At 51.6% G+C, this 134,475-nt stretch overlaps 14 protein-coding genes across 33 annotated transcripts in view; 3 read left to right on the top strand and 11 right to left on the bottom strand.

Annotated features, from left to right (window-relative positions):
* The window catches only part of Gcgr (glucagon receptor), a 4,036-nt gene extending 125 nt beyond the window's left edge, over positions 1-3,911 (top strand). The window contains exons 2-13 of the mRNA XM_052758619.1: positions 41-143; positions 1,010-1,117; positions 1,196-1,317; positions 1,413-1,519; positions 1,608-1,764; positions 1,846-2,005; positions 2,080-2,140; positions 2,395-2,464; positions 2,793-2,881; positions 2,995-3,133; positions 3,200-3,241; positions 3,538-3,911. Coding sequence (XP_052614579.1) covers positions 41-143; positions 1,010-1,117; positions 1,196-1,317; positions 1,413-1,519; positions 1,608-1,764; positions 1,846-2,005; positions 2,080-2,140; positions 2,395-2,464; positions 2,793-2,881; positions 2,995-3,133; positions 3,200-3,241; positions 3,538-3,774 — 1,395 coding nt within the window. The 3' untranslated portion in view covers positions 3,775-3,911. The remainder of the gene's footprint in view (positions 1-40; positions 144-1,009; positions 1,118-1,195; positions 1,318-1,412; positions 1,520-1,607; positions 1,765-1,845; positions 2,006-2,079; positions 2,141-2,394; positions 2,465-2,792; positions 2,882-2,994; positions 3,134-3,199; positions 3,242-3,537) is intronic.
* A 5,189-nt stretch (positions 3,912-9,100) lies between these two features.
* Positions 9,101-15,417, bottom strand: Mcrip1 (MAPK regulated corepressor interacting protein 1). Its single transcript, XM_052757977.1, has 5 exons — positions 15,322-15,417; positions 10,785-10,837; positions 10,588-10,706; positions 10,111-10,212; positions 9,101-9,959 (listed from the first exon to the last, which is right to left on the bottom strand). Exons 2-5 carry the CDS (start codon positions 10,790-10,792, stop codon positions 9,895-9,897), a joined length of 294 nt encoding a protein of 97 aa, XP_052613937.1. The 5' UTR covers positions 10,793-10,837; positions 15,322-15,417; the 3' UTR covers positions 9,101-9,894.
* A 437-nt stretch (positions 15,418-15,854) lies between these two features.
* Ppp1r27 (protein phosphatase 1 regulatory subunit 27) lies at positions 15,855-16,724 on the bottom strand. Its single transcript, XM_052755753.1, has 3 exons — positions 16,535-16,724; positions 16,280-16,430; positions 15,855-15,978 (listed from the first exon to the last, which is right to left on the bottom strand). The coding sequence occupies exons 1-3, from the start codon at positions 16,722-16,724 to the stop codon at positions 15,855-15,857; spliced, it is 465 nt and encodes a 154-aa protein (XP_052611713.1).
* A 6,879-nt stretch (positions 16,725-23,603) lies between these two features.
* P4hb (prolyl 4-hydroxylase subunit beta) lies at positions 23,604-36,566 on the bottom strand. The gene is made up of 11 exons (XM_052756864.1): positions 36,296-36,566; positions 35,165-35,371; positions 32,534-32,667; positions 32,275-32,412; positions 26,719-26,823; positions 26,488-26,613; positions 26,076-26,276; positions 25,607-25,727; positions 25,303-25,484; positions 25,115-25,201; positions 23,604-24,577 (listed from the first exon to the last, which is right to left on the bottom strand). Exons 1-11 carry the CDS (start codon positions 36,444-36,446, stop codon positions 24,500-24,502), a joined length of 1,530 nt encoding a protein of 509 aa, XP_052612824.1. The 5' UTR covers positions 36,447-36,566; the 3' UTR covers positions 23,604-24,499.
* Positions 36,567-41,350: 4,784 nt separating this feature from the next.
* Positions 41,351-45,107, bottom strand: Arhgdia (Rho GDP dissociation inhibitor alpha). Of its 3 annotated transcripts, none has more exons than XM_052756866.1 (6): positions 44,979-45,107; positions 43,603-43,814; positions 43,222-43,305; positions 42,926-43,002; positions 42,774-42,837; positions 41,351-42,689 (listed from the first exon to the last, which is right to left on the bottom strand). In XM_052756866.1, the coding sequence occupies exons 2-6, from the start codon at positions 43,790-43,792 to the stop codon at positions 42,490-42,492; spliced, it is 615 nt and encodes a 204-aa protein (XP_052612826.1). In that variant the 5' UTR covers positions 43,793-43,814; positions 44,979-45,107; the 3' UTR covers positions 41,351-42,489. The 3 variants fall into 3 exon arrangements, with proteins under 3 accessions (XP_052612826.1, XP_052612825.1, XP_052612827.1); XM_052756865.1 differs by lacking the exon at positions 44,979-45,107 and adding an exon at positions 44,490-44,753; XM_052756867.1 differs by lacking the exon at positions 44,979-45,107 and adding an exon at positions 44,425-44,537.
* A 9,199-nt stretch (positions 45,108-54,306) lies between these two features.
* Alyref (Aly/REF export factor) lies at positions 54,307-64,851 on the bottom strand. The gene is made up of 6 exons (XM_052755910.1): positions 64,578-64,851; positions 64,129-64,260; positions 62,671-62,818; positions 62,042-62,105; positions 61,766-61,940; positions 54,307-61,653 (listed from the first exon to the last, which is right to left on the bottom strand). The coding sequence occupies exons 1-6, from the start codon at positions 64,812-64,814 to the stop codon at positions 61,639-61,641; spliced, it is 771 nt and encodes a 256-aa protein (XP_052611870.1). The 5' UTR covers positions 64,815-64,851; the 3' UTR covers positions 54,307-61,638.
* A 106-nt stretch (positions 64,852-64,957) lies between these two features.
* Anapc11 (anaphase promoting complex subunit 11) lies at positions 64,958-70,930 on the top strand. Of its 2 annotated transcripts, none has more exons than XM_052755913.1 (3): positions 64,958-65,080; positions 65,639-65,765; positions 70,550-70,930. In XM_052755913.1, the coding sequence occupies exons 2-3, from the start codon at positions 65,657-65,659 to the stop codon at positions 70,693-70,695; spliced, it is 255 nt and encodes an 84-aa protein (XP_052611873.1). In that variant the 5' UTR covers positions 64,958-65,080; positions 65,639-65,656; the 3' UTR covers positions 70,696-70,930. The 2 variants fall into 2 exon arrangements, with proteins under 2 accessions (XP_052611873.1, XP_052611874.1); XM_052755914.1 differs by having other exon boundaries at positions 65,074-65,185.
* Positions 70,931-71,049: 119 nt separating this feature from the next.
* Positions 71,050-74,553, top strand: Npb (neuropeptide B). Its single transcript, XM_052755911.1, has 2 exons — positions 71,050-74,179; positions 74,255-74,553. Exons 1-2 carry the CDS (start codon positions 73,943-73,945, stop codon positions 74,387-74,389), a joined length of 372 nt encoding a protein of 123 aa, XP_052611871.1. The 5' UTR covers positions 71,050-73,942; the 3' UTR covers positions 74,390-74,553.
* Positions 74,554-76,089: 1,536 nt separating this feature from the next.
* Pcyt2 (phosphate cytidylyltransferase 2, ethanolamine) lies at positions 76,090-83,863 on the bottom strand. 6 transcript variants are annotated; one of them, XM_052755904.1, is made up of 14 exons: positions 83,706-83,860; positions 81,622-81,710; positions 80,986-81,147; positions 80,415-80,481; positions 79,713-79,797; positions 79,464-79,508; positions 79,088-79,141; positions 78,506-78,644; positions 78,002-78,084; positions 77,643-77,720; positions 77,320-77,385; positions 77,133-77,198; positions 76,895-76,983; positions 76,090-76,810 (listed from the first exon to the last, which is right to left on the bottom strand). In XM_052755904.1, the coding sequence occupies exons 1-14, from the start codon at positions 83,792-83,794 to the stop codon at positions 76,708-76,710; spliced, it is 1,215 nt and encodes a 404-aa protein (XP_052611864.1). In that variant the 5' UTR covers positions 83,795-83,860; the 3' UTR covers positions 76,090-76,707. The 6 variants fall into 6 exon arrangements, with proteins under 6 accessions (XP_052611864.1, XP_052611866.1, XP_052611867.1 ...); XM_052755906.1 differs by having other exon boundaries at positions 81,015-81,147; positions 83,706-83,822; XM_052755907.1 differs by lacking the exon at positions 80,986-81,147 and having other exon boundaries at positions 83,706-83,861.
* Positions 83,864-84,353: 490 nt separating this feature from the next.
* Positions 84,354-89,719, bottom strand: Sirt7 (sirtuin 7). Of its 3 annotated transcripts, XR_008222197.1 has the most exons (11): positions 89,587-89,719; positions 89,383-89,520; positions 89,196-89,300; positions 87,958-88,028; positions 87,793-87,865; positions 86,918-87,016; positions 86,609-86,845; positions 86,408-86,488; positions 86,129-86,235; positions 85,673-85,758; positions 84,916-85,030 (listed from the first exon to the last, which is right to left on the bottom strand). XR_008222197.1 is itself a non-coding variant. In XM_052756139.1 (10 exons), the coding sequence occupies exons 1-10, from the start codon at positions 89,680-89,682 to the stop codon at positions 84,829-84,831; spliced, it is 1,209 nt and encodes a 402-aa protein (XP_052612099.1). In that variant the 5' UTR covers positions 89,683-89,719; the 3' UTR covers positions 84,354-84,828. The 3 variants fall into 3 exon arrangements, 2 of the variants coding, with proteins under 2 accessions (XP_052612099.1, XP_052612100.1); XM_052756139.1 differs by lacking the exon at positions 85,673-85,758 and having other exon boundaries at positions 84,354-85,030; XM_052756140.1 differs by lacking the exons at positions 85,673-85,758; positions 89,196-89,300 and having other exon boundaries at positions 84,354-85,030; positions 87,958-88,024; positions 89,379-89,520.
* A 115-nt stretch (positions 89,720-89,834) lies between these two features.
* On the bottom strand, positions 89,835-99,754 carry Mafg (MAF bZIP transcription factor G). Of its 7 annotated transcripts, none has more exons than XM_052757079.1 (3): positions 98,168-99,754; positions 94,563-94,625; positions 89,835-94,449 (listed from the first exon to the last, which is right to left on the bottom strand). In XM_052757079.1, exons 2-3 carry the CDS (start codon positions 94,596-94,598, stop codon positions 93,997-93,999), a joined length of 489 nt encoding a protein of 162 aa, XP_052613039.1. In that variant the 5' UTR covers positions 94,599-94,625; positions 98,168-99,754; the 3' UTR covers positions 89,835-93,996. The 7 variants fall into 7 exon arrangements, with proteins under 7 accessions (XP_052613039.1, XP_052613043.1, XP_052613040.1 ...); XM_052757083.1 differs by lacking the exon at positions 98,168-99,754 and adding an exon at positions 97,899-98,136; XM_052757080.1 differs by lacking the exon at positions 98,168-99,754 and adding an exon at positions 94,732-97,881.
* Positions 99,755-104,022: 4,268 nt separating this feature from the next.
* On the bottom strand, positions 104,023-111,042 carry Pycr1 (pyrroline-5-carboxylate reductase 1). 4 transcript variants are annotated; one of them, XM_052757501.1, is made up of 8 exons: positions 110,928-111,042; positions 108,165-108,293; positions 107,892-107,962; positions 107,082-107,261; positions 106,636-106,857; positions 106,406-106,498; positions 106,079-106,242; positions 104,023-105,015 (listed from the first exon to the last, which is right to left on the bottom strand). In XM_052757501.1, the coding sequence occupies exons 2-8, from the start codon at positions 108,229-108,231 to the stop codon at positions 104,856-104,858; spliced, it is 957 nt and encodes a 318-aa protein (XP_052613461.1). In that variant the 5' UTR covers positions 108,232-108,293; positions 110,928-111,042; the 3' UTR covers positions 104,023-104,855. The 4 variants fall into 4 exon arrangements, with proteins under 4 accessions (XP_052613461.1, XP_052613459.1, XP_052613460.1 ...); XM_052757499.1 differs by lacking the exon at positions 110,928-111,042 and adding an exon at positions 108,667-108,740; XM_052757500.1 differs by lacking the exon at positions 110,928-111,042 and adding an exon at positions 108,549-108,663.
* Positions 111,043-111,961: 919 nt separating this feature from the next.
* On the bottom strand, positions 111,962-113,254 carry Myadml2 (myeloid associated differentiation marker like 2). Its single transcript, XM_052757503.1, has one exon. It carries the CDS (start codon positions 112,891-112,893, stop codon positions 111,970-111,972), a length of 924 nt encoding a protein of 307 aa, XP_052613463.1. The 5' UTR covers positions 112,894-113,254; the 3' UTR covers positions 111,962-111,969.
* Positions 113,255-117,862: 4,608 nt separating this feature from the next.
* On the bottom strand, positions 117,863-128,692 carry Notum (notum, palmitoleoyl-protein carboxylesterase). Its single transcript, XM_052757498.1, has 12 exons — positions 125,283-128,692; positions 124,156-124,526; positions 122,996-123,048; positions 122,823-122,918; positions 122,488-122,548; positions 121,994-122,052; positions 121,610-121,712; positions 120,685-120,876; positions 120,471-120,571; positions 119,709-119,856; positions 118,850-118,897; positions 117,863-118,615 (listed from the first exon to the last, which is right to left on the bottom strand). The coding sequence occupies exons 2-12, from the start codon at positions 124,497-124,499 to the stop codon at positions 118,309-118,311; spliced, it is 1,512 nt and encodes a 503-aa protein (XP_052613458.1). The 5' UTR covers positions 124,500-124,526; positions 125,283-128,692; the 3' UTR covers positions 117,863-118,308.
* Positions 128,693-134,475: the final 5,783 nt, after the last annotated feature.

The raw sequence follows: 134,475 nt of genomic DNA, 5'->3' as shown, positions 1-134,475 counted from the left end.
TCCTGTCTGTCCTTCTGGTGGCTTGCCACCTGTCTCCCAGCCAAGGGCATCCTCTGCCCAGGTAATGGACTTCTTGTTTGAGAAATGGAAGCTGTATGGTGACCAGTGCCACCACAACTTGAGTCTGCTGCCTCCACCTACCGGTGAGTCCCACCGACAGACTCCTGCATCCGTCACCCTGCCTGAGTGTGCAGTGCAGAGACCTTCTTATGGGAATGTGACAGGGACACTCAATGCAGGCCAGGTGACTGACCTCCAGAGGCCAGTGGCTTCCCCAAGGCAGCATGGTCAGGAAACAATAGAAATGCAGAACTGCCTTATAGCTGGCGTGCTCTGCTGTCCTCCCTGCTGCAGGGTGCGGCTCACAGTGGGCAGACAGTGGATAAGGTCAGTGTGGGTGCCAAGAGAGATTGGGGCCATGTCATTGTTCAGCTGAGGGAGATGACCAGTGCCTAGAATGAGGGAGAAGGATGTAGGAACTGTGGTTGGGACTGGGCCTGGAAAGGATGCCAACCAAACTGGGATCAACACCCGGGAAGGAATGTATTACAAGGAGGGAGGGGCCGGTGGGATGGCTCAGCAGATAAAGGCTCTGGGACCCACAGAGTGAAAACAGATAAATGATCCTTCCAAGTTGTCGTATGACCCTATATGCTATGTCCACACGTGTGCTTCTGTGTGCTTATACATGTGCATGTACACAACACACACACACTAAAATAAATGTGAAAAATTTAAAAACTAATTTTTTAAAAAGGCAGTTTGGGGCACATTTGAATGGGAGATCTTGAAGGAAAGGTACCTTGGGAAAACTCAAGTGTTGGCTGAGCTGGAGGGGGAGGTGGGCATGGAGTCCAGGAGGCAAGATAACTGGCCCCAGGGGCTGTGCCTTGTGCCCCACATCAGGGAGGCAGCCCCTTTGGATGCAGGCTCAATGAAGTGATGGTGATGCTCAGGGGGCTTCTGGTCCTGATTTGGAACCTCTGTCCCACGCCCTTCATCTTCACAGAGCTAGTCTGTAATAGAACCTTTGACAAGTACTCCTGCTGGCCTGACACCCCACTCAATACCACAGCTAACATCTCCTGCCCCTGGTACCTGCCTTGGTACCACAAAGGTAACGATGGAGGGCCTGGGAAGCTGAGGGGGTGGAGCTTAAGGGTGGGCTGATCAGAGCCTTGCACCCATGTCCCAGTGCAGCACCGCCTGGTGTTCAAGAGGTGTGGGCCTGATGGGCAGTGGGTGAGAGGGCCTCGGGGGCAGCCCTGGCGCAACGCCTCCCAGTGCCAGATGGATGATGAAGAGATCAAGGTCCAGGTCAGCTCTGGAGGGCTTGGGGTGGAATCACAGTGGGGCTGGGTGGGGCCCGGGGATGAGGCACTGCCCAGGCCCGCTCAGTCTCTGGTTTGCAGAAGGAGGTGGCCAAGATGTATAGCAGCTACCAGGTGATGTACACTGTGGGCTACAGTCTGTCCCTGGGGGCCCTGCTCCTTGCCCTGGTCATCCTGCTGGGCCTCAGGTATACAGCTGTCACTCACAGCTCATACTCAGTGTGGTAAGGTGGGAGAGGGACAGGGCAGGGGTGGTGCTGACTTGCTGTCGTATAGGAAGCTGCACTGCACCCGAAACTATATCCACGGGAACCTGTTTGCATCCTTTGTGCTCAAAGCTGGCTCTGTGCTGGTCATTGATTGGCTGCTCAAGACACGCTACAGCCAGAAGATTGGGGATGACCTAAGCGTGAGCGTCTGGCTCAGCAATGGGGTGAGCCCAGATCTGAAGGCTCGCCAGCCTGTGTAGGGTGGCAGGGTGTCGTGGACCCCATTCATTCCTCACCTTGCTCAGGCGCTGGCTGGTTGTCGAGCGGCCACAGTGATCATGCAGTACGGCGTCATAGCCAACTATTGCTGGTTGCTGGTAGAGGGTGTGTACCTGTACAGCCTGCTGAGCCTTGCTACCTTCCCAGAGAAGAGCTTCTTTTCCCTCTACCTGGGCATTGGCTGGGGTGAGTAGGCTTGTGGGGAGAATGGGGAAGCAAGCTAACCAGGGCCATGGAACCACAGCTGCTGCTTCCCACAGGGGCGCCCCTGCTGTTTGTCATCCCCTGGGTGGTGGTCAAGTGTCTGTTTGAGAATGTCCAGTGAGTATGAGTTAATAGGCTGGGCTGGAGCAGCTGAGGCTGATGCTGCTGGGCTTTGTAAAGAGACCCTAGGGTGGGGGGAGGCGGGTGAGGGTCACACTTTGACAAGAGATGTAAATCCAGGGTTCTGGAGCTGGGGTTCATTAAAGGCTCTCACTTTTCCTTTCTGGGGGTGTTCAGTAAATCCCAGCAGATAGGGATAGGGGCTGGGGAGCTGCATGCATCCCCAGGATGTGAGCGACCGCCCCCTGCAGGTGCTGGACCAGCAATGATAACATGGGCTTCTGGTGGATCTTGCGCATCCCTGTCTTCCTGGCCATACTGGTGAGGAAACAAGATGCATGTTGCCCTCAACAGGGAAAGGGCCACTGGCTTGGCTTTCCCAGGTCCTTGCTTCCTCAGCCTTCTAGAGGCTTAGCAGAACACATTCTGCCCAGAGGATGGAGGGTGGGTAATCCCAGCACTTATCCAAGGGCTGTACACCCTGGGCTGTGGGTCAGGCTGCCCATCCTTGGCTAGATGCCTGCCAGCCCTAGAACCATGTGTCCAGGGCTCACTTGGCAACAACCTCACCTGCAGGGGGGACACATGAGCACCATGCAAGACACAGGAAGTTCTCAGGCTGCCTCTGACCTTTGTCTTCCTCACACAGATCAATTTTTTCATCTTTGTCCACATTATTCACCTTCTTGTGGCCAAGCTGCGTGCCCATCAAATGCACTATGCTGACTACAAGTTCCGGTGGGCAAGGGCCAGGGCCCAGGCCAGAGAGGGTTGGGGTTGGGGGCCAATGCCTTTGTGGGGAGAGCCCAGAAGCCCCGGCAGGTAAGGGTGCTCAAGTTCTGCCTCTGCAGGCTAGCCAGGTCCACGCTGACGCTCATCCCTCTGCTGGGGGTCCATGAGGTGGTCTTTGCTTTTGTGACTGATGAGCACGCCCAGGGCACCCTGCGTTCCACCAAGCTCTTTTTCGACCTCTTCCTCAGTTCCTTCCAGGTGAGTCCCCACCAGACCCCACCCCTAGGGCCCAGAGTGCTGCCCCTGACCACCCTCTTTTTCCAGGGTCTGCTGGTGGCTGTTCTCTACTGTTTCCTTAACAAGGAGGTAGGTGAGGCTGGGACCAGGATCAGAGCATGGCACAGGGGCCAGCCCTGCCCTGGTATGACCATACCTTCCTCCCCATTATTATGGCTGCATGTGTTGGATGTCAGGCCCCCTCGGTCCTCAGGGAGTTCAGTATGTGAGGTGATCCCCACCTTCCCTGGTGACAAATGGCCCTAATGTACCCAATATGGGAACATATTTAGGTCTGCTTAGACTAAAGCTGGGCATCTCAGAGTGGCCCGGCAGGATCCTAGCGAGGTAGGGTGACAGAGCGGCCCTACCTGTGTGTCCGCTAGGTGCAGGCAGAGCTGCTGCAGCGTTGGAGGCGATGGCGAGAGGGCAAAGCCCTGAAGGATGAACAGACCGCTGTCAGCCATGGCAGCCACATGGCCCCTGCAGGGTCTAGTCGTGGTGATCCCGGGGAGAAACTTCAGCTTGTGAGTGCAGGCAGCAGCAACGGGACCGGCCATCATGAACCCTCTGTGGAGACCTTTGTCAGTAGTCTCTCAGGGTTGGCTGACAGCCACACCTGAATCTCCACTGGAGCCCAGCCAGGCTGGATTCAGATTACAGGACAACTCAGGACCAGATGCCTGGCCAAGGCTGGGGAGACAATGCAGCTGGACAGCAGCTTGTCCACACTCCCCAGACCTGTCCTGACCCTGGTACAGGCCACGCTGATGGAGTGAGGGTTGAATATGATGGAGAAGCTGTGCTATAGACTCTGGGTGTCCCCATGTGTATTGACATGTCCCATGTGCACAGATATATGTCCTTCAATAAAGAGCTCAAGTAGTAGCTGCTGTGCATATCCTCGACAGCAGGGCTTGAAGCACCGGGAGAGCTGGGCCAGCTCAAGGAGTAGGAGCAGATGTGGATGGGTACTCACCGGGCAGAGAGGGCTAATGCGATCCAGGAAATAGCTGTCCCTAATGTGGTGCTTTGGGGTAGGGGCTGCTTTCTCCAGGATCACCCTGAGCCTAAGTTGCCCCTTGAGGAAGTGTTTTTGATAAAGTCTCCTGACTCAGCCATGCAAACCAGGACCTTGTTGGGCAGAATAGGACATACAAAGGACTGTGGTCAACCTCTAGGGTTGTCTCTTTGGCCTGTGCTGTGAAGATAGGGTGGGGAGGGAGTCAGCCAGGTACCTCTGTTAAAGTAGAAAATGGTGCAGGACCCTGGGGGAGGGGTGCACACAGCCAGCATCAGGCCACGTGGGCTGTAGCTGCTGCTCAGGCAGAGCAGGCTAATTGAAGCAAATGAAGGGACAGGAGGCCTCTCAGGAAAGGTAAATAGAATGACTCACCTGCCAGGCCAGGCACTGGGGCCTGAAGGGGGCCTTACCCTGCCACCCTCCAAATGCCTGGGAGCATCAGGGAGGGAAGTGAGGAGGAGACATGCAGGAGGCTGGGTTCGGAGGACTGGTGCACCTCTGGCCCAGGTGGGTATTTGAATTACTACGACTGGTAGGAGACAAAGGGCTGGAAGCCAGTGAAGCTGGCTGCATCTGCTTGAGACCCGGGGCTTCTGACCTTGCAATCTTGGGCAGCTCATCCCAGACCTCCAGACTCCAAGCCCCAGATCCAGAGCTCTGGGTGCTGGGGTGCCTGCTGTGGGCACAAAGCCACTCCAGGCCAGCACATGAGTATGTACATTCTCCTTCACGCCAGCTGAGCTCAGGGTTGGTGACTGCCTTGGGGGATGTAGCTCACTTGGGGCCTCCTGACAGCCCTCCCCATCCTGAGTCCTTCTGCCCTTGTCCTCCTTCACCCCGTCCCCATCTCTGTCCCCAAGGGAACTGGAGCAGACTGGTGCAGGCAAGGGAAGAGGGGGGAGCCAGGCAGGTTCACTTAGCCAATGAACATGAACCATGACCTGGCAGCTCCACAGTGGTGGAGGAACTCTTTCCAGCACAATCCAGGGTCCATGCAGCATCACTTTCATTTCAGGGGACCCTATCCCTTCTCCAGGGTTCTCTCTCCTCCCTTAGTCCTGCATGTCAGTCTCCTCCCCACAGGAATGTTGGGTGCTGTTCAGCAAAGTGTGTGAGTGTGCACAGGTACCCCAGAGGGACACAGGCATGTGAATACGAAGGAAAGGAAATGTAATCCTGTGGCAGGTACATAAATGCTCAGTGTTCCAGAGGAATGTGTATTGTTAGAAGGAAGATGACTTGCATGTGGTCCCCTAGAATCTGGTGTGTGGACATTCGTATCACAAAAATAAAGATGAAAACTAAGAAGAAAAAAAGACATTGATCATCAAGGATCAAACTTAGGAGAGTTGAGCTGTGGATGACTGCTTAGAGGAGGGACCTCAAGCCAGACAAAGGGCTCCAGAGAGTCCCCTAAAGGGAGTGGAAATGAACAGATTGTAGACTCAGATGACTGGGTAGAGTTCAGGCTTTAGGATTAATATACAGGAAACTAAGCAAACACAACCAGATGTGGTCATTCCAGTACTTGGGAGGATGATAAAGACTTGAAGGCCTAGAGCTACATAGCAAGTTCAAAATCAGCCTGGGCTCCATGAGACTTCCAAAAAAACAAAACAAAAACCTGAAGGTGCCAGCTGTGGGTCACAGTACACACCTTTATTCCCAGCATTTATGAGGCAGTAGCAGGCAGGGCTCTGATTTTGAGGCCAGCCTGGTCCACATGGTGAGTTCTAGGACAGCCAGGGCTATATAGAGACCCTGTCTCAAACAAACAACAACAACAAAACCCTAAAGGGAAGAGGCTGCAGAGCAATGGTGGAGTGCTTGCCTACAACGTATGAAGTTGTTGGGTCCCACAAATAAGGCAGAACGAAAGGGCAAGGTGGTATGCAAGTGGAATCTCAGTTCTGGGAAAACAGGAGGGCCCAGGGCTTGCCAGCCAGCCAGTCCAGCCTGAGTGACAAGTGCTTCAGGCCAATCTCAAAGGAGGCAGACAGGCTTCCTGGAGATAGCATTCAAGGTGTTTCCCGTTTCCACTCGTGCATATACATATTTACACATACAGACACACAAAAAAGTAAGGAAAAGAAACAAAGCAGATGGTGAAAGAAGGCAATTAGTAATTCCACGAGGAAAAAATAGAAAAAACAACTCACCATATGGTTTGCCTTTGAATACAAACACAAACGTCATAATGTGATCATTCAATCTTGATGCGACCAAAATTGAGGGAAAACAAAACTATCCAAGGGTTGGCGATGTAGCTCCGTTGTAGAGTCCCTTCCTAGCACGATCCTCAGCATGTCAGATATGGTGGCACATGCCTACAACCCCTACGTTTATGAAGCTGGAGGGAAGAAGGGTCAGAAATCCAAGGCCACCCTCAGCTACATAGTAAGGGTGAGGCCACCTTGAGATCCCGTCTAAAGAAGACAAAGGCAAAACCACTGTAGGGACTGGAGAGGTGGCTTTGTGTTAGAGCACTGGATACTCTTGCAGAGGACTGAATTCTGACTCCAGCACTCATATCAAGCAGCTCACAATTGACTGTAACTACAGTTCTTGGGGATGCAACTTCTTCTGGCCTCTATGGACACTCTCACACATACATATTAAGAAAAAAAAATTAGCTGGATATAGTGGCATATACCTTTAACCTCAGCATCAGGAGCACAGGTGGACCTCTGTGACTCTGAGATCCTGTTTAAAAAAAAAAAAAAAACTTAAAATAAATAGAACTAAAAAAGAAAAATCTAGAGAAGACACTGGACAGGAACAGCCTGGTGCAGCGGGAAGTGGGAAAATCAATAAATGAAAAACTCAGGATAGCTGGTTGTGGTGGTGCATGCCTTTAATTCCTAGAACATAGGAGGCAGAAGCAGGTTGATCTTTGTGAGTTCCAGACCAGCCAGGCCCAACTAAAACAAAACAACAACAACAAACAAACAAACAAAAAAAACCCAAAAACCAAACAAACAAACAAATCCAGGCTTGCTCTATTTGTACTTTTATTGTCACCATTGATTGAAAGCTGTGATGTGTGGGTTTGCCTCTGAACAGCACAGGAGGCGGCTCACACTGATCCACAAAGGTGCTTGCATCCTCTTGCTCAGCTCATTTTACTAACCACTAGGCCTGGTAGCCCTCTGGATGGCTAAGAGTTACAAGTATCACTTAAGTACTGTGGTGACAGAGTAGCTTCAGGATGGGCCTGCAGCCAGGGTGGATGGGAGACCTGTTGCAGGTTTCCAAACCCTGATCCTGACCCCTTTCTCCACAGGTGGATAGGTGCAAGTATCTCATCGAAGTTCTCACCCTGTAAGGTGAACTCTATGTAGGAGGTAGTGACCCATGGCACTGACTCCAAGTGGTAGCCCTTGGCAGGGAGGGAAGATGGGTGTGTTGTGTGGGGGGGGGGGCACATAACAAGGGCATATCTCCCTGAGTCCTTGAAGCAGGTCAGCCCCACCTACCAAATCCTATTTTCCTCTGCCCTGCTCACCTTTTGACCTGGGATCATCCAGTACAAGGCTCCATGCAGAGGGCATGGGTACTGGGATGTCCCCTAGGGACTCCAGCTAGCACTGAGTACAAGGCAAGGACTCCTGGTGAACTGAGAGGCAAAGCACAGAGGCCTAGGTGGCTGGGGTTAGGGGGAAGAAGGCAGAACCCACAGCCCAAAACAGGACTGATCCAGTTGTTAGAACCCAAATTACATGTCCCCGCCCCACAGACAGGGTTTCTCTGTGTTAACAGTTCTGTCTGTCCTGGAACTCACTCTGTAGACCAGGCCAGCCTCGAACTCACAAGAGATCTGCCTGCCTTTGCTCCCCAAGTGCTGGGATTAAAGTCATGCGCCACCACCGCCCAGCAATTATATGGCTTTGATACATCTCAGGGACATTTAGTATGTCCAAGTGCTATGTGTCACTGAGCTCACTATATTGAGCTAACTTTGTCAAGTGAATCCATGATCGATTAATAGTGGCAGTGGGTACTTAACCTGGGAACCACAGAGGAACCAAGTACTGATCACTTGAAGAGGTTGGGATATGACAACTTCGCTGAAGGTCATGTGTGTGGTACCAGCCCAGCCAGAGTCCAAGCCCACTACCCCTCCAGGAAAGGCTGGGAAGCCCCTGGAAGTGCTCTAGTAGAGCTGGTATGAATCAACCCACTAGGAGGCAGAATGTTCTCGGGTTAGGACTTTGCTTGATCCCTCAGCGGACATACTGGATCCCAGGTTGTGTGCCCACCCACCTTGTCCTGATGTCCCCTTCCAGTCCTGACAATGGGAGGCAGATTAGGTAACAACAGCCTAGGACACTGAGCCTCTTCAAAGAGCCCAACAGGCTCCAGGGAACTAACAATGCCAACTCATGGGGGATGGCTTGGCACCTAGAACACCTATTTCTCACTGTCCTGTATTGCCTGCACCTCCCTGAGGAGACTTGTCTTGCCCAGCCCACACCCAGGAGATGCCTCTGGGGGCCACTTGAGCCCCGGAATACTCTTCTGGGAAAGCATGTTCCTGAAATAAATTCCGCTTTGGCATCTTCTCAGGAGCAGGAGCATTCCAGGGCTGTTTCCATGATTGAAGGTCAAATGCAGCCAGGTCTCTCATGGGCCTAGCAGCTGCCCCAGACAGCCAAGGAGCCAATGCTCCTCAGAGTCCATAGACCAGGCCAGCAAGGAGTTTAAGGTGATTTAAAAAAAAAAAAAAAAAAAGAGTGTGAACTACTTTCAGAGCTCCATATGAGGAACGGCAGCTTGGATACCATGAGGATCTGGTTTTATCACTCCCCAGACTGCTCTGGGGGGCCAGGGGTCACAGATCTGCAGGGCTCACAAGGCCTGAGTCTCCAGTCCTGTGCAGCTGTGTGGGCTTCAGAGCAGGGCCTAACAGACCACTCAGACACCACTTCCAGTGCCACCCACCTTTATTCACAGACCCTCGGTCTCCAACACAGACACTTGGATTCAAGAGGGTACAAGAAAAGGGGGCCTTGGTAATCCTCCCAGCACACCCGAGAAAGCCAGGACAGGCCTGGCAGCACCACTCCTTCAAGGCCAGCCTTAGTGCCCCTGCTCAAGGGCACTGCTGTGGCCACAGGGCTACAGGTCCCAGGAGACCAGGCCTGGTGGCCAGAGGCCCCTCCAGAGAGCCAGCACTGTCCTCGGCTCAGAGCTGACTCCACTCTGAAACTGAGGCAAGAAAGGGGCAAGATGGACAGTGGGGATAGGGGAGCTCCCCAAGGTCCAGGCCAAAAGTCTCCATGGAGAGACCCACACTAGATGCAGGTGGGACTGCACATGTCCTAATTTCTGGTCATTCAAGGTTCCAACAGCCAAAGAAACAGAGGTCCCTTTATCCTTTCCGACCTTGAGTGGCCAGGAAGGAGAGGGGCCAGGCATGGCAGGTAACAGCAGAGAGGGCTGGGTAGGCAGGGCCAGGTGCTACCCAAGATGCGGCTGGCCAGGGGAAAAGGACAGGGGATGACATGGCCAGACCCCTGTTCCCCCAGTGACAGGGGCACCTTGATACCCTGGAGAGGAAAGGAAGGGCCTTGACCATCAATCCTGCTGGCTCTGGGGATTACGGCCCGATAGAGCACACTCTCCTCCCCCCTCCCAGGAGCAGAGCCACTGGAACAGAGGGAACCAACATCAAGTGCACCCTGATCTTGTGGAGGCCAGGGGAGGGGCGCCAGGCACTCTAGGACTTCTTGGCATCCTGCGTGTTCCGGCGCTTCAGGTCACTCAGATCGATGGGCTTGAAGGCTGTCGGGGGACAGTCTGGTTGGTGCTGGGAACAGAGCCCCACCCAGTCCCCACTGCTAGAGGCTCCCAAACCCAGGTGTCTTGGAAAGGACAACAGTGCAAGCAGGAAGCAGGGCCTTCCCTCCAGCTCCCTTAGGTCTGCCCTACTCACTCTTCAGGCTGGGGTTGGGAACCTTCTCCACATATTCCTCCACTAGGCCCCGCTCACCGCCAGAGAGCTGGCTGCGCAGGTCTCGCTCAACACCCTGCCAGGCTGCAACAAGAGGACAGTGGGTTCAGTGCTCTGCAGTATTCAAGTCAACAGAGCATCTGCCCCTGATGCTGGGCCAAGCAGACCTTCCTTCCCTTCAGCAGCGTCCATCCCTGCTTCGACCAGTCTCCCTCTGTCACAGAGCTGAGGGTGTCCTGCAGAATCCCAAACTGTCCTCCCTCTGCATCAGCTCCTCCCGCCCCTGCTCCTCCCGAAGGCCAGTCCCTTCTGTGCAATGGCCTCCCCAAGTTAGAAGGCTTAGAGGGTCCCACCCATCCGGTCTGTTGTCTGGGACCCAGACAGAGTGGGAAGAGTGGAGGGCGGGGTGTTCACCCACGGCAGGCGGTAGAGCAGAGCACAGGCACCAAGGGCACCAACCTTCATAAATGAAGCGCACATTCTCTTCGTGTGCTGGCGTGAAGATCTCACTGCTGTTGGTGGGAGAGCGGGGACTGCTGTTCCTCTTGCCGTTGTAGACGACTCTGGAGACAGGAGAGCTGGGGAAACGCTCTATGTGTGAGAAGGGATTAGTAGGATAGATGGGGTCCCAACTCCCACACAAACCTAAGACCCACCTGGTCATTGCTGGGATGTCTGGTCCTGGCACCTGGCTGCTGGATCCTGCGGCCTATAAAACAGAAACCCCAAGGCACTGCAGATGTCGCCTTTCCAGCAGAAAAAGGAACAAACTATGTGCCCCTGAGTCCACTGGGGACCCTTAGGCTAGGCCCAAGACTTGAGTGGCTAGTGGGCTCCAAGCAATCCTGAACTGCTATGGAGGTGTCGGTGTCAGAGACACAAAGGACACACGCAGGTAAACACTGCTTAACGTAGCCACTGGGACCATGTGTTCAGCCTCATCTCCCAACCCATTCCTGTCTTCAGTCTGCAGATCCTGCACAGTAGAGCACAACAGACCCTAGCTCCACCCCAGAGGGCTACTAGGACTCATTCATGCTTCTGCAAAGCCTAAACTCAACCTCCTAACTGTCCATGGGAACTGCATGTTGAGAAAACTAGCTATCCTGAAGCTCAGTGACATTTGACAAAGGATCCCAGGAACACTAGAGCATCAAAAATAAAGTAGACCAGGAGGAAGACATCTCTGGTGGGAGCAGCCAGACCTGACCCAACCTAGTGACCAGAACCCTGGGGTGCAACCTGTTTATAGGCCAGAGGATCTTTGCTGACAAGTGGGCGGGGTATCTATGTTTAGGGTCAGAATCTCATAATTAACCAGCTGAGGACACACAACCCAAGACAAGGAAACCAGTCACACAGGGTTAGTTCTAAGTCTGGCCTTGGTCCAGATGGGACAACCCCAGATGCTGAAGACAAATGAGATCCAGACAGTCCCAAGCTTGTCACACCAGGCTCTTCTATGGTTAGTGATCATTAACTATTCAGACGCCTCAATGGTATCAATTCCATAAGAGCTCTAGAACCCTGTGCCTCTCCTCAAACCTGGCTCCCAGCCCCCACTCTCTGTCTTTCCCAAAGCTGCCAGTAAAGGACATCAAAGCACAGACAAGCCTCTGAGGTGTGATGATGGCAGTGAGACGAGATGGGGAAGCTCCAGTTACAGGCCAGGAAGGAGAAAGGCAGGGCTCAGGGGCCAATCCCTACCTTAGCTTCCAGGGTCCACGCTGCTTTTGCCCTTGACACCCTTTTCTGTCCAGGATTCACTGCTACTTGTCAGTACCTGTCCCCTAGGCCACTATTTTCTGCCGCCTCTACCCATGCAGCCTCAGGCTCTGGTGGTCACATTCTCCAATGCCCTCTGCCTGGGTGCCCCTGCTGGCACCAGCCTAGCTGGCAGCAGGCTTTATGTTTGTTGAAGCAGAGAAACTGGAGCATGTTTACTGGCAAGGAATAAAGTACTATGATACCAAATAAGCAGGGTCTCTAAAAGGTTTAACGTGTTGGGGTCCAGGACCAAAGCGGTACAATGGGCTAAGAAGAATGGTAGTCTGCAAAAGTGCCAAGGATGTCTGAAAACCTCTGAGATCACAGACTATTGCTCAGCAGCCCAGGTAAAGGGGGTGGTGGTCTAACAAAGGCCATCCACAGAAGGGGGTACCATTTCGAGTGAGCAGCCAGGGAAAGAGCCCTACTTCAAAAGAATTCTTGAAGTACCCAGGGCTCTATCCCCTGGGGCTCCCACCAGGATGATAGCAGGGGCAGAGGTCAGGCAAGGCCACCTCAAGCTCCAAACCCAGCACTTCCTTGCCCTGTTTTTCTTCTCTCTCTGTGTTACAAGTGTTTTCTCAATACTCGAGCCACAGGTAAATCATTCCATCAATTCCACAATACTTTTTGGGGTCTTTCTGCTGTTTGTGTTTAAAGATAGGAAGCCCAAGCTGGCCTCAAAATCACTGTGTAGTCAGGGCTAGCCATGAACTCCTGGCTCTCTGTCTTCACCCCCAAGTGCTGGGATTACAGGCATGAACTACTACTATGCCTGGCACTACTCCACCATGCTTTTTCTCTGTATCTTTGAAAGTTGTTGTCCCAGTAATCCCACACACCCAAGCCGAGCAGCACTTCCCCGTAAATCTAGGCAAACTGCTATCTTACGTGTAACCGCTTCCTTCTTTACTTCTGATACAGTCTAAGTCACCAGGCTGTCTCTGAACTTACTGCTGACTGAGCAGGCCTTAGACTTGCAATCCTCCTGCATCGGCCTCCTGAGTAGCTAGGTTATGAGCCTGTGCTACCAGGCTCCACAATTGTGTATACATGCTGTTTTTAGTGAACTCATAAAATAAGGCACAACTAATAATGATTGTATCTCAGATCTGATGACCTTCTGATACATCCCTGGGCCAAGGACTCCCTCTATCAACATACTTCTACCTGTGGCCCTGCCCTCCTGACTTACACACCCATCCCTGCTGCCCCAGCTCCCCCTAGCTCCACTGTAGACACAAACAGCTGGCAGTACAGCCTCCTGACACTTTTCACCACTCCCCAGTGGGAACCACTTGAGCTATACACTGTCATCGAGTTCTTGGTCCACAATTTCTCGTGTCACCAGCTACTACACCGCAGCCCCCTTTAGCAGTCAGTTGTAAACTTGTTTCCTGCTGAAAGACTACACATCCCATCTTCCTCTGTAGGTATTTTGGCCATCTGCACACCTGGGTGACAAAGTCCTCTCCGTGAATAAACATGGCCCCCCTAAGGTCAGACCAAGTCTTTCTTTCTTCCTTTAGTTTCTCTCCAGCTGGCTTTTAAAAATCTAACAGAACTAGAACCATTTTCTATTCCCTGATCTTCTGTTCAGAAGTACCCTGGACAGAGGTCTTCCAAATCCTGTGGCTTCCTCACTGAAAGTGAACTGGTCACCAGGAGCAGTTAACAGGTCCTCCTGCTCCAAAGACTGACACATAGCCACATGAAGCCTGTACCTCAAACGAAGGACCTGCAGCTCTTCAGCCAACATAATGGACATGACAGAGCCATACTACATTATCCCAGTGAAAACTAATAAAGAAAGGGATGCTACAGACCACTGAGTGTGAGACAGAAAATGTGGAGTCAGCTCATACTTAAACAAGGTGGAGATCCAGAGACTGAGAACCACACAGGCCACAGCAGACCCTTGCCAAGGGAGGACCACAGGGCAGCCCCTGGGCTGGGAACGTTACACACTGTTCATGCTCCTACCATGCTGGCCAGGAAGAAGACATCTGACAATCCTACCTCAGAGGATGAAGCAGCTGTCACCTAACAGAGGCGATCTGAATGACTCCCAGCCCCCATCCAACCCAGGGCCTCACAGCTGCATTAACTAGCAGGGTGCTAGATGCTAATTATCCCTACGTTTGCCTCCATCCCTGCCTGCATCCTACATCAGGTTCCTCTCCTCTCTGAAATGCCCACTTCCCAGTGACACCCATGTAGGTGTGCTCACAGTCCTCTATTCCATGGAGAATTCTTATTGAATGGGTTTATTCTATGTAGAACCATCAGTTTCTACGGACCCAAGGCCTTCAGAGACTTCCTGGAAGGCAAGGTGGGGACATGACGCTAGGTGGTGGTCATAACTTTGCTGCCCAACAAAGTGACAACAAGGGTGGTCCCCCACCAGAACCAAAGGTGTAAAGGCTGGTCACTCTTGATCTTTTGGAGTTTCTGCTATCCAAATTTCCTTTCCTTCCTTCCTTCTCTCCACACCCCTTTTAGAAAAAGAGGTCTCGTGTAGCCCTGGCTGGTCTTAAATTTCTGATACTCCTGACTCCAACTCACAAAGTGCTGGGATTACAGATACCTGCCACCACTCCCTGCTTCAAATTTTCTGGTTCCTCCTTCCATGCCTTGTATCCTTTGCAAATTGTTAGGCTTTTACTTAATAACTAACCAGCCAAGCAGCAGACTCTCCTGTGACAGGTTGGGCCTGCTTCCGGGTGGTGACGGCAAGTCATCAGACCTCGAATGTAATGTGTATCCTCTTCTTTCCCTGGACTAGCAAACCACAATATTCCGTAACTGGACCCCAGGCCCCTCATTCTGGAGGACCTGGCTCCTGCTGTCCTCCTGTCCTGTGTGTGTGTGTCTCTCTCTGCCCTGGACACTCCCCACCCAGAAGTCCACGAGCTCATCCCAACTCACTGGGGACCCTTGCTTGAGCTTGTCCCCTGCCTGAAACGTGGCGTTCAGAGGGAAGATCACCTTATCTAAGACGGCCACCCTAGGTCCAGGACTGCTTTTGTCAACAGGGGCATGGCACTTCCGGCCACCATCCCGTCCACCTTGCGGACTAACAGCGGACAGGCCCTGGAGCCGCTGCACCGGAACAAAAGGGATGTGGGCAGGGCACCGGCAAAGACACGGGCGCGGGTTAGGGGGCAGGCCTGCGCCGCCCAGAAGCGGGAAGAGCTCGGAGGCTGCGCCGGGACTGCGGGCGTCGTTTCCCCGCGGGCGGCCGGGCAGGAAAGGCTCCTCCAGGCGGCCGCCACGTCCGCACCCCGCGGCGACACCGGCCTCGTCTCTCCCCGCGCCGGCCAGGAGACCCAGCGACACCAGGGCGGGGCGGGGCGGAGCGGCCAAGGTCCCGCGGAGCCCGCGGCGCCCCGCCCCGCCGCGCCGCCCGCGCCGCGCCTTCCTCACCTCGCCCTCCTCGCCGCCGCCGCCGCCGCCGCCGCTTCCAGTGGGCCGGCCGGAAGTGACGGCACCGCGCAGGCGCAAACGCAGCCGGCCACGTGATCGCGGGCGCACGGGGTACGGCGAGGTCGGAGGCGCGCGAGGTCGTCCCGGAAACGCGGGCTTGGGGAGGGGTTCCCGCATCTCTGGTCCCCGAGGCTCTAACCCCAGGCCTTGCGCTGCCACCAAGCCCCAGCTCAGCGTGCATGGCGATGGTTTTGCAGTGGACCGCGCTAATTAGTCTCCATCACAGCTTGGGAATCATGTTTATTGAAAAAGTAAAAAGTATCATCATAAAAAAACCAACCAAACAAAATAACAAAACCTGGAGAAAAAGCCAGGCCAGAGAAATGGGTATAGGGCAGAGGAGTCATGCCCCACGACAAGTCCTAACAGCCTGGCTGCGTCACCGGCATGTTCATTGGGCACACCCTGGCCCCTGGGGCAAGGTGCTTGCCTCTTCTCCAGGGAGGCACAAACCCCCAAAGGTCAGGGGTGGCTCAGTCCATGCTGGTTCCTTTGAAGAGTTCCACCAAGTCCTTGAAGTCTGGATCAATAAGGTCGGAGGGCAGATCGCCATCATCATTGGCTGCATCTCTGTCTGCTCCCAAAGAGATGAGATACCTGGGGTGTGAAGGACTGTTGGTTAAAGCTTACTCAGCCCACCCAGGAACAGAGGGTTAGAATTCTGGGGTCACCTGTTTGTTTTTTCCAGGCAGAGTAAGGAGGAAGAAACCTGACCCCTTGGAACCTGTGGCCAGATTTTCCAGCCTGCTCTAATGTTGCAATCGAGTAGAAACTGCCAGAATCCCTCAGAGTTGCTGCCTACACCATCGGAGCTATATTTGGGGGTTCATATGCTGGAGACCAATTGAAGCTTGGAGGGATTGGGATGAAACCTCTGAACCGTATTCCATAGTCTTACTTGGCTATGTCAGGGTACCCATCACTGCAAGCAATATGCAGAGGTGTCCAGCCAGTCTCATCCCGCTGATGAATGTCAGCACCATATTTGACCAGCAACTTCACACAGTCCAGGTTTCCAGAGAGCACAGCTTCATGCAGGGCAGCCAGGCCTGGGCAGGGTGGGAATGCAGGGTCAAGGCTGTAGCCCTCTGCACAGGATTTCCCCTACCTCCTTAAAGACAGAAGACCAGTCAGTCCATCAGTGCTTACTCACCTGAGGGGTGGATAGTGTCCAGGGAGACTTTCCGAGCCCGGATAAAGCGCCCCACCTGCTCCAGGTCGCCTTGGCGGATATGGTCCAAGAAGAGAACATCATTAGGGAAACGCACACTGCGATCAGCCAACAGCCGCCGCCGCCGTTGTCTGGGGCTGTAGCGGGCATAGCGGGCAGTTCTGCTGGGCATCCTGGGGCTTGGGGTGGGCTATCTCTGTGAGGACCCTACTTCAGTAGGTAAGAGTGGGAAGTATGCCAGCCAGATCAGATCAGTGTGATGGCTCTCTGGCTTGACAGAACCACAATTCCAGCTTATATAGGGCTTGCGGGGCTATATAAAGCCGCACAGTCATGCTCGGAGACGCGAGGGGCTGAAACCGAGCTGCTCCCCCCTCCCGGAGCACAGGATCATGTTTAGTGGCTCATCTTTCAGCACACCTGTCGCTATGTCTGGCCAAAGGGGTCAGATCCTTCCTGGCTACTACTCTGTGTCCGCAGCTGGACCTAGAAGGTGCCTTATAGAGGACAGGAGAAGGACTAGGAGAGTGCCCATGAGCAAAGCTGTGGATGTGGGCTTAAGAGCATCACGAGGGTCTGAGCTTGAAGGATGGCTTACCTGTCTACCTGCTGGAAACTGAGTCTCCTCCCCATCTGAAGAGCACTGATCCATTGTCATTTAGAAGGCCTCAGCACTGTCCATTTCCCAACATGTTGCTCTTACCTTCCCTTGTAGCTTCTAGAGAAGATTCCCAGAACTGCCTTCAGAGTATATCATACTGTTAGGAACTGCTGCTGCCCAGGCTAGGATCTCAGTCCTTCAGGCCAGCACAACCAGTCCTAAGGCACCCACCCTGCGCACACAAACACCCTGCCTCTGGGTTCTGGACCGTTTCTTAGAGACTCATGAAGGTGGCATCCAGTCTGTTCCTAAGGGTCAGGGAGTGGTACAGGTGGAGAAAGGGAAGGACCCCATATGTTAGCTTCCTGCAGACTCTGCCAGCTGTCTTGCTTTTGCAACAGCTTCAGCCAAGGTCTCAGGTGGTGCTTGGCTTGGGGGTGTGAGACTACCTGGTAGATGGAATGCAGGTACAGCTGGGCCATAGGAGCCCAGAAACTTGGTTATGGAGGTGTGGATAGCCCGACTCTACAGCTTCCCTGAATTCCTGAAAGCTAATGGTTGAGTCTGCTAGGGTTGTTATGACCAAGTAACTCAGACCCGGATCTCAACTCTCAAACAAGAATTTGCCCTCATGGTTCCAGAGGTTAGCAGCCTGATGCCAGGGTGGACTCCTGGGGTTCTGAGAGAGCTCCTGTTCCAGACTTCCCAGGCTCTGGAAGTCAGTCCAGTCCTTGCTGTTCTTTGGCTTCTAAAAACATTTGCCCAATCTCTACATTCATCTCTAATGGCTTCTGTCTCTTCCTGTGTCAAGTCCTACCCCCTCCACCTTTTTTCTATTCTTTCTTTTTTTAGATAGAGTCACTGGCATTGAACTTCCTTTTAAACTGCAAATCAGGGAAACTCCTGAGCATCCTGCCATCAGTTCCCAAGTGCTGGGTTTACAGGTGTTCACCACCACACTGAGCTACCCCTTTAATTTTTTATTTCTATTTTTCCTCAGGAAAGGTGGTTGTTTTCCAGGGTGGCCAGCCTTAAACTCTCAGCCTCCTCAAAAAAGTACTGGAATTACAGGCATGTTTTATTACTCTGGCTCAGATTTTTCCTTATAAAGACACCATCCATAGATGTTCTTACAAAGACTTAGGGTACACCCTTCTCCAGTGTGACCTTACTTTATCCATTTATACTAACAATGACCCTATTTCCAAAAAAGTCACACTCAAAAGTATTTGGAGCTAGGACATGAATTTGGGAAACACAACCTACTATACTGATGAGATTCCTAGGTGGTCATGGGAGGCCTGAGACTGGGCAGCTCCTTGGCAAGCTGGGGAGCTGAGAAGGCAATGTGGTCAGCAGCAGGCCTTACATCACCTGGCTGCTTTCTAGCCTTCGTCAAGCCAACATGTTACACACCCTGCAGGTGTAAAGCTGAGGTCATTGGCTACAAGACACACTGAACAAGGACTCCCTGCCTGGCAGGGTGCTTCCATATCCCTCAGTGCTCAGGGGCTGTTCCCTGAGTTTGAGTATCCCAGAAACTTGGACGGGCCCTGGGAGAATCTGCTGTGGATGGTTCTGTGACTGCATCTCCAAGGCTCAGTTCTAACTCCTGGTCACTTGAGAGGAGTCAGGTACCACGACTTCTAACTTGTTTACCTAAAGTGGGGAAACTGAACGTTCCGAGCTGTAGCTGGGTGACAGAACCCCTCCTTGATTAGATGTGATGATTGTCTTTTTTTGTGTTGTGGAAAGGTTCGGTCTGCACTCCCAGCTCAGAGGATCATATGAAAGCATGTGAAAGAAGGTGCTACCATCAGAGCAGCAGGGAGGACTGGCAGAACCATCCCTTCCTTCCCTCAGTGAATGGCCTCTAATAAGACCAGGTCTGGGCATATTTAGCACATGAGGCCTCTGGTCATTTAGAGCACAGAGGTTCTTGAGTTTGGGGTCTCTGTTTGAGTCACAGTCTAGTTCCCAAAGCCTTACAGACAGTGTTCCTGGGAATTGTGTGTTCTGAGCTGAGGTCTCTGCCTAGTATACCTCGACTTTCAGTAGGAGCCACAATACGCTGTGCAAGTCTTTTATGGTGGTTGATGTTAGAACAAAGCCTGGAATTACATGCCTCTGTCCCTGATTGATTCAGCCAGTATGGACTTATAAAGTGACTAGTCTATGAGGTTTAGAATTTCTACTTTTTAGAGAATGGACTAAAACATTTACACAAAGCTGGGGTGGTGACAATTTCTGTAATTCCAGCGCTTGGGAGATAGAGGCAAGAAGTTCAAGGCTCAAAAAACAAACAAACAAACAAACAAAAAACCCTCCAACATTTTGTAGCCCTCAAGCTTTCAATCTTCTTGCCAGCAGGGCAGTGGTGGTACATGCCTTTAGTCCCAGCACTCTAGAGGCAGAGTTGGGTGGATCTCTGTGAGTTTGAGGCCAGGTTGGTCTACAGAGCTAGTTCTGGGACAGCCAAAGCTACACAGGGAAACCCTGTCTCAAAAAACAAAAGAAAACAAAACAAAACAAATCAATCCTCTTTCCTGAGCTTCCTAAGCATTGGGATTACAGGCTTGTATTACCATACCCAATCCCAATTTATGAAAGTCCAGAACTGGGAACATAGTTCTGGGTAAGGCATTGCCTAGTGGGACAGCCAGACTCTGTCTCAAAAACAACAATGAAGAGTCCAGCACAAATTTGGCATAGTAGCACAAACCTCTAATCCCAGCACTCTGGAGGCTAAGGTAGATGGTTTGTCATGAGTCCAAAGTCAGTCTGAAATACAGAGTGAGTTCAAGGCCAGCAGAGATGACACAAGCCTAAATTAAACCAAACCAAAAAAAATAAGAAGAAAAAAAAAGTCTGACAATGCCACCCAGCAGTAGTGACATGTACTCAGTGCCTGGGGGCTGTTAGGTGTTAGGTAATCTAGCATAGGCAGGCAGAATGGTCAGTCTAGAATTAAACTTCAAAGCCTGAAGACCCCTTAGGGCAGTACTTTTTTAAAGTTACAAGCTAATGGCTCTGGCTACATAGGGGGAATTGGGAAATTCCAGTCTACTAAACCTTCACCACTGCCCCAAAGAGCCTTCAGTTGTTTTACTAATCTACCAATCTCAGACACAGAGGTTTTAGACACCACCCTGTAGCTGCCCTGAACAGCCTGGCTTTGGAATGCTCCATTGGCTGCTTCTGCAAAAGGGGAAAGATATCTGTGAGTCATGCTCCTCTCAGAAGCACATGACAGTGGCTGCCTGTTTTGGGCTTTCTTATCCAGAGACCAAGTCCCTGCACAGCTGGGCAGTGGTTCACTGGCTGTCTCTAGGGCAGGATGTATAGCACACCTTTTTATCTGGGATAAATTGGAAACAATCTGCTCACAGCCCTGCTGGGTTTTCTTCCCTGGTAGCCCTGTGTCTTCCCTTAATGGCATGTCAGCCCCAGAGTCTTGACTCACATTTTGGGGACAGAATTTGCACCTTCCCATGTCAAACTCCAAAGTGACTGTACCTACTTTAAGGTGATCATGGGCCATTGTGTCAGCAGGTCCCTGCTGAAGCTTCTGGAACTGAAGTAGCTGGAAACCAGCCCTATAATGAATCACCAACAGCCAGTGAAGGCAGCATAAATGGACATCTGACCTAATTGCGAGTCAGAATGGACAGCATCAAGAATGGTAGATACCTGGGCAATCTGGTGCTGCTTGAGGAGGTGACAGAGGGTCCTCTTCCCCTGCCTGTGTGCCAGATCAGCTCGGAGCATCCATGGACTTTTATGGAAGGATAAGGTAGCCATGGAGGAGATGACCACACCCCACACTCCTACACCTGGGAGATAATCATAAGTCCTTCAGTCCATCCCAACAGTTGGGTATTGTTTAAAATATTAAGACAACTCGCCGGGCGGTGGTGGCGCACGCCTTTAATCCCAGCACTCGGGAGGCAGAGCCAGGTGGATCTCTGTGAGTTCGAGGCCAGCCTGGTCTCCAAAGCGAGTACCAGGAAAGGCGCAAAGCAACACAGAGAAACCCTGTCTCGAAAAACCAAAAAAAAAAAAAAAAAAAAAAAAAAAAATATATATATATATATATATATATTAAGACAACTCCACATAGTTAAAAGGGAGGTTTATTTTGTGGGGTAACTTACAAGTAAAGGGATAGGTTACAGGGTCTGGGAAAGGTGTAGTGCAGTTCGGCGGTGTTCTCTGGAGAACTCTGCTCGGTCTACCTCCAGTGTCCAGGGTCCAGGAACCAAGAGAACCAGCCCATTCGGATCTCTGGTCTTCAGGGTCCTCTCTCGGCCCTGCTTTGTAGGCATGACAGTTACTGAAGCCTCAATGGGGGTTGGAATTTCCAGATCAAAGCTAGAATGACTGCCCACTACAGTTGGGTCTGACACAATGGTTATAAGCAGGAGGGCACCTATCCTTGGTGATGTGAAGATAGATGTCTTGCTCTGGATATCTTCAGAAAGTGTGTGTGTGTGTGTGTGTGTGTGTGTGTGTGTGTGTGTGTGTGTGCATATGTGTAAATACAGGCTCCTAAGAATACAGGTAAGGCCCAGGTCTCTGTCTGACCTCAGGCAGCTTATAATATTACTGTGTCAGGGCCTCTGTGAACACCCTGAGCCCTGTGACCTTTGGCCCTGTAAGCCTCTACTCACGACCCTGAGACTTTCAGACACTGTAGTGCTCCCAAAGGTGTCCATACCAGAGGGGAAGTCTGAGAAAGCCAGACTCAGGAACATCACCATCCCCATTGCACATGAGGTGGTAGTTTTAAGCCTGGGAAAACAACGGATTCCAGTCTTAGTTTCTCTGTTTGAACTGTCTTCTTTTTTATTTTTATTTTGTGTGCATTGGTGTTTTGCCTGCATGTGTGTCTGTGTGAGAGTGTTAGATCTCCTGGAACTGAAGTAACAGACAGTTGTGAGCGGCCATGTGAGTGCTGGGACATGAACCCGGGTGGTCTAGAGAGCAGTGAGATGGCTCTTAACCACTGAGCTGTCTCTCCAGCCCCTTGAACTGTCTTCAAGTTAAACTTACTTATTTTTAAAGTCTCATGTAGCTCATGTTAGCTGTGAACTCACTGTGTAGTTGAAGATGAGTCTTTTTGCTTGCCCTTCTCAAGTGCTGAGATTACAGGTATGCACCACCATGCCCAGCCTTTTTCCCCCTCTTTTTTTGAGACAGGGTCTTACAATGCCTGGCACGCATTATGTAGACCATACTGGCCTCAAAGTCACAGATCTACGTGCCTCTGCCTCCCAAGTGCTGGGATCAAACGAGTGCGCCACCGCACCCAGCTTTGCTTTCCTTTTTGAAACATTTTCATTTATATGTATATATATGTGTGGGGGGGTACCCTCCGAGGTCAGAAGAGGACATCAGATATCCTAAGCTGTGAACTTGTATAAACAAGGATGACTGTGACTTTCCAGTTTTCCTACCTACACTTCCTAAGCACTAGGATTATAAACATGCTCCACCATTCCTGATAAAATATTCTAACACAGGCTTTCATGTAGCCTAAGGTGGTCTTGAATACTTCAAGATGTGGATGAGAATAACCTTGAACTTCTGATCTTATTGCCTCCACATCCAGAGCTAGGGTAACAGATATGCTGTGGTGCTGGGGACTAAACCTTGAGCTTGAACCCTACCAACCGAGCTACATCCACAGCCCCAGAAGTGTCTTTTTAAATTGGTTTTTCAAGACGGGATTTCTCTGTGTAGCCCTTTCTGGAACTCACTGTGTAGACTCAAACTCAAGAGATCTGCCTGCCTCTGCCTTCAAACACTAGGATAAAAGGTATGCCACTACCACCCTGATAATCAGGTTTTTCTTTCCTCAGAGAGCTGCATGCCTGGCTTCTGGATGCCTACTTCTAGAGGGCTCAATCCTGAATTTAAAAAGTTACTGTGGCCTGGCTGTGGTGACACACGCTTTTAATCCCAGCACTTGGGAGGCAGAGGCAGATGGATCTCTGTAAGTTTGAGCCCCACCTGGCCTACAAAAGCGAGTTCCAGGATTGTTAGGGCTACCCACAGAGAAACCCTGTCTCAAAAGAGTTTATCATGTATGACATTATGTGTATGCAGGCATGCATGTACTGCAGCATGCATGACAGGGTAACTTGAAGAACTAGGTCCTACAATGACCCAGTACCCATCAACAGCATCACCTATTCATAACACTTGCATCCAGGGTTGTGATGTGGTCACTGTACTGATCTTAGACTTAGGAGGGAAGCAGTAGAGTCAAACAGCCTGTGTGGTGAGCAGTGAGCTATCACCATGGGTTTCTGCATTTCAAAGACAATCCAATGGGGGTAGTGGTATCCTCTTGACAAAGGGATCCCATCAAGCTCACTATCCCTTTTGATAGCAGAATTTCAGCTCTGTTCCCTTGGCTCAGAGATATAAAGCAGAGGTGACAATGGGTAGTAAAATTTCAACTTTATTTAGCCAATGTGTTCAATTCCAATATTATGGTAGAAATGCCTCAAGAATGGGCGTTTGATTCAGCCCCAGTGTCCTTGGCTGAGTCCCAGCCTGGGAATCAAGGGTCCCAGTTCTGCCTCACACAGGCCACAGGCCATGCTGGAAGAAAATCCAGCAGTCACAGAGTGATGTGCCCATAGCCAGCTGGTCGGTAGTCCTGACTTGAAGAGCGGGAGCTGTCCAGGCCTGGCCTGGGCCCAGCAGCCAGCCACACAGTCTCTCTTCCACACGTGGGGGACCCACCCTCTGACAGGATGCATTAAGTCCCAGGGTTAACTGAAAACTACAAAAGCCATGCTGCCATGGCAACACTAGTACAAGGTGAAGAGTGACCGTGTCCAACCCAGATCCATCACTTCCTACAGAGGGCAGGAAGGAGTCTCCGGGAGACTTCACGGTGGAGCAAGTGTCTCGATGTCAGACACTGTCTAAAAGATGAAATGTCTCACAGATGAAATTTGAAGCGGTAGCATAAACCTCTCTAACAGGAAAGACATTACCAGTGTGAGATCTCCAAATATTTCAGTGAGCACTTGGGACAAATCCACATATAAAAAAGTACATCACAATTAAAAAAAAAAAAATCAAAAACAAACAAACACACCAAAAGATAGCTCTTTAAGATGGGCTGGCCTGGAGAGAGATCCTTTTCCAAAATTGAAAAGCAAAAGAGACAGGTGTAAGTGTACATGTGTTAGATGAGTGTGGCTTCAGAAAGATTCCCTGGGTTCTGATGACACTCCCTCCTTAGGTGAGGCTCAGGCTCCGGAGATGTGGGCTGCTGGGAGCATGGCCCACCGAGGTTTGGGTTCAGGTGCCCAGATCTGACTTCTCCACTACAGTTCATCCTTTACTGCTTTCTGATCATCGTCTTCCTCCATGTCTGGCTCTAAAGCTTCTTCTAGGTCCACGTCCTGGATGAAGGAAGAAATTCCAGTTAAAGTACCAAAGCTGCATTGTGGCTGCCCTCAGTGAGACAAGCCCTCATACTAAGGACCTGGCTGCCATCACCAGTAGTAGCTCTGGTTGATGAGGGTTCTGAGCATGGTAAGGCATGAGGCTTCTGCATACAAGGCAAGATACAGCATGGCTTCCAGAGTCAGGAACCCCAGCTAAGCCCTCATGACCTCCAATGGGCATGGCTCTAGGAACTGCAAAGTTGCAGACCTGGTAGGGAAAAGCAGTTCCAGCACAAGTCCAAACCCTGACTGCTGGTCACTTCCCTGGCTGTGTGCTGTAGTGACAGGACATGCCACTTCACTCTACCCCACGCTTCTTGCTTCACTAGTGCTTCCAGGTGGACCTCAAGGACACATGCCTCACATGTCCTCAAGTCCCGCCCTATCAAATCCTGACCTGCCCTCTCCTTCCCCCAAATTAGCAACATCAAGTTTCCAAGTCAAAGCCTGAGCTAGTACCTCCCACAAGGACCCCGAGCTGATCACACTCACATCATCATCTCCTGCACCATCCTGGCCACCACTCTCCAGGAATTTCTTAAAACCGTCTAGTGTTCGCTCACCATTATAATCAATGACCTGTAGGAAATGAGCACAGAGGGTGAACTGGGCCCACACCACAGACAGCAGCTTCCCCTCCATACACAACAGCCCAGCTGAGCCCTGGGTGGAAAACGCACCGTTCTGTCTGCACTTGCCGGGAAGAACTTCAGTGTGGGGAAGCTGTGCACTTTGACAGCTTCCACCTCGTTGGCTGTCGAGTCCATCTTAGCAATGACGATGTTCTCGTGGTCCTTGTATGTCTCTCCCAGTTTATCCCAAATGGGGGCTAGCTGCTTGCAGTGACCACACCAAGGGGCATCTGAAAGAGAACAGTGCTGAGGGTCCATCCTGGATGGAGCCACCTGCAGATGTTTTCACTGTATGCTATAACCTGTAAGCCCCTATGGGGGACAGGCAGGGAAGCCAGAGACCCTCACTTACAGAATTCGACAAAGACGTTCTTTTTCTCGTCAAAAGCAACCTCTTCAAAGTTTTTCCCAACTAGCACTTTTACCGGCTGTTTGTCCCAGTCGTCAGGCAGTTCCTGGCTCATCAGGTGGGGCTAGAGGAGAGAGAGAGTAGTCAGGGGCAGCACTGGCCCATAATCCAATCCTGGCACAGCTGAGACACACACTGTCCTCCATAAAGCACCAGAGCTGATATTGCCAGGAATCTGGTGAGAAAGCTGAGTCTTCAACATAGACCATACAGGTGGTATCCTGGTGCTTGAAGCTTGGTACACGGTGAGGCTAGCACACAAGGGGGAGTTTGTCTACGGTCCTCTGGGGACTTATGCTAAAGTCTTCAGGCTTTGAAGGCAACCCTGCAGGAGGCACGGGACACCAGATCCCAGGGGTGGATCCTACTCTGCAAGGTGAGCTGTCACCACAACCCAGGCCCGACTCCACACCTTGATCTTGCCCTCCAGGAATCGGTGGCAAAATTCGGTGATCTTCTCAGCCGTTAGCTCATCTGACTCAGGTTTGTACTTGGTCATCTCTTCCTCTAGGGTGATAAGCCGCACAGCTGGACACTCCTCCTTCTTCAGGCCAAAGAACTCAAGGATGCGCTGGTTGTCAGTGTGGTCGCTGTCGATGAAGATAAACAGGATCTTGGGGGAGAAAAGGCACATTCAGATGGAACCTGGACACATGCTCACACCCCTGAAATGGCTTTGTACACCTTGAGCCTGGGGCTGCCTCACCAGAGTAACAGAGTTGGCCCAGTGGACCCCACAATGCAGACCCTAATGGGTAGCAGTGCGGGAGACTAGGCAGGCTTCTAGCTCCTGTGAAAGAAACCCATGTCCTAAGGTAGCCCACCTTGCCCTTGAAGCCCTCAGCTGCTTTCTTGAAGTTGCTCAGCTTGCCATCGTAGTCAGACACACTCTTGGGTAGGAAGAGCAGAATGTGTGTCTTGATTTCACCTCCAAAAATCTTTGGGGCTGTCTGTGGGACAAGTAATAGTTAGTGGGTCTGAGTCATGAGCAGTTCTCAGACTATTCTCTCAGTGGCCCTAGGGTCCCTACCACTCTGCCTTCAGAGAGGCCTCACCTGTTCAGTAAACTCGATGACCAAAGGCAGCTGGTTGTGCTTAATGAAGTCCAGCAGCTTCTCCTTGGTGACCTCACCCTCAAAGTTGTTGCGGCCTTCATCAAACTGCAGACAGAGAAGGGGCTGTGAGCTTTGCTGTGCCAGCCTCAAAGGACAGACACTAACTGTCCCTGAAGGCCTAAACTGGATGTAGCCATCACCTGGGACCAGCAGCCAGTCCACAAACGTGGTGGCTTGTTCACACCTCATGCCTGGCTGCTCATGGTCCTTCCACTGCTTTGACTGAATGGCATAGGCATGAGCTAATGCAGTCTCTGCAGGCCAAGGAAGCAACATCACTGCAGAGACTGCATGCTACAGAACACAGAGGAAGAATCTTCAGAGCTGAGTGCTAAGCAAGTAGCCACTTCTGCTTCAGAAACAGTGGCTCACAAAGCATGATCCTCCTAAGGATGAGGTGGAATGGGGGCCACAATGACAATAGAGGAATTCAGACCTTCTCAGGACATCTGCTAGATAAAGCTACTTTGAAGAAAAACAAAACGCTGGCTGGAGATGGCTCCATGGTTAAGAGCACTGGCTGTTCTTTCAGAGGACCTGAGTTCAATTCCTAGAAATTACCATGGCAGCTCACAACTGAGTCTAATTCCAGTTCCAGGGGATCCACTGCCCTCTTCTGGCCTCCAAAGCACCAGGCATACACATGGTGGTGCATAAACATATATGCAAGCAAATAATACATACATATTAAGTAAGTAAATAAAATCAATGCGTTTTTTTTTTTTTTGAGGGGAGGTGCATGCACACATGTTGAAAGTCAGAGGACAATTTGTGGAGTCAGTCTGTCCACCTACCATGTAGGTAATGGGGGATCAAACTTGGGTCATCAGGCTTTGTAGAAAACACATCTATATGCTGGATCCATCTCAATTGCCCTAAACTACTCTTTTTTTTTTTCCCCCCTTGGGACAGGGTTTCTCTGTGTAATTTTGGATCTTGCTCTGTAGACCAGGCTGGCCTTAACCTCACCATCCTCCCACCTCAGCCTGCTGAGTGCTAGGATTACAGGCATACAGCACCATGTCCAGTCAAAGCTACTTTCAGAACCACTACTGGTGCGTCTTCTCACTCCGTGTCCCTGGTTTGCAGCAAAGGGTGAGGGGCCTGCAGGATGTGTTCAGCACAGACCAGAGGAACAGAAAGAACTCAGCTACCTCCCAGCACACCAGATACAGAAAGAACTGGTGAACACATAAACACCAGTCACTTAGTCACTAAACTGACTTGACACAGAGAGTTAAGTTTCACCTAAGTGTTTACCTGACAACATGTAAAGAACTTATTTATTGATATTCTGATTTGCTTGAGACAGGTGTCTCACTATGTTGCCCTGGCTGTCCTCTAAAGCTTGCAGTCAGATGACTCTCCAACCTCAGCCTCTGGAGTAGACAGACAGCCACACATCACAAGCTCATCTACTGTAAGAAGAAAAACCCACTCATTCATTTCCAATAACACCTTAGGTCTACCCATTTCTTTTGTTTTGAGACTGAGTCTCATTATGTAGCACTGTCTGGTCTTGAGCTCTCAGCAATTCTCATGCCTTAGCCTCCAGAGTCCTGGGATTACAGGTGAGACACCACACTCAGCTATAGTTCTAACCTCTAACATAGCATGTATGACAATGGAATCCACACACACAAGCTCTCAGGATCCTTCACCACCACCACCACCACCACCACCACCACCACCACCACCACCACCACCACCACCACCACCACCACCACCACCACAGATCAAGGCATTCTGAGGTCACGAGGCAGAGAAAGCTATCCACCTCCACAGCTTCGGGACAGGATTGCTTAGACCATCCAAGGCATTGCTTCAGATAAGGAGTGGACAAGAAACAAGTTCTGCAGAGAAAGTGTTTCCTGTGCTTAAAACTTTTCAGGTGAAAATTCCATGAGCTCATCACTGCTCTGAAACTTCTGAAATGAGGAATAAAATTACACCCACCCCTTAGTATCTGCCTGGGCACGTGGTATTCCTTAACTCCTCCCATCCAAAATCCACACACCAAGTCCCTTATATAAAAGGTCATAGTATCTATGGCCTGCTGTTTACATCCTCTCCAGATGACTTTGTTTGAGACAGTGATTTGACAGCCCTGGCTGTCCTAGAAGTGACTATGCACACCAGGCTGGCCTCAGGCTCAGAGATCCAACTGCCTCTGGAGTACTGGGACTAAAGCCTGTGCTACCACACCTGGCAGATAACATAATCCTTCTCACTCTGTAGATCAGGCTGGCCTCAAACTCAGAGACCAGAGATCTACCTACTGCTGATGACATAATTTTTTTCTTTTTTCTTTTTTGGTTTTTCAAGGCAGGGTTTCTCTGTGTAGCTTTGCACCTTTCCTGGAACTCACTCTATAGACCAGGCTGGCCTCGAACTCACAGAGATTCGCCTGCCCCTGCCTCCCGAGTGCTGGGATTAAAGGCGTGGTCCACCACTGCCTGGCATGATGACAATGTAAATACTCTATGATTAGTTGTTACATTGTATGGTTTAGGCAATGACAAGGGAAAATAAAAAGCCTACTCATGTTAGGTACAGGTATAACTCTCCATTGTTTTCAGGTCTCAATTTTTAGCCTTGCCTGGCCTGGAACTTCCTATACAGGACTAGGCTGGTCTCAACTCCAGTGGTGGGATTAAAGCCCTACCACACCATGGCCAGCTTTTTTGATTTGTTTGGGGGTTTTTTCTTTGTTACTTGAGACAGGGTTTGTCCTGTACTCCAGGCTAACCTCAAACTTGTGTTTCCTCCTGCTCCAGCATGTTGAGTGCTGGGATTACAGACATGTGCCACCATGCCCAGTTTATTCCAAACACTTCTGAGCCAAGATAGTTGGATCCAAGGAGGTGGTAGGCTGACTACTCATCTTTTCTTACTGGCCACCTTCTACTACACTTCCCAAGTAACTTCAAGAGGAGGCAGGTGCTGGAGAGACAGCTCAGGGTGCGCGCTACTCTGGAGCACAGTGACACTCCCAGTACCTACATCGGTCAGTTCACAGCTGCCTATTAACTCCAGTTCCAGGGGATCCAAAGCCCTCTTTTCTGTACTTGTATGCACATACCCGTACAGCAGGTGTACAAATACACACATAACTAAAAACTTTTAAAGAAGAGGAGCAGGCAGTTGGGGACAGGGAAGGAACCCAGAAGTACTCATTTCAAACAAGCACAGGTTACAGGCATGGAAATGTGAAAACTAGCTGAACCCACTGTGCTCTTACACGCCACCTGAGCCCACAGGGTACAGGTGTCCTTGTTATCGTCCCCAAACCAGCCACAATGGAGAGGATACTGAATGGAATGCATTTGGAAAATGAGTTGGTTCCATCAGACACTCTCTCCAGGTATGATGCTGAGTCACCATTACCAACCAACAAGGCTCCTCCTCCAGCAGAACAATCCACTCCCACAACCTTTCACTGAAGGTTGCAAGCAAAACTGACTACCTGGTTTGGGCTGCTATCTTCTTGGCAATATAGCCACACAATTTGTTCCGTCTACTACTATGGCAAAAACAGCTCTCTGCCGGGCGGTGGTGGCGCACGCCTTTAATCCCAGCACTCGGGAGGCAGAGGCAGGCGGATCTTTGTGAGTTAGAGGCCAGCCTGGTCTACAGAGTGAGATCCAGGAAAGGCACAAAGCTACACAGAGAAACCCTGTCTTGGAAAAAAACAAACAAACAAACAAACAAAAACAGCTCTCATTCAGTTGGGGACTGCTGCAAAGGCCTGGCTTGAGAGTCTCATTCAGATACCACAACACTGTCTCTGCTATAAACAACAGCCCCACCAGGTCATGGCAGACATTATACCAGCGGCTCTGGCTGCCTTCCCTAGTTCCAGAGCTCTGTCTTCAGTCTAGGATGCATGTCATCTTCCAGGCAAGACAGAAAGTAAGCAGTGGCTGGCTGGCCTGGCCTGACTGGGAACTATCTGGCCCTGCTAGTCTGTCTCAGGGCAGACAGGAAAACCCAGTTCACTGGGTGGAAGTAGAGCTAACATCCCAAAGAGAAACAGTGGGAAGCCAACCTGGGCAACAGAGTAAGTGCATAACTTAAACAACAAATAAACAAGAAACCCAAAACAAAACCAAATCACTGGGTGTGGTGGTACATTCTGGAGGATCAGGAATTCAAGGGCAGGCTCAGCTACACATAGAGTTCAAAACTAGCCTGGGGTATATGACACACTACCTGGGGGAGGGAAAAAAGAATCAAGGGCTGGAATGGTGGCTCAGCAGTTAAGAGCAATGGGTGCTCTTCCAGAGGACCTGGGTTCAATTCCCAGCACCCACATGGCAGTTCACAACTGTCTGTAGCTCCAGTTCCAACACCCCCACACAGACATACATGCAGGCAAATGCACATAAAATTAAAAGTAAATTAAAAAAAGCCAACACGATCTTTAAGCTGGGTGGTGAGGGTACATGCCTTTTGTTTTTTTTCGAGACAGGTTTTCTCTGCGTAGCTTTGGAGCATGTCCTGGAACTCGCTCTGTAGACCAGGTTGGCCTTGAACTCAGAGATCAGCTTGCCTCTGCCTCAAGAGTGCTAGGATTAAAGGTGTGTGCCACCACTGCCCGGCTAGATGCACGCCTTTTTTTTTTTTTTTTTTTTTCTCGAGACAGGGTTTCTCTGTGTAGCTTTGCACCTTTCCTGGATCTCGCGCTGTAGACCAGGCTGGTCTCGAACTCACAGAGATCCGCCTGCCTCTGCCTCCCGAGTGCTGGGATTAAAGGCGTGCGCCACCACCGCCCGGCTTTTTTTTGGTTTTTTGAGACAGGGTTTCTCTATGTAGCTTTGTGCCTTTCCTGGAACTCGCTTTGAAGACCAGGCTGGCCTCGAACTCACAGAGATCCTCCTGGCTCTGCCTCCCGAGTGCTGGGATTAAAGGCGTGCGCCACCACCGCCCAGCTAGATGCACGCCTTTAATCCCATCACTCGAGAGGCAGATCTCTCAGTTTGAGGCCAGCCTGAACTATAGTGTGAGTTCCAGGACAGCCAGAGTTGTCACACAGAGAAACTCAGTGTGTATGTGTGTGGGGGTGGGGTGGGGGGGGTCTTTAAGGAGATGGAGTCAGGAGAACTACTACCATGAGTTAAAGTGAATTTCAGCCAGAAATAGCCAGCCAGAGCTACAGGCTAAGACCCTATCTTAAAAAGAGAGAGGGAGCACAGGAGAAGAGAGGGAAGGAGAGAGACAGAGTGGTTCCAACAGCCAACTTGGTTACAACTTGCCATAACCACCACTTTGTGTTGTTCAGGAGACCTAGTATATTGGCCGACACAGGAAGCTGGTCTACAAAGGCCACAGTATAAGGTGGCTGCCATAGCATGACTCCACAATGATACAGCAGAGCCTTCATCACCATCCATCCCATCAGCCCAGCTTGGTTCTCCCCAATATAAGCAGGCAACACCACCCCCTGCAGACCAACACCTGAACTGCTCAGGGCACAGCTGCCCAAGGGCCACTCACCTTCTTAAAGAGGACCACCCCATCCTTGTCCAGCTGGTACTTGGAGAACACTCCACTGTTGGATGTGATTCCAAAAGGTATGTCATCAACAGCCTCTGCTGCTAGCAAGAACTGCTTAGCAGAGTCTGACTCTACATCCTGGAAGAGGAATGGGAAGCAGAGGTGACTACACACCCCAACCTTCAGCAGTACCCAAGCCACCAGGACCCCTTCCTCTGTAAGGACAACGGACAGGCCAAACGGAATGCTAAAACTTTACCTTGAAGAAACCGATGACAACCACCTCACTTGAGTCCACCAAGGACTCCGCAGCTGCAGTGTCAGAGAGGGTTGTGGCAGCAGGGCCTGTTCGCTTCTTCAGCCAGTTCACAATGTCGTCAGCTTCCCTGCCAGCTACACCACAAACAAACGCAAGTTCCCGTGAAACAGGGTGTCACTGACCCCACCAGGCCATCTCTCTTTTGAGCTGTGCCTAGGAGGCTCAAGGTAGGCCAGCCCATCCCTAGAGCAAGATGTTCTCCTATAGAGGACTGGCTAGCCTCTGGATCCTAGAAGAGGCTCCCACGATTGTCAAAGGAAAGAGTGCAAACATCTGGAATGTAGGGCTTCCTCACTACCCATTTCTCCCCAGTCTGTGTGCATTTTCCAAATTTCCTTAAATACTAGAGAGTTTATTCAGTTCAGTTTCTGCTACAGTGCTCTCACACCAGGCTACACCCCTGGAGATGTGGTTAGTCAACTCCAGTGCTAGTTCTGCCAACCCTAAAACAGGCTCGACTAGACCCCAACACCCAGGGTGGGCCAGGTGTTCCTGTCTGGAACTTGCCCTATCCACTTCCCAGATGGGTAAGAACTGGAAAAATATTGTGTGCTTGAGCGCACCCAAAGCAGACGTGGTGAGGAGAAAGAAGGCCTGCTTCTTCCTTGAGGGAGAGGCTGATAGATGACTCTTTCCTCCTGGACTGGCCACTTGGACTAATCAAGGTAGGTCTGCACACTAGATTTACCATGATTCTGGAGTGTACCACTACTACCCGGCTAAAAAAAAAATTTTTTTTCTTTGAATTTTTTATTGTGAGGGCTTGGAGAGATGACTCAATTATTAAGAACACTTGCTGAAGCCAGGAATAGTAGCTCACACCTTGATTCCCAGCACTTGGAATCCCAGAACAGCCAAGGCTACACAAAGAAATCCTACCTCAAAAAACAAAAACAAAAAAGAAAAAAACAAAACAAAACAAAAAAAGAGTACTTGCTGCTTTTCAAGAGGACCTGGGTTCAGTTGTTAGGACCCACAATGGGTAGCCCACAACTTCCTGTTCTAGGAGATCCAACACCCTCTTCTGGCACAGAACACACAAGAGACACATATATACTAAGTTTTAGGAGCATGTGCACACAAACAAAAACAAAAACAAAAAATAAGTGGTGGTGGTGCATACCTTTAATTCCAGCACTCGGTTGGCAGAGGCAGAGGCAGGCGGATCTCTGTGAGTTTGAGGATATCCTGGTCTACTGAGTGAGTTCAAGGACAGGCTCCAAAGCTATACAGAGAAACCCCATCTCAAAAAACCAAACAAAAAACAAACAAACAAAATGTCACCATGTCCAGTTTACTTGGTGGTAGGGACTGTATCCAGGTCTTCATACATGCTAGGCAAGAACTCTATCAACTGAGCGCCATACTTTTCAGATGGTTTTTTATTTTGCTTTTTTTATTTTATGTGCATTGATGTGAAGGTGTCAGATCCCTCAGAACTGGAGTTACAGACAGTTATGAGCTGCCATCTGGGTTCTGGGAATTGAACCCAGTCTTCTGGAAGAGCAGCCAATGCTCTTAACCACTAAGCCATCTCTCCAGCTCCCTCAGATGGGGTCTTACTCTGTAGACCTGGATGGCTTGGAACCAACACCAGGCTGGCCTCAAACTTGTAGGATACTCCTGCCTCTGCCTCCCAGGTTCTGGCCACAGGTATGCCAACACATGACGTTCCAGACCAGGAACTTTCTACTCCAATAGTGAACTCATGTAAAAAGTAGAGACATCCTGGGGAGGTGACCAGAGTGGCTGACACTCAACAGCACAAGGCTGCTCAAATGGATATTTTATGAACATAGGCTATTCCATGAAACTGGCTTTGGAGATCCGAGTTTTCTTTTGCTAGTAGTAACTAATGAGTTGCCTACATGAAAATTGCTTTAGCAATGGCTGGGTGTCAGTATGAAGCTTGGATTTGCAGTCTGTAACCAACAACTAGGACGTTGTGACTGTGAAAGGGGCCCAAAAGGAGACGTGCAATGAGAATCATGTACGCTTGGCCTGGTATTGGCACACTGTGAATGATACTTACAAGCCACCCAAGTGTCACGCCTACACTATCTAGAAGCACCAATAGTTCAAAGCCCCGTGCATTCAGAGAGGCACTTGCCTCCTTTTCCTCATTGGTCAATCCTAAGATAAGCCTCAGCCAACAGGCTACTCTGTAGGTCATCCCAGACGTGACGCTTTTCCTGTCAGGTACTCCAAAAAGGGAACTTTCTTTCCATGGCCCTCAGATGCAAGAGTTGATACAGAGGGGCTGGAAAGATGGCTCAGGGGTTAAGAGCACACTGACTGTTCTTCCAGAGGACCTGGGTTCAGTTCCCAGCACCCACATGACAGCCCACAACTGTCTGTACTCCAGGATCCAGAACCCTCACACAGACATGTATGCAGGGAAAACACCAATGCACACTAAATTAAAAAAAATGAAAAAATGCTGATGTAGAACCCTTCTTTGAACAGGGTCCTCTCTAAACCTCTGAAAAGATTCCCTACCTCCAAGACATACTTCTTCTGGTCAGCTCCCAAAGCCTACACAATCATTAAAGGGCAGTGCTATGGTCACACCTGTATATTCCTTAGGAGAGGCCTTGTCTCCGTTCTTGAAGAACTTGATTGTAGGGTAGCCACGGACGCCATACTGCTGAGCCAGGTCCGACTCTTCTGTGGCGTCCACTTTTGCCAGTCGGATCTCAGAACCTTCTGCCTTCAGTTTCGCAGCAGCTTTGGCATACTCAGGGGCCAGAGCTTTGCAGTGGCCACACCATGGGGCATCTGAAAAAGAAAGCAGGACACTGGAAGGCAGTCCTTGACCCAGGTCTACTGCTTCCCTTCTACTTTGTACTTCCTTTCATAAAAACCTTATCAGCACACTAAGATAACCCTCTTAACGCATACATGAGACTGAGCTGATAGCTGGTTGTTCTTGGGCAATATCAGGACAGAGGCCATGAGCGACAACCAACTCCAACCCCTACTTTGCCCTGTGACCACCAACACAGCAAAACAATCCTGCCTTGTAACTTCCTATTGCCAGTGTATCCCTAGGATTTCCCATTAAGAATCCAGGGAAGGTTAAAAGGTTGCTGGCCCAGCACTATATCACCTAGCAAGAACGAGCCCAGATGCCTATCTGAAGCTGCTCTTTCTAGTGTGGGAATGTGACAATCTGTCAAGGCAGCCTGGCAGCTCTGTTGGAGTTCACATACTTGTGAAGAGAAGTAAAGCTTAGGATCTGGGATCTGGCCTGCTTCCCAGTGAGGAGGATATGGCAGGTTACACGTAGGGTGGGCATAGTAAATAGGGTTGGACCTGTTCTATCGGAATTGCTAATGCTCACACAGCCCGCCCTGTTTTTCCCGGCCAACAGAAGGATCGGGCCATGTGGACGTCGGGCATAATGACACCTTCCTGATTCTCAACCCCTCAGTCACCCTCAAGGAGCCTTGAACACAGCGATTTCCACTTCGGGTAAGAAGGATGCTCTCTGGAAGGCTGGAAGCAGGGACACTGACAGTAGGTGCTCCCAGCGAGGTGCAGCCCGGGACCCGCCAGCCTGTGCTCCACGGGGCGAGCTACGGGCCACCGCACCGAAGAGGGGCCGGCCGCGCAGGGCAGTGCTGGGTGCCACCGAGGGCGGCCCTGAGCTGCGGTCTGTGGACCAGGGGCCCTGCCCGCCCAGGCCAGCGGCTCACTCACAGAACTCCACCAGCAGGTAGTTGTGCGCCGCCAGCGCCTCTTCGAAGTTGCTCTTCTTCAGCACCAGGACGTTGTCCTCCTCCTCCGGGACGTCGGCGCCCACCCTGGCCACCCAGGCCAGGGCCAGGCACAGCAGAGAACGGCTCAGCATGTCGGACGTCAGCAGCGGGCAGGTCGGTTAGGTTGGCGCCGCCGGGACAGCCAAGGCGACGAGAGCGCGCGTAGCTCCAGACCTCGCCTTTATAAATCCTGGGCCGGGGACGCGCCCACACCTCCCCCTCGCCGCGCGCGTCAGGCGCCGCGCGCATGCGCCCTGCACAGCCGTCTGATTGGTCGAGGAGCCGAGCGGCCCGCCCTCTTCGTGCAAAGACTGGACACCCACTCAAGGCTTGGCCGCAGAGTCCAGAAAGACACGGGGCCTTCCCGTCCCCGCCTAGGATTGGCCGGGGTGCGCGCGCGTGCGCGCACACACACTGCATTCCCCAGCCCCTGATTGGCTGGCAGAGGCGAACTTTCTCTTTCTGGACTTCTGACTGGCGACTTTTCCCACGCCTTCCATGCGTCTGGAATGGCCGCGGCTTCCCACTGCCGGCCCTGCGGCTCCTGATTGGCCGAGAGATGCGCGCACCCTGCGCGTTTCTTCGTCGAACGTGGCAGTGGGGTGGAGTCCCGGGCCCTTGGGCGGAGCTACGCCTGCGCCTCCGAAGCCCCTCGTGTTGCATTCTGACTGGACCGCGTCTCCGTACTGGCGCCGCCCCCGCGCCGCCTCCCGGAAGCATGGTGATACAGTTTCCTGTATGCGTGCGGCCCGTGCAGTCGTGCCCACGTCCTGGGCGGTGTGCCTCCAGGCTCGGGGGTCCATTCGCTCCTAGGCCTGACGGTTGTCGCCATCCAGTGGGCGTCGCGGTCCCAGCCAGGTGTCCCCAGAGCCTGCAGGCACGCTTTCCGGGCGCTTTCTCTTTGGGTTTTTCGAGAAAAGGCTTTTCTGTGTAGCCCTGGCTGTCCTGGAACTCACTGAGGTGCTCCTGCCTCCTGAGTGCTGGGATTAAAGGCGTGCGCCACCACCGACCCAGGCGCTTTTCGCTCCTTGGTTGTCCGAGGCTCGTGTCCGCGGGAATACGGCCCCCGATACCGCGCGGAGTGGAGTGTGCTCCAGACTTCGGAGGCCCGAAAGGAGAGTGGAGAAAGCAGCTCCATGTCAGGCTTTAGATGTTTAGACTACATGTTGAAATGGCATTTGTGCGTGTTGGGTTGGGTTAATAATGGAAACTCTGGCTTCTGTAAACCAGCATTTAGGGTTACATAAGAGACTCACATTTTATCTCGGCTTATTCCAGGCTCATCATCTATTCACTGTCTTCTTTTGGGTTTGAGTCTCTCTAGCCCTGACTTGCTTGGAATTCACTGGCCTCGAACTTGAAGCGATACTTCCAAGCCCTGCCCCAGCCTGCTGAGCGCTGTGATTACAGCTGTGAGCAATCCCTGTCAGTTTTCGGCCCACCCTTCTTTCTCCTTACTGCTCAACTCCTGTCACCCGACTTCTGCACCCCACCCTCGGACCCTCTACTCGCCCTCTTCTGGCAGTCTCCCCCTTTTTTGCGCTTCCTGCTACAAAATCAATTCTGCTAGTTAAGGGTCATTAGAAAAGGGAAACGCTCCCATATTAAGTGCATACATTGACTAATATATTTATTACATTATTATTATAGTTATTACATTGACTAATATACTGCTCTCAGAAATGGTGAAAACTGAAATATGCTTTTGTATTTTGATAGTTTCTTTTGGACACTGTAAATGAGGGCATGTGTCACCTTTCCTACATGGAAATCCCTTTAGAGTTTCTTACCTTGAAAACCAAGTCTCCTGTGCCTCAACCACATCCAGTGTAGGAAGAGTGAGAGTCAGATCCTGGAGGGCTCAGATGTGCCCTTGAAGACCACTCTGAGGACGCCCTCTCCTCCCCAGTCCAGCAGCAGCTGCGTTAGGTGCTTGTCCCTTTCTCTGCCTAACTGAAGTGCCTGTACACACTCCTGCTCTTTGGTATGATGGAGGTTGCTTCCCGTCTGCTGCACCATCTCTCAGTGTTTTTGTGGTTACCTTGACCTGTTTTACAGACAATGATTTGGAGCCAAGACGAAGAAAGTCGGCTGTTTCCTTGTAATCCCAGCATGAGAGAGGCAGATCGATAAATCATGTTTTAAGTCTCTCTCTCATTCTCTCTCTCTCCCCTCCCCCATCCTCTACCCCGCTTCCAACCAGCCTTATTGAGACCATCCAGGCCCTGAATTTCAGCAATCCTACTACCTCTGCCTCCTAACTCACTGGGATTACAAGTATGTTCAAATACACCTGGTGAATACCAGGAGCTGAAGGACAGCATGGGTTACTTGAGACCTTGTCTCAAAAAAAAAAAAAAAAGTTTCAGGGTTTTGGTAGCAAATACTAGGGATGGGATGTTTTGTCTATGAAAGGGAACAGAGTAGGAGGGTGTGAGTATGTTAAAGACAACTTGCCTCCAGGACACAGAGGTAAATATAAAAAAGAAATGGACCGAGTAAAGAAAGAGCATTCCAGATGCATACAAGACAGATCGAAGTAGATAGGACTACATCTCAGCTCACCTCTGGGCTGCCAGCAGCAGACACAGGATGGATAAGGCTCTCAGTGTAGGCAGCTGCCCTATCTACATAAGAGTAGGGCTACTGACATTGTGTGAAAAGAGGGGCCAGCCCTGAAGCATGTTGTCTCCTGTATAGTCACAGAATCTTAGACTGATGAATGTCTGCTCTTTCCGCATTGGTCTTCTACACAGACCCAAACACAAACACAGCACTGTGAGTTCTTGAGAAGCCAGAAGGAGGCCTGAAATTCTTGGGCCCTCTGGGTTTGTTGAGTAGTCTCATAACATACAGGTATTATGAACTCAAGTTGGATCATCTAAACATCTTGGCCTTGAGGGCCAAACTGATAATTTACTTTTGCTCCCAATCCTGTCTTATACCTTCTGAGAGCAGCTCTCACTGTGGAAGAGGTAGTATGGATACCTAGAGTACAGGTCATGCAAGACCCACACTGGCTGTAACACATTTCTCTGGCCATTGGAAATATATCAAAATATCCTTCAGGAAAGAATCTCACTCAGAGAAAGTACTCATTAACTAAGGGTTGAGTTATTGATCATTTTTGGTTATTACTGTTAGGAGTTCTCAGAACCAAGCAACTCCTTTTCAGCTGGCAGGATGAACAGCAGATTGATGCTACTGGTCACAAGATCTGTGCTAGAGGGTGAACTGGGAGTGCTGGGGACGAGTGGGAAGCAGGACAGGGCGTACACGGCCCCGTGAGTGTAGTAGCTTTGGTTGGTACAGGATGGTGCTGGGCATGGGGAAGGTTCTTGTAAATCAAACTGGCTGATAATTACTGCTTATCAACTGGTCTGCTCATCAACTGGTACCACCTACAACCCATCACCTTCCTCAGGGAAGGAGGCCTGTCTGGAGGTGGCTGAGACGCTAGAAACCTGGGGATTCCTGGGAGTCATGGATAGAGAGAAGTTGGTGGGGGAAAGAGGTCAGGCCTTGGAACACACCACAGGAACAGGTAGGGGTGAGATAGGGAAGATCTAGTTAGACTTGGGACCTAAGAAACACGTCATGCACTTTATTAGACCATCGTAAGTTGACCTGCACAGGGAGGAGTCAGAGCAAAGTCCTAGTTGTTGGCAGTGTGCTTGCACACTTGGCACTCAGGGTCTGAGTTCACACACCTACCAGGCCAGGGCAGACCTGGAGCTGTAGGATTGTTTCTTAGTCCAATTCCAGCTTCAGAAGGCCGTGTTTGATAAACAGAATTGCTGACAGAATAAAATTTTGAAGGGTGATCTAGGAGAGTTGACTGGCTGGTCCTGTATTTGTCTGTAAGGCTGCAAAGCTTGGGGAAAGGGCCTCACCCTGCTCAGGCCTGCCTGACTGCTGGTGCCAAGAACATTTCTGGGAGAGGCTTGGGTCAACAATTTGACTGCCTACTGCAAGGGGCTGCTATTATCAGGTCAGTGTCAGGCAGAAGCCTGGCTCTGGTATTCTGTGGGCTTCCACGGACCTGGTAAAGATGGTTGACACGGCCCGACTTGTGATCAGCTGTCAGGGGCAAGATAAAAAAGCATCACCTGACCAGCTGCGGTAGTTTCACTGCACTGGTCAACATTGGTGGACCCCAAAGGCAAGACTGGGAGGGCTGCAGGGAAGCAGCTGACCACTAGCTGCATGAACAGTACAACCACTTTACTGAATGGAAGGTTCTGGAGTGACTCCTGCTTGATATTGGTCACCGTATACACATCCCTGTAAGGGCAGGGAGGGGCCTTGAGGTTACTAGATGTCTTTCAATGTGCTCAGAGGCAGACAAGTAATCCTGCCTCTGGTCACTTGAGGACTATGCAGGAGCTAGTGTTGCACTGGTTAAGGACCAGTGGCTTTTAGGGTTCCAGTACAAGCTTCCATGTAGTGCAATGGTCCTGTCCCTCTATGTAGCCTTGTAGGTGCTCTAGAGAGCCCTCTATTGGAGATATGGGGTGATGCTTCCATGGTGTTGACTTCCTGATCCAGCCAGCATGGAACACTTGCACACACAAGTTGTGCAGACCCACATCAAGTCCCTCAAGGTTCTAGATCTTTCAGCAGGGTTCCTATTCCATAGACATCTCCTGTGAGATAACCCAAATGATGTACCCAGGGGTGGCATGCAAGGCTCCAATACTGAGGGCAAGCTCCTGCTAGGGTATGCTGATCCAAGCAATCCGCTCTATGCCCAGGGCCAACAGTGTGACCCTTAACTCCAATCCCAACTGCCAGCCAGGGTCTAGGTTTATGAGTCATGTCACCCATGGATCTGGTGTTTGTTTTATATTCACTTCTCTACAGGAAGCCAGTAGCAAAGACACAAGGCTGTTAACAGCAGACAACCTCTTAGCCAGGGAATATCACCTGAGGGACCTCCACCGGAGTCTTGCCATTCCCTCCAAACCCCACAAGTAGCATAGAGCACACCACCCCAGACTCCTTCAGGGGTGTTTATTTCCCAGTCAGAAGAGAAGCAGGGACAGGCTCCTCTGCCTGTTGAGGCCTAGGCCTGGCAGACACCACACGGGGACCGGGGATGGGGAGGGGAGGCACAGGAGACAGCTCCCAACTGTGTGCACTTGGTCCCACGTTTGTCCTGGCTGGGTCCGGGGAGGGCCTGCCCAGGGATGGTGGCACCAAGAGCCAGGGCAGAGGCATCAGGCCAGCTGGCCCAAATGGAGGCAATAAATACTGACAGGCCAGGCACGAGGTTCAGGCCATAGGGCCCAGGTGAGACAAGTAAGGCTCGGCTGGCTTTGTCCCTCAGGGGCTCTCTGTGGGGACAGGGGCTTTGAGTGCTGCCTACAAGGACAGAGAAGGCAGAGGAATGAGGCACCCTATCCTGCCTCCTAGATGGGGTTGGAGGCATTGAGTTTTGGCAATTGACCCTCCCCTAGCTACTGGAGCCACCCTCAACCCTGGCCATTGGGAGCGGGAACGAGCTGGCCAGGCCTGCAGGAAGCAACAGCAGCACACCCCAGGCCTCTCGGGGTGGGTCACCAGGATGGGGATGGCAGACAAGGCAAGGACAGGGGAGACCACATGCTCATGCAGACAGGGGAGTTAAGAGTTAGTGACGGCCCCCAGCACACGTTCCACATGTTAAGGCATCATGGTTAGACAGTGACTGACAGTGATGGATGACCTGGCCAGGGAGTGGTGGGGCTAGAGGACAGACAGACAGCCCTTCCCCATGCTGAGGAACCTAGCTCAGCTGGGGCAGAGACAAAGTTGGCTGGGCAACCCAGACAGTGTTCCATTCCATTCTAGAAGCCAGGGCCTGAGGAAGGGAAGACAGAGGGAACCTGGAGGTACACAGCAGATTGGAGGCCTAGGCTGGGACCCCTCCCCCACTGCACAGGCAGAAGCAGCAATGTGACACTGGAGACCACAGGGGCCTGCAGGCAGGGGGTGGGGGAGGGGCAGACAGAAGAGCTGCCTGCCTGAGTGGACCAGGGAGGAATGGTGAGGGAGGGTCCTGTCAGCACTTTGGTTTGGGGTGGGTAGGGGTCTAGGGTGGGGCATGTCGGTCCTTCTGTCTGTCCGTCGCCCTGCCCGCCTCCCAGCTGGAGCTCAGTCCTTCCATTCCTTTTTGATGGTGAGATTCCACTCCCAGGACAGGTGGTCAGTCTTGTCATCATCTGTGAAGCGGGACTTGATGTTGTAACTGCCCCGAGCAAGCATGCCTTTGGGGGCCTCCTCCATGGGTGTCAGGAACTCGTACTCCTCAGCCCGGGGCCCATAGCTCCCGACCATATAGTCAGTCTTGTCAACTGTGGGACAGGAAAGGCATGGTTACTGGTGATGCGAACCCCTCCCAAACCCAGACTTCCCACTCTATAGGTCCATCCACTTACTTTTGACCCCTTTCCTATATGTGTGCTGGATGTACTTCATGCCTGACACGATCTCTCTGTTCACCTGTGGGGACATAGAAGGAGGGTCAGCTGGCTCCCCAGTCCTGATCCTCTGCCCCTCTTTGCCAGGACTCCCAAGGCCTCCATCTTACCCGGAAAGAGATTTTTATCCGGTACTCCACACCTTCCTTCAACACAAATGACTGTTTCTTGAAGCTCTCCAGATCACCTGTATTGGGGAGAAGGCTCAGTTGATTGCTTGGAGGCTTTCCATCCTGCCCCTACAATCACTTTCGGCAGGCCCTTCCTGACACAAAGCAGAGTTTTGGAGAGCACCTAGCTGCACTTCCCCTCTGCCCCACCAGAGGGCACCCATGTAGAAAATTATTTTTAGGGGCAGCGGCTGGATGCCAGCTGGCCCCACCCAGGAGCTCCAATACCCACTCACCTGTCAGGTCCAGTTCCAGAGGGCCCGGTGCGGTGCTGCACACCAAGGTCAGGCGGGTCACAATGACGTTGGGGACATTGGGGTCTGGAGAGTAAGAGTCAAGAGTCAGGGGCTGGAGAGAGGGCTCAGAGGTTAAGAGCACTGATTGCTCTTCCAGAGGACCAGGGTTCAATTCCCAGCACCCACATGGCAGCTAACAACTGTCTGTAACTCCAAGATCTGACACCCTCACCCATACATGCAGGCAAAACACCAATAAAAAAGAAAAAAGGTCATATCCCCATTCCTTAGATTTTTTTTCCAACTCCCTGGGAAGAGGGAGGCAGACTAGAAAGGGAGTGGTGACAGGGTCAGGTGACATCCTTACTCCTATCCACTTACCTGCAGAGACAGCCACGCGGCCCAGCAGGGCTTCCTTATACTTTCGAAGGCTCTCATCATCCTTGTCCAGTTCCTGGATCTCCTGGATGCTCTTCTGGGCTGGGGGCTTGTAGTTGACAGAGTGCTCATCTTCCTCATTCTCAGCCGCTATCTGGGCAAGCTGCTCAGCAGTGGGTTCCTGTTCTGCCATGCTCACCTCTAGCCTGGGACACCTGTGGATGGGGAGTGAGCAGGGCTGTGACAACCTGGAGGCATTCCAACCTAGAGAGACCCTGACACCTGCAGGGAATGATGGAGGCAGCCATGCGGGGAACTTTGAGCGAAGAAGTTGCTGCCACTGCCCAGCTAACTCAGAGGCTACACCCCGAGTACATCAGAAGCAACACAATGGGGACCACAGCCTGTTCCTCAGAGAAGAAAACACCTTTCCTCCCCATACAGAATAAGTAGCCTCCAGACCGAACTGAACAGGCAGACGCATCGCTAAATCCCTTGGGTCCTGCTCCTGCCCCTAACTGCCCAGGCGCTAATCCCAAGACACTCCTACTGGGTCATGGAGGTAAGTTCTCTTCTAACGGGATGCTCTATGTCTTAGCCACGTGCAGGAAAAGGGTCTGTTCGTTCCTGCCAATGGAATACTGTCCTAAGCTCAACTATGAGGCGACCGCTTAGAGCCCAAAGGAGATCCTAAATATGCAAGCCTGTCCTCGATCGTGAGGGTCTGCAAATGCAACTTGGGAGCTGGTGCATCGCTTGCAAATAATTTCATGAACCTGTTTCTGGGCCCCGACTCTAACGCGTCAGTGGCGGTGCAGAACTAACCAGGACGGAAGCGCCCCGGGTCCCTTTCAGTTCCGCAGATCCCCAAATGTCTCCCAGAAACCCACTCGGATCCCTGCAGGCGATGCGCAGTGGTCAGGGAACAGCCCTGACACAAGGCCCCACGCCGTCGTCCCTCTGAGAGGTGTCCGCCAAAGAAACAGATAAAGCGGCGGTCCGGTCCAACACCAGGAGGCTCCAGGCGACCCCGCCCGACGCGGCCAAGCGTGGCCGCGGGCGACAGCATCCAGGGCGCGGCCCGCACTTCCGCAGGCCCGCAATCTGGGCGGGGCGGGGCCGCGCGGCGGGAGCTCCGGGCGAGGCCCCACGCCGGATCACGCCCGCGCGGGCCGGGATTGGGTCCCACTGGCACCTGGCGCCCAGGCCTGAGCAGCGGCGGCCCTTCGGGCAGCACCTACGAGGCGCCCCCGGCCCGCCCCGCCCGCTGTCGTGACCGCGCCCCGCCCGCAGCTCCGCAGCGGCCGGGGTCGCGGCACAAAGCCAACCCACTCCCCCCGCTCGCGCGCCGCGCCGCGCCAAGCAACGCGCCCACTCACCGGAGGCTCGACCGCCGCTCTCGCGCTCCCTCCCGCACCAAGTGACGAACGTCGTCCGCCGCCCGCCGCTCGGACGGTCACTTCCGGGGTCACAAGACTTCCGCTCTCGCGGGCGGGGTCGCCATGCGCATGCGCCGGCAGGGGGCGCCGCTCGGCGCCGTCGCCATTTTGCGGCGGGCCTCGTGGGCGCGTCCCGCGTGGGCTGGCGGGATCGCGCCGTACATCGAACGTCTAGTACTTGTGTCTGTGTGACGAGCGCCTTTTCTTCCAGAGCAGCGTCGCGCGGCCACTTTGTGGCTCCCAGGGTTCCGTGATTGCTGCGCCTGGGCCTTGTCCCATTGTCCCTGGAATCGGCAGAACCGGGGTCCTCCGATGCGGCGGCACCTTGTAACTGTGCCGCCCGCGCACTGCTTTGGAGGCTGCGTGCCCTCCCGAACCCCATGGATTTCAGTTTTAAGGACAGGACATCCTTACTGGAGGGAGGGCCTGGCCGGGGCTTCCCGTTGTGTGGCTGAGCCAGCCGCTCCAGTTCCTCCTGAGAATTCAGTTCCTGCTACTCCGTAAGAGCACTCCATAGTGCCCTTTCCCAAGGGTAGCCTCACACTGAGAGGAGGCAGGAACTTAAGGGAATCTACAGGAATTTCTGTAATCCAACAGAAACTATCACTTGGTCCTCTGTTGGGCATACCTGCCCTGTGGTATCTAGGAAACAGTTGCTGGCCCCGGTCATCAGGTTTAAAAGAGAACATTAGGAATCCAGTGGTCCCTCTGTCTTCAACGATATGGCCGAGTTATTTCATCCAAGCCCTTATATCCTCTGGCCACACATCGCAACTCTGAAGCAAACCAACTACTGTCCTTTCAAACTTGACTATTTCGTGTAGTGTTTTTTGTCTCTAAGGAAGACGGATCTGCAATACCCTATCCCTGCTCTTCTATGGAAAACTATTTCACAACCAAACTCCATCAACACGATTATTCCCACTCTTATTCTGTGATTTGGCTTGCCTTTTACAGACACACACACACCCACACACACACACACACACACACACACACACACACACACACACGTGCCCAGGAGTGTGCCAAGCTAGCTTTTCAGGAGGCTCATGGTCCTGCACCAGGGTGGGCCTAGTTGATTGAACTCTGACTCACCCACAGCTTCCTAGTTTGAAACACTTGGCTCCAAGTGCAAATCTTCTAAAGAGGCTTCTTTTTGTGCCTTTCCTGGATCTCGCTCTGTAGACCAGGCTGGCCTCGAACTCACAAATATCCGCCTGCCTCTGCCTCTCGAGTGCTGGGATTAAAGGCGTGTGCCACCACCGGCCGGCTTTTTTGGTTTTTCAAGACAGGGTTTATCTGTGTAGCTTTGGAGTGTGTCCAAGAACTCGCTGTATAGACCAGGCTGGCCTCAAACTCACAGAGATCTGCTTGCCTCTGCCTCCCAAGTGCTGGGATGAAAGGTGAGTGCCACTACCTTTTTTTTGTTTTTTTTTTTGTTTGTTTGTTTTTCCGAGACAGAGTTTATCCATGTAGTTTTGGTGCCTGTCCTGGGTCTCCCTCTGTAGACCAGGCTGGCCTCGAACTCAGAGACCTGCCTGGCTCTGCCTCCCGAGTGCTGGGATTAAAGGTGTGCACCACCATTGCTCGGCTTTTTTATTTTTTAGATTTATTTTTATTTTATGTATATAAATGAAGCGCAAATCTGTTTAGTCTTAAAAAAATAAAAACCCGGAGTCAGATATTGAGAGTGAAAGCTGAAAGATCAGAGACGAAGAGCAACCAGCCACTAGAGTTCTTACCTCTGTGAAATCTCAGACTGAATGGGGAGCCAACTTCCTGATTCCACCCTCCTTATATTCTTGTCTCCACCTCCCAAGTGCTGGGATCAAAGGCATGATTTCCCAAGTGCTGGGATTAGAAGTGTGTGCCACTACAGCCTGGCCTCTATGGTTAACTAGTGGCTAGCTCTGCCTTCTGATCTACAGGCAAGCTTTATTTGTCAGAATACAAACAAGATATCACACAACATATAAATGCTTTGCCAGCATGTATGTCTTTGCACAGTGTGTATGCAGTACCCACAGAGGTCAGAAGAGGGCGTTGGAAGCTCTGCAATTGGAGTTGTGCTAGTTGTGAGTGCTAGGAATTGGACCTGAGACCTCTCTGCAAAGGACCCAGTGCTCTAAAATGCTGAGCTGTCACCTCCAGCCTAACCCTGCCTCCAAGCTTTTCCTACTACGGTGATTGACATTTGAAAAAAAAAAAAATTAACAACAAAAATCTTTAAAAATTCAGTCAGTATTTTCCCTGATTGTATTGTGAATTCTTTTAGTTTGCATCATAATTTATAAGGTTTGATGCTTAAAAATACTGATGGAGGATGGTGGTGGAACACGCCTTTAATTCCAGCACTTAGAAGGCAGGCAGATTTCTGTGAGTTTGGGGCCAGCCTGGTCTACAGAGCTAGTTCCAGAACAACTAAGGGTATACAAAGAAGCTGTCTTGGCGGGCAGTGGTGGCACATGAGTTTTAATTCCAACACTCGGGAAGCAGAGGCAGAGGCAGGTGGATCTCTGTGAGTTTGAAGTCAGCCTGGTCTACAGAGTGAGTTCCTGGACAGCCAGGGCTACACAGAGAAACCCTGTCTTGAAAAGCCAAACAACAATAACAACAAAGCAACTAAGACATATATATATAGTTAGGTATGCACACACATACACGTTTACAAAATAAGGGTCTGGAGAGATGGCTTGGTCGCTCGCAGTATGCATATCAGGCAGCTTACAACCACTTGCAACTCCAGTTCCAAAAGACTCTGCCCTCCAAGGGCACTTTCCTGTATGTGGTATAAGTAAAACTCATACAGCCTCCATCCCCCCAACACACACATACATAAATCTTCAAAAAGCACAAACTCCAGCATTTTCGTTCAGTCTTTCTTTTCTTTTCTTCTTTTTCTTTTTTTGCTTTTTGAGGATTTCTCTGTGTAACAGCTCTGGCTGTCCTGGAACTCACTATGCAGACCAGGCTGGCCTCGAACTCACAGAGATCCACCTGCCTCTGCTTCCTGAGTGCTGGAATCAAAGGTGTGTACCACCATAGCCCAGCCCAGACTTTCCTTTTTTTAAATTTTGTTTTTGGCACTAGGGATTGAAACCAGGGTTTCACAGCAAGCTGTCTAGCACTGTGCTACATCTCCAACCCTATTTTTAATTTTGTATGTGTAATGCATGCACATGAATCTTTGTGTGTGCACGCAGAGCCCAGAGCAGGACATCAGGTGTATCTCTCTACTGTTGTCTCCTTATTGTCTTGAGACAGGATCTCTCACTGAACTGGAAGCTTGCCATACTGAGTTGGCTGGCAAGTTCTCAGGATCTGCCCATCTCTGCTTTCCTCTCCAGTTTCCTGGGTTACTGGCACCCAGAGCCATATCCAGCATTTTCTTGTTTTTTTGCTTGCTTGTTTGTTTTTGCTGTTTTTTGAGGCAGGGTTTCACTGTGGAGCCCCGGCTAGCCTACAACTCACTGTGTAGGCCAGCCTCAGGGATCTGCATGCCTGTGCTTCCTGAGTGCTTGGAATAAAGGTGTGTGCTACCACACCAGGCTCAGACCCAGCTTTTTATGAGGGTTCTGGGATTCACCAGGTAAGGTTTTGTGCTTTGTCTAGAGCAAGTGCTCTTATGAAGTAATCTTCCGGAATCACCCATTTTTATTTATTTAGAGTATAAGTGGGTCTTTGTTGTGTGTTGGTGTTTGTGTGTGCACACAATTGGAGTCACGAGGTCAACTTTTCAGTTTTGTGGGCTTGTTGTTTCTTAGATAGCCGCTCACTATGTAGCCCTGGCTGGTCTGGAACTTTCTATATAGATCAGATTGATCTGTTTCTATATCCCAAGTGTTTAAAGACATTCACCAGCAAGCCTAGCCTGATGTTACTCTGATGGAGCTGTCTGTCCATCTTGGGTTTGCTGTTTTTTTTTTTTTTTTTTTTTTTTTTGGTTTTTCGAGACAGGGTTTCTCTGTGTAGCTTTGCGCCTTTCCTGGATCTCGCGCTGTAGACCAGACTGGCCTCGAACTCACAGAGATCCGCCTGCCCCTGCCTCCCGAGTGCTGGGATTAAAGGCGTGTGCCACCACCGCCCGGCGCTGTTGTTGTTTTTGAGGCAGGGTTTTTTACTTGGCCAGGAACTCAACAGTTGGCTAGCTGGCAGGCCAGGAAGCCCTAGGAATCTCCTTGTCTTTGCCTTCCCAGTGCTGGAATTACAAGTGCATACCACTGCACCTGTTTTGTTGTTGTTGTTTTTGTTTGTTTGTTTTTCCACTTTATATTCTGGAGCCTTTAACTCAGGTCCTTGTGCTTGAATAGCAATCCCTTTACAGCTGAGGTATTTCTTCTGTCCCCACTGTGTGACATAATTCCTGAGAAGACATTAATGTCTACTATCTTAGTCATTGCTCTATTGCTGTGAAGAGACACTATATAACCATGGCAACTCTTACAAAAGGAAGCATTTAATTGGGGCTGGCGTACAGTACAGAGGTTCAGAGGTTTAGTCCATTGTCATCATGGCAGGGAGCATGGTGGATCACAGGCAGACATGATGAAGAAGCAGCTGAGAGTTCTACATCTGCATCCACAGGCAGCAGGAAGAGAGAGTGACACTGGGCATGGCTTGGACTTTTGAAACCTCAAAGCCCACCCATAGTGACACACTTCCTCCAACAAGGCCACACTTCCTAATCCTTCTCAAGTAGTGCTGAAAGGCCGCCAGGAGCGGAGCCGCGGGCAGCGCAGGCTGGGCCGCATCCCCGTCCCCGCGCCAGCCGCCCGCGCCTGCCATGCGCGCCCCGCAGAGGCCCGCGCGCCCGGGCCCCGCGTCGTAGCGCGGCGGGCGGAGACCGCAGGCTCCCAGCCCGGGCCCGCCGTGTCCTCGAGCCCGATTGGCGCCGCTGCCCGGCGCCAGCGCCCGGTGCCGCCGCCGGCGAGGGTGGTGCGGGCCGCGACCCGGGCGCCCGGGGCCCTGCGGGATGGAGCAGGCCGAGAGCCGGGGACCCTGCATGGTGGAGCAGGCCAAGGGCCGGGGACCCTCCGGGCGGTGCAGACTGGGGCCCGGGTGCCCCCGGGGTGGCGCAGCTTGGGGACTTGGGGACCCTGTGGGGGTGGCGCGGCCTGAGGACTGGGGAGCCCTGCAGGGAGGTGCAGGCCGGGACCCCGGGACTCTTCTGGGGTGGTGCTGAGGGGCCCCAGCATGCTTGCTTGGCCTGACGCCATTTTGAGCAGGGCCTGAGGAGTACGGGGAGGGTTCAGTTGGAGGACATGGGCGCAGGAATGAGCGGGGTGTCTGCGGTCGGCCACCTGGCCCCAGAACAGGGAACTGGAGGGTCGGAGGGACAGTTTGTACCCTGGATGGGAGCCAGGTCAGCAGGCGTGTCGAGCTCGGGGAAAAACCACGAGCTGTCCTGAGTTTGAACCTGGCCTCATATGAATCGTCCAATCAGAACCCTGTAAGCCATGGCCTCATATGAGTCGTCCAATCAGAACCCTGTAAGCCATGGCCTCATATGAGTCGTCCAATCAGAACCCTGTAAACCATAGCCTCATATGAGTCGTCCAATCAGAACCCTGTAAACCATGGCCTCATATGAGTCGTCCAATCAGAACCCTGTAAACCATGGCCTCATATGAGTCGTCCAATCAGAACCCTGTAAAACATGGCCTCATATGAGTCGTCCAATCAGAACCCTGTAAAACATGCTTCTTGCTTCTGTACCCGCCCTTCCGCTGCCCGACCCTATAAAAACCCTCCACTCCAGCCCGTCGGCGCGCCAGTCTCTTCAGCCTCTGGAGGGACTGTGTCGCCCCGGGTACCTGTGTTCCTGAATAAAGCCTCTTGCTGTTTGCATCTGACTTGTGGTGTGATCTCTGGGCGAGGGTCTCTCCAGAGGGAAGACTACCTTCGGGGGTCTTTCAGTGCTACTACCTGATGATTGTGCATTCAAATGAATGAGCTTAAAGGGGCCATTCTCTCATACCACATCGGACTAACACCAGATTTTAAAAAATAAGTGACAGCCAGGAGGTGGTGGTGGTGCATGCCTTTAATCCCAGAACTCAGGGAGGCAGATCTCTGAGTTCAAGGCCAGCCTGGTCTACAGAGGGAATTCCAGGACAGCCAGGACTACACAGAGAAACCCTGTATCTCAAAAAATCAACCAACCAACCAGCTAACCCAAACACCAGTGACAGACCAAATTAAGAATACCCCGCCGGGCGGTGGTGGCGCACGCCTTTAATCCCAGCACTCGGGAGGCAGAGCCAGGCGGATCTCTGTGAGTTCGAGGCCAGCCTGGTCTCCAAAGCGAGTTCCAGGAAAGGCGCAAAGCTACACAGAGAAACCCTGTCTCGAAAAAGAAAAAAAAAAAAAAAAAAAAACCAAATTAAGAATACCCAAAGTCCAACTTGGTGAAGCATTGAAGTTTATTGGGGTTACTTACAGGAGGATGGGTTAAGGTATTACAGGAGCAGAAATGACTCAAAGTCAACAAAAGCCCACACCACTCTAGCGTGATAGTTCACAAAAGCTGGAAACCGGAGTTCACTGCATGACTCATAGGCAGCTCAACAAGTTGGAGAATGTCTCTTCCAGACAGTTCAACTGGTCTCTGCCTCTTGCAGGCAGTTTGGCTTGTTCACTGACTGCTCCTAAGCAGTCCTTACTACTTACATAAGCTTGGGGGTGGTGGTAGTAGTGAATCTGGTTAGATTTAGGGACTTCTTGAAGCTACCTAGTTGTTTACTTCCTGAGTTTTAATGAGCTGTCCTGAAGGATGGAGTGAATTTTTTTTTAAGGTTTATTTTTATGTGCATTGATGTTTTCCCTTTGTGTATATCTGTGAGAGTGTGCCAAATCCTCCAGAACATTAGTTATAGACAGTTGTGAGCTGCCATGTGGGGACTGGAAATTGAACCTGGGTCCTCCGGAAGAGCAGCTAGTACTCTTAACCATTAAGCTGTCTCTCCAGTCCTGGAATGTTTTATTTTAAAAGAACTTGCTATAACAGTCCCCAAACCTATTTTTTAAACCTTGGAAACAGGGACTCACTAAATAGTCTGGGCTGGCTTTGAACTCACTTTTGTAGCCCAGGCAGGTCTTGAACTTTCTTTGTTGTTGGGTTTTTTGTTTTTGTTTTTGTTTTTTTTGAGACAGATCTCACCATGAGACCTTGAACTTTCACTCTTCCTGCTTCAGTTCCCTGAGTAGCTAATTAGCTAATTTTCTTTTTGTTTTGTTTTTGTTAGTCTTTGTTTTTCAAGACAGGGTTTCTCTGTGTAGCTTTGGAGTCTATCCAGGAACTTGTTCCGTAGACCAGGCTGGCCTTGAACTCAGAGAGCTCCTGCTTCTACCTCCCAAATGCTGGGATTAAAGACATGTGCCACCATGCCTGGCCTGTCAATTTGTTTTTAAATTATGTGTATGTCTACATGTGGTATGTATGTGCACAGTGTCTCTGGAGGCCAGAAGGGTACTAGATCATCTGGAGCTAGAGTTACGGGCAGTTTGTTGAGCCCCCTGATGTGGACCAGTGCTTGAAACTCAACTCCAGGATGCACTTTTTTTGTTTGTTAAAGGTGTGTATCACCATACCTTCCTACAGTATACACTTTTAACTCTAGAAACATCTCTCCTGCTCCTAATATTAACTTGTGTGTGTGTGTGTGTGCGTGCGCGCGTGCTGGGGATAGAAACCAAGGTCTCATGCATGCTAGGCTACATGCTATCCTGTTATACTACCAAAATTTTCAAGATACAAATGAAAATACACATGGGCAGTCAAGCACAGTTGCACATGCCTGCAATTCTAGCACTTGGGAAATGAGAACAGGAGGATCAAAGCCATCTTCAGCTACACAGAAAACTTGAGGCCACCCTGAGATATGTCTCAAAAACATTCATCAAAATAAAGTTTATCATAGAAGTAAAAAATGTTTCCAACTTGGGGCTGGCAGAATGGCTCCCTCAGAGACGGGTAGTGAGAAGGGATTTTCTGCCATCAATAGAGTGCTGACCTGAGAATGTATCATTGGCATTTCACAAAGAAATCTGGATATCTGAATGAAGATGGGAATTAGATGTATGTTTTGATGCCAGGATCAACGAAGACATCTGGGTCAAAGGAATAAGAAATGTTTCACGGTATTATCAGGGTATATTTATCCAGAAAACAAAATAAGGACCAAGAGTCTCTAAATAAGCTCTATACTTTGGCAACCTGTGTCCTTATTAACAGTTTAAAAAAAATTTTTTTTTAAACTACAGACAGTCAATGTGGATCTGTGAGTCTGAGGCCAGCCTGCTCTACAGAATAGCTTCCAGGATAGCCAGAGCTACACAGAGAAACCTTGTATTAAAACCCCCTCTATTTTTTGTTTGGTTTCTCGAGACAGGGTTTCTCTGTGTAGTTTTGGTGCCTGTCCTGGATCTTGCTCTGTAGACCAGGTTGGCCTCGAACTTAAGAGATCTGCCTGGCTCTGCCTCCCGAGTCCTGGGATTAAAGGTGTGCGTCACCACTGCCTGGCTTAAAACCCCCTCTAAAACGTAAGAAGTATCTCCTAGTGCTATTAATAGCTTTATTTATTTTTTACATTAAAATCCTTAATGATGGAACTGGGAAACTGGCTCAGCAAGTGCTCTTCCAGAGGACCAGGTTCACTTCTCAGCACCCACATGGTAGCTCACAACCATCTATAAATCCTGGTATAGGGATCCAACATTCTCTTCTGGCCTCTATGGGTACTGCACAGGCATTAATATATGTGGGCAAAATCCATACATGCAATAAAAACAAATCTTGAGTTCAAATTCCTAGCACTCATGTAAAAAATCAAGCATGGGGCTAGAGAGATGGCTCAGTGGTTAAGAGCACTGGCTGCTCTTCCAGAGGTCTTGAGTTCAATTCCCAACAATCACCAACCATCCATAATGAGATCTGGTGCCTTCTTCTGGTCTACAGGCAAACATACAGGCAGAACACTGTATACATAATAAATACATCTTTTAAAAAAATAGAATAATAATAAAAAAATCAAAAAACCAAGCTTGGATACATGTAACCTTATTGTTTACCATGGGGAAGGGGATATGGGAGTAGGGTGGGGATTGGAACAGGAAGATCACTGGGGCTTGCTGGCTGACAGCCTAGCTCTAGGATAGGTGAGAGACCCTGTCTCAAAGGTGTAAGGCAGAGTAATACAGCAAGACACCTGACATCCTTCTCTGGCTTCTGCATGCATGCACATGGGCGCATACACACACACAAAAGAAATTTTTAAAAATCTTTAATGACATATTTGCTATTTTCCAACAAATGGCTGGCGAGTTGGCACCAGAGATTCAATAACAGTTAGTAAATGTAAATCATAAATTACAAATTTATAAAAGTGACATAACCTTACATAATTCCTGAAAAACTAACATTGTCAGAGTAAACTATGGCACAAAAAAAATTTGCCAATAATCATGAACTGGGCACTTCCAAAGCAGACATGGGTCAGCCCATTTCAGGGTAGAGTCAGAGCAAAGCAAGCATGGGACTGGCCCACCACAGCTGGTTATTCTATGGGACAAGCCCTGGCTATAGATTTACAAGTTTGTCTGTTTCCTTTTCTTTTTTGGAGACAGGATTTTACTACGTAGCCCTGGCTGGCCTTGAACTCAGAGATCTGCTTGCCTCTTCCTCCTGAGTGCTGGGATTAAGGACCTGGGCCACTATACCAGTTTGGTTTGCTATTTCTGATTGAATTGAGTGGTATTTGATATGGGCAATTGCAAAAAGCATAAAGAGTTTAGTAGAGGTCTTTGGACTACTCAGGATTCTTCAGACCTATTCAGTTGTTTTAGTTAAGTGTGTGTGCTGTGCTTTGCCGTTGTATGTGATGTTAAAATTAGCCAATACAAGGAGCTGACACAGAATACCAACTACTGTGATAAATTAACTTGTATACAAAGAACAAAAAGGCAGACAGAGAGACCCTTTGTTTGGATTTTTAGGGGATGGTGTTTTGAGTCACATAGCCCAGGCCTTAGTGTCCTGACTGCTGAGATTATAATCCTTAATATGGGCCTCACTTATATCAGGCTCACTGCAAATTCCCTATGTAGCCAAAGGTGACCTTGGACTTCTGATTTTCCTGCCTGTAACTGGTTAGTGCTGGAATTATAGGCATATACCACCAGGTCTGGTCTAGGGGGTGCTGGAGATCAGACCCAGGACTTGGTGAATGCTAGCTCTACCAACTGACTATACAGCTCCAGCTTTTTATTCCCTGACAACTTTTTTGTTTTGTTTTTGAGACAGGGTCTGTTTGGTACTTGCTATGTTTACCAAGCTGGCCCCAAACTCACAGAGATCCTTCTGCCTCTTGCTTCCTGAGTAATGGGATTAAAGTGTGTGCCACCACACCCAGACCCAGACAACTCTTGAAATCAATACTTTTACTACATCCCAATAAAGCTAAAACTCAAAAACTTCAGGACACACTATAGTCTACTGAATCATGTAAGTGAAATAATTTGAGTCTCAGACGACTGTTCCCTGTTACACAAAGCAATCACAAGTAAGAGGAAGCAAGAATGGGTCCTGGGGTGTTGGGAGTCAGACACTAGGAGGTACTCATGGTTGTTCAATTGTATACATGACTGGACACTACAGAAATACACACAGTAGTGTACACATGTGTTAGTACCCAGGTTTTCCAGCTCTGGCCAGAGAGGGCAAGAAACAAGCTCACCCAGTGTTCAGATCTGGTTGCAAGATGCTGGTCTCCATTAAAGGAGCCCACGCTCCTTGGAGAAATGGTGGCTCCAGGTGTGGGCAGGGAAAACGAAGGTGGGTCTGCAACATCTTAACAGTGTCAAGAAGGAAATTATTAAAGATGCTGTTGGAGCACAGTGGCATAGATAGCCATCTCAAAGAGACCCAGAGATAAAGCTATTTGAACAATAAAATCCACTTTGATACAAAGGGCCAAGTGAATAAATGATGGAAGTTGTGTGTGACTGTTTATATTTGTAATATCAGAAGGCTAAGGAGGAGGGAGGATCATCATTTATTCAAGTTTAGCCTATCCAGGACAACCTGGGCTATAGTTTCTAAGACCTTGTTTCAAGAAGAGAAAGAGAAAAAGGAACAGGTAGTCCCAGATATAGTGGCATAGAGGCTGACGCAGGTGGATTATGAATTCAAAGATAGTCTGGGCTATAAAGACTCCGTCTCCAAAAAGATACAGGAGTCAAGTTATTTTAATCTACTTATCCAAGCCGGAAAAAGTACAGGATAACTGTATGTGCATTCCTGTACAACCTAATACCTTCAAATGGGAGGAAGATCTGGAGTTCAAGGCCAGAGCAATCTACATATGACCCTGTCTGGAAAACACAAAAACAGGGAGAATAAACATATGGCAAATAGTCTACAATAGAGTGTCTAAGTAGAGTTACACAAGAACTCTTTACACTTTTCTATAAGCATGGACATCAAATTACACAGTAACTTTAGAATATTCACAATTAACCAGAGCACCTGCCACACAAGCCTGATGACCTGAGTTTGATTCCTGGGACCCACATGTAGAAGTGACTCCACAAAGTCCTCTGACCTCCACATACGTACAGTAGCACACGCATGCCCACACCCAAGTAAAACATCATGCACTCACCCAAACACAATAATCAGTATTAAAATTTTAAAAAGAAAAATAGGGGCTATGGATGAAGCTTAGTGGCAGTGTTTGTCCTGTAGGCATGAAGCTCTGGTTTGATCCCAAGTATTACATAACACCTGCAATCCCCTCATGGGGGAGGCAGGAGGATCTGAAGTTCAAAGCTAGGGCTGGGGATGTAACTCCTTAGTAGAGTGCTTGCCTTCTATGCATAAGGCCCAAGTTTTAGTCCCTATTACTACTACACACAAAAAAAAGTCAAGGTCATCCTCAGCTATATATGGATTTCAAAGCCAGCCAGGGATACATGAGATTCTCTCCTGTAGAGGGGGGGACAAAAACCCTAAACACTAGGTAGATAGCTAAGCCTGTGAGACATGTGCCTGCCATGCGAAGACCTGAGTCAAGGACCCTCAGCACCCATGCACAAGACAGGCATACAAGAGGGCTCAGTAGGTAACTGCACTTGCCATCAAACATAGAGCACTGAATTCAAACCTGGGACCCACATGGTGGAAAGAGAGAAGCAACTCCAAGTTTTCACTGGGGTCCACATGTATACTGTGGCACATGTGTAGTCCCCCTCCAAATAAGTGTAATTTTAAATTAAAAGCCAGGCATGGTGAAACACAACTTTTAATTCTAGCACTCAGGAGACAGAGATGGGAGGATCTCTGAGTTCTAAGCAGCTACAGCTATGGAGTAAGATTCTGTTTCAAAATAAAAAAAGATAGGGGCTATAGAAATGGCTCTTGAAAAAGATCCAGGTTCATTCAGTTCCTAGCACCCACATGTCAGCTACAACCATCTGTAATTCCAGTTCCAGGGGTTCCTTTTCTGGCCTCCACAGGCACCTGCATATACCACCCCATCTACATGTAATTAAAAATAAAATCTTTAAAAAAAAAAAAAAAAAAGATGGGCATGGTCATTTTTATTTTTGGAGACAGGGTCTTTCTATGTAGCTTGGCTAATCAGAAACTCACTATGTAGACTAGGCTGGCCTCAAAATCATAGAGCTCCAACCCCCTCTGCCTCCTGAGTGCTAGATTTGGTCCTTAGCACTCCCGCAGCTGTTCAAAACCACCTAACTACAATTCTAGGAAACCTGACACCCTCTTCTGGCCTCCAAGAGCTCCTGTACATATAAGGTACATATAAACTTACTGGGGTTCAGACACACACATAAAAAAAGTAGAGTGGGCCAGGCGGTGGTGGCACACGCCTTTAATTCCAGCACTTGGGAGGCAGAGCCAGGCAGATCTCTGTCGAGTTCGAGGCCAGCCGAGGCCAGCCTGGTCTACAGAACGAGATCCAGGATAGGCACCAAAACTACACGGAGAAACCCTGTCTCAAAAAACAAAACAAAAAAGAGTGAGGGAAAGCCTGATGTCACCCTGTGGCTCCCACATGCATGCATACAAGTGCATGGGCATTGACATACACATGTGCACAGTTTTGTATGAACACATACATGCAACCAGACACACATTAATGATAGAACTGTTCTAATCAACGTTTCATAACTATGACAAACATATCTGAGATTATCAACTTTACAGGACAAGCATAAGGTAGTTCATGCCTAAAGTTCTAACACTCAAGAAGGCTGAGGCAGGGGATTGTTGTCAGGGTCAAGGCCAGCCTGAATAAAGGAATCATTCCTCTAAGAAAGAACAGAGGATTTTTTGCTGTTCTGGAGGTTTCTTTGGTACTGTCAACAGCACAGTTCATTACTGAGGAAGCCCATGGTAGAAAAATTGTTTACTTCTTCACAGTTGCTAGGAAGCAAAGAGGAATCAGCAAAATGGTTTAATGGGTAGAGACACTTATCACAAGCCTCAAGTTTGATTGCTAAAACCCACAGGATGGAAGACCTCCAGCCACACATATGCCATTGAACATGTGTAAATGTATGTCCACACACACAGTGAATAAATGTAAAAGAAAATTAGTACAAAGAGGTAGGGCTAGGTGTTAGCATCTTCAGAGGCATGGTTCCAATGACCTAAATACTCTCCATAAGAAAAGTTCTACCCACTCTTATAGTACTGTGGGCCAAGCTTTCAAAATACAGGTCTTAGGCAGACACTCCAGATCTAAACTTTAGCAATGACAATAAGCAATATAAAGAGATGAGGTGTGATGACCTGTGATTTTTGTACAACTTGAATATAGACATTCATCATATTCAATTAAAAAACAAAAACAAATTCATCCAATTCAATACTTCTAAATGAAGAACTGAGCTACTGAGGCCTAGGCTAGCTTGGACTCTACATAGCAGGTCAGGGCTACATAACATGTCCTAGTCTCAAGAAACCAAAAACTAAGATGTTGCAACTATTTAGAAGAGTTTATAGTTTCTTGCTGGGTGGCGGTGGCACACACCTTCAATCCCAGCACTCGGGAGGCAGAGCCAGGCGGATCTCTGTGAATTCAAGGCCAGCCTGATCTACAGAGCGAGATCCAGGACAGGCACCAAAACAGAAACCTGTCTCGAAAAAAACAATTAAAAAAAAATGTTTACAGTTTCTCAAAAGTTGATTATGGTGATACATGCCAGGATTTCCAGCACTGGGAGGCTGTGGCAGAGGACTGCCCACTCCCAGAGCAGCCTAATGACAACAGTAAAACCGTCTTAAGCAAAGGAAAAAACTTAGGCTACATATTAAAAGCACAGCACAAAGCTGAAACACTTGTATGTGTTGGGTGAGTACACAAACTTCATTTTGTTTTGGTTTTTTTGAGACATGGTTTCTTGTGTAGCCTTGGCTGTCCTGGAACTTGCTCTGTAAACCAGACTGGCCTCGTACTCTTAGAGATCAGTCTGCCTCTGCCTCCCGAGTGAGTACTTGGATTACAGGAATGCACCACCAGCTTTTAAAAAATAATTTTAAAAGATTCTATAACTGATTCTGGGGAGGGGGGACATTCATGTAGAATATCCAACAGAGTCCAAGGCATAGGCCAGGTCCCTGGAAAATACTGTGACCACAGGTCAGGTAACAGAGATATTCCAGGCCTTACTCCACCTTTCCCTCTTTGTTACACTATATATTACAGTTTTTCATTTTCCTTTTGTCTATTAAACTATTAGTTTGCTAAAGGGAGGAGTAAAACAATATTTACCTGAGGGCCCTGCTTCAAGATACAGACTGAAAAATGTACCAGATTAGAGGTTTCTGAATATACCATGAACCACTGAGTTTAATACTGCTATGTAAGATTTAACACTTGATGCCTGAAGGGAGGATTACTCCTCAGCTCAGGTGGTTTGTGAGACCTTTGATCACACAAACCAAACCTGAGACCCACCTCCAATCACCTCAAGTTGAAAGCAGAGATGGCAAAGTGAGGAATATGGGATGAGCTCAGATCCCAAAATCTTCAGCAATCACATAAAAAACAAGGTGTGGTGGCACGCCCTTACAATCCAATACTTTGGATGCAAACAGGATGCTAGCCAACCTAGCCTAACTGGGAGTCCAGGTCCAACCAACACACATTAAGAATCGTGACGTGTGCTCCATCCTACACAGTCAGAGGTCCTTTCTGAACACTGAAGCAAAGGCTTCAGCAGCCCTTAAGAGTATTGCCTCAGCCGGGCAGTGGTGATACATGCCTTTATCCCAGCATTTGGGAGACAGAGGCAAGAGCATTTCTGTGAGTTGAGGCCAGCCTGGTCTACAGAGTGAAGGAGTTCCAGGACAGCCAAGGGTACACAGACAAACCCTGTGCAAAAACAAAAACAAACAAACACAAAAGCTTCTGGGGCTTGTCACCCCACTATATTCACCCACGCTCAGTCCTCCAGGTATCCCCAGCAGCGAGACAAGGACAAGTTTTGAGCTCCCATTTCTCAGCTCTTCCTCAAAATCCTGCTTCCAATCCTGTTAAGCAGCCCAAGGTATTCCATGTTTAACCCCAACCCTCTTGAAAACTGGTTTCTGCCTCAACTTCCATTGGTTATTTTACAGCTGTCTCTAGAGCCAACCAAAGACAAAAATATCCCAATTGAAGATCACACATGTGCTAGACAATGAATCTTGTCTGCTCTCCCTAAACAATACAACGTACCTTGAAAAAGCCTACAAGAATACGTGCATAGACTCTAAGCAAACGCTATGCCACTTTACATGAGATTTGGGCATCCTTACTCAGATTTTGGTCCTGCAACTAGCATCACCCAAGGACACCAAGGATTGACTGCTAACAAATAAGGAAGCACCCTCCTTGTCTTTGTTCCCTGTCAATGTAACAAGACAGAGAAACAACACATAGGGGTTCAAAGCCGAAACCAGATTTCTCTGACACATAAGTCAAAAGAACAGCCCAAGAATTTATGGGTCACATCTCTAGACACCATACAGCACATACAGCAGACTGCCTCATGGTGCAGGCAAATGGACAGGCAGCTCCGGGCAGAAGGCCACTACTGCTCTGAATCTTCCCACCTATCAGGCTAGAGTGAGGCATTAGAACACAGGGAAGGAGACAGAAGGCCTCAGCCACGGACTCCCAGACATCTCACAATTCTAACCTCACATCAGGTACTAGCTATAGCCACAGACAGCTAGCTGTGACAGAGAATCTTAACAGCAGGATGGACCAGACAGCTCCAGTTCTACACACAATTCTATTTTATTATGGCAAAGGTGAAAATGTCACCTTCTCCACAACAGCAACCAGTAAAATTTATCCCAAAAATAACTCGGTACAAAACAGGTCTGTTTCAGAATTAAAAAAAAAAGAAAAGAAAAAAAAAAAAGCCTTTACATGAGTTTTTAGATCCTATTTTAAAACAGGAGGAAAAAAAAAAAGAAACAAAAAACAAATCCACCATTGTCTGCACAGTCCAGTTGCCAACCCTCCCTCTAGGGATCACGACGAGGCTTCTGAGTCCTGTTACTTGTGTGGATTTGCTCGGCTGTTTAACTGGTGTCCATCTGAAAGAGAGGGAGAAGGCTCATTAAGGAAGCCCTTGTTCCTACTGGCTTCAAGAGGTCACCACAGGCATCACTCAGCCCCACCCAGTCTTTTCTGAGCCCCAGGACTCACCCTTGCATTATAAGCATCCAGCTGTGCATCCAGCTCCTCTGCAGAAAGTTGCTGCTTTGAGTTCCTGCCGGTACCTCTACCTCTTCCCCGGCTGCCTCCGCGGGTCCCTCTCCGGGTACCACCACCACCGAAACTCCCAGAGCCACGGTTTCTTGTCATGCCACCTCTGTTTATGCTAACAAAGAAAAACAGAACTCTGAGATCTGGAAAGGCCTTGTGTGTGGCGTTATCACAAACCGCAGGCCTTTCCCCATCCCCAACGGCCCCAGAACTTACCTCTGTGGAGGTCTTCTTTGCGTATCAATTTGTGATGTGACGAGCTGGATGTTCATGGGACGGCCTATGGTAAAGAATACAAGAAGTCTCATTCCAGAGGCTCTGAAGTTGACCCAGAGGGCACCACACCCTGGTCTCCATGCAAGCTCTGGAAAGGGCCTGTGTGTGTCTCCAATGCCCCCAAGGTATATGGCCTGGAGAGCCTGGTGGGAAAATAAATTGGCAATAATAAACCCCACCAACACCTCCTCACTCCTTCTCAGTTCAGGCTAAGAGGGCTGTTTGGACAGGTGTGGGTGACCTGACGGAAGAAGAACAGGTACCTTTGTCTTTACGACTACAGCCCCGCACTCAGGTTGTACTATGGCGGTTCTGAGAAGGCTTCACAGAAGTGAATCTTCCGGAAGGAGCTGAAGGAGGGGAGGAATGTAGCTTGCTGGATGGGGGTTCACAAGAGGTTGGTCCAGATGTGTGGGGCAGCATGAGAGGTGGCAGAATGGAAGAGAGAGACAAAGGGGCAAATGCAAAGTGTCCTCAGCCACAGGGGCAGCCCATATTCCTACAGGGAGGGGTGCCAGCCCCAAACTCCATAAGCCCCACAGGCATCCTGGGCCCAGTCCCATACTCACCATCCAAAGGGACACCATTGTACTGTTTCATAGCCTTCAGGGCATCTGCCTTCCGTTCAAAGTGCACATCTGCTGTCCCTAAACTTCGTCCAGAGCGATCGTAGTGCACAGCTGCTTTCTTCAACGTTCCAAATTCCGCAAAGAGTTCCTGGGAAGTGGAAAGGGCGACAATCAGCAAAGCAGTCAAGTTTTTTCCTTCTAGTGGCTCAGTAAGTAAGTTGCTGTGAGTATGCGTGCTTTGGAGGTACTCTACTGACAGCCACCCAGGAAGGGGGCAGGGCAGTGGCAGTTAAGAGGTGAGGGACAGGGCTGCCAGAGAGAGAACTGTCACCAGCACCTGGGTTCCTGTCCACTCTGGGACTGTGTAACTGCACCATGATGCCGGTGAAGGAAGCACAAGCCCTGACACAGAGCAAAAGATGAAGAACTATCTCTCTTAGCAAGTGTACTCACAACGTGATCAACAGCTGTTTCACCTACAGCAGAAGCCAAGAGTAAAATGAAGGGAAGTTGTTCATAGAGCAGACAGCTCAAAGAAGGGCCCACTGATTTGGGGAGCTGTGACCCCTGCCCCTCCCCCAAAGGCAGATTCTGGCTCACCTTTCCCTCTCCTCCTACTCAAGCCTGCTGCAAAGTCTGAAGTCAAACACGCCATGGAAACTGCCCTGACCTCAGGCAGGCTGGGAGTTGGAGAGGGAACCCAGAGTGTGGGGCTACTTCGGCTGCAGGCACACAGCGGGAAGTGGAGTTCACCAAAAGCGGTTTCCAGTGGATGCCAGAAACCACCTTAAAAAAAGTGTTGAGACACTGTGAGTGCTCACTGGCCTTGTTCTATCCTCCCATGGCAAGGCCAAATGGCTGGGCCCTGAGAAATGGAACCCAGAAAGGCCACCGACCAAGCCATCTCCAAAACTAATTCCCAAAAAAAGTTGCTTCATAGCTCTAAATGCCCTGAAGGTCCAGTCAAAAAAAAAAAAAGGAAAAAGAAAAATAGAAAGAGACTTCAAAGGTATGAGGACCATGTCCCTGACACGACCTGGGAAAGGTCACTAGTTAAGACACACAGCCATCATTCACCCCTGAGCTGTCAGATATCTGGGTGAGAGACCTTCCTTCTCCAATCAGCTCACTACAAGAGGCACAAGATCTGAGAAGCAAGCACCCTTGGTCATACAGGGACCGAACTTGTGACCAGTCTGTGCCCGTTAGAAACTGGCAGAGGGCAGGTGCTCATGGCGGTCAGCAGACCAGCGTCACCTTCGGGGGCGTACCAGGCTACCTTCCAGCAGTCTGACTTATTGGTCGCATTCACAACTAGGAGATACTTTTTCTTTTTCTGAGGTCAAGCCACTCGGCGACACTGGCTGGCCCTTGGGCAGCACGGGGGAGCACAGGTTCCAACCAGAAGGGGTTCTGGGCCGCCCATCCGTGTGGGGTGAGGAGCCCCGAGTCTCCTACCTGAATATCAGCGTCTGACACTCCGAAGTCAAGGTTTGACACCAGCAGCTTCCCACCCGTCTCCACGCCGGCTCCACCCCCGAAGCCGCTGTCGAAGAGGTCGTGCTGCCATTTGTCTGGAAGTTGTTTCGGCTGAAGGAAGACGGTAAGGACGGAGAGGTTCGTGAGCCTCGCCCCGGGCGCCCTCAATACCTCACCGACACTCTCTCACGTCGGCCCGCAGCCCAAAGAGCACCCCAAGCCCGCCGCTCGGGGCGGCCGCCGCCACGAGGCTGGACCACGACCGGACAAAGCGTCCCGGAAGACCCCGGCCTCCGGCCGGGCCTCACCGCGCGGCCTCGCCCCCGCCCACCCCTCCGCCAGGGTTCCCGCGGGCCTCGCAGGACGCTCCCCCGGCTCCGTACGGCCGGGAGCCCGCCCCTGCCGGCGTCGCACGTCCCCGCACTCACCCTGCTGTAGGGTGCCGGCCGGTTCCTGCCGCCGCCGCCTGCGGCGCCGCGAGAGATGGCGGGCCGGTTCCTCATAGGCCCGCCGCCTCGATTCACCCGCGCGGCGGCCTGCACCGCACCGCCGCGGCCGCCCTGGGAACCGGCCCTGCCGCGACCCCGGCCTCCGCCGCGGCCGCCTCGCTGGCTCCGGTTCAGCTTAATGATGTCGTCCAAAGACATATCCATTTTGTCGGCCATGGCGGGCGCGGAATCGGGCCTCGGATCGAGCCCGCGCGTCAGCACGCTGCGGCGTCACTTCCTGCGCCTCCCCCGGCGTTCCGGCGCCGCTGCCCTGAAGCCGCCACTGATTGGTCCCTCTGCGCGCGGAGCGGGCGGGCGCGTGCGTACTGCTCCCGGAGGCGGCGGGCGCTGTTTCTGAGCAGCCAGACGCGGCACGGTCGTTTTTATACCTTCCCGCGCGGCAGCAACGGAAGGGCGGGGCGCCTCGTGATTAGGTGGAGAAGGTGCGAGGGCGAGGAGTGGGCGGGGCCGGGGCTCCCCTCCCTCGGAGGCCGGAAGACTCGGGGTTTCCTCGGCGTCGCGTTCGGTCCGCGGGTTGTGTCCCTTAGGTGCGGCCCTGGCGGTATGGGCTGGGCTGAGGGTCTGCTTTTGGTTTTGTTTGCTCGAAGGCATAGTTTCTTAACGAGCTGTAATTTAGCAAGTTAGTGACTGTCACTCTCCCCTTCTCAGATTGAAAAGCAAAGCACTGATGGTTAATGAAAACTAAAATGTTTGTCATGGGTGCAGAAGTTGTTGTTGTTGTTGTTCTTGGGGGCGCGGGGCTGACCTTGACTCAATCAGATCCCTCTGCTTCTGCGGTCCGAGGGACGGGATTAAAGGCGTGCGTCACCTCGCCCCACTACGTGTGTTCAGATCTCTAAAGACACCCTTATACATGACAAAACAAAACTTGGAAGCCGGTCTCCTTTGAAGCGCCTGGCACTTGTCGCAGCTCCCCGACTGAAATGCTCGAGTGCTGTGGTACTACAGACTAATTTAGCCAGGTAATCCTCTCCCCTCAGGTCACCATCTCCGCTGCCATGAAGGTGAAAATTAAGTGCTGGAATGGTGTAGCCACTTGGCTCTGGGTAGCCAATGATGAGAACTGTGGCATCTGCAGGATGGCGTTTAATGGCTGTTGTCCAGACTGTAAGTCTCCCTCTGTGCTCTCAGAACTTGGGCATGCTCCACCAGCCTTAAAAACCCTGGGTTTCCCGCCACTAGGGAGGCAGAGGCAGGAGGATCTCTGAGATTGAGTTCAGCCTGGAAGTTCTAGGGCAGCCAGGGCTACACAGAAATCCTGTATCAAAAAACTAAGCAAACCAAAACCAAAACTGTGGGTTTTAGTTTCCATTTCCTGAAGGAAAGTTGACAGAAAGTAAGCAGAATAATACTTCAACCCACTTTTTGTTTTTTGTTTTGTTTTTTTCAAGACAGGGTTTCTCTTGTGGCTTTTGGACCCTGTCCTGGAACTCACTTTGTAGACAAAACTGGCCTCGAACTCACAGAGATCCACCTGGCTCTGCCTCCCAAGTGCTGGGATTAAAGGCCTCCGCACCACCGCCCGGCTTCAACCCACTTTTGTATAAAGACCTTATCCAGCATGGTGGCAAATACCTGTAATATCAGCATTTGGAAGCAGAAACAGGTGGATCTCTGAGTTGGAGGCTACCTAGGGAGACTTTGTTGGAAAAACAGAGAGAAAAACAAACGAACGAAAACACTTGTTTTTGCCAGGGCATGGTAGCAACAGACCTCAGACCCATAACAACAGGACTTGGGAGACTGAGGCAAGGGGATCTTGAGTTTGAAGTCAGCCTGGGCTACATAGTGATAATCTGTCATTCCCTTAACTACTCAAGATAGTGCTTTCAGTTTGGATTTTCTCAAAATCCAAATGCCCAGCACATTGAAGCTCAGACAATGGTTACCATATTGTCATGTTGGCTGGGCCTTTGTGCTTCAGTATTGTAAACTTTAGATAGATGCTTATAAACTGTGGAGCACTCTTTAGCCATGTGTCTTACAAGCTGTTCTAGCATCCTTGTTGAAACATCTGCCCCCAAATGTCTTTTTTTTTTTTTTTTCTTTCCTTGAGACAGGGTTTCTCTGTGTAGCTTTGGAGCCTGTCCTGGAACTCAGTAGACTAGGCTGGCCTTGAACTCACAGAGATCCGCCTAGCTCTGCCTCCCGAGTGCTGGGATTAAAGGCGTGTGCCACCACTGCCTGGCTCCCAAATGTCTTAGTATTGGGGTTTGAGACATTCCCAACATCTCAGTATTCTTGGTCTTTCAACGCTTTGATCTAAATAGTTTCTTTTTAACTCTTTTTTTGTTTTCAAGGCATTTGAATTTTATTATCTTAATGTGTTTTGCAGAATGCAAATGCTCTTACGTTTTTTTTTTAATTGTTCCTATGTCCCCAGTATGTTATATGAAGTAGGAATGTTTGATTACATTGAAATGAAAGCAGATTCTATCTTATCTGTTTATTTATTTGTTTTGAGACAGGATCTCATTATGTAACCCTGGCTAGCCTGAAACTCACTATGTAGACCAGTCTGGTCTCAAGGTCAAAGAGATCTGCCTGCCTCTGCCTCCAGAGCGCTGGGATTAAAGCATGTACCTCCAGGCTCACCCAACATGAGTTAATCAGCCAAGAGTTAATCATCTTGATGTAATCAAAGAATTGTGAGTTGTCTCTTTTTTACCCCCCAAGACAAGATTTCTCTGTGTAGCCCTGGCTGTCCTGGAATTTGCTCTGTAGACCAGACTGGCCTCAAACTCACCAAGATCCGCCTGTCTCTGCCCCCCAAGTGTTGGGATTAAAGTCGTGCACCACCACTGCCCATCGAGTTGTGAGTTTCTTAGGAAGTTGTTGATTTTTCTAATTTAAGTTTTATCTATAGCATTTGTGATTAGTAACCAAGCACACAGTTCTAGCTTTTATTTTAAGCAGAACAAATGTAGATTGTTGTTGTTGTTGTTTTTGAGACAGGGTTTTTTTATGTAGCCTAGACTGTCCTGGAGATATCTCTGTAGACCAGGCTGGACTCAAACTCACAGAGATCCGCCTGCCTTTGCTTCTGAGTGCTGGGATTAAAGGCATGCGCTACCACTGCTTGTCACAAATGTAGATTTATTAAGAAAAATGAGAAGGAACTCCCAGGAGTGTGAAGGGTTACAGGGGAGGAATACTCTTTCAAAATCAATCAATCCATTTCTTATTTGATGGCCCTGGGGATTGAACACGGGGCCTTTCATGTGCTATTCAAGCTCTCTACTACTGAGCTGTATTCCCAGCCCATTTTATGTTTTGTTTTGAGACAGGTTTTACTGAGTTGATCAGGGTTGTCTCAGACTCACTCTGTCTTGAACTTTGAGTTCTCCTTCCTTGACTTCCAGAAGAGCTAGAGTTACAGGCTAGCCCAACTGTTCATTTCTTCAAAATCACTGCTTAAGGCATCCTCAAGGATGCTACTGTTATGTCATAGAAGCTGCTCCTGTGGGGATCAGACATAGTGCCTTCACTGATCTGCTGGGCTCAAGACTCCTCACCTGGGCTTAGAAACTTCTCCCCTCTGAAGTCTATAAATGTGAGAAATGTTTCCTTTGTTTTGCTGATTGCTGTTAGGTTTTCTGTCCCAGCTTTCTGTGCTGCAAAGTGGCTATTATTATTAAAGGACTCAGATTACCTGAAGTGTGGTATCTCTAACCAAACCTGGAAGGATCTTTATTTAGCAGAGCTATAAAGAGGAGAGGACTTCATAACATTAGACTGTTAACTTTGTAAAAACTTTGAGGAAATTTTATAGCAATTCCCACCTTCAGGCAAAGGGTGGACATGGAATCTGTAGATTGAAGGTGGTTCCATTGGCCCCAGAGCTGCCCATTCTTACCTGAGCATAAGTGACCCACACACGGAACACAGCTTGGATTTCCCAGCTAGATCTGTAACAAAGGGTTGATCAGAAAGCGTTTTAGATGGCTAGGCACTTAGTGTCCATCCGTATGAAGTAGACTCAGGCTTTCTTAAAACAGGGCCTTTTGGCTGTGCAGAGTGGGAGACTTAGTTCCACTTGTGGACTGTTTAAATGAGAGGACGTTGACTTTAATGTACCAAGTGTTTGACAGGCCCACGGTGTTTTCTGGATAGATTCTATAAAGCACCAGATTTCTCATGGATTAAACTCCTGTGGAAATTAAGTTACCAAGGCCTGTAATAAATCTGTTTCAGGTCCCAGGGGGCTTTAAGGTAAAGCAGTCTTGTCATGAGGTGTTTTAATTAAAAAAATAATTTCATCAAGGCACTAACAAATCCTTGAGTGAATCATCCTCAGTGCACTAGCATGCTCATCAAGTACTCCGGCTTGCTGCCTGTAGGGACATCTTGAGAACAAGGCAGCACCTTCCTCCGAATGACTACCCACAAATGAGCCAGCTAGTGATCCTTGTTGGTGATCTAGTTGGGTCCAACTCTAATTGGACAGGAGTGATTTCAAGCAGAGTTCTGCTGAGTTAGGAGCCAGCAGTGGTGCGCACACCTTTAATCCCAGCACTCTGGAGGCAGAAGCAGGCAAGTCAGAGTGAGTTCCAGGACAGCCTGGGCTACACAGAGAAACCCTCTATTGAAACACAAAACAAAGAAGAAAGAAAGAAAGGCTCAGTAGCGCTGACAGTGTGACAGACATAGGGCTGGTACCCCAGGATAGATTGGGTCCTGTGAGGCTTAGCTCTTTGGACTCGGGCTGATACCGATGTGGGACAGGACCTAAAGGGGTCCCTGTGCTCTACCTTCTTCAGTTTGCTTGTGTTTGAACAGGGTCTCATGTTTCTTGTATCTTAGGTTGGCTTCAGAATCCTTATGTAGCGAGTATGGCTTTGAATTCCTGAACCTCCTGCTTCCATCTCACAAGTGCTAAGTGCTGGGATCATCCGGGTATACAAAGCTGGGGGTAGAATGCAGGGCTTTGTGCATGCCAGGCAACCATTCTACCAGCTGAGCTACACTCCCAGTCTCCCCTTTTGTTTGCTTTAAAATCTTACTTAAAAAAAGATTTATCTATTTGTATTGTATGTGTATGGGTGTCTGCCTGAATGTCCTTCTGTACCACGTACATGAGTGTCTGTGGAGACCAGAAGAGGGTGTTGACCTCCCTGGCACTGGGGTTACAGATTGCTGTGAGCTGCCATGTGGAAGCTGGGAACTGGATCTGGGGTCCTCGGCAAGATCAGCAAGTGCTCTAACTGCTGAGCCATCTGTATAGCCCCTGATTAATTTGATCATGATATGGACTTTGTCCATCTCTGATTGGGCTTTCTCCATGGAAGAAGCATTTTCAGGCTTGCAGAGTGGGTGCTTGCAGCCTGTGTCCCTGGCTTTGAATGGAGGTGGTAGAGTTGAGGATTCAGGTGAGATAACACATACTGATACCAAGTCCCATCAGTAGCTATCCCAGGAACACCAGGTCCCTAAGGCCCTTGTAGTGCAGTAGATCTCTGGTGTCCATGGAAAGAGCTTTCCAGGTTCTAGGAGGCTTTTCTGAAGACAAAGAGTTACCTACTCAGGTTGTGAATCTTTGGCACCTTGACCATTTTAATGTTACCTTCTGGGTGTGACAGGTCAGTTTTCCACAGAAGGGTGTTAGGGAGGCACTGGAAACTAGTGGACCAGGCCAGACCTCCCCGCTCTGAGAAGGCTTCCCTTGGTAATGAGGGAGTCTCTGTAGATCTTTTATGCAGTGGGCCATATCTGGGGATGATTTGGGTCACACTCCTCCTTTTTATCTCCTCTGATATAGGAGACGTGAGAGGCTCTCCCTGTGGGCTAGAGCAGTTACCAGTATCCTGGAGGTGCCTGCTTGGCTTGTCACATGCTCTTGTGTGTCTTGTCTGGTTCCTCTTCCTAACCTCTTCCCTCTGGCCCCCCTGCAGGTAAGGTGCCTGGCGATGACTGCCCCCTGGTGTGGGGGCAGTGCTCCCACTGCTTCCACATGCACTGCATCCTCAAATGGCTGAACGCGCAGCAAGTGCAGCAGCACTGCCCCATGTGTCGCCAAGAGTGGAAGTTCAAAGAGTGAGGCCGGTGCTGTGCCCAGTCCCTCTCCCAGCACTATGCCAGGCTCGGCCCCTTCCCTTCACCAGATCCTGAGACCCCCTCCTCACAGTGGTACCCAGGGACCTTGTTCTGTACGGGGGACAAGGATGTGTTCCTTTTGACTGAAATAAGGTTCACTTGTTTTTTGTTTTTTCCCATCACATCATTGACACTTTATTCAATAAGTAAAACTCATTAAAGTTCTGAGCCTTGCTGGAGGCCTCTGTTGCCTGTTTTCTTGACATATTGATTCAGCTGCAGCATGTTTTGGTATGAAAACCCTTAAATAATAACCCTTGAATAAACATCTTGATGAAATAACTGCCAAGGCCTCCATGATAACATGAGTCACAACTCAGAAACAGGAAAATAGAAGAGACAAGGCAGCGCCAAGCTGAGCAAAGACCTTAGGGTGTATTTGTGCCAACAGGACTGGCAGGGGGAACATAGCCCATCAGCTGCCCTAACCTGGCGGAAGCCCCAGGATCTCTCTCGATCCCCAGCCCTAGCTGAGCAAAGCTGGCAACCACCCTTCGGGAGCCATTTTGGTTGGAGGAAGAGATAGCTAAGCAGGTGCTGGTCATGCCCAGATGATCTTCGGGGAATACTGCAGCAAGCTGTTCAGAGTCCCTTGCCTTTTCCTCAGACTGAGGGCCAGATTTGGTGTAGGAGGATGTGGGTCCTCTGGTGTCTTAGGGAAGGACAGCCCTTCGGACACTCCTTTATTCCCTACAGCTGGGGATTATCAGCCATTAGGGGAACAATAGCCCAGCCTCAGGGTGCCTGGAAGCTTCTGGGTGGAAACCAATTTAGGCTGGGAGTCCTGGTCAGTTCGTCACCTTGTCCTCACACAGACTCAGTGACCATAGACTCAGTGACCATTGCCAGTGTGAACACGTTTGCACACCACATGTGCCCTACACCCTGGAGAGTAGACCAGCAGGGGCAGGGCTCAAGGCCATCTGTGTCATCTACATGTGTGTTGGCTGAGACTTGCTGTCCACTCTGTATGGTGCCCTTGAGGTACTCCTACATGAAACATCTATGCTTCTGAGAGACTGTAACTCCATATAGATAGCACTCAGTTATCTGTAGCATTCTGGTCCTGGAACTGGCACCAGCTATCAGGAGTAGAGATGGAGTGTAACTCAGCCTGGGGATACCCAGAGCTGAGAGGAAGCCAAGATTTGTGGATTTGGAGCTCCTTGGGCTGACAGGTCTGGTCCATCTTAGCTTGTTTTTTCCATCCCCAGTCTGCTCACTCTCTGGGAGTGCCTCTGTGCTTTTCCTAGGAACCTTCTGTGGGGAATTCATCATTTTGGGTCATCCTGTGAAGCATCTTCCTGTTGACGAGGTTTTTATCTTCCCAGGCTCACCTCAGTTCCCTCTGAGGCTACAAGGCTTCACTCTGGGTTCCTCAGCACTTAGGTCTTTGTGCTCTCTGATCTCAGGGTTTCAGTTAGTCCTGTCCTCAGGGTCAGCTCCACCCATCTCACATCCTCAGTCTCTCTAGCGGTCAGAAAACCATAAACCCTGGGCATGTACCTCCCTGCATCTGGGGTCCCTGACTCCTGCCTTTTTTCTTCTCCATTATCCTTCTACCTGTTTCCTCCAAAAAGGTCAGGACACCTGATAGAATCCAATTACTACAGCTTGTGCTCCCAGGCAGGAACAGAAGGTCCTGTGGGAAGCTCATGCCATAGGCTTTCTCCATGCCCTCTTCTTTAATGAGCCTGTACCCGCCTGCCCGGCCAGGGACTCTGTCCTACTAATGTTCTGGCCCCTGCACACAACACAACACATGTCTCTTACACATTTCCATCCTGTGTCCAGTATTTGAACCACTGTTCGCTAAGTACAGGCAGAGGAGTCTAGCCACAACCCCCTGGGGCAGAGTGGGTAGGACCTGGGGTCTAGAGTTGTTTGCTCAGGTCTTTCTGAAGGTTGGAACCTGAGTTTGATACTTTTCCTGCTCATAAAGGACAAGTCCGGTAGCAGAACCTTCCACCATAAGCACAAAACAAAGGAGTCCAGCCTGGCACTTGTGAAGATGACACAGGAGTCACTTTCCCCAAGTTCAAGGCCAGTCTGGGTCACAGAGTGAGACCCTGTTGTTGAGACTGGCACATGACCTGTGCTGTGCTGGCTAGTTTAATGTTAACTTGACATAAGCTAGAGTCATCCGAGAGGAGGGAACCTCAATTGAGAAAATGCCTCCATAAGATCAAGCTGTGGGCGGGCCTGTAGGCCATTTTCTTTCTTTCTTTTTTAAATTATAATTTCTGTTTTATGTGTTTATATGTTTTGCCTGCAAGCATGTCTGTGCATCACATGGATTTCCCCAATGCCTGCAGAGGCCAAAAGACATATGATACCCTGGAACTGGAATTACAGACAGTTGTGAGCTGCCATGTGGGTGCTGGGGAATTGAACTTGGGTCCTCTGGAAGAGCAGCCAGTGCTTTTTAACCACTGAGTCATCTCTCCAGCCTGGAAATTTCCTTTTTTTTTTTTTTTTTTTTTTGAGCCAGGGTTTCTCTGTATAACAGCCCTAGCTTCCTGGTATGTGCTTTGTAGACGGGCCTCAAACTCACAGAGATCCACCTGCCTCTGCCTCTTAAGTGCTGGGATTTAAGGCGTGGGCCACCATAGCCAGTGAAAAATTTCTGAATTAATGATTGATCAGGGAGGGCCCAGCCCATCGTGGGTGGTCCTGGGTTCTGTAAGAAAGCAGGCTGAGGAAGCCACGAGAAGCCAGCCAGTAAGCAGCACTCCTCCATGGCCTGTGCATCAGCTCCTGCTTCCAGGTTCCCTGTTTGAGTTCCTGCCATGGCTTATCACAGGAGACTGTGACTGGGCATATGTCAACCAAATGAAACCCTTTTCTCCTGAAGTTGCTTTTGATTATGATGTTTCATCACAGCGGTAGTCAGTAATCCTCAGACAGTCCCGCATCCCACCCTCGGACATTGATACTTCTGGCCAGTAAGTCTTGGACCTAAGAGGGCAGTTCAATTTCGGGCAGGGAGAGATTGGCCCTCTGCCCACCCGTGACATGAGTATTCAGGCCTGGCGAGGTGTGAGAGATCCTCCGTGCTCGGCCTGTGCTCCACTGCCGCTCTTCCCTGCTGCTCCCCCACCCCGCCTCTGTCCCCGCCCCCACTGCAGATATAAAGCCCAGCCTGGTTCACAGACTTCAGCCACATTCCCCTGACCCTGCCACACAGCTCCATGGCCCAGTGTGGGACGCTGGTGGCCGCAGCCCTGGCGCTGCTCTTGCCGCTCCTGCCGCCAGCCCTTGCGTGGTACAAGCCTGCGGCGGGACCCCACCACTACTCGGTGGGCCGCGCCGCGGGGCTACTGTCCAGCTTCCACAGGTTCCCGTCCACGCGACGCCCCGAGTCCTCAGCACACCCCGTCGGAACAGGACCCCTACGCTTGGAGATGCGCTCCAGCCTAAGGAGCCTTGTGAGTGCAAGCCGGTGGTGGGTGGCGGGAGCTGGTGGGGCAGGGGCGGGCCCTCAGCCTCCACCGCCTACCCAGGCCCTGTGTGTCAAAGAGGTGACCCCGAACCTGCAGAGCTGCCAGCGGCAATTCAACAGCCCAGGGACTTTCCAGTGTAAGGCGGACGTCTTCTTGTCGCTGCAGGAGGCTGAATGCCAACGGCCTACACCCTGAACCCCAACCCCAACCTCGACTGGCTGTGGTGGGTGACCCCCGTGCCCAGTCTTGCTCGATGCTTGAAGCAGCGCCGGCCCTGTCATGTGGGTTGACGCCTGTGGCCCCCTAACCCTATCACGCTCCGTATCAAATGGCTAAATGAATAAAGAAGCAAAGCTGTCTCTGCTGAGGGTTGCTGGTGAAGGTAAGCACAGACACTGAGAAGTGCTCCTGTGAGTGGGTGATGGGCTGAGCAGGCCCCGGGGCCACCGCTTGGTTTCCCGACAGCATGCCCTTCTCTGGCCAGGCTGGGTCTTTCCCTCTTCCACAAAGCCAAAAGAGGTATAGAGGCCCCACCACCCCGCCCCCACTCCACAGGTGACCCTCTGCTTAATTAGCAGGCACTGAGGATAGACAGTTCCTAGCAGGTCCAGAGGAAGCAACCCCCAGAGGATCCTCAGGCCCTACCATCCTGTCCCTCAAAGTCTTTCAGAGTCACCCATAACAGTCCAAGTTCACAGGTTCTTTTAGGAAGCCCTGCTTTTTTGGGTCCTGCCTCACCTTAGGTGACTCTCCTGCTTCTGGGATTCCTACTGCTCCCAACCCTAACCTTGTCTGTCTGCCACCCTTTAAAGTCCCTCCAAAAGACCTTGAAGTACTAAGCACATAGCTACTGTGTGTTCAACAAATAAGAGGACAAGAAGTAAGGTATGCGGATCCAGAGCAAGGATATAACTAACCGCACAGGAGCCCTTAGACCCACCCACAAAGCTGGGTACAAGTCTGGCCTGGCCTCCCTTCAGGCCTCACAGATCCGGGCCACCCTCCCCCAAATGCCCACTGCCCTGAGGGCCAGAGGGACTATCAGGCTCAGTGACCTGCCTGGCTAGCCCCTCACACATTCTGGGTCACAAACCGAGTGAGCAGCGGGCTCCAGCTCTGCCTCTGGCTGCTGCCTTTTGCCCTGCCTTCCCTCCAGCCCAAAGCAAACACTTCCAGGTGCCGACTCCAGTCCCTGAGCTCTGGTCTGAGAGGCCCTGAGCCTGCTGTGTAGGGCATCTTCTTCTCCATGGTGCCCTCACCAGCCACACCTCGCTCAGAGCCATGGGTGGCACACAGACACCTGTCTGTGCAGTGTTCCTCTGAGGACCAGCCCCAGTCTAGGAGCAGCACACTCAGGTGGCTTCCTTGACCTGAGGCTGCTCAGGGATCCTAGTGTGGGTACCACCCCATTCCTAGTAGGCAGTAGGGTTGAGGTGAGGAATGCTGAGCACCACCCAGGCTGGAAGTATGTGTGCCTCTCCTCCAGATCCTGACTCGAGGTCTGAAACATTTACAAAGGCTCTCCTGTCTCAAAGGGAGGAGAGAGGGCAGGTCTACCTGCTTCGGCATTGAAGAGGGCGGGCATGGGATAGGAAAGCACCACCAGAATCCTTGTTTGGGAGGAGCCAGGGCTTCACCATTCTTGTCAGCTGCTTCAGCATTGAGCCAGTCTCCCTACAGTCAACCACCAAGAGGCAGCTCTAGGAGCCTCAGCAACTGCTGGACTCCAAGTAGACCTGCTAGGGTGCCAAGATCTAGACCCTGTGGTCTATAGAAGAGCCAGAGGCATGTGCACAAGCCACCCAACTTCCTGGCCTGGATCTTTCTCCCTTTCTTAAAACAATTCTTGCTGAAGAAGGGTTTCCTGATTCTTCCCAGGGCTAGAAGCCCACGGAGCACGTCCCACTAGGCTTTATTCAGTTGAGCCAAAGAGATTTACATCAGCCACCAAGGTACAAAATGAGGACCAGGAAGTCTGTGCCGAGAACAGTCAAGCTGGCCCAGCCGTCAGGGCAAGTGCATCTTCTAGGAATCAGGAATGGGGTGCTAGAACGTGCCCCAAAGTAGAGGGTACCCACTTGTAGGGTGACACAAAACAAGAGGTCCCCAAAGTGATCCCTCTGTACCTTTCACCAAAGCTGGGTGGGCAGATATGCAGCTTCCAGTCAGGCAGAGGGGTGTCCCCAGGCAAGACTGGGTCAGTGGCAGTTGGGACTGTGGATGCTAAGGACACATCGCAACACTCCTCCTGTCACAGGTGCCCTCTGCTTATCCTGTCCACTGGGCTGCTTCCCTGTGCTAGCCACCCTCTCTGAGCAGCTCAGTGGACAGGACTGAGTCTATTGTAAGACAGACAGTGCCTCCCTCACAGGCAGGCAGAACAACGCCCTCCAGCAAGGCCAGCTTCCTTTGGAACTGTGTGAGCTGACACCAAGACACAGGAGCAGAGCAGGGCAGGGAGAGAAGAGATGGGCACAGGGCAAGGGCATGAGCGATATCCTCCAGGTCAGAAGCTAGTCAGTCTCCCCTGCAGGCTGTGCCCCCTGCTGCCTCATGGCCTCCAGAAAGGCCAATTCCTTGGCTTCCTTCTTCTGATTCCGGGCTTCGTACTCCAACCTGGGCCAGACAGGTATAAACTGGGCCTTTCCAATACTGGGAGTTGCCCACTGCCAACCCAGTCAGAGTGGGTGGGAAACACACCTGTTTTTGATAATCCTTTGCACAATCAGGTCTGTAGTGAGGTCGCTACCACTGTCGATCTGACGGAAGATTCCTCTTCTCTTGGGTTCCTGGAGGCCTCAATGCAAAGAGAAGAGGAGGGTGAGAAACCTCCTGACTACAAAAACAACCCCGGGTGCCCCTCCACCCATGGGAGGCCAATACCAGTGAGGATGGTTGTTCCTGCTTCCCAGAGGCAGCCCAGGCCGGGGCAACCCACCTGGTAGGGGTCAGAGCCATCCCTGTCAGGTACAATTTCTGTCTTCCCATGACATACTAGGTCCACCTGGGGGGAGGAAGCAGGGTCAGGAGGCCTCCTCAGAGAAGCTATGCCACCACTGACAACCACCCAGGCAGGGTCCTCGAACCTTGGCATCATGTTCTGCTCAGCTAGAGAGAAGCCTCACCTTGAAGTGACTCAGGAGCTCTGCTGTGACCGAGTATGGTGCCCCAATCACCACTTCTGAAACATACTGCAGAGACAGGCAGTAAAGCAACTCACTCAGTCCTCATTTCTGGCAAGCCAGGGGTAGAGGGTGGCAGAGAAGGCCCCAGGGGAGCCAGCTGGGATGGGGCAACATGGCAGGGGTCAGTGGGCAAAGGGAATCCTCAGACTCCTCAGCAGGGGAAAAACTGCACCAATAGGGCCCAGCCACCCTCCACCCCCCTTACCGGGCAGGTGGATGCCCCTGCCCTGGCTCAGGGAAAACATTGCTCCCAGCCCACTCACCCGGCAGGCCAGCACACTGAGAGTCCGCTCGTGCAGGTTCATGATGGGGTAGTTCTTGCCCTTGTATCGGTTTACTTCCTAGGGCCAGGAGTTTGGCTCAGCTAGTGAACAGTGCCCTCCCTCCCAGCTGGCCTTCCTGGGCAGAAGCTGGGAGAGGTACCCCCTCTCACAGGAACACCCTAGGCAGGGCTGTCCTGGACTCCAGAAGAGAACCATGCTTGCCTTCACTAGACACCTGGAGCCTCACTCCTTCAGAGGCCACCTGTGCCCAACACTGACCCCAGCGAGGCCCCTTGAGGGATCCCATGGCCCATCAGCTGATGGGGTGCTGAGAAGCAAGCAAGCAGAAAGGCAGAGACCTGGTCAAAGTGTAGGCCGGCGATGATGTAGGGCCTCTTGGCTAGCTTATGCACCTTCTCTAGGAAGTCCACGTGCCCGATGTCTATATCCGGATTAAGAAGCAGTAACTAGCTGTGTATGATGGTGTTTTCCTGTAAACCCAGTACTTGCATGGTGGAGGCAGGAGCATTGCAAGTTCTAGGTCAGCCTGGACTACACAGGAATATTCTGTCTCAAAAAAGCAAGACCTGGGATTGTAGCTCAGCAGTAGATCAGTTGTTTCAGATACAGAACCCTGGGTTCCATCCCCAACCCAAGGGGGGTAGCGGGGGGAAGAGGCAGCAGTAATGGGCTAGGGAGGGGCTCTGTCCTCTGTCCTCAACAGCATGTACCCAAGGGACTCCATGCCATTTTCCCTGATGAGGGTTATACCCACTACAACCCAGCTCAACCCTGGAGCCTTGGAGTCTATGGGTTCCACTCTGTGGCATGAATGTGGGGCAGCAGAAGCCCTAAGAGGATACGGAACAGGTCAAAGGCACCGGCCACGTAGATGACTGTCTCCCCAGGCTGGGGCTCCTTCCCAGAAGCAAACTGGATGATCTTCTGGGATGTCTGTAGAAACTGGGACACCCCTGTCCAGGGGTTCTGCCCCCCAGGACACTATTAGCCAAGAGAAGGAACCAGTCAGCGGTAGAGGCCTCTATGTGTGCCCCTCACCCAGCACCCTCCCCAGGGCCATTCTTCTGAGCCCAGGGTTCCCTGTGCCCCTGTCATAGGTGTGGGTGATGGGAGCATGTACAAAGAGCATTAGAGGCTGGACTCCCCCCCAACCCCAGCCTGCGAATAACCCAGCAGCACGCTGGCTATGGGCTCTGTCCAGGCAGGCACTTGGGGCAGGGGCAGGGACACACCATGGTAAGGCCAAGCAGGACCACTGTAGCTAGCAGGACTGTGGTTCCACCCGGTGGCCACAGCAGATACTGCAGTCAACACCAGCTCTGCCTGGCAACACAGCACCAGGACCAGGAGCAGGCGCAGAGCCCAGTGGCCAGCAGACACAGCCCTCTGAGGGACCCGGCACCCTGAGGCCACCATCTGGTCACCTGGGAGGAGACTTCTGAGGAAAGTGTGTCCCCGGCAGGTGTCGGGTGAGGGGGCTACAAAGGGAGAGAGGGCCAGGCCATTTGGTTAGATGCCACCTGTAGGTGGGCAGTCCTTGTTCCTCCTCCAAGAAGTGGCTGCTGGGACTGGCCACCTCTTGCCTGTCCTCCCTCCCAGCATCCACTAGCTGGCCAAGCCTGGCGGTCAGTACCTGGTCAGCACTGGGAAAGAGAGGGAGGAGGGCAGACAGTGAATGAAGCTCTGGGTCAACCTTTCCCCATGGGAAGCCTAAGGTGGGTGGATGGGGAGTGCTGTGTGGTGGCTAGTCAAATGTCAGCTGTATTTCCAGAGTGGCCTCTGCAGCCAGGCTGTACTCACCTTGCCAAAACTGTCAGCATATTCCCGATACTCGGAGGACATCTCCTGCACACAAGGGCAAGAGACTAAGGGACCGTGCCCTCCTGACTGCCAACCCTGGGACCAGCACACCACAGCCCCAGAGCCCAGTGACAGGATGGTCAGGGAGAGAAACAGGATAGACCCGAGGGTGGTTAGGAGGTGGTCCCTCCCTCCCTCTGTGTCCTCAACCCAAGGACCATGTCCCAGACCCCATTCCTTTGGACTCACCTGGCTGCTATGGTGGGCCTTGGTCACCAGCAGCATGCGACCCACGAGGTCTGTGGTGGACACACCCTGGGTGCGTTTGCACTCTCTGGGGCAGAGGTAAGGTGGAGGTTTTCATCCAGGATACACTCCTGAGGCTCTGCTATAGGCGGAACCCACCTGAGGGACACGACCCTAACCCAGTCCCCCCCAACAGAAAACCAGACTGGGGCAGGAACAAGGGGCCCATATCAGTGATTCAGCTACTCAATGTAGCACCAGGGAGTAGGCAGGCCAGATCTGGGACACAACAGCTCTGGTTCCCATTCTGACATTGTACCGTCTGGCCTCTCTTACACCCAGGGCCCTATACCCTGCTATACATGCTCTGCTAAGGGAATTCCAGGCTGCTCTGTCTTCTGTAGGAACCACTAGCCACAGAAGGCTCTTTAAATTACAGTTCACTAAAATAAAAAGCCAGTGCTCCAGGGGCACCAGCGACATTACTGAGTCTATGGATGCCCTACAACAGTGGTGGCCAAGAATGTTGCCATTTGTGCAAAGCTCTGGCGGGTCACACAAAGGTCACCAGGTCACAAAGGTCACCCCCACAAGCATTCCTTCCTGTATCTTCCAGTCCCAACTGTGGGCCCAAATGCCTTGCAGGCTACTTCAAAGCAGTAATGAGAGCTAGGAAGGGATCCACTTGAGTATCACGGGACCTACCTGTACCTCCCAGCCTGCTTCACTTCCTCATAGGTATCTCGGCCATCTACTGTCAACGTGATGTCATCTAGGGGTGACATGCACACAGAAAAGGATTTGTTTTTAGTTGTTTTGAGAGAGAGAGAGGATCTTGCTATGTAGCCCAGGCTGTCCTGGAACTTTTGTTTTGTTTTTCGAGACAGGATTTCTCTGTGCAGCCCTGGCTGTCCTGGAACTTGCTTTGCAGACCAGGCAACTCAGAGATCTGCCTACCTCTGCCTCCCAAGTGCTGGGGTTAAAGGCTTGCACCACTATCACCCACCTGACCTGGAACATTTAACGTCCCTGTTCAGCCTCCCCAGTACTAGGATGATATGTATGCGCCATCACACTGGGCTCATAAACAAGGATCCTTAGCTCAGAGCACCCGTGGGACCAGAACCACCCTTTCATTTGTGCCGTTGCTCTGGGGAATGGACCCAGAGCGTTCTTGTATCTGCATAGGATGAGGAACCCTCTATCTCTGAGATGCTGTCAGCTGTCAACTGGTCTGATTGAGCCCAGCCCCCATCTCCAGGCCCCACCCACTCACTGCCATGAACACAGAAGTCACAGTTGTACTTGTCCAGTGTCTCCAGTGTGGTGACGTAGGGAGCAGCGGGTACCACCTCATCCACCCACTTGATGGCCTGTACCATCTTGTACCTCTCCTCCTGGGTAAACACTGGGGGCCCCTTATGCTTGGCAATTTCCTCTAGGGACAGAGAAAAGAAAAAGGACAAAACAAGACAATTGATGTCCAGCTCAAAGCCCGGTCCTTAGGAGTCTATCACAAAGCCCAGCGGGAATAACCACTCAAGTGCAATGGTATGCAGCGGTTCATTTCCGCTGGCTGCAGCCCACAAGGCGGGACCCCATGGAAACAGCACTGTCCTCTAGCCAGCATTGTGTGCTCAGGGCATCTGCTAGTTAACAAGGATGGCCTATAACCACGAAAAGCCATCAGTCTCTTCTGGTCTCAGAAACCAGGGTAAGGGTGGACAACACAGCTGAGGAAACTGTCCAGTGCTGCCACAGCTCTCTATAGCTGGCACCAGGCTGGCTTACTGACTGAACTTTGAGTCCCCACTATGCTCTGGGGAAGGATATGGGATCATTCTGCCACCCCCACTGCCTTGCAAGCCTGGTCAGTTAGAGCAGGTCCCAGGCACAGCAACCCACACCTTACCATCCGTATGCACACCCACGATGAGGTAGTCCCCCATGGCCCGTGCCTGGCGCAGCTGATTGGAGTGGCCATAATGCACCATGTCATAGCTGTGAGGACAGACAGGACAGTCAGGTCCTGTACTAATCTTGGCAGGAAACTGGGGGCCTTGTGCAGGACACAGCTTTGGTCTTTGGAAGCCCCCTGGGAAGCCCCTATGGGGGTTATTAAACCAAACCCCCGGGTGTTGGGCCTACAGAGGGAGAGCTGGCTCTCAGTCGTCCATACCCTACATACTGGACTTAGGGAGGACTCAGTCAGTACCAGGTCTAGCAACAGTGGCAAAGTCAGGGACAAGGCCTGGTAAGTCCAGAGAGCTGGTGAGTTCCAGACAGTTGTTCACTGGCAGATGTGTAGCCATTTCAAGCTGCTACTTTTGTTCTTCTCTACCCCCCACCCCCAACCCCAGATAGGGCTTCTCTGTCCCGGAACTCACTTTGTAGACTAGATCCACCTGCCTCTGCCTCGAGTGCTGGGATTAAAGGCCTGTGACACCTCTGCCTGGCTCTGTTTTTTTTTTGGATTTTTGAGAAAGGGTTTCCCTGTGTAGTTTTGGTGCCTGTCCTGGGTCTTGCTCTGTAGACTGGCCTGGAACTCACAGAGCTCTGCCTCCCAAGCGCTGGGATTAAAGGCGTGCGCCATCACCGCCTGGCCTGGATCTGTTCTTTTTTCAGAAGATAAGATTTCAGGTAGCCCATGCTTTCCTCAGACTCACTGTGTAGCCAAGAATGACCTTGAACTCCTGACCCTCCTGACTCCACCTGCTGGGATTACCACCAAAACCCTTCTATTTGGATGCCAGGGAATAAATGCAGGACTTTGTACATACCAGGCAAGCATTTTACCAATTGAGCTACATCCCCAGCCCACAAAATAGAAGAGCTTGTCCAGGATTTGAACGTGGGATTTCTTGCACCCTAAGCAAGAATTATATCCCCAGATTGACAAGCCACACTCAAACTTTGAAACAAGAAAAGTAAACAGTCCTGAGTTAGGAGCAGACTCCATTCTACTGGAGTCAAGCAGACAGTTCCCCACCCCCATCCACATGGCCTGGCTTAGCTCTCTGAGAGAACAAGTGCCTGTCACCTGGTTCTGGAGCTTTTATCCTCAAATCTAGGTCTGACCCTGACTACACTGTCAAGGTCAAAGCTACCCAGAACCCAGCAACATGCTAGGCACTGAGGGTGTACCAGTGTACACTGGGACCACTTGTATCCTTCTCCATGGGCCAATGCTGGGCCACAGTCTCTGTTCAGTTTCCTCCAGAACTCTAGTCGGGTGTCATCAGGTGACCTGAGCAGCCCCGTATAGCCACACAGTACACAGAGTGGAGGCAGGAAAACAGACAACCCTGACAGGCTCAGGCACCACGGTAATTCTGGGCCACCCTTGTGCCCACTAGACAGGCTGGGCAAGATCAGAGGTCAGAGTCTGCATCAGGGATTATGGTACAGTATTGTGGCTGGGCCAAGGTCATAGTCCACTGACACGAAGTCAAAGCCACTGCTGGTGACTCAGGTGCCAGAGCATAAGGGGGCTGAAGTTGTAGTTCAGTGGTGGAGCACTTTCCTAGCATGTACAAGGCTATGGATCGCACCCTCAGGACCCACCAAACCAAAAACAAACAAGAAACGCACGAAGTCCAGTCCACTCCCCCTCCATATCTCCTGAGGGACCCTAGTGACCATTGCGCATCTCTTCTCATCCACCAGGGGTAGGCACGACGAAGGGCCGAGGGCGGTAAATTATAGAAAGGCTTGTTGACAGTTCCACGACTTTCTAACAGCAGCGTCACGGGCTGACTTGCCAGAGAAGCCCACGGCCTTCCAGCTCGGGTAACCTGGGTAATGACTCCCGCGGGCGGACGGCCGCATTTCCGGTGTTCGGGGAGCGCACTGCCCGATGCACCTGCGTCTGCACGCTACACTCCTAGGTGACCGGAGGCTAGATTGCCTCGTGCGGCCTCAGAAGACTGGGGATCCGCCAACTGCCGGTGCGTGACCCCGGGGTGACCGCCCGCCCCTCGCCGCCGGCCCACTCACCAGCCATCGCACCACACCCGCACTGCGCGCTGGCCCGCCGGGACCCTCCGCCCAGCAGCGCCGGCCTCCCCGTGCCCGTTCCGGATCATGGCACCACAGGACCCGTAAGACCGGGTAGCTCCCGCGACTCGCAGTACCTCAGCCCCGCCCCCGACGCTCGCGCGTGCTCACGCGGGTCTCACCCGCCTGTCGCGGCCAATTGAGTGCGTCCCGCCAGGCCCCGCCCCTGGCCGGGCCCCGCCCCTCCGCCCAAGAGGCGCGGCCAATGGTCTGTGTCGCAGGCCCTAGCCCAAGCAGGGTACGCCTCCTAGGGGATGTCCTGTAGAAATCCCTCCAGGTCCTGGTGTCCAAAGGGAACAGGCTAGTACCGCCAGAGCGCGGGCTCGGTTCGCCCCCACGCCTTAAGCATTCCTAGGGGCTGGGTTATTTGTTTTTTGGGGCAGGGTTTCTCTGTGCAACAGCTCTGGCTATCCTGGAACTAGCGCTGTAGACCAGGCTGGCCTCGAACTCACAGAGATCTGCCTGCCTCTGCCTCCTGAGTGCTGGGATTAAAGGCGTGCGCCACTCCCCACCACCCCCTCGGGTGTAGCTGGCCCTCGGACGTTTTCAGATCCTCCGTGGTGCATGTAGCAGTCATTGGGACACCAAGGCAGTAGAGAGATGTTTAATAAGACTTGCTCAGACTGGAGGCTTAGATCCGCCCCTGTGCCGCATACTCAACACAGAAAAAGGTTTCTATAAAGTGAACACTTTTAGTAGTTAAGTAGTAGAAATAGGGAGGCCCTGAGACTAGCCTGGAGAGTGAGGTAAGGCAGTGGTGGGCTCCTCTGCTGGCCAGGCCGGGAAAGACCGGAGCTGTTTTCACAAAGGCCTTGCTGCCACCTTTGTACAGGAGTGGATGGGAGGGATGTCCTTGAAAGTCAAGCCCATTTGGGGCAACCACAACAGTGCAAGGGAGGCTTCCCACAAGGGCAAATGGCTAAGAAAACGTCACCGTGAAATGTCACCCGCAAGAGTTCTTCCTACTAGGTCCTGTGGGGCACTGCAGCCTTCACGGTGACACAGGCCCCTGAACAAGACTCAAAGCCGTCTGCAAAGTGCCAACTGTTCTGCCAGCGCCTGGCTATGCCGCTTTCTTCCTTTTTGCACGTTTGGCACAGCCCCTACCAAACCAGCCTCCTCGGATGGGGGGAGCCGAGCTGAGCGGGGCGCTCTGGTCCCCAGGTGCGGCTGCTTCTCTGCTTCTGCACAGCGACTTCCTGCTGTGGCTGCCTTCTTCACCAGCACGGAGGGGAGTTGCCAAGGAGAAAATGGGGTCTTGCCACCTAACAGAAAGAGAAGCAGCATCAGACAAGTCTGAGACTCTCAGTCACAGCCCTCCCGGGAAGGCCGTCTGAGGCCAGCTGTCTCCGACCCCTTCCCTCGTGCCTCAGTGGTGGCTGGGCTCTGCCTACAGCAGCTGCAGTGTCACCGAGCTATGGAAGAGCTGCAGGGGATGATCTGCTTGGGTGGCAACTCGAAGGCCAGCAGCAGCCCTAGCTGGCCTCTTCAGTGTCTCGCCCATCATTAGTGGGCTCCACACACAAAGGAGGGCTAGTGCTAGCTGCAGGATGGCGCCATCTCCAAGGAGAAGTTGCTAGCCACTCTGGGCCCCACCTTTCACTTGTATGGATGGGGGCAGGTGGACCAGACCCTTTCCCCTTCCCAGACTGCATGACAGGGATGGGAGTGAAGGCCAGTTGGCTAGGGAGGCATGGCCTACAGACTACACCATGAAGAAATCATGTATCTGATTGAGATGCAGAACCACATATTATAAACGTAAGATAAAGATAAGCACTGATTTAAAAAAATGAGCTAACTTAATGTTAAAAAAAAAAAGACAAGAAAACAAACCAACAATAACAACAAAAAACAGTACAGCACAGGATAGGCCCACGTCACAGAACACCACAAACATAACATACAAGAATTGCCAGGCCCAGAGGTGAAGGGATCCTTAATTTCTTGAACCCTTTGATTAAAAGAAGTTACTGATTTCCCCTATAAGACCCTGAAAATTCACAGAGAAAGAAAGTGTAAACTTTTCACTCAAAATACACACCAAGTCTAAATTATCACAAATTCTGTATTAAGGCAATTTGATTAAGCTTTCCCCAAATATCCCAAAACCAAGGACACAGATTCTGTCTGACCACAGTTGCACAGTTCTCACCCCTCACAGTTGTCCACCCAGGCTGCAAGAGATCCGTGGGGAAACATCCCCCAGAACACACTGGCAGACCCCCCTCCTCACAGAGGTTCGGGCACCACTCCAGGGTCAGGGTGGAAGAGTGCACACATGTGGCGGAGCCTCGCCTCAGCCAGTCCCTCCGGAGGCTCACAGAAGACAGACATAGTGGAGTCACGCTGCACCCACTCACCGGTTGTAGACAGGGATCTCCAGGCCCAGTTCATCCATGAGGAGCTGCATTACATCATCGCATTTCCCATGAAGCTTCAAAGCAGCCCAGTCATCCTTTGGGGTCCACTGAAGATAAGAAAGGCAGATGAGAGTAACTTCCCACCTTTTGGGTCAGCCCTCTCCAGGAACATAGATAGACCTGTACAAGGCTTCCAGGATGTACAAACAAGGCACATTTCCCTGGCTCCTCTGATCTAAGACCCAGGTAGAAGGAGGAAGCTCTAAGCACCCATGTTACCTGCAAGTTCACAATGTAGAGTTTGGGCCGCCGGCTTGGAGGCTTCGTCATGCACCAGAGGCGAGGATACTTCTTTAGTACCTGTGGGAATGGACAGACACAACACACAGTACAAGGGTGAAAACTAAGACAGCAAATCTAATGCCCACTAATAGTTCTGGGTTCAACTCACTATGAGTTAATGGTGCTGTCAGCACGTACCTTCAAGCTGGACCCTAAACACAGGATCGTGTCTGCTTTACTAGCAGCTTCGGTCGCCGCCTCCCAGTTCAGAGGCTGCCCTAATGTCCCCCTCTCCCCAAAGTGCACAATGGTGTCCCGTAGCTGAGTCCCACACTTATGGCAGGTCCGGCCAGTCTGGTGTCGGTGAAGGGCAGTACGCTCTGTCACATCAAACACTCGTACATATTCCCTATTAGGGATGCAGGAAGTGCAGACCTGAGGATGAGAGGACACAGTGAGTGAGATTTGCCTGTCACCCAGGCCCTGCGTCCCTCTGGTACTGCTCACTTCTATATACATATTCCCATGGAGCTCTGAGATGGCAGTCCGTGGCAGCCCGCTGCGCAGATGGAGCCCGTCACAGTTCTGAGACACCACATGCTGCACCTGGAAACAGAACAGGGTGGCAGTCAGTAGGGGACGGAGGAAGCACCCTGTGGCAGTGAAATTATCCTGAGCCCAGTCTGGCCAAGGGCCAAGGTTCCCAAAACAAAGAGGCAACTGTAACCAGGAGGGCCCTGTGGTAGGAAGGAGCCAAGTTCTCCCCTACTAGCTCTGATACACTGGGAACATCCAGGAGAGAAAGCATCTGTGCTGCCCTTGCAAGGTGGGCAGCAGCTTGGGGCACTGGATCAGTACCCTCTTAGGTCATTCACTTTCAGGTCCCGCAAGAGCCTAGGCAGATCCCTTTCCCTACTTGCTCAGCAGATCTCTGGAGGTTTCTGACAAACCTCCACTGTAGCTAAGATGTTGTCTAAAGGTCCCCCGCCCCCAACCCCACCCCTGCCAATGACACAAAAGAAATCGAATGGAAAGCTGCAAGCTTTCAGGACAGGCGCTACTCTTTCTTCTTGGGAAGAAAGCACAGCAGGGACCAGACAGGAGTCTGAGCTCCTGGGACTGTTTGTCACAGGACCGACTGGGCACCGAGGTGCAGCTCTGGGCTCCTGGGACTGTTTGTCACAGGACCGACTGGGCACCGAGGTGCAGCTCTGGGCTCCTGGGACTGTTTGTCACAGGACCGACTGGGCACCGAGGTGCAGCTCTGGGCTCCTGGGACTGTTTGTCACAGGACCGACTGGGCACCGAGGTGCAGCTCTGGGCTCCTGGGACTGTTTGTCACAGGACCGACTGGGCACCGAGGTGCAGCTCTGGGCTCTTACCAGCTTTTGCTCATGCAAACGGGTGATGCTCATGTGGGTGAGCGTAGGCTCTGCTTCACTTAGGTCAGCAGCACTGAAGGATAGAAGAGAAAAGGGAGGAGAAAGAGCTGTACCACGCAGGTGCAGCTGGTGCCTAACCATGTGAGAAAACTGCGAGATGCTCACCTCACACTTCTTCCTTTCTGAAGCAGTGTCCATACCCCATTAGGGCCCCGATAATCTGGGATGGAAGCTGCCTGTACAATTGGACAAAAAGAGAAGTCTAATGGAAGGGAGTCACCAGGTACTGCAGAATACCCCATATAGGGCATGTCACAGTCTAGATTTGCCGATAGACTAGTGTCTGTTCCGTCCACTGCTGACCTGTCTGATCCCCAAGTAGAATGGACCCAAGGATGTCTCTTTCCATCTATGCTTATGACTTTCCTGTCCTGTCTAGGCCAGCTCACCCTTCCACACTCCTCAGAACCCTGCCCTACTTCAGGGTCCTTTCTAGCAGTGAGCAGCTATGTCCACATCTGTCTCAAACACTGAAGGTCTTAGTGTTTTCAAGTCATGTTTGGCAAATAGTAAACCCCAGGAGGGAGCGCACCTCTGTCCAAATACTTATATCCTGGGGCTCTGAACAGTTTTCATTCCAACTTAGCATACATATAAAAGCCTCTAAGATGAGATAAGCGTTAGTTAAATTTCCACGAGAAACAGAAAGCAAATAGGATCTAAGAGTCTTTGGATCCTGGCTGGGGAAGCCCTGTATCCTCACTGCTGCTTAAGCTCAGAGAGGTACCCACCCTGACCAGTAATCCCAATACATTAAGGGCAAGAACCTCAAATGGTGCTCAGACCACATTTACAAGCTGCACATGGTACTTAGTTGTCACCAGATCTGTAGAGGTGACATCACTGCTGTAAAGTCATAACTGGATGGATCATCACATGGCTCTGAAGGTCCCAAATGCTTATGTCCCGGATGTCTAAGAGTTAGAGCAGTAAATGTTCCTTACACTGCTACTGGCCACTGCTGTCTGTCTGTCACGCTTCTCATCCCCAAATTTCCCTGCAGAACCCTACTCAATGCCACTCCATTACCATTTTAAAGACAAGGTCTCTACGTCGTCCTGGCTGTCCTGGAACTTCCTATGTAGACCAGGTTGGCCTTGAACTTACAAAGAACCGCCTGCTTCCAAAGTGCTAGGATTAAAGGCTTGTGCCACCCCGCTGCGCTTGCCTTAGTTAAATCTTAAATCTAGAGTTGTTTCGGGTCTGAGAAAAGAGGACACCTTGGAGCTGCTTCAAAGGTGACTGAACTTGGGTAGTTACCAAACTCCAGCACCGTGCAGCCCAAGTCTGTGTCCCAGAAGGGGGCGCCCCACACCCGACCCAGCCCGCAGGCCCTCGCCTACCGTGCTGATCCCAGCGCCTGTGTAGACCACTAAGTGTTTGGCATTCCGGACAGCTCCCGCCAGTTCGCGGACCTTCCTCCGCAGTTCCTCTGGGTCATCACACACCTGACAGGAGCCGGGGCCGGTCACACGGGCCGCAGCCCGCCACCTACAGCCCACCGCCCGCCACCCGCCGCCCGCGACTCGCCTCCTCTTGGCGCCGCTTGAGGCCCTCACGCCGCCGGCTCCGACCCTGCAGCTCGGTCACCAGATCCTCGCTCTCGGCCAGAAGCCGGCCCTCCTCCGCGCTGCGCTCTGCAGCCGCCTTCCTCAGAATGCGTGACACCTGCGGACGAGCGGCCGATGAGCGACTGCACGCGCGGGCACGGCCGCGGGCACGACGGTAGCCTACCTGGCGGAGGCGCTCCCGCTGCTGCTCCTCTCGCAGCCTCCGGACCCGCTCGGCCGCCTTGCGCTCCGAGCGGCTCAGACCGCCACCGGCTGCCATCGCTCCCGGGACTGCGCTTCCGGCTTCCGCTTCCGCCTCGCCCGGCAGCCACAGAGACGCATGCGCGCGCCCGACCCACCCCCGCCCCTTCCGGCTCAACCTTCCCACCCTTGTTTCCCCTCCCCTCCTCTTTGCAAAGAAACACCAGCAGGTCTCTTTAAAAGGCGTTTATTGATCATATACAAAATAAAGAAAACCTTATATATCACAAACATACACTATGTACAGCAATAAATACCCGGGGGGCCAGGCCCAGCGCCGCCCCTCCTGGACAATAATTTAGCAATAAATACTGCGCAGGGCACGGGTGGGCACCAAGGCTGCTGTCTGCTGAGGCCAGACGGCTGATCGCTCTGCACTGGTGCGAACGCCCAGGCCTCACCTCGCAGCCAGATCCCTGATGACCCTACCCAGGTGCAGGAGACCGGGTCTCACCTTGCAGCCACATCCTAGCCCCTCTCACTTAGATCTTTAAGGACCCCCACTCCATTTAGGGTACTCTCTACTAACCTCCCCCTGGCTTCAGCCCTGCAGGGCAGGCAGGGGCTGATCAACTCTGCTTGGACACACCTCTCAGCACCAGGAGACCAACAGACCTGGACACACAATAGCCCTTGTCCTGTCGCCCTAAGTTGCCAGGAGGCGGCTTTCTGTACCCACTCCCATTGGTTAAAGGCTTCAAGGACTAGCAGACAGAGAGGATGGGAGGAAAGACAGGACTGGGGCAGAGTTGCTGGAGGGGCTGAAAGCCAAACTGGGGTCATAGAGAACAGGGAATTCTGTCAGGGGCACTCTAGACACCCGTGCTGCTGTTCAGGCTGCTGCTCCAGGGACAGGGTAGAATGTGTGCAGCTGGCCCAGTAGGTAATAGCACACTCCCAGGACACATGCCAGAAACAGGCAAGCCATGAGCGGCTCTCGCAATCCCATGCCTCTGTGTGGTACTGATCCTGTCCTCTTCTCCATAACTGCTCCCAAACCAGGCAGCCAAGAACATGAAAACATGCCAAGAAGAATTATTCAGTGGCTTTTGGGGAAAAAAAATCGTTAATGTGTTGGTTCCTCTCACCAAACCACAGCCTAAAAAAGTAACTCAGAAGATCCCAGAGCGGAAACAGTGCAGCAGGCTGTGGCTCAGACATCCCAGCTGTGGATGGGAGCTTTGGCCAAGTGGCCACACCAGAGAGGGAGGCAGCAGGGAAGTGGCCTCACCATCTCAAAGTGGGCTGTAGCTTATCAAAACTGCACACCCTGGCACTGGACACCAAGGCTGCTGCTAACACACACAGAGTACACACAGACCTGAAAGGTGGACTGAGAACAGCCTGTAGGGAAGCCTGGTGATGACAGGGTAGCTCAGTGTTGCCATGGAGGCCCTGCACTAATGGTACAACACCCAGGTTAGCAGCCAGACACAACGGAGGGGGAGGACTCTCAGGGACCATGCTCTAGAGAAAAATGATCCATCTCATGTGGGGTTTTCTTTGAAATCCGAGTGTCCATGTCTAAGGAAGGAGGTCAGGTAAAGTCAGGGTGGGTAGGAGGGAAGTTGCACAATAATGGTTTACTTAGCGGAGCAGTTTGGGAGAACTGGCCTCGGCCAAAGTCAAACACAACACCCTCACAGTAGGAAAACAGGATTAACAATGATCAGAAAGACAGCAACAGTCACACCTGGACATCAAGGAGAAGGGACAGGATGGCACTGAGGGCTGGCTTACCTCAAGACTCAAGAAGCAGATGCTGCAAACCTGAAAACCATGAGCATGGCCCTATCCAGTTCAGAAATTAAGATCTGCTACTTCTGTTCAACACATGTCCAGCCTCAACCTCCTCTCCCTCAGGCTGGAGCTATGCACATTGAAGGCCATGCTTGGTTATACACTCCCACTCAGCCAGGACCAAAGAACTTGGAAAGCCTGTCCCTCTCCTCTGCTAGGCATGGGCATAATTCCATTCCAGCTCTGCTGCCACAGTCAGAATCAGCAACTCATCTAGATACCAGTTTGAGAACCAAAGGGAGGGGATGAGGTCACCTGGTAACTTATAATCAACAGTCCAAACTTCCACTCATATCTGACTCAGGCATCAGTGGGAGTGTCTGAGCACCTTGAGCCAAAGAAGCCCACCAAAATGCCAGGGCTGGCAGAGGTCCTGCTCCCAGAGCACTGCATGCCGGGTCAAACTGAGTGAAAATCCTGCTGCCCGCGAGGTAAAGGCCTCTCAGGCCATTCTTTGCTTTCGTCAGCTCACATTTCTGTGCTTTTCAGGGATCCACGGCCCCCAGGAACCAGCAATGCCAAGGGCCATGTGACCAGACAGGGTTATAGCCTCTTGCAGGTGGGCATCCGCCTACGAGGAGCTTCCTGAACCAAGCCTGGAAGGTGGGCAGCCCCCACCGGATAGCTGGATTGAGGAGGCAGGTTTGGGCCCTGCAAAGAAGCACCTCCAAGTCCAACAGTGGATCCCTGGAAGACACAGATCCTGAACGGAGGCATAAGAAGGGCCTAGAGCCAAGAGCTGCAGAGAGTGGGGAAGAAAAAGACCTGGCCCTGAAGCCAAAGCCCTTGTCTGGCAATGGTGGAGGCCTCCAGGCTCTCACAGTGAGGCAGGGAAGAACAGGTTACCCCAAGTGGGGCCCCTGACCAATCTGCCTGGGGAACAACACCCCACAGAATGGGATTTTAGGGATAGGTGGGTGATAGGATTCCCAACCCACAAGGCAGGCCACTTGGGTGGCCTAGCCAAGGCCCCAAATGAAGTTTGTAGGAACAAAGCTGAGGCCAGGAGGAAGACAGCAAGGGACAGGTAGGACACAGCCCTGTGGGCACCCACAGTGACTCCCTGTCCCTGCAGCACCACCACCTAGGACCAGAGGTGGTGGATATGGAAGCAGCGTGGGGGGCCCTAGACAGCTCCGAATTTCACTCACTCTGCCCCTGTACCAACCCAAGCCCTAGACCCACATGGGAAGCCAAGGCTCAGGGGGACCGAGTGGCAGAGGAATGGAACACGGGCAGAAGAATGTGAGCTGGCAGGCAGTCCCCTACACTCCAATGGAGTAAGTTCTGCCTGGGACCCCAGCCCAACCCAGGTCCAGCAAGTCAGCAGAAGCAAAACCACAACAAAATCCAAAAAACAAACACACACACACACACACACAAAAACCCACACACAGGGACAGCCACAGGTCAAAGGTCACCAGAAGCACCAGCACTTTACGGCTGCACAAAACCTCACCAGGCACGGACAACACCACGGCACCGGCAAGACGGAAGCAGGAAGGGCAAAGGAGTAAGTCACTTTCGGTACAATTGCAAAAGAGATATCAAAGAGGACGGCCTCTGGTCGGCTCGCAGCGCGGCTTTTTTTTTTCTTTTTCTTTTTTTAAACTAAGTTTTATAAGTAATGTCTGTTAACTCTGTGTATAAAAACTAAACTCCAACAGCCACAGAGCTGTCCCAAGTTTACAAGAAAGGGATTTTTTTTTTTTAACTAGCAAAGTTTCTACTATACCTTCTTCCCTTTTCCATTTATACAGTCAAATGTTGTTTTTTTTTAAGACAATTTTATAAATACTCTGCAGCTTTTTTCCTTTTTAGCTCTTAAACATATAATTTAATAACTTCGTAAAAGGAACTTTTCTTTTAAATAAAGGGCTATATAACCACACAAATAGGTCATGTAAACAGTGACACCGGACCCATCGCAGGACACACTGACACACCTTCCACCCACACTTATAACCGGCGATTTGGTCTTATCCAGTGCACTGTGCCAGGCTCCAGCACCATGGTTCCTGCCCCAGTGCCCAGGCTGGTGGCCTATCCATCCAGGGCCTTCGAGACAGAACCACTTTTCGGGCAGAGCCCGTCTCTTCCTTTCTGGATCAAGCTGAGAGGCCCACTGGAATCTGAAGAGAAAGCTCTCAAGTCCCACTGCAGACTGGCAGCCTGCAGGGCCTGCAGACCACCAGAGAGAAAGGCAGACCTAAGCCCAGTGCACTCCTGTCCATTCCCACAGTGCCCACTCTGGACTCCTAGCCTGCATGGCCTTGGTACAAAGGGGTTAGAGGCAACCCAACATCACTGTTGAACTGACCAATCCCAACGTACAAAACACACGCGTGACGACAAGGATGATATCAAAGGGGCTCAGCCCAACGCCCCTGGGTGCAGGTTGTGCTTTGCAGGGGAGGGAAGGGGGAAGGAAGAGGAGAAGAGACAGGAAAAGGAAAGGAAGAGGGACAGGGCTGCCAACTTTGCCACGCACTTAGTGGCCCCTTAAAGACCTGCCTGGCGATTGCACGTGTCCCTACGACCGAGCATCTGTCTTGGACTTCACTATTGTGATGACGCTGGTGGCAGCCACCTTGCCAGGGACCAAGGGCCCCAGGCCAGCAGCAAGGGGACCTCGAGCTGGGGCCACAGGGCTTCGGGCCACGGTCCTGGCAAAGTTCTGCAGGGCCTCATACTTGGAGCGCAGAGCATCAAGCTCCAGCTTCATGCTGGCATTTTCAGAGGCCAGCTTCTCCACCTCCTGCTGCAGCTCCGCCTTCTGCTTCTCCAGCTCCTCCTTCTGTGTCACCCGCTTCACCCGACAGCTGGCTGCGTAACCGCGGTTCTTCAGCGTGCGACGGCGCTGCTTCAGTTGGATGATCTCTTCCTTGGATAGGCCTCGCAGGTGCTGGTTCAACTCTCGCACCGACATGGTCACCAGCTCCTCATCAGTCAAGCTGGTGCCATTCTCGCCTGGCTCCCGCTTCACCTGGAGTAGAATAGCACATGGTCACAGCAGAGCTGGAAGGAATGCTGTCCTTCCATGTCACCCCCCGTCACACCCCACCCCCGTCACACCCCAAACCCAGCTTCTTCACTCACCTTTAAGGCCTTGTTTCCTTTATTGGGGGTCGTCATAACCCGGGGGCACAATGAGCAGGCACTCTACAAGACACAGAGCAGAGGTCAGGACCCTGTAGACTCCTTTTACACCCCAACAGGAATCTTGCTGTCCAGGGCTCAGCCCACAGAACCTTGCCCCACACCTGACCTGAGGTCAGCCCTTGCTTGCACCTTGCTTAGCCTGAGCTGGACTGCTTCAGCAGGCCCTTTCCCCCAGAGAGCCAGGTGGGAGAGCAGGAGGTTCTACCCAGGGAAGAACCAGCGATGTGAAGGCCGAAGACAAAGGGAGCAGCAAGAGATTAGAAGGTCTGGGCTGCAGGAGGGGCAAGCCTAGAAGGAAGCTGAGCTTTAAAAATAACCCCAGTGCTGCCCCAGAGCACACTGTTCCTGGCGAGTCACGCTGACTCAGCATATCGCCTCCCTCTCTTCCTGAGCTGTTCTCCCATTCCTGAGGCCAGCCAACAGTTCCCCAGGAGACCCACTACTGGGACCAACAGCAGGCAAGGGTCAGTCAGGGACCCTGTATTCCTGGATCCTACTTCCCATATATGTTTCCCTAAGCTGACCAGAGACAAAAGAAAGCCCTTTCTCCTTCGAAGACTTAGGAAGTTGCTTCCTGCCTCATTTTGGCAGAGGACCAACCAGGTCTGCTCTAACTGCGCTTACTGGGAATCCTCTCACCTTCTAGGTAGCAGGCAATCCAGCTGGGAGTAGCTGAGCCCCGGCCCCTCCAGTCCTCCCTGTCCACCTCCTTTACAGATGGGGTAACCATCCTGTGGCTTGGTTGCAGCATCCTGTGCTCCCGCCCCACCCGACACTGGGTGTTTCACAAGGGCCCCCACAATTAGCAGAGAAAGGGCACTGTTAGCTGGAAGGAGGCAAGAGCCAGCCCCTTTGGGTCACTGGCTAGTCTCTGGCCCTCTGCCTAGGGTCAGTGACCACAGGGCCAGAAAACAAAAGCAAAACAGCTACCTCCTACGGTCAGCCACCCCTCTGGCACACAGTCTCATTTTCAGCTTTCTAAAGCCTTGCCAAGGACATTTTTTGTAGACCCAGGCTGGGAATCCCCACTTAGCCCAGCACCTATCAGTCCCATGGGTAAAGATGCCTCCTCCTCTCTCCAGGTTAGATGCAGGGGAATGGAAGGAATGGCAGGTGAGGTTGCTGCAGCCTCTTTCAGAGGAGGCTGAAGGCTGTAAGCACTTCAGGCAACAATGTGCTGGAGGTGGGGGGTGCTTATTACACTTCTCGAGGGAACTAAAGTGTGAGCCAGGGAGGTAGAGGCACAAGTTCTCTTGAGTAGAGACCCTACCACTCTTAACCTCGTACAGGAGGTGTGGCTACATGCAAACACCAAGCACAGACTCGAGACACTTCTCCAGGACCAGATTAAGGGCATTTTCAGAGGCAAGGGTCCTGCTAGATCAAAGAGAAAGACAAGAGTCAGAACGAGAGGTCTGAAGGGATCTGCCTTCCTTACAAATTGGCCCCAGACTCATACCAGGTGCACAAGTCGAGGCAGCCCCAGCAGGAGCTTCCCTCACACAGACTGCTGAGCTCAAAACGGTGACTTCCTGAGACTGCACAGAAAAGTGCAGCGTGTGGTGGCTGGGAGCTGAAAAGTGCCTCCTCAACAGATTTTACCCTCTACTGAAGGCCTGAACTCAGCACAAGTACAGCCAATTGCCTCCTGATCAAAGGTGTGTGTGTGTGTGTGTGTGCGTGCGTGCGTGCGTGCGCGCGCGCCCGCAAACGTGCATGTGTATACTCATATGTATGCTTAACCAGGAAGAGCAGGTCTCAGCAAAGCCAGTGCTTCCAGCTGCCTGCCTGGCTTCTACCAACCTAGGGTCACAGAGTGAGTAGGCAGACAGTTTTGGAGGACAGCTGTGCTGAGGGATAGATAGTTCAGAGCCTGAGGAAGAAGCTCAGGGAAGCTAATCAAGATGAGCTGTCCCCCCAACCCCGCCCTCCTCCAAATACTGACAGCTATGGATAATCACAAGGCACCAAGGGACTCGGGGCCACCCACTCAGACTGACAAGAAAGAAAAGGTTTGGGCATCTCAGGGGTCACTCAGAAGGAAAGCCTCCTTCCCAGACAAGCTGGCTCGGCCCACCTAAGTCCTCTCACATTAGACAATCTGGACGTTAGTCTCAAGCAAGTCAGTGACCCTTGCTCAACCTTGCCTTCAAACTCCAGTGCAGGAGACCCTGACTTTGGTCTCCCCTCCTTCAGATACTGACATTAGCTGAAAAGAACTTAAAACTTTATGTTCACAGAAGCATAGTAACTCCAAAGCTTAAACACCTTTCTGGGATCTTGAATTTTCATAGGGCATAAAGTTCCACTCCCACTTGGCACCTACAAGCAAGTGTAGTTAAGTGTTGAGGGGACACCATTAAGCACAAACCACAAGGTCTGCTGAAGTTAGTCATGAAACCCGGAAAGGAAAGCAATGCAGAATAGAGCTCAGGAACCTTTACAACAGAGAAGTCAACAAATATCCATTCAGCCATGCAAAGGTGGAGGCCACACCCCACACAGGCTGTCACTTCCCGACACCCAACAGGGCACACTTTTGCCAACTTCAGGCAACAGTGGGACTCCCAACTCTTCTGACAGGGATAACGTAGAGGTACATGAGAACTACATTCTCCACTCCAGGCTCGCGCCTACCTAGATCCACCCTTTTCCTTCCATTAGCTGGTGGAGCTGCCCCAGCTTCCTTCAAGCCACACACACCCTTCTCCCCTGGCTCCCGGTCTCTTCCGTCCAGGGCCGACGCAGCCCGGCCAGCCAGGGGTCACTCAGAAGGAAAGCCTCCTTCCCAGACAAGCTGGCTCGGCCCACCTAAGCTCCACCCCTCGGCGTACTCCGATCTGTCTCCCAGTTTGGGGAACTGGACCAGGAGAGGGACCTGGACCAGAAGCCCAAGATCCTAGGAGGGATGCGTAAGCCTGGGACTTTACCTTCCACCCTGGGAGAAACCTGCGGCGCGCCCCAGTAAGGATGCCTCCTTGGAGGCCTTTGCCTCCAACTTACGGGTCCGTCAAACTTAAACACGACCCCGGATCCTGGCCCGACCTTCGCCGCCCGGATCTAGCCCTGCCTCCCACTCAGACGGCCCGATAGCGGGCCTGGGCCCCCCGCCCCGGCCCAGCGTCAGCAGGAGCACCAAGTGACCTCATGCTGATGACTCAGCACGTCTCCGCTGGGCTCGCACGCGCGTGGCGAGCCCAAGCCGCTCAGCAGGGTCTCCCCGCCGCCCCTGCCAGCCCGCGCGACCCCGCCCGCTCGGAAGCCGACGGACACCTGATGAGTCAGCAGCTTGGAGCAGCCACCCCGCTGACCCAGGCGGACGCGCGGACCTCGCCCTTAGATCGCGCCCCCCGCGGGGCACCCGGGGTCCGTCGCGCGCACGCCCGCTCCCAGCCTCGCCCGCGCCCGGCCCACCAGCTCTGGGGTGGCACCGGCGAACGGCCGGCTCCCGACTGGCGGAGAAACCGAGGCACGCGCCCCCGTCGGGTGCGCCGCAACCCCGAGGCCAGGCCCCGCCGCCCGCCCCAGCCCCGCGCACTCACCACACTGCGGGCCCGGGCGGGCCAAGGCGGGGCTGGGGCGGGGCCGCGCGCGCGCGCTCCAAGGCTGCGCGGGGCTGGGGCGGGCGTGCAGGGTCCGGGCCGGGGGCTTGGGGGGACTGGCCGCTTGCGCGGGCCGGGCCAAGCGCGCTAGGAAGGCCGGGCCGGACCGGGCTCAGAATCCGCCGCCGCCGCCGCCGCTCCTCAGACGTCACATGATGTTTGGTCACGTGGGTTCCATTCATGAAGCGGCGACGCGGCTGGCCTAAGCTTAAAGGGAAAGGCACGGCGACTGCTAGGCGAGCGCGCCCCCAGCACGCCTGCGCAGCCCCGCGCCGTCGTCCTTGGCAACCCACCGCGCCCAGGCGACGTCTCGCGGGACTAGTCGCGGCGCTCACCCGGTCGACCGTGCTCCTGCCGGGTCAGGTTCTGAGTGTATTTGCTTTTTTCGCGGACGTGGGCCCTGATGGAAGAAGCTCCCTCCAGACCTCCTCCATGCTAACTCGGGCCGAGGTCTGTGGGACAGAACTTGCATGGGTATTTTCGGTTTTGTTTGTTTCGCTTTTGTTTTTTCACTTGGATACAGCGCACACAGACTGGCTCTGAATTCCCGGCGATACTCCTGCCTCTGCCTCCCGAGAGCTGGAATCTAGATGAGCGCCACCACGCGGGGCCCTGGTTGCTGTTTTGATGATGTGACACAGTGGTGTAATTTCTTACCCCATTCTGCTGCAATGTCCTCTCATTTTAAATGGGTCAGAGAGCTGAAAAGGACGGGGCTGTTGAGGGGCACAGCCCAGACAGACCCCAGCCCACGCTCCCAAAATGCCCAAGATGGCACTAGGCCTCGGAGGATGCTCACTAGGGACTTCACCTGCAGCTGTGGAGCATCTCTTGGAGTAGTATGCATGCACTGCAATTTTAAGAGTTGTGCACACGGCGGGGCGGTGGTGGCGCACGCCTTTAATCCCAGCACTCGGGAGGCAGAGGCAGGCGGATCTCTGTGAGTTCGAGGCCAGCCTGGTCTCCAAAGTGAGTTCCAGGAAAGGCTCAAAGCTACACAGAGAAACCCTGTCAAAAAAGAGTTGTGCACACACACACCCCTTTTCTGACACATCTAAAACTACTTCCAGTGCATTCTGCTGCTACTCTTTCTGTGAGGAAACTTCCTGCTGCTGTTGAAAACTCTGAGAATGAAGTGAAAAGAAGGAAAATGGAAGAGATCAAGTTTTCATTTCCAGTTTCAGAACTTTCTCCTCGGCCTTCCCTTCTCAGGTGTAAAGCCAGGAAAGGTGACTCATCCTGAAGTGTTGGTGACAAGGGGAAAGGGGCGAGCAGGCAGGCTGGGGATGGGTTTGTGTGTGTTCTTTGTGATTCTCTGCCGCCAAGTAAAGGATGAAGGTGTGACCGAAGCTAACCCAGGATCCTCCATTCTACCAGCTTCCAGGAACTTTTTTTGGAATCCCACACCTCAGTTTATTGTCACCATCTGTCCTGTAGGGCTAAAGGTAGTTCTTAACATTGTATTTCTTTGGCAAGTGTGTAGGGGGTCTTTATTTCTCACTGGGTGTAACTAGAGTCTCAGAATACAGGGCTAATGTGGGCGTTGATTTACTCCTTATGCCCTGAAGGTTTCTGTTATTTATCTTCATCCTTCTTCCCTCTATTTTTTGTTGTAGCTGTGAGATAGGGTCTCGCTCTGTAGCCTAGTCTGGCTTAAGCTCAGCAGCAACCCACTTGCTTCAGCCTCCCAGTGCTGGGATTATAGGCATGAGCTTCCCTGACCTCCTTGTTACTGTCTTTATTTATGAGGATGAATCTTACTCTGTTGCTCAGAGTAGCTTCAAACTCCTAGACTCAAGAGTAACTGGGACTTGCTGGGTGGTGGTGGCACACGCCTTTAATCTCAGCACTTGGGAGGCAGAGACAGGTGGATCTCTGAGTTTGAGGCCAGCATGGTCTGCAAAGCAAGTTCCATGACAGCCAGGACTACACAGAGAAACCCTGTGTTGAAAAAACAACAACAGGGCTGGAGAGATGGCTCAGAGGTTAAGAGCACTGACTGATCTTCCAGAGGTCCTGAGTTCAATTCCCAGCAACCACATGGTGGCTTACAACCATCTATAATGAGATCTGGTGCCCTCTTCTGGCCGGCAGGCATATATGCAGGCAGAATACTGTATACATAATAAATAAATAAAATCTTTAAAAAAAAAAAAAAGAAAAGAAAAAACAACAACAAAAAGGAACTGGGACTCCAGGCATGCACCATGATGAGCAAGCCCTCAAGCCTGCCCCCTGCAATATTAGGGGTCAAACCCAGGGTATTAGACATGCTAGAGAAATGCTCTATCACTGGACCACACCCACAACAACCAACCCTCAACACACACACACACACACACACACACACACACACACACACACACACGAGCAAATACGTCAGAGGAGAGGCCTGGTGCATCCTTGTGTGCTGTATCTTCATCCTCATCGCTGAGTGCTGCTGGTTCAAGGGAGCCCCTGAGCCACTCCCCCACCCTGCTCAGAGGGACTAGGAGGGTGAATGTAGTATTGGACTATGAAGATACCACCAGCACAAGGGCAACCTGGCAGAACATTCGGTTCACATCAGGACTTGTTGTTTCATTTGCTGTTCCCCGTCCTGGTGCCTCCTGGTCAAGTATCCTTAGGAAGTACATGCTATGGGGTCCTGGGTGTCTACTAAAGGGTGGCATTTGCTGGGCTGATCCCCGTTCATGTTCCCAACCCCCTTACATTGTGGTGTTCACAGCGTTCAGTCTGGCTTTCATTCACACATTAGTCATCTTTCTGAGTCACCTGGACGAAGGTCTTCCACTTTCAGGGAGTCTTGCTCCCCAGTCCTTTCTGGGCATTCATAGAAACCTAGTCTTGGTACAAAGTTTGAGCATGTACACACAGGGCCACAAGTGTCTACAAGAAGAATCAGCGAGGAACTCTTCTGGAGTCCGTGGTGTGGTGGTGTGGAGCTGCTTCATTGGGGTGGAGAGCCCTGGGGTTCGGGGTTAGCCCTGAGGCTGGCGCTACATTCATGCCACTCATCCCAAGGGCCCCATGCAGAGGGGAACACCCCAGGAGGTGACCAATCTCCAGAATCTTCCTCAGAACCGACAGGGTCCTGACATCTATAGAGCAGTGATTAATGTGCCTATATTCATGGAGGGGTGCTGAGGGAAAGTAGAATCCATCTTGAAACAAGCCCTCAGGAGCATATGTGGATCTAACTGGGGCCTGCCATCGGTGAGGGGCAGGGCTGCCTCACCACAGAAGCCTCACCTCCTCAAGAACCCTCCCCTGGCTCCCCACCAGGCTTGGGATACTTGTCCCTGGGAACAGTGGTGGAGAATGGAGGAGCTGGAGTCTTAGCGAGCAGAGAGGCTTCGTAGGCTCATCGCATGAGTCGTGCAGACAAGGCTCTCTTTTGCAGAGTGGCACTGAAAGAAGCAAAGTTTCCAGGCCACCCCTCTGCCACACAGCATCAGTACAGCCAGTGCTTGGGCCGTGGCTCAAACCTTCTGGTCCCCCATGCCTCCTGGCGCCGTTTCTTACCACAGCTGGCTATGTCTTCCAACCCTCTCAGCTGTCTGAGCCAGCCTTGGTTCTGAACTGTTCATGGGAGAAGAAGGAGAGAGATACTGATGTGCAGCCTCCGAAGACCTCTTTCCTCTGACCTGCTCTCTGCTGCACAGGAAGCTTTTGGCTCACCTGTGTTCGCTCTTCTGCAGTCAACTCTCAGGCTCCCTGAAGGCTTGTTTAGATAACCTTTTGAGGTGGGGACCTCATCGTCCTGTCTCCATGCTCAGTGATTTCTTTTTTTTTTTTTTTTTTTTTTTTTTTTGGTTTTTTCGAGACAGGGTTTCTCTGTGTAGCTTTGCGCCTGTCCTGGAACTCACTTGGTAGCCCAGGCTGGCCTCGAACTCACAGAGATCCGCCTGGCTCTGCCTCCCGAGTGCTGGGATTAAAGGCGTGCGCCACCACCGCCCGGCTTTGCTCAGTGATTTCTAACTAAAGAAACATCAGACCATAAAAAGGTCTGTTGTGCTGGGTGGTGGCGCACACCTTTAACCTCAGCACTCGGGAGGCAGAGGCAGGCGGATCTCTGTGAGTTCAAGGCCAGCCTGGGCTTAAGAGTGAGTTCCAGGAAAGGCACAAAGCTACACAGAAAAACCATGTCTCGAAAAACCGATATATATATATATGTGTGTGTGTATATATATACACACACACATATTTTTTTTCAATTTTTTATGAGCATGAGTGTTTGCCCACATATATGTATGTGCACCTCATGTGTACCTGGTGCCCTTGGAGGCCAGTAAAGGACATTGAATACCATGGAACTGGAGTTAAAAATAGTTGTGAGCTTCATGTAGGTGCTGGGAACTGAGCTCGGATCTTCTGAAGGATGAATGCCACTGCCCTCTACCCTGTCCTCTGGGACTTGTAGAGAGGAGGACACTCCAGGAGGTGACCCAGACTTCCTCTTATCTGCTGAGTTATCTCTCTATCCTTAAAATGCTGTTCTTAACATCAAAGTCTACTAATTTATTATCTATCTATCTATCTATTTATTTTTGGTTTTTCGAGACAGGGTTTCTCTGTGTAGCCTTGGCTGTCCTGGAACTCAATCTATAGACCAGGCTGCCTCAGACTCACAGAGATCCACCTGCCTCTGCCTCCCAAGTGCTAAGGTTAAAGGTGTGTGCCACCACCGCCCAGCCAAGTCTACTAATTTAGATGTGTTTTTGTTTGCTTGTTCGTTCAGTAATTCAAACATTAATATTGTATGAAAATACTTAGGCTGGGCAGTGGTGGCACACTCGAGAGGTAGAGGCAGGCGGATCTCTGTGAGTTCGAGGCCAGCCTGGTCTACAGAGCGAGTTCCAGGACAGGCTCCAAAGCTACACAAAGAAACTCTGTCTCGAAAAGAAAAAAGAAAAAAAGAAAAAGAAAATACTTAGAATGTCTGCCCTCCCTGTAGCATAGTCAAGGGAACACTCACACACACACAAGTATACACACACACACACACACACACACACACAGTGTCAGCCCTCATGTATCAGCTTTTAGAGTTGTAGCAGCAACAGGTTTTTGTTTTGTTTTGGAGACAGGGTTTTTCTGTTTATCCCTGACTGTCCTGGAACTTGCTCTGTAGATCAGGCTGGCCTCAAACTCAGAGATCTACGTCTCTCTGCCTTCTGAGTGATGAGATTAGATTAAAGGCGTGCGCTTCTACCACCTGGCATTTTTTTTCTGTTCCCTGCCCCCCAGAGATAGGGTTTCCCTATGTAGCAGCCCTGACTGTCCTGGAACTTGCTTTGTAGACCAGGCTACCCTTGAACTCACAGAGATCTGCCTGCCTCTGCCTCCCAAGTGTTTCAGTGAATGCTTCTAATCCCAGTACTCAGGAGGTAGCGGCTCCTTACTGTTTCTATGCATATGTCTGTCACTTTGATTCTGTCCATCTGGAAAATTCTGATACTTCCTTCAAAGGTTTTCTCCTCACCAGGAACGTGGCCTTGCACAGCCTGGATCCACCAGCAAGTCATCTCCCCCTGGCAAGCTACAGGGATGGGGCAGAAGAGGATGGTGCCCCTCACCAACTCAGTGTGCCAAGCCCTGTTATGGTGCCAGCCTTCAGGCAGGTTTGTTATGATAGAGGCAATGAAGCTCTGTAGCCCTCTGCTCTATGGGGGACCTTCAGCCTGGCTGTAGCCAGCTTGATGGGACCTGTGTTACTGGCTCCTCCCTCAGTATTTTGATCCCCTGTCCAAGCAAGCTTCTCTCCACAGGTGACAAATAGGTAAATGGGAACATTTGGGAAATTTTTTTTTATTCAACTGAAAGGATAGGAAGAGAAGTAACAGTATTTGGTGAGTTAGTTCAGGAACAAGCTAAGGTTTCATGAGCTACCTGAGAAGTCCCTTTCCCAAATGTCTAGTGGGATCCTTGGTAGAAGATGAAGTCCTTAGAAGGAGGTACAGAATGTCTGGGACTAGGTGGTCTTCACAGAAAGGACAGGCAACCACATGTGAGTAGATCACAGGAAGGGGGCCACCCAAAGTTGGCTAGCCTTGGAGCTAGGGAGGATGAAGACACCATAGGCCTACGCTCCAGAGGAAGCGGTGGAGATCCCTGCTTGTAAGTGATCTTCCCCTTCCTGGCTGACCCGGCTATGGGCAAGGGCCTGCTATGGGGATATTCTGTGTGGTTTTGAGCTAGAGAGCCCAGAGCAGAAACTTCAGGCAAGGAGAGAAGAACGTGAAGAATTGAGTCAGCCAGGTGGTGTGCACTTGAGGGGCTGACATGGTAGCATGCCCTGAGCTGAGAAGTTTGAGTCTTGTCTAGGCAACATATCAAGCCACCATCTTAAAAGAAAAAAGGAGCCTGGCATGTTGACACTCACCCATAATCCCAGAATTTGGGAAACTAGAGTGGAGGATTAAGAGTTCAAAGCTAACTTGGACTACATAGCAAAACTCTGCTTAAACAACAACAACAACAACAAAGAAAAACAAACAAACTGTGAGTTCGAGGCCAGTCTGGTCTGCAGATCGAGTTCTAAGCCAGGGCTACACAGAGAAACCCTGTCTCAAAAAGAGAGGGGTGGGGGAGAAAGCAGAGAGCAGGAGGAAGATGGGCAGATGGATCATTCCTTGCCTGCTGGGGCCAGGCTGCAGGGCAGTGGCTTAAAATGGCCAGAAGACAGGGAGGCCCCAGCAGAGGAGTCCAGTTTCACCTTGTCCAGGACAGTCTTTTTGATGGCAGCAGGGGAGACAGTTTCCTGATCAGCCATGGTCTGCAGCTCCCTGGAAAAGCAATGAGACACTAGGTCTGAGTTTCTCCTTCTCCCAGAACCCACAGTTCCAATAGCAGCTATGGTGGGCAGTGCTACAGCAGCACCCCAGCACCCCATCTCTGGGCCTTTTACACTTGCGGTCCTCCTGTCTTTTTTTTTTTTTTTTTTTTTTCCGAGACAGGGTTTCTCTGTGTAGTTCTGGTGCCTGTTCTGGATCTCACTCTGTAGACCAGGCTGGTCTCAAACTCACAGAGATCCTCCTGGCTCTGCCTCCTGAGTGCTGGGATTAAAGGCATGCACCCCCCCACCCCCCCCACCCCCGTCTATTATACAGCAGCACAGCCACTTCTCACACCATTTAGAGTGACTCAGGGTCACCCTGGCTACAATATCAACAACATCAAGACGGCTCAGCACTCCTAGCCCTGAACTCTTCACTGCTCAACTTGTGGCAGGATCTTGCTTCTCCTGTTTCCTTTATGGGCCATGCTAGGTGGCTAGGTCCCATGTCCAAGCCTTGCTGTGGCCCTTGGACTTCTCTAGGCATTTGTGCTAGAGGGTGGACAATGGCAAGAAAGATACTGTTGGCTGACTCTGTGGACATGAGCCTGGGACAGTGATTCCCAGCCTCGGCTTTGCCTTACAACTGAGGGAACCTAGGCATGTTTCACTCAACTCTCACCAGGCTATCTTGCTGCCAACATGCTGCCAGCTTAACTAACTCACTTAACTTGGGAAAGGTCATGAAGAAGGTGCTGGACCAGGCTCCCTAAACTGCCCAGCCACCCTTCTAGCCTGGCTCCATGACTATGATGGTGAAACTGAATGGAGGCTGTATTGCAGGACCAGAGAAGGTCTACAGACACACGAGGATACCTCTTCTCACAGAACAATGGAAGGGAGCTAGAGGCATTGCATATTGTGACCCAAGGAACCTTGAAACTTCTACACTCATGCTCAGGGCCAGGACAGGGCTCAATGGTATCTGCTAAGTGAGTAACTGCACTGAAGCCTTTGAAGCCAGGATTCTGTAGGAAGCAGGTGGCTGGGGAGTGGGTGACAGCAGGACCTACCGAGTGCGGATGCAGGAGGCCTCCACAGCATTGATAAGCAGTGAGCGAAAGCCCCCACTCTCCAGCACATGCAAGGCATGGATGGTGGCCCCACCAGGAGAGCAGACATTGTCCTTGAGCTGTCCTGGATGCTGTTCTGAGTCGAGTAGCATCTTAGCTGCCCCCTGTGACAAGAAAGAGGAACTGATGGCAGTAGGGCACCTAATTACCTGCTCTATAGAGTCCCCAGCCACCTAAGTACCTGCTGATGCCCCACTCACATGTCCCCAGGACACCAATTTTGGGTTTAGCAAGGAACAGCTGCCACAGGTATCTCAAAACACTGACCAGGAGGGCCTGGGCCCCCAGGCGGACAGCCAGGCGTCTTGGAAGTCCCATTTTCACACCACCATCAGCAAGAGCATCCAGGGCTGTGAAAGCCTGTGGGGAGAATGCGTGCTCAGCCACTGTCCTACCCTCTCCTCTGGGACCCAGCGTAGAGGGCAGCAGAAACAGGTGCATAGAGGCCCCGGGAACTGCCCATAGCCCTGACCACCACCCGGCACTCCAGTTCTCACATAGGCGGGGCCGCTGCCACTGAGCCCCGTGACAGCGTCAATCAGATCTTCCTCCACCTCCGTGCAGAAACCCACACTGCACATGAGCTGCTCCACGAGCCTGCCATCCTCCACCTGAGCATGAGTGCCTGTGGCATACACAGTAACACCCTCCCGCACTATGACCGGGGTGTTGGTCATACAGCGGATGACTTTGGGAGCTGGCTGGAATGTTGTCAGCTTCTGGAAAAGAAACCAGCTCTATGACTCTGGCCTTGGCCATTTGTCCTCACCCCAGGCATGAGGTGAGTATGGACCTGCTTGCTTCCCCAACTGAGCACTTCCTGGGTTCTTGCTGGGCTGCTGTACCCAGGTAAAGAAGCCTGATACCCAGAGCAGAGCCCCCGACCACATGTTCCACGCCCCCATCCCTCGGAAGCCCTATTGATCTGGCCCATGACACCCACCTTTTCAATGGAGTTGATGGTGACACCCGCCGCACAGGACACCACAATGTGTCTGTCCTCAATGTTAGCACCAATTTCATCCAGGATGAAGGGGATGATGTGTGGCTTCACAGCCAGGAAGAGCACATCACTGTGGCGCACTGTCTCTTTGTTATGAGATGTCAGGTTCACCCCTATCTTCTGCAGGAGTGCAAGGGGACTCAGCTTGCCTCATGGGGGGTATGCCCACAAAGCTGAGAAGCCTTGTGTGCAGAGAAGCCCAGAGGCTGCTGGCTGTGGTGCAGGCTGGGTTGGGAGTCAAAAACCACTCAGCTGTCCTTCCCCAGAAATGGAAAGAGCACTATGCCCTGGAATGTGTCCCCTTTGGAACAGAAAAGGGACATCACAGCCTTCTAAACCACAGCCCAGCTCATCCTACCTGAGGGTCTCATGACTGCAGTCTCTGCAGCTGCCTGCCTTCTGGAGGCGGATGGTGGTCTCAAGCTGGGAGCCTGACCCCCACATCTTTGTCCCGAAATCCCGACTGAGCCATAGCAAACAGAAGTTGTAGTTACCACCACCCCTGGCCCACTGTCTGGGCTCAATGCTGCCTAGCCTTCCGGAGGGCTCCTTTAACCCATTCACACCCATTAACACCCTCTCCTACCAGCTGTATTCATGACAGGGCAGGGAGGCAGCATCTGGAGATCCTTATGGCAGGTTTGCTTGCCCACTGGAGTAGGGGCTACAGCTGCTCTCCACCCTGGCCCTCAGTCGGGTGTGTTGCACACTTAACCCCAGACTTCCTATCTGCTTCCACCTGGCACCTACCCGGAGGGCAGAGACCGTGGCTTGGTCCATGTCTGGGGAGCTGGCCATTATCTTGTGAGCAGCCAGAACACCTGCAAGGGACAAAGTTCCTCCCTCAAAACTAGTTCTATCCTCTCTGCCCCACATTGCTAGGAAGGAGACAGCAGAGAAACATTCCTCACCCCCTTTAGGACAGCAACTCCAAACATATGGCAGCTGCCATTTCCCAAAGGACTGAGGCCACTAACCCAGACACTCTATGTTAGCACCCTCCCCGGCCCTAGAGGAATCTACCTGCTGCTGTGAAGCCCTTGGCTAGGGCAAAAGCCAGCTGCCCTGCCCCGATGAAACCCACGCTCATGTCCAGAGGTCCAGCACCCACAGCTTTCACAGCTGGCTCCGGCTCTGCAGGGCAGCTGCAAACTGGACCAACAGAATGGAAAGCAAGAGATTGGGTGGGTAGTACCGAGTCTGGCAGCTCCTGGCAGCCAGGTGCTCCCCCACCCCCATACCCGCCTGCCTAATTTCTATGTTGCTTCTCGGCTAGCCGGGCTGAGAAGTTGTCTCAGTTCCCCAACACCCCAAAACACAACCACCTGCTGCCCAGAACCAGGATGCCTGGCCTGGAGCCGCAAGGGAAGCGACTGATTGTAAGGAAGGGCTCGGAATCAAGAATACCCTCAACATCCAAGTCCCCCGTCCGCCTTCAGCTTGGGTCCCAGTCCTATCTCCGAAGCCTTCATTACAGAAGTCCCATCCCCGGAGCCAGGAGTCCCACAACACCCAGTGTAGCTACCTGGGCTCAGCTACACCCGCGAGGGCCCAGCCCTCTGCCTCTGCCACGCGGCACCCACGCCCACCGGCCCCGCCCCCACTCCACTTCAGCCAATGCAAGGTGCGGCCTCCGGGAGCTAGCCAATCAAGAGCTGCAACTGGAGCCTTTTCATTGCATCATCCACGGGGCCAGGACAGACACGCCTCTCTGCTCCCTCCCAGAGGTGGATGGTAGTAGCGAATACAAATCAGTACCTCCAAAGCCACGAATCCTCCCCTCTTATCTCAGTGCAAGTGTTCATTCGAAAGCTAGGCACCTTCTGCAGCCACAGGCCCATTACTTCCCGAACCTCCTCCATCCTACAGTGCTCCAGTTCTCTAACCATGGGTTTTAGGAATAATGGGCTCTGGGCATCCGCAACCCCCAGAGGTGCTCAGGCCCTATCTGCTGGTCTGGTAACTGCAGAGCAGTCTGAGGTCCCCCAGACTTCACTCGACCAAAGTGCGCATGATTCCAGCGCCTGTGTCTCCCACTCCCTTCAGAGGTTGCTTGCTTATTTTTTTCCCATCGTGTTTTTGCCTTAGATAAAGACAAGCTGCTTTAGAGAGTAATTTCAAAAATCATTAGGAAGCTTCTAGCCTGCAAGGTTTGGATTTTCGTCCCTTCTCCTTGATCGTAACGACCACCACCCAAACTAGGAGACTACTCCACGGTAATGTCTGGACGGCCAATTTGGTACTTACCCTCTAAGAAAAAGGCTGGGACACCTGTGCCAAGCTGACAGTTCAAACCTATGCACAAAACCTAGAAGTTCGGTTTCCCAAACTCAGCTCTCTATTTCAGATACTTTCCAGGGTTGGAGAGATGGCTCAGCACTTAAGAGCATTTGTTGCTCTGGCAGAGGACCTGGATTCTGTTCCCAGCACCCATATGGCAACTAACACCACCCAGAACTCCTTTTGTAGGGGATCTGATGCTTCCTCTGAATTCCTTAGTCACTGGGTATGCAAGGGTGTAACATACATGCGTGCAAAATAGTTGTACACATAAAATAAACTTAAAAAATTTAAAGGGATGCTTTCCTCCAAATGATAATAAGCAACATCCCTAAAACCAAAGAAAAACACTCGTGTAGTCTAGGGAGCCCCAGAAACCTTTCTCCCATTTTCCACTTGAGTCTTCCCCAGGACCTCTGAAACTTAGGTTGGATACGATGCTGGGAGAAGGCCACTGAACAACAAGAACACTGAGGACTTAGAGGCAGATGCATGTTTCAGAGTTTTAGCTAGTAAAAGGATGAAAGGGACCCCCCCCAAAAAAAAAAAACAGTCAACCTTGGTGAGGTATCTCAAGCCTGTAATCCCAGCACTAGGGAAGCTGAGGCAAGGGGATGTCCAGTGGGAGGCCAGCTTGGACTGCATTGTGAAACCCTGTCTCAAAGGGGAAAAAAAGAAAAACGAAAGAGAGGCCGTTGTTAAGTTGTACGGCTCAGTGGGAAAAGAGCTTGCTTCGAAAGCCTAACAACCTGACCACCTGAGTTCTCCTGAACACATATAAGGTAGAAGAACTAAGTCCACAAGGTTTTCTTGTGACCTCCACACATGCACTGTGGTGTCCCCCATCACACATACATCATACATGTATAATACTAATAAATGAGAAAGAAAAGAAAAAGAAACAGTAGGGTCCCTCTCTAGACAGGATGTGCATGGCCGACATATTCCTTTTTTGCTTTGTTCCCTGAAGATGTGGCCTTTTGATGTTCAAAACTTTCATCGTTCAGGGCACCTGCAGACCCAGAAGCTACCTATGCCTACCCATCCAAGTAAATGACATTGGTCCCAACTCAGTTTTTGACTGACCCAAGTGTTCCTTCTCCAGCTAGCCAGCAAGTGCCACACAGTACCATACAAGGCCTGGCTCATGGCTCAGAGTCTAAATGTTGTCAGTTCCACTGCCCAGAGGGCAGCAGCCTCTCTCCCTGTGATCTGGGCCCTGAAGACCTCAGTGTGGGGCTTTGGATGGCTTTAGGAGCAAAGAGAATGAGCCAAAATTTACTTTTCTTTTCTGCATTCTGCCTTTTGAGCCACCCTGACCTGCTACATTTTCAGAAGGCCCAGACAAGGCCAAGCCTTGTCCTTATCCCAGGATCCAGGGCACCCCCAAGGACACATCCTCCCTCCAATGACCTAGTTTAGACCTTTTCTCAGAGCATGCAATGAGAAGGTAGCTTGTCTGGGTATTCATCAAAGGTAGCAGGCCAGGTGTAAACAAACATTCACCTTTTATTTCCTGCTGGAGGACCTGGGGGACAGTCAGTTAATGGGCTGAAGGGCTTCCCAAGGTTAGTCCAGTCTGGGCTCTTGCATAGGAGAGGCTGAATCAAAAGTGGAGGAGGATGATGCCAACAAGTCCTAGTGTTCAGGAACAACTGGCTAACAAAACGCTTGAGTGGAGGCCCAGTGACCAGACTCCACCGCCCAGTGGCTACCCCAAGATGGCTCTTCACTGTGAGTCAATGCTGCCAACCAAGCCAGCCTGCCAGGACCCATGGTAGGCACTGCAGAAGCGTCTGAGTCACAGTCTGTGTTGGGTGTCTGGGCAGAAGCTCCATCACTGTCATGAGACCATCTTCTTTTCACGGTGATTCTAGTGTTGACCTTTGACACGAGCCCACCTGAGAACCACAGCACAGTCTTTTCTCTGTTTCAAAAGATTGAGACCACTGGGATACTCCCAAACACAGATGAGGTCCATCCTAGTCGCCAGGTTTCTCTACAGACAATCACAACCGTCCCAAGAGAGACTCCTCTCAGGAGGAGGTTCCGGCTCCAGCATTCCTCCCAATGGCCCGACCCTGGTGTTCTTGGCTTGTTTTCCACCCATTTCAACCTCAGGAAACTGCCCGATTTCTAACTGATATTACCCCAGCTAAATGCTATCTCAAGATACCAATACTGGCCCACCTCTGAAGTTCATCTAGCTTCACTAGTACCATCTGCAAAATGAATTACAGCAGCATCTGCTCCAAAAAGTTTCCATTTGGTACAGCGACTAGCACTGAGCCTAAGGATGGCCAGGAAACTGAGAAACAGAGACAAAAAGACAGAGACAGACAGGAAGAGTGGGAGCCCAAAAGCCACCCTCTTCCCTGCTCAGGGCCTCCTGCCCCTCTGTCCTTCCTCTTTGCCTCTCCTATTGCTGCCCGATGTCCAAGAGCAGACTTGCCTGAGCCCCCAACCTCCCTCTTGTTTCCACATGTCTTCGTTCACATTGGTCAGCTTTAGGTGCTCTCAGCCAGAGAGAGGAGATGGATTGGTCAGGCTACAAGGTAGGCACGAAACGGATCCTCTGGGAGTAGGCGAGGTCGACGATGTAAAGGAGCAGGTTGACGTAGGTGAAAATAGCTACCACCAGCTGGCTGTCCCAGGGGCAGCTGCCTCGGCGGCAGTCAGGGGGCCGTCCTGGCTCTCCGTACTTGGGGTCAAAGCAGAAGACCGGCCAGATGACTGCGGCACTGAGGTATAGGAGCACAGCCAGGAAGGTGTACACTACCACTAGGCGGTCAAATGGGCATCCCAGGCCCCCTGTGTGTCCCATCACACTCAGGGCCACCACGGCCACTGTGGCCATGAAGCACAGGCTGTAGACAGCCACGCACCACTGTGTGGCCATGTAACGCCCATAGCGACTGTCATGAACGAGGGCCCCGAAGATGATGCAGGCCACAAAGGCCTGGACGATCTTAAGGAGTCCAGACACCGTAGCCATATAGCTGGCTACCTGACCCGGCCGTGCCCGTGTCAGGGCCACCTCAGCAGCGTAGGCCAGGAAGAGGAGCCCGGCGAAGACGCTGGCTGCCAGGCGGAAGTTTCTGGCCATGCACCCGGCAGGCTCAGGTGGGCACTCCAGCCGTGTGAAGTACAAAGGGTAGATGACGGCGGCCGTGGCACACAGCAGAGTTGCCAGCATGGCAAAGGCTGCTGTGAAGTTGCCCCAGGAGAGGCGCAGGCAGCTGTGGAGCCTCGTGAACTCACAGGCCACCACCAGGACTGAGAAGGCAAAACAGAAGCCCCAAGCAGCCATGCAGAAAGTGCCCTGGACACCCCCAAAACCACCACGGTGAGCAACCAAACTGAAGGTGGTACAGCCGAAGGCCAGCTGCAGCACTCGGGCTGTCCCTACCGGGGAGGTCACAGCGCCTACGTGCAGGTATGCACCCCCTGGGGGCTCCATGGTGCTGCCCATCAGGCTCTCCACCTCCGAGCCTCACACAGCACCCAGCTGCCCTGGGGGTCTGGCCAGCTGAAAGACCTCTGTCCTCTGCGGCAACAGCAACGGCGGGTGCTGGCGGTCTGCAGTGGCAATGTTAACAGTGACACTGCAGCAGAGCTGCCTCCTTGCTGCTTGTGTTGGGAGCCCTCCCCCCCAGCGCTATAAATAAACAGCCTGATCAGAGCCCCGGAATAGCAGCCTGCATGCTGGTTCCCATTCTGGAGGGACATCTGACCCCTGCATCCCACGAAGATTCCCTGACAGGACTATTAGTTAGTCTCTGGATGCTGGACACCCACCTCCTGCCTCTGAAGCACCTGCATCTGTCAGTCCGGGTCAGTATAGTATGGGGGAGGGGCTGGGTAAGAACAGAGAGCAGCGGCATTCCCCTCGGGGGCCACAGCTAAGCATCAAGCAACCTCTGGGTCCAGCATGCTAAGGAAAGGGTACAGATAGGTGGAGGAACAGCAGGAGACTCTAGGAGGCATAGGAGGGATTCTTTTATTGTTGTGTTGCAGCCCCGGTGTCACCTGGCCTAGCTCAACTCTCCTTTTTTTCTTTCTTCCTTTTTTAGCAAAGCAAAAATAGATTTATTAAGAAAAAAGTGAGAAAGGACTCCTGTCTTCTGGAAGATCTTAAGGAGGGGCTCCAAAGAAGAAACACCACATCAACTCTGCCTTTGTTTTTTTCCATATATTTCATTTATTTTGGAGACAGGGTCTCATGCAGCCCAGGCTAACCTCAAACTCACTAAATAGTTGAGGATGACCTTGAATATTTTTATTAAAATAAAAAAAATCAGATTTACTTATCTTTATTTTTTAATAATTTATTTGTTTTTATTTCAAGTGCTTTGGTGTTTTGCCTGCATGTATGTCTGTGTGAGAGTGCTGGATTCTCTGGAGCTGGAGTTACAGACATTAGTGAGCTGCCATATGGTTGCTGGGAATTGAACCCAGGTCCTCTGGAAGAGCAGCCAGTGATCTTAACCACTGAGCCATCTCTCTAGCCTCTTTTATTTATTTATTTATTTTGCGACAGGGTTTCTCTGTGTAGCTTTGGAGTCTGTCCTACTCTCTTTGTAGACCAGGCTGGCTTCAAACTCACAGAGATCCTTCTGCCTCTGCCTCCCAAGTGCTTGGATTGAAGACATGGGCCACCACCACCCAGCCTTCTCCAGTCCCATTTTATTTTATTTTGTGTGTGATTGTTTTGCCTGTATGTTTGTGCGCCTTTTGTGAGCCTATGGATGATTATAAGCCACATTATAAGTACTGAGAACTGAACCTATGTCCTCTGCAAGAATGCAAATGCCCTTAACCACTGAGCCATCTTTCTAGCACCTGAACTTCTCTTTCTAATATTTATTAATTTGTTTTCTGTGTATAAGTGTTTTGCCTACATGTATGTACGTGTACCACGTGCATGTGTACCACTTAGTCTCAAGATACACTGGGTAGCCTTTTAAGCATGTCTGTCCCGATCTGATCAGGAATGAGGCATTGCTCATGACTACAGTGACTCACTGTGCTTCACCCCAGAGTGGGAGGGACACTCCCTTATTTTGTACCTTGTGACTATTGTGAGATATTCACCAGAGGAGACTGCTCAGACATGGGTTTAAGCCAATAGAAAGTCTTTATTGGTTGGACGGCAACTATACTGGGTGTTCAGGATCCCAGTGTAGCCCTGAGCCTTTCTCAGGTTGAGCTTTTAAGCACAAAAACCATGCTCTGGGTTGACATACTTCAGTTAACAAGAACAGTCAGCCAGAATCAGAGCTATGGAAGCTAAAAAGCAAGGTTAGTATAGAGACTTTCCCAGAACTGTGAGCTTTGATGGATCAGGTCTTTGTTTTCATTTTTGGCAGGTGGTGCTGTCTGCATGCATGTCTTACAGTGAGAATGGCACTTCCTTTGTGAAGTCAGTAAAACAAAGATCTGGGGACGACTAAGGTCTGGGGCTGTTACAGGGACACTGATGTTTTCAAGAGTCCAAGCCAAGGGTTTGACGGACTGTCCTTCAGTGAGTGTGTGCCATAGGACTATTTCCCCATGATTCAATTCCAAACTAAAAGCGTCTAGCAGGAGCTGGGCGGTGGTGGCCCACACCTTTAATCCCAGCACTTGGAAGGCAGAAGCAGGTGGATCTCTGTGAGTTTGAGGCCAGTCTGGTCTACAGAGCTAGTTCCAGGACAGTTAGGGCTATTACACGGAGAAACCCAAAGGAGGGAACATCATATGTGACTGAATATCTGAATCACAGAGAGGTCAACTGTAAATGGAGTTTCTCCATCCTGCCCCATTCTGCAGCCGCTTCCTAATAATCACTCAAAATAAAAATCCTAATAATTTATTATAAATGCTTGGCCAATGGCTCAGGCTTATTACTACCTAGCTTTTACATTTAAATTAACCCGTATTTCCTATCTATGCTTTGCCACATGGTTTGTGGCTTGTTACCTCATTTTCTACATGTCCTGCTTCCTTGGTGGCTGGCTGGCATCTTCCCCTACTCTGCCCTTCCTCTTCCCAGAATTCTCCTAGTCTGGCTCTCACCAATCTCTTCCCGCTCAGCTATTGGTCAATCAGCTTTATTATTAACAGTGAGCAAAATCCACAGCAGTCAACCATAAGGATGGATGGGGTATCCTATTTATGTATCCACCTATTGCTCAAACTCCCAGGATTCTTAGCATCATGGACACTTTCCATAGACAGTGTTCTCTGAGAATGGAGACACACTGATCACCAGATCTAAGATACTTGTTCATGAGATATCTAAACACATCATGTGTTACTGAGATGCAGTGTTCACCTAAGTCTTCAGGCCTTTTTTTAAAAAAATGTTTATATATATATGCATATATATGTATATAAAATTTATTAGAGTGGCTGACAGACTAGGATCCAGCTAGCCCAACAATGGCTGTTTACCAATGGAAAGTCTAAGAATCCAGGCTGGATGTCTCAGCTGGTCTTCAGTATATACCAGAATCCTGAAGAAATAATCTCTAAGCCAACTTGCCAGTGAAGAGGGAGGGTAAACAGGCAAGGAGAGTGAGCTTCCTTCCTCTATGTCCTTTATATAGGCTGCCATCAGAAGATATATCCCAGATTAAAGGTGGCTCTTCCCACCTCAAAAGACCTGGATTAAAAGTGGATCTTCCCACTTACAATGATTTAATTAAGAAAAAATTCCCTCACAGGTGTCCTAGCCACTTGAATTTTAGTTAATTCCAGTTGTAGTCAATTTGAAAGCTAAATAGCCATCACAATTCATGTACGTGCAGCCACCTTAGAAGTGAGAAGGGGGCATCAGATTTGGAACTGGAGTAACAGACAGTTATGAGGAGCTGTGTGGGTGCAGGGAATCCAACACTGACTGGTCCTCTGGAAGAGAAGCCAGTGTTAACTGCTGAACCATCTCTTCAGCCTCTTGTGTGAGATCTCACTAGGCCTTTTCCAACTTTGTTTTTGTTTTGAGACAGGATTTCTCTGTGTATCCCTGATTGTCCTGGAACTTGCTCTGTAAACTAGGCTAGCCTCAAACTCATGGAGATCTGCCTGGCTCTATCTCCAAAGTGGTGGGATTAAAGGCATGTGCCACCACCACCTGGCTATGTATGTGTTTCTTTTTTTTTTAATTTTATTATTTTTATTTTATGTGCATTGGTGTTCTGCCTGTATGTATGTCTGTGTGAGGGTGTCAGATCTTGTAGTTACAGACAGTTGTTAGCTGCCATGTGGGTGCTGGGAATTGAACTCTTGACCTCTGGAAGAGCAGTCAGTGCTCTTAACCGCTGAGCCATCTCTCTAGTCCCGTATGTGTTTCTTTATGTGAGTGTGTACATGTGGGTAAGGGTGCCTACAAGTCCAGAAGAAAGCATTGGATCCCCTGAACCTGAAGCTACAGGCATTTGTGAGCCATCTTAATGCAGGTCTTCTGAAAGAGCAGGGCACACTTCTAAACAATGAGCCATCTCTCCAGCCCCCACCTTGGTTTCTTCAGTTTTGTTTGTTTGTTTTTGGCTTTTTGTTTGTTTGTTTGTTTGTTTGAGATAGGGTCTCAGTACGTATCCTTGGCTGGTATGGAGCTCACTATGTAGACCAGGCTAGCCATAAATTTATAGAGATCTGCCTGCCTCTGTCTCCTTAGTGCTGGGATTAAAGGGGCGCACCACCACTTGTTGTGGGGTTTTTTGTTTTTGTTTTTGTTTTTTTTTTTCTTTGAGATAGGAAATCTCTCTCACTGGGACCTGGGGCTTTTAATTAGGTCAAACTGGCTGGCCAACAAGCTAGAGGATCCACTTGTCTTCACCTCCCCCAAACTCAGATTACATATGTGTATCACCACATCCAGCTCCTCATATGGGGGCTAGGGATCAAACTCTGGTCTTTGTGTTTGTATGGCAAGCATTTTTACCAACTGAGTTATCTTCCCAGCACCCACCAGTTCCAGGGTGCCTAATGCCCTCTCTTCTGACCTCTGTAAGCACCAAGCATGCACATGGTGCACATACATACATACAGACAAAACACTCATACACATAAAATAAAATATTTTAAAAAGAAAAACTTGTTTGGTGTGGTGGCACATGTTTTTAATCCCAACACTTGGAAGGCAGAGGCAGGATGGTCTCTGTGAATTCCAGGACAGTCAGAGCTACATAATAGAGAGCGAGGAAAAAAAAAGAAAGAAAAGAAAAAGAAAATCAAGATGAGTTGTAATCACCAGCAATAGGAACTGAATGAATTCATTCGGCTGAATGAATGAATGGGGCCACCTTAGGAAGGGGGCTAAACAAGTAAAGTGGGAGCTACCGAACATCCAAGAAGGTGTCAGAGATTGGGGTTCTTCCAGTTCCTCTTCTGGTCATATGCTGCCCTAGAAACACATTCAAAATGAGTAGAATGGGTCTTCAAATAAACAAGTCTCAGGGTGACTTCTGTTATTTTTTTTTATTTAATTATTAAGAAAAATATGTTACAAAACAATATCATCCATCATATATTTCTTAATTTCCATTTTTTAAAAAATTAAAGCAATAAAAAAGTCATTTTATAAAATAATACAAAAGAGCATGATCAGTTGGGGGTAGGAGGGACTGTCTGAGCTGATGGGCTCAGGAATCCAGTGCTTGCTTTGCCCTGGCTCCCTCCCCAAAGTGGGCTGGGGGCTAGGGAAATAGACGTGGGGTGGGAAGGGTCCCCAAGTTGTGGCAGGGCTCAGAGAAGACCGCTCCTCTGGCCAGGCCTCCTGAGGGCAGAGGGAGAATACAGGCAGTCAGGCATCCACACCCAGGTGGGTCCTGGGCGTGGCAGAGGGCCTGGAAGTAGAGGTGAGTTACCCTGGGACAGCCCCCGTACTCCTCCTCCTCCAGACAGTCTAGTTTCCACTGCTCAACATCCCTAGCAGCTTGCTGGGCTCCATCCCCTGCTGCTGGGCCACCGTCTGCACATCGAAGCCCATGTGCATAAGGAACTGGGCCACGTTCATCTCTTGCCCTGTAAACTGGTCCCTGATGGTAGGGCATGAGGGATTGCAGTGGGGCCAGGGGCAACTGTCCACCAGGTGGAAAGGGCAGCCCTTCACGGGGGTTTTGCTGGCCTTATGGCTGTCATGGAAGCTTCGGTCCCAGCAGTGCAGTGCCCGGGGCAATGAGGTCCCCTTCACCTGGACATCCGTCCAATAGCTGTAGAAAGAACCAAGGTGGGGTTGTCGAGGCCATCACTGTCATTGTCTGGGGATGCATTTCAATCCAGCCACACAGCTAGTGTAGTGGTTTGGAAGGCCCAGAAGGGGCTCATGGGAAGACACCTACTGGTTTGGGAGGGGCCTATGGGTGTATGGAATTAGTGCAAGCCACCTAGAACCCGGGGGTGGGGAGGGACGGGGGGGGGGGGGGGGGGGAGGGGGAGACACTGACCTCCGAATGATGATCTCATGTGAGAGGCAGGCGGGGGCGAAGCTGGCCCTGGTAGGGAGATAATCAGCCTGAGTCCCACAGCCTATCCTTTGCCAGATGATCAACTCTTCCTTTTGCTGTGTCTGGCCAGCCACTTATCTGTCTAGGCCTTGGCTTCAGTACCCACATGCTCCACACTGACCCTTGCCCTCTGGGCCTCCAAAACCTGCTTCATGTACACCTTACACAGCCAGAGTCTGCTAGGCAGTGGCAGGAGGCTATCTTGAACACATGAATCTTTGGCCTCTTTTTTTTTTTTTTTTGAGGCTGGGTCTCATGCAGTCCAGGCTAGCCTCAAACTGGCTATGTGGTCAAGGATGACCTTGATTTCTTATCTTCTTCCTTCTATCTCTCAAGTGTTGGAGTTACACCATGTCTGGTGACTGTGGTGCTGGGGTTGAACCCAGGGCTTTGTACATGCTGAACAAGCACTGTGCCACGATGATCTGTGAGCCCTCTATTTTATTTATTTATTTATTTAGTCAAGGTCTCACTATGTGACTAGGCTGGACTTGAACTCATAGAAATCCACCTGCCTCTGCCTCCTAAGTGACACCACACCCGTCCTCAAGACCTATATATTTTTTTTTTTTTTTTGTTTTTCGAGACAGGGTTTCTCTGTGTAGCTTTGTGCCTCTCCTGGAACTCACTTGGTAGCCCAGGCTGGCCTCGAACTCACAGAGATCCGCCTGGCTCTGCCTCCCGAGTGCTGGGATTAAAGGCGTGCGCCACCACCGCCCGGCAAGACCTATATTTTTAAGGCAAATAGCTTGGAGGGACTGCATGAAACACCCAGCCCAAATCCATTGCACACACTCACTGTACATCCTTGAGTGTGCCACGCAGTTCTCGGCCCAGATTCTGGATGTATAGCCACTGGCCCTCCTGAACCGGCTGCCCAGTGAGATGCACATTATCCACGGTCAGCTGGGCCTCATCAAAAAGCCACTGTACCACGAACACTGGACCTGGGAGGAGGATATGACTCAGCTTGGCCTGCCTGCCTCTGCTGTGGTCCTGCTGTGGCCCTGCTCCTAGCAGGCTCACAGACCAGCTGTGCTCCACACAGCCCAAGTTCCTGTGTCTTTCTTTGTTATGGAGAAGAACCCCAAGCACTGAGCATGCTGGGTAAGGATGCTACACCAAACCGCAGTTCTGTTTCTTCGTTAAAGCCCACTCTCCCTCAAAGGACTCTTGAAAACCCACTATTACTGTGGCCTGGCTCTCAGGGTCTCTGACTTAGATTTGGTGATGCTGTCCCCCTGGCATGGGATCTCACTATTCCTTGGAAAGCAGGGCTCGGGGAACTGTTTGGTGGTCTCAAAATACAGAAAGAAAGCATACAAATTTGGCTCTGATGCCATTGCAAACAGTGCTAGCTTGCTTGGGACCAACAGTTTTGGTGATAAAATCGTGGCAGTCCCAGGTAAGCAGGAATGACTGTTTACCCCAGTATAGGCATGACCACTTTTGTGGAACAGCATAAGGTCTGTCTGTGGTCTAACCTCTTTAATTTCAGGACTGGTGCACAACTCAGGATATCCCACCACTTCCCAAATGCCTCAATGAGCTGGCCACTCACAGCGCAGAGTCGGGTATACTTTGTAGCCGAAGAAGCAATTCCATTCCTCGCCTTCCTTGAACTGGCGCTGACAGCGCTCTGGTACCATCCCATTCCAGTACCTGCAGCCACAATCACAAGTTAGGCTGTGATATTAAGACACTACCTCACCCCGGGTCCTTTGCACTCTAGACAGGGTTATGGCATGGGAGCTGTCTCCCCAACCCACAGGTACCTGATGCCGCGGCGGATGGCCTCTGTGGGTGCACAGTTGATAGTATCAATGCAGTCTGATCGGCGATACTGTTTGTTGTCCAGGAACCAGCCTGAGTCAGCCAGGCCCCGCACCTGGATGGACGGGTAGCCCAACTCCTCCAGCAGCTCAGCCACGCGGTCTACATTCAACAGCACCCCGGTGCCCCCAGCGCTGAGGGAAGGCCAGACATGAGACCAAGTGGCTGGAGAGAGGTGCTTACTGTCCACCCAAAGCCAGCTTAGCCCCAGCCCTAGTCCTGAGGAAGGACTGCCTCTGAACAATGCATTCTGACTGTAGGCATGCTGCTTGTCCATGGGCAAGACACAGGGGCCTCTCTCCCTCAAGATCTGGAGAGGACTGGTAAGTTCTAAGCACTGGCCCACAGCTAAGATTGGCAGGACAGAGCTGACCCTCCTTCCCCTCTTTTTTCCTGTATCAGTTTCCTTATCTGAAGAAAAAGATAAACTCCAGTGTATCAGGCCCCATCATCCAGTCCAGGCATGCATTCTCTGTTCCCATTGGAATACAGTCACTGACCAGTCATCCCAGTCTACCCTGACACTGGGTCCTCAAGAAGAGACATCAGAACACAACTGACCACTAACCTACTATATAGGTGGCTGCAGCCCAACACCCTTGGGGTCCAGAAGCATTCTCTAAACAGTTTCCAGCTCAAACACTCTGAAGCCAGACCTCTAAGGTGCTCCGAATGAGGCTGATCTCCCCGCTCCTGCCTGCGAAGGCTGGAGCCAGCAAGGCTCTGTGAGGATAGATTCCAGGTCTGCAGGCAATTCCCTTCCAGTTTCTCCACACATACTCCACACTACCCATGCTCCAGAGCTGCCACAACAGCCCCTTGTCGCCTCCATACAGAGACCTCTTCCCTTGGGTGCATTCTGCTTACCTGCTCCCAGCCAACAGCAGCACCTTAGCCCCACTCAGCCCTTTGCCCAGGAGCTCCCGCACCACCTCCTGGATGATGAGGGAACCCATGAAGGCATACTCATCTGTAAGGAAAAGGGGGAGCTTTAGGTGAAGTTGGACACAGGACAAGGTCTCCTACTCCGGGAGGCAAGAAGAGGGGTCTAGGCTCTTTCCAGGGATGGGGCAGACTGAGGAGGGAGGACCAAGGGCTTGAGGTCCTGCTAGGGGGTCCCTCAGGGGCCAGGTGAGCCACAGACAAGCAAGAACCTAAGGCATGCTACAAAGAGGTTGAGAAAGTCTTGTGTTTCCCCGGAAGTTTTACCACCCTGCCCTGTCTCAAGGGGCTGGGAAGAAAGGGACTCACTCTTCTCAGACTTGGGTGAAGCCCCACTCCAAACGTCACTGGAGCAGTAGGGGATGAAGCTGTAACAGGGATCAGGTGAGCCCGCAGGATGGCCCTCTGTTGCCCAAAGCTACTGTGAAAGACCCCCAAGAAAAATCCTGCCCAGGACAAGACCCTCCAGAAGGACCCCCTCCCCAGGAAGGTCCTCCTTAGAACGGAATCCCCAAAGAAAGGGACTCCCTAGAAGAACCATCATCCCAGGAAGGAACACTAGAAAGGACCCTTAGGAGAGAACTCCCCAAGAAGGACCCTCCAAAAAGGACCATCACCCCCAGGAAGAACGCAGACTTCCATCAAAAACTACCCCAAATATGGCCCCTTGCAAAGGCCAGCCCCCAAGAATGAACCCCCATGCTCTAAGAAGGATCCTACAGGACAGGACTCCATGGGAAGGACCACGCCAGGAAAGACTCCCAGGAAGGAACCCCCGCCAAGGGAAATTCATGCTCTCTTACACCATATTGGCATTCCACCAGTGAGGGTTCTCCTCTGGCTGGGAGGATAGAATCCCAGTACCTGGGGAAACAGAGGAAGGGGAAAGGCAGGGATGGGGACTTCCTTCCTGATGACCTCAACCAGGGTGGGCCCTGGTCTGAGCTGAGGTGCTAGGATGGATAGGGGGAACGGTGAGGAGATGGACGGACTCAGTTACCCAAGAAGTCACCATACCAAAAAGCGAGCGTGAGCTCACCATAACTTTAGAAACTCGGGCCTGGGATGGGGGTCCTTCCTACAGTCTGACCGTTCCGCCACTTCCCCCAGACTGGCCCGCCCATCGTGTGCTGCTGACCTGTGCGCGTGTGTGGCCAATCTTTGGAGCTCATGAGACGCCGCATGGTGCTGTATCTGGAGTCGCAGTTCTCTCGGTTGAAGCAATACCAGCCGCCTGCAGGCACAGGCACTAGGCTCGGTTCCGCATCCTGAGGACCCCTCCTGCACCACACCGCAAGCCCTAGAACCTACCTTCCAGAAAGAGTAACCACCGCCGACTGCCCTTGGACTCCTTCAAGTAGTAGCTGCAGGAAAGGCACACAGAGTAGGCAGTCAGTTGGGGATACCTGAGTCCCCGCCCTTGGCTACCCTCCACCCCAAACCCCGAATCCTCAGCCTTTTCCAATTCCGGTACCGAAAGGGTCATTCCACCTGTTGCCTGGAGCTCACCGCAGCCGCACGGGGGCGCCCGCGGCCAATCGCAAGCTGAACTCAGGCTAGTGGAACCCAGCTGATTCCCCGGAGGTGGCGATAGTGAGGAAGGGGGGGAAGGAGGGCCGTGAGGTCCGTGGAAAATTCCCACAGCCCGCCTCGCACGGGACCCGTGTTAACCCTGGCGCGGATGACAGTCGAGGAGAGGCGCTCCCGGGAACGCCGTGGCATTGAATAATGAAAAATGCCAGGGCTAGAGGCCTGTAAACCGGTAGGGGTAGGGGAGCGCGGCAAGATGCGGGGAGCCACTGTGGCGGTGTCACAGCCTTCCTATCAAGGCCCAGACTAACATCGATCAGCTGAGCCCGTGGGCACCCACAGTCCCTTCCGACCTCTCAACTCCACCTGTGTCCTCTATCTACTCCAAAGTTGAGTGCGTGTGTGAATGCTGCACCTGGGGCCTTCGGTCCCTCTTGGGCCCCCTCCTTGCTCCCGTGCTCAGATTCCTGACTGTCCCGAACCAATCTGGTATGCACAAGGGGAACCCTGAGACAGGAACCTCCTGTCCCTCAGTGTTGCCTCTTTCTACTGGAGTCAGGGTCACACTGGGACTGCAGTCTCTTTCTGTCCGAGGACCTGAGCACAAAGGCGGGTGCACGGTGGCCATGGGGTCAGCACATGAGCTGGCCTCGGACCAGGGCTTCAAGAGCTGCCCCCTCCCCCACTTTGGGAGGCACCGAGCCAGGCCCTCCCCAGGGCCAGCAGCGCTGGACTCCCTGCTGGAACCCTTTCCTCTGGGGACCAGATCTGCCATTGAAAATGGAGGGTCCAGCGCAGTCTCCGGTTTGTGCGCGCGCAGGGAGGCAGAGGATGCGGGCACCACGAGCGATGGGACGGCGGCGAGCTAGGCGCGGAGCACCGGCGGGGCCAGCCAGGCAGGGCCAACGGCCTCCCGGGGTCCTGCCCAGCGCCGGCCTTACCCGGCGGGGCTGCCGTCATTGCAGGTCACCGACGTGTTCAGTAGGAGGTGAAGGCGCAGGTCCTCGTTGAGCTGCTGTGCAGAGCAGGGGTACAGGGACTGTGCCAGGCTCTTGACTTGCGCCATAAAGCTGTCCATGTTGCCCTCCACGGCCGTGAAGTCCAGCGGGAAGCTCTCCACCGGCTGCCCGGCGCCGGGCGCCACCTCAGCCCGCTGCGGGGGCGGCGGCGGGGGCGGCGGCTGGGGAGGTTGCTGGCCACGGCGCCGCCAGGTCTTTCTGCCCTCGCTGCCCCCAACCCAGTGCAGCAGGCCCAGCAGGAGCAGCACGCGCACCTCTCCGCCCATGGCAATGTCACTCCGTCCTGTGGCCACCTGCGGAGAGCGGGCGGCTGTGAGGCGTCGGTGGCTTGGGGCGCCGGGCCAGGGGGCGCGCGGGCCACTGCTGCTCCTCGGCCCCGGCTCCCGCGCGTTGTTCCTGTCCTGAGCGGCAGGGCAGGCTCTCGGCGTCGAAGCTCTGGAGTCAGGCGCCACCGGTCTCCGCAGCTCGGGCTACGCGCGTAGCCGGCCGAGGGCAACGCAGAGTCTGGGTGCGCTGGCTCGGGCCCGCGCCAATGAGCAGCGGGGGACGAGCTGGGCGTAGTTTGCGGGGGCCGCGGCGGCCCGGGTGCCCGCGCGTTAGAAGTGCCGCCGCCGCCCGGGCGCGGCAGGGGGGAGGGGGCTGCGCTCACTCTTTTCTTGGCGGAGGCTTAGCCTTTTCTTCCCAAACCACAAGCCTGACGGAGGGGCCTGGACTAACCCGTTGCGGCCGCCGGAGGCGCTCCCGGCCCGGCTCCGTGGGGGGCAGCGCGGCCGGGCTGGCCCCGGGCAGTTCCATTCTCCACGGCCAGCCGGCGCCGCTACCCCCGCCCCTCGGAGCGGCCCGGGAGCCGGGAGGAAGAGGCCTTTCCGCATCGGGGGCGCCCTGCCCGCTGCGCAGCTGCCGGGCCCGACGGGCCAAGGCGCAGGGTGCGAGCGTTCACCTGGAGCCGCCGGGGCCTTCCCTCCCGCACCCAAGCCCAGTGCATTCGTGGGAGACTCGCACTCGGGCTCCCTCCGCACACCTCGCACTGCCCGGAGTCCTGCGCTCACCGTAGGTCCTCGTAGTTGCTCGAGCTGCGCTATCCCGCTGGTGCGCCCAACTGCGCTGCGCTCCCTCTCTGGCGCTGGCGTAGAGCCGCCCGAGACTTTTATCCAGCCGGGCCCCCGGGATCAAAGCGGCGGCGGACACAGGGCTCCGCGCCGAGGGGCCGGTAGTAGCGGCTCAAGGGGGCCTCTGCGAGGAGCGGACAGGTGGGGCCCAAGGCCGGGCTTTCGGGGTCGACCTGCTGGAAAGATCGGGCATGTGAACTCAGCCAGCAGGAGAGTCTCCCTCTCCGGTGCGGGTGCAGGAGCACGCAGATGTTAGGAGTCATGTAGATCAGAGGCGGTGCTGCGACTTAACAGGCTTGGTAGGCCTTGGTAAAGTCCCTTGCTGCTGCACCCCATGAAGAAGACCCCTAAGAACCGCGACTGGAGGAGAAGAGGGCTGAGGATCGGAGAAGTTGCCAGCTTGGAGACCTCCTCGCATCTGCCAAGTCATCTCACCTAATGTGCCCACCTACTCTACACATCCTAAGGCAGAGGTGACCAGCGGGAATGAAATCCTGTCAGAAATCAAAACTGAGAGCCAGCTGTGGTGTGCACCGAAGGCAAGGAGGTTGCTGCAAGCTTTCGGCCAGCCATGGCGACACAATGAACCTCTAAAGTTAAACAAACGAATAAGTAATCAAAGTTGGGGGAGCAGGGCGCATGATGATAGCAGTAGTGGTCGAACTAGATGCACAAAACACACTCACCCTAGGTGCACCACAACCAGCCACTGGTTTTTCTTTACCTCTGCCTGCTGTCTGGTAGGTAGCCTTTTTCTAGAGACCTGCCTTTCAGGACACCGGTCCAAACCTTAGGCAGGGCATCTGCCGCCCACATTCTAATTCATGACAGGAGGAGCCTGCTTCATCTTTTGGGTACCTGCTGCACCTCCTAGGGAGGAGTCAGGAAGGATGCCACTGGGGCTGCAGGGCCATCCTGCTGCTGTTCTCCTGGCTGAGTGATGAGCTGCAGAAAGCAAGTTCCCAATATACCTTCATGTACAGCAGGCCAGTTATCCCAAGATACAGTGGGAGGCCAAAGAGAAGGAGGCTGCCTGAAGGTCATGTATGCTGGGTCCACTCACAGGCACCTGGTGTAGATGTGTGTTCTGTTTCCAGATGGGAACTGAGTTCAGAGAGACTGAGAGGCTCACCAAGCTCTGCTCATTCAGAAATTCACATTTGGGGTGCAGAGATGGCCAGTGCATAAGAGCACTTGCTGCTCTTGCAAGAACCCAAGTTCAATTTCCAAAACCTACATGGTGGCTCACAACTGTCTGTAACTCTATTTCCAGGGAATACAAAGCCCTCCTCTGGTCTCCTTGGGCACCAGGCACACACATGGTACACAGACACATATGCAGGCAAAGCACTCATACACGTACAGATAATAACAAAGTAAGCTTTTTTTTAAGAGGGCCAGGTGGTGGTGGCACGCACCATTAATCCCAACACTCGGGAGTGGATCTCTGTGAGTTCAAGGCCAGCCTGATCTACAGAACTAGTTCCAGGACAGTCAAGACTACACAAAGAAACTCTGCCAAAAACAAAACAAAACAAAGAAGAAATCCACATTTGCTGTCTCCCTGTTGTTGGATCACCTAGTCTGGCTTGAGCCTGGCCACAGACAGCAGTTCCATCGTGCTGAGATGCTTGTCTCAGCCTCATCCTGAGTGGCATGGCTGACAGGGCAGAAGTACGCATTGAGCAAGACCTGCACTAGAAGACGTCTACTCTAGGAGCCCGTTATGCCACGTCTCGGCAGAGAAACGCTAACTTCCAGCTGAGTGCCACGGCTGCACCGGGCATGGCTGCACACAGGGCATGGCTGCACCGGGCATGGCCGCGCACCGGGCATGGCCGCACACAGGGCATGGCCGCACACAGGGCATGGCTGCACACAGGGCATGGCTGCACACTGTCCTGGCCCAGAGCCATTTCCTGGTGGGAAGATTTTGGGCAAGACCCGTGACCTCTCTCTGTGACTCCGTTTCCTATTCTTTAAAGCGAAGCAGTGACCGTACCTCCGTTGGAGGGTTGTTGTGGGATTACAGGAGCCCATGCATGAAAGTGCTCAGCAGGGTGGTGGTTATGATTGCCAAAGAAATTCCAGAACAAGCCAGCGACATGCATATTCTATTCTCTGGCCTTTGCTGTAGCGTGATTTAGCCTGCACATCGAACCAAAGTGAGTTTGTGTTTGGTTTATTTAACACTAGTAGCAGAAAAGTTCCAACCAAAACTCGCCTTGTTTACACCTCTGCCCTCACTCTCAGTCCTTCCTCTTTCTCCTTCTAAAGTGTCCGCTGTGGCCCCTGTTTACACCTCTGTCCTTTAGCTTACCTAGGCTGATTTTGTCTTCCCCCGAGGCCGGCTGTGTGTGTCCTCTGCACCAGAGTTTTCAGAACCGTAAGTGTGAGGAAGTCTCCCCAGAATTCGGGCCCTTTCAGTCCACCTATGCCAAAACAGGACACCAATACCATTATCACCCTCACAATTGTTTGGAAGACTCATCAGCCTCGGATCAGACACGGCTTCATGCTAACTTGAGTGGATTTGAGCAATAACATGCAAAATAACAAGTGTTGGTGAGGACAAGAAGAAATCGGAGCTCTGTGCACTGCTGAGGGTGGTATAGAATGGTACAGCTGCTACAGCAGACAATCGAGTGACTCCTCCATAAGTCAAACATAGATTCACCATCTGAGCCAGCAATTCCACCCCTAGGTATAGTCTCCAAAGAATTAGAAACAGGTGTTCAAACAAAAGCTAGTACACACGTGTTCAGAGCAGCGCAATTCTCAATGGCTGAAAGGTGGAAGCCGCTCAAAAGGCCACCGGTGTGGTTTATCTCTATAATGGGATGTATTTCAGCTATAAAAAGAAAATTCTGACCTATGCTACAGTCTTAAAAATGCTACGCTGAGTGAAATAACCCAGACACAAAGGACACATACTGTATGGTTCCATCGACATGAAATACCCAGGATGGGTGAATCCACAAGGGCAAAAGCTCCACTGGAAGCTACCAGGAGACTGGGAAGATGAGGGAATTAAGGAGCGACTGTTCGCCGGCATGTGGTGTATCTTTGGGGTGATAAAAATGTTCTGAAACTGTGGTGATGGCTGAACACATTGTAGGTCTACCAAATGTTGTGGAGTTGTGATACTTCAAAGGATTAGGTCCACATTGCTTGAATTTTACCTTTAAAAAAAATCCCAAGTGCTGGGCGGTGGTGGCGCACGCCTTTAATCCCAGCACTCGGGAGGCAGAGCCAGGTGGATCTCTGTGAGTTCGAGGCCAGCCTGGGCTACCAAGTGAGTTCCAGGAAAAGGCGCAAAGCTACACAGAGAAACCCTGTCTCGAAAAACCAAAAAAAAAAAAAAAAAAAAAAAAAAAAAAAAAAAAAAATCCCAAGTTTGGAATGGTGGTATATACCGTTACTTGGGCGGTAGATGAGAGAGGATCAGGAGTTCAAGACCAGCCCCTGTTACATAGAGAGTTGATATCAGCCTAAGCTGTAGGAAACCTGTCTCAAAACAAACACAATCTACCACTTTTGATGATAGCAGCTAGACACAAGATAAGCTGGACCAGGCCTGAAGCCAGAGAGCAGTTTGGATAGCACAGGCTGGTTTTCTCCACAATTCCCTTCATAGCTGGGAATGGAACAGGGTGATGGGGGTGGGAGCTTCTTTCTGTATCTGAAGCCTGGCTCTACCGTTGCTGGCCTATGGGTCTCTGAGCCCCAGTTCCTTATCTATAAAGTACTTGCTGCACTGTGAGAACCAAGCCAGGCAAGATGCTGGGGATTCTGACTGTCAGTTTCAGGAAACGTGTTAAAGAACCGCTATCGTGGTGGGTGTTGGTGGTACCTCAGGGGCCAGAGTGGTTTGAGATCCTAGGTATAGGAGGCTTGTGAACTGGGAGAGTGAGTCAGACTTGGGAACAATGTTACAAGTCACCTTGCTGTGGTGGGCCCTCAGAGTTAGCCCTGTGGATGTTCAACACATCAGATACGAGGCAAGGACTGTGCCCCTCCCCAGCCCTGGCTGCTCCACTGTCCTATTGGGATGGCTACTGTGTGGCTCCTCCTGTTGTCCTTGCCTGGCTCCCATTAGAGCTGGGGGTTGGGGTATGTCTGCCTAGCTCAGATCGAGAGTATGCCCAGTAGCAAGGGGACCCGGAAAAATCACAGTTCCTGGAGCAGGGGCCTATGCATTTTCAGAGCAATAACTCAAGAACAGGACTGGAGTTGGTGGTTTGGTTCTGAGGTTCTGGAGAGAAGGATGGAGTGGGACAGGGATGCACAGATGGACATAAAGTTAACTTGGGAGTTGCAGGCCTTACCTAGGAAAGAAGGAGCACAGTTTCTGGGGAGAAGGAGTCAAGATGGAACTTGTCAGGAAAGAAGAGCTAGCTAGGGTCTGGGTGGAGCTGGTCTCCAGCACTGGGAAGGAGGAGGGTACAGCAGAAGTCAGACAGACGCACATGGGTCCCATCTGAGACCCTCTGTGATATCCAACAGATGAATGACCTGGTTGGAGGGCTGGGCCAGCAGGCTTAGCATGTCCAGCAACTCTGGACCCAATTCCCTTGCCCAGCCTGCACTCTTACCCAGCTCCATGGTCCAGCTGCTGCCTCCCGCTGTCTGGGGCCCAGCTGTTATATGCTGGCCTCAGCCACCACGCCGTACATGGCCATCTGGGTAGCTCTGCACTCCAGCTGCTGGCCTTGGAGGCCTAAGTGAGCAAGAAAACGGGGCAGGCTAGCCCCTTTTCCTGCAGCCTGCTCCGAGGGGAAGCTCTGACGGGTTAGCTAAGACCCCACCTCTAGCTCTCAGTCTGGGCCGGGACTCAAAACCACAGGCTCCTGCAACTAAACCTCTTTTAGTTTCCCCCAAAGCCTCCCCTCTGGACCCCTGTACATTAGCGTACTCTTCCTGCCCCGAGGAAGGCAATTCACCTGCGGCAGTGGGGGTGGGGGTTGGGGTGGGGGTGGGGGGGTGGGGGTGGCTGAGAGTCAACGGCCATCTCAGCTTGAACTTGAGAGTGTGGAAGGGAACAGGGACATTGGGTCAGTCCCAGCCTCCTCAAGGATGGTAAGCTCTTCTGCTTGACACCGGGAACTTTTCTCTGAGACTTTCAGCTCTGGCTCTTAGAAAACAGGTGGCCACCTGTAGGCAGCATGTGAGTAGTCTTGAAGTCACTTGGTAGAAAGAGCTGTATCCCTGATCCTAGGAATCAGTTCCTTCACTGGGAGCATGAGAGTTCTTAGAGGCAAAAACTGAGGCCCTGTTGCCCCTCAATGGTGAACCTGTATAGGGATGCCCCAGTGTGAGCAGCTCAGACCACTGAGGTACCTTGGACCCTACTGATGTTTTTGGCAGTACCTGTTTCAACCAGGACCTCTGCAGCTAAGGGCTGCCCTGCCCCACTTCTCTGCTTGGCACAGTCCAGTGGGAGGACCCTGTTGGATGCTGGCTTGCAGTGACATGGCTAACTGGAGAGGGTCATTAGGGTGTGGCCACATTTCCAAGCTGGGGAGGAAGGGTGTAGATCTGGGAGGGACTCCCTGTTTATCTGCGGAACTTCTTGGGGTGCTTCTGGAGCACCCTGAGATGCCTAGTATAAGTCCTTGATCCTGACGCTAAGGGCAGAGCTGCTATCGGATGTCATAAGAGGTGCAAGCTGGTACCAAAGCCTTAACTGTCCAGTTGCTGGCCCCCAGGTGCCTGAAGCAGTAGGCTCTACAGGCCAAAGAGGCTGGTTGCCATGTGACCTCCAGCTCCCTCCTTCCAACCCTGTGATCCTCCGGCAGGCTTGCACGTGGCCTCTGAGGAGGCAGAAACAAACCCTCAGATCTTGCCACTGGGAACCTTTCAGCGCTGGAGGCTGCGGATGCTTCTCTTAAAGGGCTATACCACTTTTAATTCAAAGCAGATCCTTAGAACAGCTGTCTAGCTGCTGGCAGGGGGAAGGAGGAGGGCCGTGGCCTGGCAATAGAAGGAAGGTATCCTCAAAAAGGATGCTGAATTCGTTCTCAGAAGAAGTTAAAGCACAGAGGCAGAGGTAGATAGGGGCTGAGGAGCTGAATCTGCTCCCCTCAGCCACTTTCTTCTTTCAGGAAAGGACCCTAGAGCAGCTGGGAGGAGGCCTCTCCTTCTCTCAGAAGAGACAACTGAGTCTGAACAGGTCCCCAGGCAGTGCATTGATTATTCTGGCAGCCTGACCCATGGCAACTTAAAATATTAGGCATATTTAATGATCTCTTTTGCATATCAAACAGGACCTGAGATTATTACTTGACCAGGTGTCTGCCCTGCCTGTAAGCCACTCCCTGAAACCAGACACTGGCATCTCTGAGCACCAGATGGTTCAGATGGGCATTCTTTCACCTGACCCTGCGTTGGGTAAAGGGACCTAGACAGGAGTGCTTCTCAGCTAGGTGTCAAATCTTGAGTTGGTGTGTTGGCTCAGTCGTTCCACTGATTGAGGGACCCTGAGTCACTACTGTCCGCCCTGCTGCGGAGAAAAGAACATGGGAGGCTAAAGAGCCAGTAGGAAGCTGCTGGTGGGTCCTCCAAGCATTCCGACATACATATTTGCTTGTTTTGGCAAAGAGAAACAAAGGCTACAGAATAAAATTGGCTTTTTGTGAGGTGATCATGAGTGGGAAAAAAAATGGGTCAGCGTAAGTCTTGTTTTATACTTAAATCTCTGCATCAAAAAAAATCTTTTTCTTTTTGGTTTTTCTTTCTTTTTTTTTTTGAGACAGGGTTTCTCTGTGTAGCTTTGCGCCTTTCCTGGAACTCACTCTGTAGACCAGGCTGAGAGATCTGCCTACCTCTGCCTCTCAAGTGCTGGGATTAAAGACTTACGCCACCACCACCTGGCTCTTTTTGGTTTTTCTAGGCAGGAATTCTCTGTGTAGCTTTGGAGCCTGTCCTGGGACTCACAGAGATCAGCCTGCCTCTGCCTTCCAAGTGCTGGGATTAAAAGTGTGTGCCACCACCGCCCAGAAAAAAAAAAATCTTTTTGAGATAAGGTCTCACTATATAGCCCTGGCAGGCCTGAAACTCTATGTGTCTACCTCTGCCTCTGGAGTGCTGGCATTAAAGGTGTGTACCACCATGGCCCATCTTTGTTTTTGATTGGGCAGGGTCTTCCTATATAGATCTGGCTGTCTAGAACTTGCTACGTAGCCCAGGCTGTCCTCAAATTTAATACTCCTGGTTTCACCTTTCATGTGCTGGGATTATAGACAGGTATGTGAGGGAGCCACAGTGTATATGCGAAGGTAGAAGATAATTTTGGGGTTTGGTTTTCTCCTTCCACAGTGGGTTTTGGAGATTGAATTCAGGGTGTTGGGCTTGTATGTATCATTGTACCAGTTCAGCTTGCCTGCCTTCCTTCCTTCCTTCTTTCCTTTCTTTGTTTTTTTTTTTTTTTTTTTTTTTTTTTTTAGAAGGGTTTCTCTGTGTAGTCCTGGATGCTCTGGAACTTACTCTGTAGACCAGGCCGGCCTTGAACTCATAGAGATCTGCCTGCCTCTGAGACTGTGCCTGGCTGTGCTTTCCTTACTGTTGTTAGTGGTGGGATTGTTACATCTCTGACATTATTATTTTTTTAAATTTTATTTATTTATATTTTTGGATTTCTAAGGCTCAAACTCCAGATCTTGCAAATGCTAGGCAAGTACTTCACCACTGAGCTGCACCTCTATCTCTGCAGCATATCTTAAAACAGAGAAGATGAAGCTGGGCGGTGGTGGCACGCACCTTTAATCCCAGCACTCGGGAGACAGAGGCAGGCGGATCTCTGTGAGCTCAAGGCCAGCCTGGTCTACAAAGTGAGATCCAGGACAGGCACCAAAACTACACAGAGAAACACTGTCTTGAAAAAACTAAAAACAAACAAACAAAAACAAACAAACAAAACAGAGAAGATGAAAAAAAGTACTATACCTGAACACAAGCATTCCTACTGCAGGGGAGAACTTATGTTGAAAGACACAGAATTTTTTTTTTTTTTGAGATGGAGTCTCTCAATATAGCCTGGAACCCACCACACAGACCAGGTTGTGAGACCTTGAACTCACAGAGGCCCTCCTGCCTCTGCCTCCCAAGCGTACCACCAAGCCCAGTCCTACTTCATGTTTTGTCTGTTAGAAAGTGTCCTTGTCCCTAGGAAACAGGCATTCAAGAAGTATTCACAGTGCCAAAGAGGCACAATCCAATTTACTCTTTTCTACTTTTGTTTATGTGTCTGTGTGTTTGTATGTGTCTGTGTGAGTATATGCCATGTGCATGCAGCTGCCTTTAGAGACCAGAGGAGGGTGTTGAAGCACTTGGAACTTGAGTTACAGGAGTTGTGAGCTGCCTGACATGGGTGCTAGGAATTAAACTCAGATCCTCTGGAAGAGCAGTATACAATCATAATCAGTTTATTAATCTGGCTAAAAGATTTTTTTTGTACTATTTTACATTGTTCTTATAAATTTTTTGTTTTGTTTTGTTTTTCAGAATTCTCTGTAGCCCTGGCTGTCCTAGAACTCACTCTGTAGACCAGGCTGGCCTCGAACTCACAGAGATCCACCTGGCTCTGCCTTCCAGGTGCTGGGATTAAAGGTGCATGTAGCAGGAATCTTAAAAATTCTTATTAATAAAGTCAAACCCGGGGCCAGTTATTGGGGTGAAATGCTGGATGGTCAGAGAGACAGAACAAGCCACAGCTAACCTCACCTGGCCAACTTCTCAGCTGGTCTTGTTTCCTCAGACTGGAAGCCTCTGTGTCCTCATACCCGAATGGCTCTCAGCTGAACTGTGCTGCTCAAAACCTAAAATCTTTTTTTTTTTTTTTAAAGATTCATTTATTATGTATACAATGTTCTCTTTGCATGTATGTCTGCACACCAGAAGAGGGCATCAGATCTCATTGTAGATGGTTGTGAGCCACCATATGGCTGCTGGGAATTGAACTCAGGACCTCTGGAAGAGCAGTCAGTGCTCTTAACCTCTGAGCCATCTCTCCAGCCCCAAAACCTAAAATCTTAACCAGCCAAATGCTGCTGGTTTCTGGTCCTCACTCCTTATATACCTTTCTGCTTTCTACCATCACTCCCTGGGATTAAAGGCTCACTTTCTGGATTAAAGG

Source organism: Peromyscus californicus, unplaced genomic scaffold (assembly GCF_007827085.1).
Source record: "Peromyscus californicus insignis strain IS unplaced genomic scaffold, ASM782708v3 Scaffold_3__1_contigs__length_106647218, whole genome shotgun sequence".
In the NCBI taxonomy this organism is placed as follows: Eukaryota; Metazoa; Chordata; class Mammalia; order Rodentia; family Cricetidae; genus Peromyscus; species Peromyscus californicus.
Note: the sequence above shows the minus strand (reverse complement) of the source record. Positions and strands in the feature narration are given on the sequence as shown.

Coding starts and splice junctions, on each gene's coding strand:
- Arhgdia (XM_052756865.1), bottom strand. CDS start 44,668: ATGCTGTCGCCCGCGGCCACGCTTGGCCGCGTCGGGCGGGGTCGCCTG. Junction 43,003..43,221: donor TCTGGAACTGGACCTGACAG/GTGAGTGGGTAT, acceptor TCCCCAATACAG/GTGATCTGGAGAGCTTCAAG. Junction 42,838..42,925: donor GGATAAAAATCTCTTTCCGG/GTAAGATGGAGG, acceptor ATGTCCCCACAG/GTGAACAGAGAGATCGTGTC.
- Mafg (XM_052757078.1), bottom strand. CDS start 95,982: ATGCCCTTAATCTGGTCCTGGAGAAGTGTCTCGAGTCTGTGCTTGGTG. Junction 94,626..95,895: donor CCTGTACGAGGTTAAGAGTG/GTAGGGTCTCTA, acceptor TGTGTCTTGTAG/AGTGCCTGCTCATTGTGCCC. Junction 94,450..94,562: donor AAGGAAACAAGGCCTTAAAG/GTGAGTGAAGAA, acceptor ATTCTACTCCAG/GTGAAGCGGGAGCCAGGCGA.
- Npb (XM_052755911.1), top strand. CDS start 73,943: ATGGCCCAGTGTGGGACGCTGGTGGCCGCAGCCCTGGCGCTGCTCTTG. Junction 74,180..74,254: donor GCTCCAGCCTAAGGAGCCTT/GTGAGTGCAAGC, acceptor CCGCCTACCCAG/GCCCTGTGTGTCAAAGAGGT.
- Alyref (XM_052755910.1), bottom strand. CDS start 64,814: ATGGCCGACAAAATGGATATGTCTTTGGACGACATCATTAAGCTGAAC. Junction 62,819..64,128: donor TGTCAGACGCTGATATTCAG/GTAGGAGACTCG, acceptor TCCACTTCCCAG/GAACTCTTTGCGGAATTTGG. Junction 62,106..62,670: donor CAATGGTGTCCCTTTGGATG/GTGAGTATGGGA, acceptor TCTTTACCATAG/GCCGTCCCATGAACATCCAG.
- Mcrip1 (XM_052757977.1), bottom strand. Junction 10,213..10,587: donor TGTGCGCTTCATTTATGAAG/GTTGGTGCCCTT, acceptor CTCTTGTTGCAG/CCTGGCAGGGTGTTGAGCGA. Junction 9,960..10,110: donor TCCCAACCCCAGCCTGAAGA/GTGAGTAGGGCA, acceptor GTCCCCCGACAG/CCTTCAAGCCCATCGATCTG.
- Ppp1r27 (XM_052755753.1), bottom strand. CDS start 16,724: ATGCCCAGCAGAACTGCCCGCTATGCCCGCTACAGCCCCAGACAACGG. Junction 16,431..16,534: donor GGACACTATCCACCCCTCAG/GTGAGTAAGCAC, acceptor CACCCTGCCCAG/GCCTGGCTGCCCTGCATGAA. Junction 15,979..16,279: donor GGGTACCCTGACATAGCCAA/GTAAGACTATGG, acceptor TTCACACCCCAG/GTATCTCATCTCTTTGGGAG.
- Notum (XM_052757498.1), bottom strand. CDS start 124,499: ATGGGCGGAGAGGTGCGCGTGCTGCTCCTGCTGGGCCTGCTGCACTGG. Junction 120,877..121,609: donor CTGCTGTTGGCTGGGAGCAG/GTAAGCAGAATG, acceptor GCCTTCCCTCAG/CGCTGGGGGCACCGGGGTGC. Junction 118,898..119,708: donor GGCACACTCAAGGATGTACA/GTGAGTGTGTGC, acceptor TCTCCCTACCAG/GGCCAGCTTCGCCCCCGCCT.
- P4hb (XM_052756864.1), bottom strand. CDS start 36,446: ATGCTGAGCCGTTCTCTGCTGTGCCTGGCCCTGGCCTGGGTGGCCAGG. Junction 26,824..32,274: donor GGGTGGTCCTCTTTAAGAAG/GTGAGTGGCCCT, acceptor CTCTGTCTGCAG/TTTGATGAAGGCCGCAACAA. Junction 25,202..25,302: donor CGGCAAGTGCAGACAGAACG/GTGCGTTTTCCA, acceptor CATTTCCTACAG/GTCATTGATTATAATGGTGA.
- Sirt7 (XM_052756139.1), bottom strand. CDS start 89,682: ATGGCAGCCGGTGGCGGTCTGAGCCGCTCGGAGCGCAAGGCGGCCGAG. Junction 87,866..87,957: donor CAGAAAGGAAGAAGTGTGAG/GTGAGCATCTCG, acceptor TCTATCCTTCAG/TGCTGCTGACCTAAGTGAAG. Junction 86,236..86,407: donor TCTACATTGTGAACTTGCAG/GTAACATGGGTG, acceptor TCTTATCTTCAG/TGGACCCCAAAGGATGACTG.
- Myadml2 (XM_052757503.1), bottom strand. CDS start 112,893: ATGGGCAGCACCATGGAGCCCCCAGGGGGTGCATACCTGCACGTAGGC.
- Anapc11 (XM_052755913.1), top strand. CDS start 65,657: ATGAAGGTGAAAATTAAGTGCTGGAATGGTGTAGCCACTTGGCTCTGG. Junction 65,766..70,549: donor TAATGGCTGTTGTCCAGACT/GTAAGTCTCCCT, acceptor GCCCCCCTGCAG/GTAAGGTGCCTGGCGATGAC.
- Pcyt2 (XM_052755904.1), bottom strand. CDS start 83,794: ATGATCCGGAACGGGCACGGGGAGGCCGGCGCTGCTGGGCGGAGGGTC. Junction 78,645..79,087: donor CCTCAGAAGTCTCCTCCCAG/GTGACCAGATGG, acceptor CTTGGCTAATAG/TGTCCTGGGGGGCAGAACCC. Junction 78,085..78,505: donor CGGTGCCTTTGACCTGTTCC/GTATCCTCTTAG, acceptor ATCCGGATATAG/ACATCGGGCACGTGGACTTC.
- Pycr1 (XM_052757501.1), bottom strand. CDS start 108,231: ATGAGCGTGGGTTTCATCGGGGCAGGGCAGCTGGCTTTTGCCCTAGCC. Junction 107,262..107,891: donor CCACGGTCTCTGCCCTCCGG/GTAGGTGCCAGG, acceptor GCACTCCTGCAG/AAGATAGGGGTGAACCTGAC. Junction 106,858..107,081: donor CCATCAACTCCATTGAAAAG/GTGGGTGTCATG, acceptor TTTCTTTTCCAG/AAGCTGACAACATTCCAGCC.